The sequence below is a fragment of the Myzus persicae genome, unplaced genomic scaffold, assembly GCF_001856785.1.
Source record: "Myzus persicae strain clone G006 unplaced genomic scaffold, MPER_G0061.0, whole genome shotgun sequence".
NCBI lineage: Eukaryota > Metazoa > Arthropoda > Insecta > Hemiptera > Aphididae > Myzus > Myzus persicae.
In genome coordinates, this window is record NW_019101546.1 from 260,180 (window position 1) to 404,358 (window position 144,179).

Genomic DNA, 144,179 nt, shown 5'->3' on the forward strand with positions numbered 1-144,179 from the left:
TTTAGCTCCTGGTATGTACACTATATAGACTATTAAAACAGTTTAAAATTGAGATTAGGTAATAATTTTGTTTTTTTTTTAAAATTATTTTGTTTAATTTTAAAAATTTGTAACGGCCACAAGGAATTATACCTAAGCTAATCAGGTTGGGCGCCACTGCTGTAAACAGTGTACCTAACAAAGCACGAGGGCGACAGAGGAGCGGTGATAGCAAAAAAACACTGTTCGACTTTAGCGCCGTTTCGATCAACAAATCAGATAACATGTTCGTCTCGAGAAATTTAAAATTATCAGACTTTTTGTGTGAACAACCTTACTATGGCGGTAGTGCAATAAGATATGACCTTCTGTTTTTATGACTATTGACCTAACTTCAAATGAATTAAAATGAGATCATCATCTTGTTCTAATAATAATTCACAGATAATAATGTAATATATAAATAAAAAAATTACAAGCATGTGCATAAAATAACTAACAAGTTAAAGTTATAGTTAATTCCAACTTTTCATGTATCTAACTAGTAACTTTTAACTTAACTGAGTTAAAAAAAAATTAAAATAATTATCAACTTAAAACTTCTTAAAATGTTTTCCATCAACTTAACTTAACTCAATTAAAAATTATCATAAACTTGCCAAGGCTTGTAGAAACATAGAACTTATATAATCGCTGTTGGCGAAACACTTCTGCAGATTAACTAATTTAGCTCTGCTTAGTGTGCATTATAGAAATATGCATGTTGATGCGAAGAAGTTATCAACCATTTTTCAAATGAAAAAAATAGAAATTTAGAATTTATACCTACTATAAAATTAAATTGCAATTAATATTATGTATTATATTGGTGCCTCCTAGTTAATTGAATAATCATTAACAGACATATTATTTATTTATGTATGGGTGCTTAAAAAAAATATTTTTTACTACTTTAAAGCATATAAAATTTTTTTTAATAATTGTATATACCTACCATCTACAATGATATTAATCAATCCTCTCCTCTTCCCCCCCCCCGGGTTAAGTGAACTCTACATTTTAGAGGTCTAGTTTCTTCTATGGTCGGCCTCGGGGCGCATCAAGGGGGGTGAAAAAGAAATAGTTGCTCCAGGTGGAAAGAGCTGCAAAACATTCAAGGGCGGGCAAACAAAAATAATGTCATTTATAGTATTTATAATAAAAATAAAATATTGAGCTGAATAAATAACAATAATTTTATTTATAAATTTACGGTGTCATTTGGCAGGATATCTAAAATAGTATTATGAAATCTAATATTAGGACTACTAGGTATACATATTGGTCCTGTGGACCCTGTTTGCGAAGTATCTACATTCTACGTGCTGTAATTGTAATACAGTGAAACCTCTGAATAGCGGACACTCTTGGTCACCAACATTTTGTCCGTTATTCGGAGGTGTCCGTTATTCAGAGGGGATACATTTTTGAAATTTATTTGTATAATAATGTACTATGTATGTAAATATACATATATGTAATGTTTTTACTTATTATTTATTGTAAGTTATTACATTTTTATATTTTTACGAATTACATATTATTATTTAAAGTATATTTTTACAATCAAAATCAAAAATTATTATTTAATATTTATCATTACATTTTTATATTTTTACAAATTACGTATTATTATTTAAAGTATATTTTTACAATCAAAATCAAAAATTATTATTTAATATTTATCATTACATTTTTATATTTTTACAAATTACGTATTATTATTTATAGTATATTATTACAATTAAAATTAAAATTATACAAAATACATATTTTAACATATTTTTAAATTATTTTTGTTTGAAAAAATCGGTGACATAAGACATAATTGCTTCACCGATAACCGAATTTGTCATAATCGTATCGTCCCATAACGAGTTTGTTATCGTAATTACCTATGTTACATTATTACAAGAGTGCATACGAATGTGAATACGTATTACAGATAGGCATATTACAGATTATATTTTCAAATAATGATTAGGGATTTACCATTATTTTAAAAATTCCCTAATAAAATAATGTCCGTTATTCGGAGAGTCCGCTATTCGGAGGTTTTCCTATTGAAAAGTAGTGAAAATGTCCCCGTTCCCCAAAAAACGTCCGCTATTGGGAGGTGTCCGCTATTGGGAGGTGTCCGTTAGTGGAGGTTTCACTGTATTATGCTATTATCACTACATAATATTATATTGGCGCAATGGCGCCTCCAAGCTGCCACACAATATACAATTACTATGACCTACTACAACTCCTCAGTAATTTATTGTTTGATTATTGATTATATTTATTATTTAATATTGTTAAAACTTTTATCATCATATGATAGTTTTAATAATATTATAGTCTTGACTCTTGATGTCGTCTGGTGTAGACGGCGGCGTAGTGACTAGTGTAGCTGTAGGTACTGCTGTGTTTGTGTATTTTGGCGTGCGGTTCACGTGCTCCTGTAGTCTGTACTATATATTATCATAATAATTACACTATAAAGTACAACCTGTAGACTGTAAGTTCAACATAGTTTTAACCATATTACTAATATAACGCTCTTGTTCAAAATGCTCAATTCTAATTTGAAACTAAAGCGATTAAATGATTCGCAAATTCGTAGTATAAAAAAAAACATTAATAGCAAGAAAAGAATGAGAAGAGGACTGATTAGGAAAACCGAGAAGTCAGATCCTTATTTTAAGACACCTATGTCAATATAGTATACTCCTTATTCGTCTTTTTTATAATATTTATATTTTAGAGTTATAGAATATACCATGAATGAGTTTGAAATGATATCAATAAAGTTGCTATGTAATAATTTGTACCAGTTGTACCTGATATACCTATGTATTTATAAATATATTGTTAAAGAAAATATGTGTAGCAAGACTAAATGAGTAAGCATACAATTTTATTTTAAGTCAAAATTTCAAATGTATCATCGATACTACGTTATTGAGGAGTCTTCGAGTGTAGGAAGAACATTTTTTTTTGGTTATTTGCCTACTTGTACAAACTGGCTGACTGAATACATTATCCCTAAATACGGCCCTTTGGTCGGGTATCTAGTATGTCTACTATACAAAGTAGACCCATGTAGGAACATTCACAGGGTTTTTAAATGTTGTGGATTGTCTACTGTTCAATCCCTCACAAAAAAATAAAATTGGTAAACGTAACTAAATTGAAGTCAAAATGACTGTGGCATAAAATTTGGGCCCTACTTATAATATTGACCTTTCGTATACTTGTTGTTTGATTTCAAATTGTTGTTGTTTATTTAAAGGTTACATAGGACATAAAGACAATACATAACAAATATGATAGCAGTTAAAGTGCCCAAACCGGAATTGCACATGAATTGCATACCAAGTCACGAAACGGCGGACGAAACCTTTTTGAATAAATTGCGGATACAATTCGTGTTACTTTTTTTCTTAAAATTTTTTTAGGAGTTTCCAAATTGAATTTTGTAAATATTTATTTCAATTAAAAATATTAATAATAATAAATTTAATACTTATCATTAACATAATATTTAGTTATTAGTTTAAACTAATATTTGTCCTTCTCTTTTATAAGTCTTAAATGTGATCAACTAAACAGTTTTTTTATTTTTAATACCACAATACAAGTTTTCTATGGACCTTATGGACCTTATAAGTTATGGTATGCGATTTGAAATTTCATTATTCTAAAGTCTAAACATCTTGGGTGATATTTTGATTTTTGTACTATGATTAATTATTACAAAAGATTAAAATATTCAATTATTACTTAATTGAATAATCTAGTTTAATATAATCGAACTTTGTACCTATACGAGCAATTTAAGTAATCGTTTAATAATTTCGTACTTTTAATTGCCATTCGTGTAGCTCATCCATAAAGAGATTTGAAGAATATCTTATCTGTGTCTTATATGTGATACTAAATCACATAATGTATGTAAGTCATTACCATCAGAAGAATTGAGCAAACTGAAATAAAATAACAATGGGAAATGTAATAATTGCATTTCTACAAAATGTTGTATTTATATATCATTTAATGGTACAATTAAAATGCTAAATAATAATGATATTATAGTTATGCTACATGCTCGATTCGTGATGGGCAAAATTCACTAATTGATTGAGTCACTTTATCAGAAACTACGACAAATGAGTTAAAAAGCAATACTAACCCTTTCTGGTACACTTGAACAATCGATCAAAAAAAAAATTAAATTTTAAAAGAGAAAGTTACTATTCTATAAAATAAAGCATTGAGTTTATAGAAGTTGAACACGATGTAGTAAATACTATACCAGAGAATTATTGGTATATTGTCAACATTTTACTGAGCAATTAACAAAATTGAACTTTTCAGTATTGTACCTATTTTGCCTATACAATCCGCCGGGCAACACATTTTAACACACCGATTTTGAATACTTGTTTAAACAGTTAACAACAAAAATCGATATCGAAACTGAAAGTGTCATTGAAAAAAATAATACCGGTAATCAAAACCGAAATTAAAATTAGAAAAAATATACACCGATACTCAAAACCGAAATCTGCATTTTGTAGGTGCATTCACTATCGTCTATCAGACTAAGCGTTGCGCACTTGTGCCATGATGATTGGTTTTTTTTATTTGATATACTTTTGTAACATTATACAAGTACATGTGTGGGACGATGGTGGTCTACGAAAATTGTCTACTGGAGAATGATCGGGAACATGTTCTTTAACTTTTTTCATTGTGATAAGTAAATAGTAATATATATTAGGTATATATACCTACATAATTATATTACATATTACTATACATTATGAAGTTAAGAAAAGTTTGAAGTCCTTACGAAAAATATTTTTTGAATTAAAACTCTTTCGCTGGTCATAAATGTATGTAATTATATTATGTTACGGTATAAAAGTACGAATACCGGTGAAAACAGGAACAATATTTTTACATTTATTCCAAGTTTAAACTTGACAAAATTGAATAGGTATTTAAAACATTCTTAAGCCGTCATTTCTATATTTGCTCTTAATTACCTAGTTTTATTCCGGTCTGACGTCAGAGTTAGGCTTTTAATTTTTTATCTTTTTTTTTACCAAATGGTAATCTTCTTGAGATATGAGTTACGAAGAATCTTGTTTTCAATTATTAAAGTTTTTGACTGAGTATAAAAATGTCAACAGCTTTTTAATAAAAAAAATCGAAAATTTCAATAGCCTTTTATGTAGCCTATTTCATTAAAAAATATCAATAGCTTTTAACTTAATCACAATATTTTTTTAATGTCATTGTGTAATGAATTATCATGGGTATTCGTGCAAAGATTAGGACATCAACTATTATATTCCGACAAACACTCTTATTTTAATTTCATTTTTGATACATGCTACTGTGGCCTGTTAGAACATTTCAAGTTTCTACAGTAAATATTTTTATGAATCACTACAAATAAATTTGGGGCAAGAATTATTAATCGTTTATGTACGTGAGAATATCCAATATACAAATTACGACATGTAGTCAAAACTTAAAATCCAAAAATACATCTAAAATACACATACATAAAATATATTTATATTAACATACGTGATACGTATAATGTAAGTTGCTCTACGCTTAACTTTATTTTTAAATTTCTTATGAGGATTCTTGCATTATATTTACGATTTATAGGTGTAAAAGTAAAAAAATATGAACATCTAGATACAAAAAAATTTTGATATTATTTTCATTATTTTGACGGACTTCATACAATTTTTAACTTTTAACACTTATTATTAGTAAACTGTGATTGAATACATTACTTTCGGTACTTTTTAATCAACATAGAACATCTTCCTAACTTATGAAACACGCCTACCTCGTTTATTAAAACTTTAAGTGGCTGTCGATATTAATACCTAATTCCATCCAGTTAAGGAGTAGTTGGTTAGCTATTCCCACTACACGAACCGATCTTGTGAACCGAGTTGTTGAATTGATACTAATAAAGTTTTCTAAGTTATATTTTACAGGTCCTAGAAACTTATGACCTGCGTTCATAAATCTAACACAATTGAACACGATATAGCAACGTATGCAAGGTTTATTAAATATTTAAAAAGTAATAATATATACAGTAAACTATCACCTGAGTAACCCCGTTCTTAAGGGTAGTATTTTGAAGACCACAGTAGTAGCGGAGTACGAGTTGAGTTATTATGATTTATCTATAAGGTATGTTATTATACCTATAGTAAATCAAATAAATTATGTTACTTAAAAATGTAGAGATGACTGTTGTCTCTATTACACTATTCGGACTCGACTGTTTAGTTATGCGAATGATTTATATTATCGTACATTCGTACTCAGGTACTCTACGTTCCTGTGTTCCGTCTACCCAAGCAATTTCATCGAGCGCGACATAAAATGACGCGTCAGTAATCTGTAAATCGTTACACTTACAAGGGACATTGTTCTACTCAAGCTTTAACATCAAAAAAGCGGGTAAGTAGGTTACCCTCTGCTGTACACGAGGGTGTCTAAAGTCTAGATAGTCACTGTAATAGATAAGTTAAATTTGAATTCAATGATATAAAATCATTGAATACGAAAAAGGATACTGAAGACGGTCGTCAGCCTTTAATATTACTAAGTATCTAAGTATATTTTATGATATTATTATTGAATTATTTATGAATAAAGTAATTTATTTTACTATTAGGACATTAGGTATTATTATTACAGTATTTATTAATTACTATTGATGTTTAAAAATGTTGGCAAAATCTGAACTTTAAATACTTATAATATCATAACTATATGGATCTTCAGTATTCTTATTGATTGAAATTATAACAACTTGTATTAAATTGGCAAGCTTTTTGGCCCAACGAATAAAATTGTATTGATAAAATACAAAACTAAAACATTTAAAATGTCTATAAATAAATTTAAAAGAGTCAAACTATTTTGAAAATGTCGTCAAGTATAGGAACTGATGGAATAAACATTTTATGTATATTTCAACTCTCAAGTACCTAGGAGTTTTGAATAAAAGGAGAAGATCTAAGAAAATTTGTTGATTCACTGATGAATATCCAATGTTTTTTTTTATTAAATGTAGGAAAACTGGGGAATCTTGTGTTAAATATTCAAAGTTTAGATAATATATTAATAGAACATTTTTTTATGAATTTCTAACTCAAAATAATTCGGCAATTTTCGTGATTTTGATTAATTTTGTCAACATTTTAATTTTCAGACACTCATAAAAATTATTTTGGATGTAAGCTAAACTTTTTTCCCCCTTACAATAACTAGGGACGTTGTATTACATTTTTAAGTTTTTTGACACAGTAAAAAAATTTTTTTAGATAGTAATTTAAAAAAAAATTAATTAAAACTTGAAATTTTCTTATGTCTATAAATAACTTAAAAAGAGTCGCAATATTTAAAAAATGTTATGGTTCATGAAAATTGTAAATATAAAATATTATCATAGGCATTCAGTGAAAATTTCATGTGTCTTCGGTTATTTTATAGAGTTACGCTAAAAAACGAAATCTCAGTTTTCCTCAATTTTTTGTTTATTTTCCCTGAGGCTTTTGAAACTATTGGGAATTTTTACTTTTAACCATCCAAACTCTGAAGTACAAACTAGATACAATTTTTCACCTGAAGTAACCCTCAATGTGGAAGATTTAAATTAAGGTTTAATTGCTTTGAAAATGAAGTCGCTCACTCGTTATAGTTGTTACACGTGTTGCAGGCACAAAAAAAAAAACAACATATTATAATTCATAATTGCAAACCCACCAGTTCAGCTCAATATTTAAAACCAGTTTGATTACCTATCATGAAACTGAAGCTATAAGAAAATATATAATGTTCTTGAATTCTTGTGTTGTTGTCATAATATTTGTTGGCGTATACTAAATGCCGTCAGCATACAATAAGAATACCGTTGTTACCTCCATTGTTAGTTGTTACAATGTTACAGTTTATAAGTATATGTTTAAGATAAGATTATTGATTAATAAGGATTCACAAAAATTGTCAAACGGTTTTAGCGTGGTTGTATTGTGAGACTGATTTCTTCATCATTAAATAAATACGTTTTGTAGAGCTATACATTTTATTCGTACCCATTCATTGGGATCGGAAATATGCAATTTTCGCAATCGTTCGTGCATATCTACACTTAATTTTTTATTTAGTTAATATTATTAAATAATGTACCTATTTATGTGTTTATATTGTGTAAGCGCACCGTCGAAATGTCGAATAATTATTTTTGTCCAACCGTCGTCGCCGCCGCGTCGTTCTCTTCCACGCCGCGATCGACATTCCGCTGTTACGTGTTTACGTCATACCTGCTGCAACTCGCGGTCGGTCGCACCTATTTTATGCTACCACCCCACCACCCACACAACGACTAACAAGTAGGTGACGACTAGTGACGGCTATATAACGACAACGCTCTACGCTCATAATATTGCTGCGCGGTATGTGCGCCGGCAACGAGCGTAGGTAGATATTCGATATTTGCATAACCGCATAATATTATCGCACAATTTTGTCGTTACACGTTATTATGAATCGAGCATAATAATAAACTCACCAGCGCGTTACATAATATTACGCTTGCACCGAGCACGCGTTCATTATGAGCGGCCCTCGAAACGGAACGTTTTCCGGACAGCCTTAAATATTATTCTAATGCTATTAATGCTATTTACTGGTATACGGAGACTTGTATGTAAAATTATTGTAATATTATATTATTAATTAATATACGATAATAAATAGGTATAGATAAGTATACCCGAATGGACGTATATGGTGTCGTTTAATTTATTACTTACTTATATATGACGTATATAATATAATATGTATAATGTATGGAGATTAATTAATGGTATGGCCATTTTAGAAATTGTATAATATTATTATATATTTGCAATAATATATTGTATTGCTTACAGATTTGTAATTTTCGTTTAAATGAAATTCATCCGCGAGAAACCATTACTTCGCGTTAGGTGCTTATACAGGTCGGAATCTATCTGAAATTCTGAATCCAATAAAATATTGTACTAGGTAACAGAACTAACAGATGTTTGTAATTTAAATTAATACTCATTCAAATTAAAGATGCAATAATCAATCCTGACTATACATAATATATTAATATGTATATAGTATATACTAACGTCTAACATGTTTGCAAATATTGCACTCCCCACTGGTGGGCTTCCCTGCTCAAGTTTTTTGTAAGTTGTTCTATATATTTTAAGCTACCAAATTTTCTATGGTTTGGTATAAAAAATTTATAATTTTAGTAGTATAATTTAATAATATTACAGATTGTAAATATAGTAAATATACTTTTTTTTAAATAAAAAAAAAATATATTACTTAGCATTTAGAATATAAATAAATAAATAATACTTACTTAAATATTTAAATATTTTGTTTCAGTTCGTTGACATTTCGAATTATTACGTTCCTAATACCAACTTATAGAAATAGGTGTATTACCTATACTATATCATATAATAAATATTTTGCGTCTTAATAATATTATACATCAGACATCTGTACCTGACTAGTACCTACTTAAAATGCAATTTTTATAATATTTAAATCATTATAAGCTATTTATAGGGATTTGAAATTATTGAATTGTTCAGTTATTTATTAGTTTTTCAATAATGTATTCGTGATCATTACTGTTCAGTACCTAACTGTTTTTAAATATTGACGGTAGATAAATGATAATTTTAAATTGATACGATTTTGAATCATTGAAGTTCTCATCCATGTTTTTATAGGTTACGTCTGATTATAGTAAATTACCTATATTATATCACACGTTGTATAACTATTATGTACAAACTATTAACTATTAATAATCATAAAAAAAATATTACATAAGCCACGAAAAAAATTTGGGGAATCTAATTCAATATTTGGGGAGGGCCTTAACATGGGAGCTCTCATATTCCCCTAATAGGGAAGGAGGCATTAGTTCTGACCATTTCTTAACGAGTTTTTACACAAACACATTCAAATCGTATACTTAAGCCTTAAGTATATATAATAATTAATAGTGTTTTTAGCCAAAATATACTATGTTATTACTTATAAGTTATAAGTTACCTATATTTTGTTACTTTCTTTTATTACTGTGTTTTTGTACATTATACATATTTTATCATAATACTAGTAGGTATAATAATATTATATGAAAGAGCAACTCAATAATAATTAAAATTAAAAACATCATCAAAATATTCCCCTATTTTTCAGAACACCAAGCGGTAATCAATAATCCCTATCCGCCATTAAAATAACTTATAATTATTTAAGTTACGAAACCATAATTTATTACGTGGCAGCGAGAAAATACAAAATTGCACGTTTAACATTGTTCTGCTAAACTAAATAATTACCTACTTAATTTATTACAGGTATATTGGGTAGTATTTACCTCGTGGCTCGTATGACTGACCTACCAATTAATTTTACTTCAATTTTGTTTTTTTACACCTAGGTTTTTTTATATTAATTGAAATAAATATTGTTCTAGTACTTGCATAAGGAATTAGGAATAACATTGTTGTAAGTCCTTGTAGGCCCATTTGTCATAAGGTCATAACCCACGGAACCTGCAGCTGGCTATCTAGATCTATGTTCTGATGTTCTATATACCAATTATTGTTTGATTGGAAATTAAGAATTGTTTAGCTATAATAATACATTATAGGTACTGTATAAATATAATTTGTAGCGTGTAGTTATATGATCAGCCGTTTAAAATGTGTCAACTATTTTTGGGTGAAATAAAGGTAAAAGTAGGTATATATTATGTCCTTTAGTTCGACTGTTGAACAATAAATTATTCGCTTTGATGCTAATTTATTTATACCTACAATAAGTATACCTACCTACGTCCTATATACATAAGTGCATAACGATAACATACGGCCACTATATTAGATTCAATAAATTCTTAAAATTTAAAATTTTTGTATAAAATGTAAAGATTAACACTAAGGAAATCTTAAATTAGTGTATGTTAAAAATCTATATCAATATAATTATTTAAAAACATGATAAATCTATAAACAAAATAATATGTTTTTAATTAAACATTTATAATTATGAATTTTAATATATTAGGTATACTATATTATGAAAAATATATTACACAACATTTGTTAATAATATATTTTATCGAGTAAAACAAAAATAATATTTATTTTATTTTAAAGACTTAGATATTACTTTTATAAATTTATAATACAAGGTTAACTACCGTAGGTACGAGGTACCTATACAACATTTTTCAATATAACCATAATAGTCAATCAATTAATTATTAATTATTGTAAGGATTTTAAGTAATTGAAAGTAGGCGAGATAAATTTATGAAAGCCATATGGCTTTAGATTTTTTAAATACGACGAATAATCCAAATCCCCAGAGGTCCGGGCAGCAAAATATTATTTTGATCGTAGATATTTTGCATAGAATATTATTTTAGCATAAATATTTTTAAAATAGTCACAAATAACTCCGTTAATTTTATTCTAGAAGTTACCTGATTATAAAATCAATATGTTTCGCATATCTTGTTTTTGCTATAACTAAATGAAATGTTGAATAAATTATTGAATTGCTCAATAATATCAATAATACCCATTATAATAATATAATATTGATGACTTACCGGCAAACAATATTTTATTTTGAATATTTTGACTCGGCGTCGGACTAGTGTCGGTGTCGTGGGCGGTGCAAGTGGCACGCGCCCGTTCGTTAACACACAAAACCGTAATAACCTTTCTAATAACAATACAAAATTCCACCAGAGTCCAGAGTAAACACTGACCGCGACCGCCGCCACCGACAACACTACCGTCTACCAGTTACCACCGCTGCAACCATCGCCGTAGGTTCGTCTGTTCGTTCTTTTCGTTCGCTTATTTTTCTTGATTTTTAAAATTTTATCGTCATTTAAACTTTTATCGTGTGCGAACGTGGGAAAGTGCGATTTTCCGACGTCCAAACGCTAGACACAACTACCACTATTAATTAGTAAATAACCGTCAACGTCGTCGGTCGGGAAATTCTCGTTGCCGAAAGAAATATACCCCGTAAGTGGCATTATTGTTTGTGACTTACTTACCTATAACCTACTACCTAAAGTCATTACGTGATCTCGCGAGTCGCGATCCCGTCGACTTTCGTTAACCCTCGTTCTGCGAAACGTTTGAATTTTTATTTTCCTCTCGTTTTTGATTTCAAAATCTGTGTCCGTACTGGCCTCAAAAACATCACTATTGTTTTTGGGGTAGGTCCTTGCACTTGGTGACATCTTTTATTGCATTTCACTGCTCTTCGGGTCCCTTGATGTCTGTGACGCTCTCATCCGATGTCAGTGTTCTTTGTCTGCTACTGAAGTGTGGTTTGTCGACCTGTGACTACACCAGTCCCATGTGAATAACAAACATGGACGTGCCAAATAATTTCAAGCCGTACCTCTGCAAGTTGGACGATAATGATTGTGTTTCGCTCGTGAACATAATCAAGTCATTCAATACACCTGTAAGCGAAGAGCATGCATGGGCTTTGTGCTATCAGTGTGCCAAGTGTTTCAAGAATGCTTTTGAACGTGAACCAAACAGGTGTCGAGTGGTCAAGAATCTAGAAGAAGTCCGTATCCATAAGGATGGATTCATACACCCCAGTACCATCTTGAACACTGAAGAAATAGGTATGGCTTGTGAATCATTTATTTATATTTATTTTTAAATGGAAATAAACTTAGATATTAATGTTGTGGGGTGAACATTTTATTTACCTAAGTAGGTAGGTAGTCCACACTAATTTCTAAGAACTACAAATTCTAATTAGTGTGACTACAGATCACCGTACCTACCTAGTTTTACTTAAGTCTTACCTGGAGTTTTACTCAATTTTTTTGTGTCAATAGGTTGATTTCTGATTTATGTAGGTTTACATCTTGGTTTACACGGAGACTTACTAACTAATTATACATAGGTATTGTTACTGATTTACTAGTTAGGTACTATGTATTTTTTTTATGCGTGAATCGTAGACTAAACAACGATAGTGGAACTATTTTTACAGTGTGGAAGCTCTTCCATAATCTTTATCGTCACTTTAATTTATTGAATATTATAACATATTTATTTAAACATTGTTGTTCAAGGAAATACAGAATATACCCATAGAAAATAGTTATTACTTATTGCCTATAAGTTTATTATAGTGGACAGTTACTGGTAAGTCACCTATCAGGTACATGTAATACCTGTAAAAAAATTTATGTTTATAGGTGGGTACCAAGGTTTATACTTATTTAATAACTATAAAGCATTTGATATAATTATAAATTGCATTAGTTATTAAAACTGTTTTTTTACTAAGTTTATTTAGTGGTAGTGATATCATTTTAGAGTTGACTCAAAGAGTGTAAGTAGTTGGAGTACCTACCTAGTTATCGATTAATGATAATAAACATAGGAAAAATTTTTATTTTGCCTGAATATATATTTGTCTATTTATACAAGTGCTCTACATTTTTATTAAGTCTAGAAAAAAACCATACTGTAAAATGTAAACATTGTTAATTTTGTTTCAGAATACATTTTAAAAGTAATATTAGTTTGGTATGTATTTTACGTAGGTACATAACAATTGACATTGATTTATTTATTATTAGCTTTTATTCTTGTAACAATAAATCTAAATAATTACGTAGGTAGGTGTAGGTACAATGTACATAACATATATTTTGCAATTTATGTATATGAATGAATAGTAAAAACATTTAAAAGATACTAATTACCTAATAGGTATTTATACTTATAATTAGTATCTAGATCTAATTGGTTTTAAACCTAAGTTTTATGTATTTATTAAACATTGATGAAGACCTGAGTAAAGACCTATATTATAGGTACTTATGGGATACCCCTCTTACCACGAGTAATACATGTACCTTAACATTAGGTATATTATAGACGTATCATGTATCCTATCTGCATTAAAATTTTTTCAACCTACAAATATTCTTTTAAAAATACAGTAATAATCTAGTAAAAAATCATGGGCTTCTAAGTTTTTGCTCAACTCAAATTAAAGCCGCCCTTTAGGCAGATGCATACCCTGCACACCTGGTGGCTTTGCATATGTGTATTGGATGGTGAACTCTTTGAAGACTAGACATGTTAACATTGAACACTTATATTAAATAAAAGTCAATATTTATCTTTTCAATACTTATATACTGTCAAAAATGTTCTATAATATTTTCTATATTATGGTTTATGACCCTGTTTAATGTTTATGATCATTCAATCTAGAATGTTAATTTTAATTACATTTTTTATTATTATTGTTATTAATTACTTGGTTGTTATCTACCTTGATCTAACCTATATAAAAATAGCTTGAAAAAAAAGTAATGAAAGTCAGGATAATTGTCATAGGTTGGGGACTTGATGTGGCACATTGGTTGGCTGCAGTCTTCTAAGGTTAAGCCTTAACAAAAAAAAAAATTGTCATATGTAGGTACTATACTCCGCGCTATGAGAGAAGGAACCCGTTTCGCGCATGCAGACTGACGGCAGCTAGCGTTACTAGGCTAGGTAACTAGACGACGATATGTCAAATAAGTGGGGATGCGCGGAGTCTGTTGCAATTTGGTCGGGACACGGGTTCCTTCTCTCGTGGCGCGGAGTATAGGACTGGTACATTTATTTCACTTGATTTTCTTATTACGTACATGTAATTATTGAATGAAAATAGATAGTTACCCCAAATTATTGCCTTTTTGTCAATCAAATTCATCTGCTCATTATTAAATTCAATCATATTCATTTTTATTTATTAAAAAAAAGCTAAACATGGCATAACTAACTCCATTCTGTCATAAAAGTGTAGGCGGGGGTGTAGGTATGTTATAAAAGTCAGATTTGTACCTACATCATTGACCATTGTTAATGACTTAATGTACCTAGTTGTTTAAAGTGTGTGTTAAAATATTCCCTTATTTACATTCAAAAATAAACATAGCTATATATGTAGTATTAAATATTAATAAAACATTGCTAATCATTTAAAAGTTCATACATTTTATCTATTTAGAACTATAGTTCCCAACCATATATCAGAGTGACCATAGCATTTTAAATTCAAAGATTTGGAGCCCTTAAAAAAATCACAATAATATTGCAAACATAATTTTCATATTTTATTAACATTCAATTTTAGTGTAAAATAATAAAGTGAGAAATTACAAATAGGTACCTATAATGATTATTCATACACAATTTTCTTCCTCGATCTATTTTGTTATAGAATCAATTTAGGAAAATATTTTTTTTAGTATTCAAAAAGAATATTTTGAGGAAAATCCTAAATAACATGTGATTTATGGCTTATGCACTATCGCGACCATCTATAAATGCTTCTGCGACCGAAGGTTGGGAACCCCTGATTTAAAACTTAGAATGTATAAATTACTGAGTGTTATATGAAAGTTAAATAATGTTATATATATTATGTAACACAATAAAGCTGTGGTATGTAAATATAAATTAATTTAATTTTTTTTTTTTTTAATTTTTTTATTATTTAATTATTTATACGAGTACCTAATCAGTAATCACTGGAATTTTTGAAGAAATCCTAACCCATGCACAAAAAGTATTTGTTCCACTAAGCGACCTCTGGAAAAAATCCTAGCACTGTGCCTGCTGTAAGGATAGTATATGTTGAGGTTTAATCTTGAAACTAGATTTAACCTTAATTTGTATTATTATTTACTATTTATCTGGATAATACAATATATTTTATGTTGACAGGAAAATTAAATTAGGAAGGTAGGTACTTCATTTTATTTAGGTAGGCATTTTGTGTTTATAGCCCTGTCTGTAGTATGAAGTATTATTTATTATTATATAACATTATATTATTGTTAAAGTTAATAGTACAATATTTGATTGCATCTTAGTACCTATGCCTATATTATTTACTTTTTTCACATTTAAAAATTTGATTCCTATGCTGTGTTAGGTTCCTGAATCATTTATTTTTGATAATTAAATTTAAATGTCTTCATTTTCAAAGTTAGGCTATTCTACAAGTAATATATTTTATTTTAGTCATTAAGTTATTATAATTAATAATGGAGGTAATATATTTAAGTTAAATATACCTTCCCATTTGTTATAAAAATATTTATTGGTTCTTCATTATTCTATTGGTAGATACCAACTTGGCTACCTTGTTCTGAAGTTAATATACGTTTTATTGTAATTGTAATATGAGTACCTAAAAAGAGTAAAATTAGACATACCTACCTCCTCGTAATTATAATCTGGCCCCCTATGTATTGATTCCCCATAAGCTATTTCCAAGGATAATACAAGTATTTCAATTTTATTGAGTATTCACGTTTTCCTAACAAATAAACCTATTATATTTATAAGTCTTAAATAATTCTATATTATTATTCTAACCCGTGTACCACTTAATATCATTACTGCTTAAGATGTCCTAATTTCAGAGTGTCTGTGGGAAAACTATTGTCTTAAGAATAAAATTTTAAATACATACATACAAAAATAGTCTTTGTAGATCCTCATAGTTGATTTATGACCTGCTATAGCGTATTATCCAGGAGCAAAGAGGGGGCTCTTTTTTAATGGGTTGAATATTTTTTACTATATAATTATACATATTTTAATGCGTCCCAAAAAAAATTAGGTATATAATTTTGTAATACAGATATTAAACACTGTTACAAAAATTAAATACCTAATGCTTTTGTATAATTTAGAACAAAAAATAATGTCAATATACATTTTTATGTTTGTTTTAGCTGAATCTCGTGAAAATATTGAGAAACTAAGTAATGAAAATGATAGTAAAACTATCCTTCAACATCATGTAAGTATTAAGTACTTATTTTTAATATGTTATTATGTAGCATGAGCAAACTTATAATTATTTATGGATTAGAGTAATTATAGATTTAAATTAATTGACTATTTAGCATGAAAAATTGTTGACTATCATTTTTTACTAATAGTTGTTACCTATCTAATAAACATTTCTAAAAATTATACTAGTTGGTTTCAATAAAAAAATTTGCGAGTTTCTTTTGGATAATAATTAATGAGTGTGTTTATTTTATTTACTAGCTACAAATATCAAACAATCAAGTCGATTTTAGAAAAATCTGTATTTAATTTGTACATATTAGTCTAATAAATATTTACCTAGTTATAATTTGGTTAAATATTATTTTAACATATTTAATTTTACAATACTCTGTATAATATCTACATTGTTTATTAAATTTGATAGGTATCATTAAAAAATGTATTATCACAAAAATGTTTTGTTGGTTATTAATTTATAAATATCTACATTTTCATTCTGGTATTCTGGGAACTGTATTGTTATACAAATTAACATAATTCTTAACGCATAAGAATGAGTAGGCTATAATTAAAATAATTTCTTTTTTTTTTAAATCAACTAGTATTTGTAGTTTTTTAATAGTTTTTATTTTGTTTTAGAACACATTTCCTTATGCTTTTAATATACTTTCTATTTTTAAATTAAAATAAATTGTCAATTTTATTGGTACTCATCTTGGATAATATGCCTATCATTTAACATTAAAAAGTCCCCTTTTATATTTTATGAATTTGTGCTTTAAATAGTAGGACGTTTCTAATCTCATAATTTCATACTAATTATCTATATTCGTCTATATTTTAAGTTTTTTACTCTTTAAATACATTTTGTTTAAAATAATTTGTATAGTTAAAGCCAGGTAATACATCTAGTTATATTATTAAAAATGTACAAAACACAATCAAATGTTTTTTAATTTGCTAAAAATTATTTTCTGTATCTATATTTATAAACAAGATCAATTTATTTAAAATATACAAATTTATAAACTAAAACATTAAAAAAAATAATTTATAACTTTTATAATACTAATTTATATAGGTGATTGCCAGTCTAGGATACATTGTTTTTCAAGTCCTAGATTTTGGAATCGATGAAGATGAAGAAAGGTCATTAAATCCAGAGTTGGAATCATTAATTAAACGAATGATAGCTTCATGTAAGTAAATAGTAATATGAACTAATACCATACATTTTAATAGTTAACAATAAATAAGTAGAATCATTAAAGTTTAATTGGTAGGTATGAATGCTATTATAGTTTTGATACATAACTAATTTATCATAACATTTATCAGTCTAAAAAAAATCATGGAACTAGTACTATTGTGGAGTAGGTATCTAGTATATCCCGCCATCGAGTAGGTCAGTATGATGGATGTGTTCAATTTGAATGTGGTGATAAATCATTGTATACAAACAACATTTTTGAGTCTGCTCTGTTTTTAAGAATATTATGTTATACATTTATATTGTTGTTAGTGAGATGGTGGCTTAACTAATTTTTGGAAAAAACAAATCATATGGTAAATTTTTCATATAATTTCATATTTATTCTAAGTCATTACTGACATACTGTAGACCTAAAATTAATCTTAAGAGGACGCTACCCATGCATTTGCTGTCTCCGTCTTACACGCGTATGACACAGAACATTTTTGTTCACTAGTTTCAATAGTGTGCAGTTAGTTTTGATATTAGAGTAAATTGACCTATCATCAAAGTTTTAGGTAAGAACCGGGGTAAGAACATTATCTATGCTTAAGCTTTGTTGGGTTTTTGGATATTTTAATTTTCAAGCGAGATATGAGTATTTTTGATTTCTGTTATTTCACATACTCTTATTTTGCTTGAAAATGAAAATATCTAACATCCGCCGACGCTTAAGCATTGATAATATTTTTACCTAAAAGCTTGATAATACCTAATTCACTCTAATAACAAAACTAAACGGCACACTATTCACACAAGTAAACGAAAATTTGCTATGTCGTTAGTTGGTAAGATGGAAACAACAAACACGTGGACAGCATCCTCTTTATACTTTGAAAATTACATTGTGTTGTAATTTACATAATAATATACGTAGTGGCGAAAAGTTACAAGTCCCTAAAAATAATCTTTTTTGAATTACAACAAAATATTTAAATAATGTTCTGTTAAAATTTAAATTTAAAATGCTTGTATAAAAAAAAATTATGCATTTGTATTTTTGAAGTTTTTAGATTTCTATTAGAACTACTTTTATGGTACCTAGTAGTAGAATTTTAAGCTTAAATTCTAAAAATATAAAGTCTTTGAACACTTAAAAAAAAGTTGTGTTTAAGTATTTTTTAGATTTTTTAGTTTTTTAAGAATAATATTTATCATAAACCTTGTATAAATATGTTCAAGCTTTTCTTACAAACAAACAAAAATTGTGTAGTGCATATTAAATAAGAAAAAAAATGCTTAACCCTGATTCTACGACAAAACATGACATTTGAGTTTGTAATAATATGACAAAGACAAAACAATTTATGTATGCAAAATAAATTAATATTTTGAGACTTTTGTTTAATAACATTTGGAAATGATATCACTTCTAAAAATACTAAAACAAATATTGTGAAGGTCATTATTTTATTATTGTTATATAAGTATATAACTATAAATCTAGTGAGTTGTTAATTACAAAATAATTTTTATAAGATTTTTTATTTTTATTTCTTAAGCCAATGTTGATTTTTATTAAAAACAGATTAATTAATTTATGTTATGTCATTTAAGTATAATAATAATTATTTGACACTTTAAACTTATGTAGGTAATCTTCTCATAATTAATTTATTTTAATTGAAGGTATTTAGATAATTAGTGTTTGTTCAATAATTTTTTTTTAAATAGTGTAGTACTTGAAATATTTTCATGCTGTTGTTGTATCATCATTTTTATATTTTAGATGTTTAAATATTAATCTTCAAAATTCTAAAATATATTCAAGTAAGCTACAAACTTTGATGGTCTATCAATAAGGTGATGCATATCATTTTTTTCCCAAATAATCAATAACAATTATTCTGAGTGACTAAAAAAAATAATTAAATGTATACTCAAAAAAAATTTTACATTACTTATAATAATAGTTTCTATGATGAATAAGGTAATTTTTATTGTTAATGATCTGATGAATGTAATCATGGCATTTCAAATGTACAAACTTTCCATTCACTATTATCCATTTCTACTTATTCTAGCAGTTGTTAGAACTGAGTACTGACTGCTTTAAAGAAGTATGTTACAATTGCCACTACTTTCCACAAAAAGTAGTCCATTACAAAGATGATTATTTTTCTTTTCCTTTAAAACATATATTTATCTATATTTTATAGTTTACATAAAACTATCTATTAATAATTATTTTTTTTGTGTGTGATTTAATTAAATTACAGTTCATATAATATATTTATTTACTGAGGTTCTCTATTATGACAAATTCAATTTTCCCTATATGTTTATAGAATAATGTTTGATGGATTGATTAATTCTTGTTGTTTGAGTCTAATCCAAAAGTTGAGTTCTAGAACGTTTTCTGAGTACTAAACAATTTTACCTTTATTCAGTATTCTTATTGGAAACATAATATTTGTAATTTTAGATTATGAACAAACAATTTTTTGATTTTACAATGCTTTTTTTTTCTTTTGTGTGTGTCTATCACCACTTTTTGGGGTATTAAAAATGTTTTTTTTTGCTAGAGAAATAAATCTAGTTGTAATTTGGGGGGGTGGAATAAAAGTAAAAAATTCTTAGTAGTTTTCAAAACCACCGAGAAAAACTAATTTAAAAAAAGTGGGTAAGTGCATGTTGCTCTGCTTTACAGTAGGTTACATGTGGGTCACTGTAATGGATGATGTTAAATTTGAATTCAATGATGTAAAATCACTGTACATAAAAAATGATTCTGACCGAATATAGTCTGTCAGCCTATAATATTACTTAGTATATTTGATGATTTATTTTGTGATTGAAGTCATTTATTTTGCTATTAAGCATTAGTACTACAGTAGGTTAAATTCATTTTTGTCAAAAAATTACATTTGAAAAGTCATTGCCTGTATGAAGTATAATAATATACTTTTAAAAATCTAGTATCCATGAATATTTTTAAAATGACAACAAAATACCAAAAATCGTTATTCTTTGTTTAAATATGTAATTACATCTACAATTTTTTCCACAGAATTAATTACCTACATAAAACCTTTTTAAATTTTTAATCCGCAACTTAAAACTTTTTAAAAATTACAAGAGAATTTGTAAATTTTGAATTTAATAAATATTGTCAAAAATTGAATTTTAAATGATTATTAAAAAAAATCATGCATTCGTAATTTTAATTTTTTAAAGTTCTATTGTAACAATATATTTGGACCCTTGTATTCAATTTTTAATCTGTTTGACCCAACGAACAAAGTTTTATTGGCATTTATAGAAAAAAAAAACTAAAATTATTGAAAGTTGAAAATGTCCATAAACAGCTCAAAACGAGTCAAAATATTTGAAACATTTTTTAAACTATAGGAAATAATAAAATAAACATTTTATGTGAATTTCAAATATCTATACATATCTATTGAATTACAGTAAAATAAGATAATTGTTCAATGCAAATTGAGTTGTAAAAATTTGAATTTCAAACGCTCATAAAAAATTATTTTGGTTTTAAGCTCAACTTTTTTCTTTATTTCCACTAACAACAACTTATGAGGAACCTTGTACCACATTTTTAAGTTTTTTGACTGAGCAAAAAAATTTTAAGCAATATTAATTTAGAAAATACTAATAATAATCGGCAATTTCATTTGCCCATTAATAGTTCAACATATGTCTAAATATTTTGAAAATGTTATGGTGTATATAAAATGCTAATATATACATTCAGTGAAATTTCACGTATCTATGGTTATTTGTTTTAGAGTTATACCTAAAATCAAAACTAATAAGTGCAAAAATTCCCATTTTCTAAAAAAAAATTTTGTTTGTTTTTCCTGCCACTTGAAAATTGCAATGAATTTTGAACTTTGGCCTCCCAAAAGCACCAATTAGATTCATTTTACCACCAGAAAATATATTAAAGTTTAAAATTGAATCATTTTTTCAACTACTAAACATGTACCCAGACACAAATAAAAAATTAGAAAAATAACACAGTATTGTAAAATCAATACATTCATCGCTCTGCTGAGAATCTAAAATAAGAATAATCGATGATCTTTACATATAACAAGTTTTTACAAAATCGATTTACTTATTTTGTTATATGTCAAAATGTAATAACCTTAGTTACTTTAAATTTTCACCAAATGTTAGTTAATGAAACAATTCTACATACATGATGATATTTTAAAAATATTTTGACTTGTTTTGATTTATTTATAAATATTTTTGAATTAAAATTGTTAAGTTTTTTCTTTGTATACCTAAATATTGATAAAAAAAATTTTATTGGATCAAAATGCTTGAAAATTCAATAGGTTAAGTTATGAGGTATCTTTAGAAGTTCCAGAACCAAAATATTTAAAAATATATATTATATATACACAGTTTTTTCACAGATATTTGAAGTTAAAATTAGGACAAAATTTGATATCTTAACCTAAAAGAATGATGTTAGTTATTTTGTTGTAATTAAAAATTATTATTCGTGGGTAGATACTTAATATTTTTAAAGTGTGTAATGTGGATTACTTTATTCTATAAACACAATGGCGTTTTACAAATGCAATTTTTTTTAAATAAAATTAATTCTTATTTTTTTGAGTACTTGACTTTTTGAGTATTAAAAACTTAAGTTGATTTGAGTACTTGAACAATTGTTGAAGTTGAGTCGTTAAGTACTTTTGTAAATGTAAATTAATTAAACTATGATATTTATTGCCTCTGTGCTAATAATAATACTTTTAAATATTGTTGGAAATAAACCTTTTATGAAATATTATCTTCTCTGATAAATTTAATATTTAAATTGTATGCACCATATATTATATTGAGATAGTATTAGCAACTTTTCCAATATAGAGTATTTTATGCGTTGTTTATTATCTTATAGACCTGATTCCTTACTAGGTATACTCAGTCTGATTGTGGCCAAGACTTAAAAATATATATAACTATTTGAATATTTGATTGCAATTAATAATCCCGCTTTGAAAATATTGACATAAATTAACTATTGAAATTGACTATCCATTTTCTATTGGTTTTTTAAGAAACACGGAAACAATTATTTTTTTAATTTAGACTTATGAATAATATATGTATATAAATTGTAATTTCTGATATTGTAAATTTCTAAGTTTCAATTTTTTTTTAAAAATGGTCAGAGGAACTTTAAATGCCTATATATAGCACAATTAGTGTCCAAGTATTTTAAAAATTATTTCATAATATAACCTTGCTGAATAATTATTAATTTCAATTTTTTTAATGTGTTAATTTGATAAATTTTAAATTGGATCAAATATTATTACTGTTGTCAGGTATCTAACAATTATATTGACTATTGGACATATTATGTCTGTTAATCAATTAAATAAATAAATGTCTAGTAAATGTTATTATGAATATTCGGTAAAAATGTTAAGTCTACAGTAATGTTATTTATTTTTGAGGTGTTATGTAAAAATGTACCTATGCTTTTCTGGCTTGATTTACAGGTTCTGGACATTTTTTACTTTTGACTCTCCAAAATATTAACTAAATTCAATTTGTTACCAGAAACCTTAAAGTTTAAAATCAAATTTTTCTGCTACAAAAAGTATCTTTTGACACAAAAAAAAAACAATACATTCATCACTTTATTCAGAATCCAAAAAGTATTGTCACTTGAAGAAGTCAGTTGACACAGTGACACACCCTACAGGTCTTATTTAAATGAATATTATCCATCAATATTTTATTTAGAAATATTTTTCAACTTCTCATGTCGATTGACTCATTTAACATTACCCAATTCCATGTTTTACTTATATTTTTTTTGAACTACTGATACATTTTTATAGGCTCCCTATCTTAATTTGATTTTAATTATTATGTACTTTAATTTTAAGTTGAATATGGTTTGCATGCTCAATCTATGGACCATGGTCAATCAGGAGAAACTGATGATGAAGGAATTGAAAGAGATTCTGCCGAATGTGAAGAAATATCACGAAATAATTTTGCTACTTTTGATGATGTGTTAGAGGTAAATATTATTATATTATTATTATTAAAATTATCATTATATTTTCATCAAAGTTGCTCAGGATTTTGAGACTTGAAAATAATAATTTCCTGATTTTGCGGGTCTTTAGGATTAAAAATAAATATAATTTTAGGAAATCTGTTTTGTTATTATTATTGCTTCATAAAGAATTTACTTTACATAGGTACTTAATAATTATAAAAATAGTAAACAGTTAATATTAATTACTTATGATTCAAGGTTTTCAAGACAAATTATTATATATTTATATATGTAGTAGTTATTAGCTGATTTGTCTGAGTTGATGCAGTTCTATATGTGTAGCTATTATATCATACATATTACTTTTTGAATAATCAATTTTGGATAAATATTGTTACACTTAAATTTCTTCCTTAAAAATCTTTTTTTATATTTATTCATTAATTTGTTAAAGATGTACAAACAATTCTTTATCCCAAACCCATGCTCTTGGATTTTAATATTTTCCAATCTCAGACCAGCTCTATAAAAGTATATCTCAAGCACCTCTATTGTTAATATTTCTTACTTTTATGCATACATTTTTGATAATGTTGAATTGTTATTTTAGGAATGCAGTAGACATATAGGTGTGTCAGGATTGGGTTCTGAAACTCATTATAAAGCAGTATGCAGAGCATTAGTGGCAGAGGCTTTAGAGCTTTCGTCATTTTTAGATAAATTATCTGATGGAACTGTCAGTTTAAGACACAGAAATTCTACTTCAGCTGAATTAAGTACATTGGATTACAGTGATTGGGTAAGCTCTCAAGTGTTTAATGAATATTCATTATTGTAGATTTTTATAAATCAACTAATGGTCATCCTAAAACTATAATTTTATTAGCTTATGTTAAATAATAGAGCGTTGATCCTTAATATATGTGTTCACATAATTAAGTTTAATTGTCAATTATATCTACTGTATTATGGCTTTAGGAAGTGAATTTATAAGTTTGTATTATTTATATTTATTATGGCATCAAAACTAACACAGTTGTTGTGTTACTTTTTGTTAGCCCAACCGCAGAAAGTGGAGTATTTTACAAGTATGTTTAGATTATAGTACAACAAATTACATTTTATTATAGCTCAAAATAATAACTTTGATTTATAAGTTATACAGGTTCAAATATTTTTATGAGAAATGTTGTAGTTTATTACATTTGAACTTAGTTGAAATATTATACTTTTATATTATGATACAAATTTCAATAGTTTTTTTAACATATTTTGTAAATTAAATAATAATATAAAAATAAATTGTTTTATCACAGTTTTTACCATACATAATATGTAGGTATTTTGTATGTTTACGAATCAAAGTAATATTTATAAAAAAAATTTGTAGGCACGTTTATGGATACAATTAATACGGGAATTACGACGTGGTGTGCAATTAAAAAAAGTTGATCAAAGATCTCGTACTGGAGATGAATTTGTTGAATATGCATTAACCCCCTATGAAATGTTAATGGATGACATAAGGTCCAGAAGATATACTTTAAAGAGAGTAACTCCTCCAGAAATTCCTGCCAGAATTCAAAGAGATGCTCATGATGCAATACTTGAATTTATTAGATCAAGGCCTCCATTAAAAAGCGTGAGTAAATTTTAATTATTTTTATAGATTACTAAATAAGATAATATAGGTAATCAACAACATATTTGACATTTTATTGCATTATGATGAAGTAATTGGCACTGGTTTAATGTGTGATCTGTCGATAAATTGATTTTGTGTGTTTATATCATTTTCAATTTTTAATTAGGTGTGTCCAAAACTTATGAACATTTACTTAGACATATAATACACAAAGAAACAATACTGTAAAGTGTGTGTGTGTGTTTTTTTTTAATGAAAAAAGGCAATATTTGTTAGGCAATAATAATATCAATATTATGTACAGATAAAAGATTTGTACAAAAATAAAAACATTGCAATATGTAGTAGAAAACTTGAAGAGGTATTAATATTGGAAAAGATATTTAAATGTAGGTAACAAACAATACATTTCATTAAAATGTTCTAAAAATGAATGCTAAATGTTTTGTTAAATTTGTGTAGCAAATAATTTGCTTTCATTTACTGATTTAAATTGTATAGTACCCTATCACCCTGAAATTATGAAGCTTATGTTGTTTATTATATGTTATACAGGCCTACAGTTTTGGTAGATCGCATGTTAGACATGTGTCAAGTATTTTTTTCCATCAAATATTGTTAAAATAGTTTAAAATTAATTTCCATAATGTTGTATATAAATCAATACTCAACAATATCAGTACAATTTATATTTGTAAAGCTTTGTGTACATTTTTACAACACTATTGTATTTATATCTGTGTTTGGTGACCTTTTAACAGATATTTAAAGGTATTTTTTCAATCTTTTTATTTGGAAGCTATAACAATAACATTCCTAAAATTAATCAATGTCAATATGGTTGTTTTAAAATTATTTATTGTTCTAAGAAAAAGTTAACTAAATTATCAATTATATATTATAATTACAATATTTCGCATACTATATTGTGAAATATTTCATTGGAAGAAAAATAAAAAATAAAATTGTACGTACGTTTTGTTTCTTTTAAGTGTATATTAATACATAAGAATATAACAAATAATAATTGATCAATTTATATTTTAGTTTAATTAAAACTCTTGATAAGCTCAATGTTTAAAATGTTTTATCCTTTTGATAAACCTAACACAACTTCATTATACTTCTATTTACAAGTAATGTTTATTATTTTATTTACAATTTTTCAATCTACTTTGTTATATGAATAATAATTTTAAGTTGTTGGTTGTTATATTACTTACTTGAGTATAAATGCTTATTTCAGGCTGCAGCAAGAAAACTAGCTCCTCGTCGACAAGATAAACTATCACCGAGAGAACATCTATTAGAGTGTATAAAAAGTGGAAACGTCAAGTTGCGTTCTACTTCATTAACCAGTAAGCTCATTGAATTTTAAAATTAATGCAATACATTTTTGTTATTTTTTAACATAATTTATCATACTGTTATTTATTAGTACATGTATTATTCAGTAGTGTTCTATATGTGTTAAGTTTTAATTAACAATTATGTTTATTTAGAAAGCCCTTTCCGTAATATAAAATCATCAAGATCAATGTCGAGTCCTCCAAACCGTAACAATAAATCAAAAAGTAATTTATTTTAATTGTTCAATAATTTAATGATTCTAAGCAAATACACTTAATTATTATATCTGACTAGTTCACTATGACGATTCATCAATGAACAATTCAGAAGACGAATATATGCCAAACCAATCCATAAAAAGTATGCTTGATCCAAACAAGGAGCGCAAGCTTATAAAAGTGGATTTTTCTGCATTAGCACGTTTAGTGGTATGTTATTATAATAACATTATTTTGTTGGAATTTGTTGATTGTGTATGTTTTTCACATTCAATTTTCAGAGTTCTGATTCTGAAGACGATTTTGATGACGATGAAGAAGATAACAAATTTAAGACTTCTACAGTGGAAAAAACTGAAGAATCCACATATTTGGGCGTGTCCACTCAAGGTAGTGATTCCCAACCAAACAATTGTGATTTGCACTTTCGGTTAAAAACGTTGTCACCAACCCAATCCTGTGTGATATTTTAAATAATCTATCTTGCCTTAAGTTCTTGTAACATTCCTAGTTCTTTTATGTTAATTAAATTTTTTGTTTTTGTTTTTTTTATTTCATCATTTTTATGTTTATGTTAAAACCATTTAACCTTTGTGATTTTGTGTTGTGGTTTTCACTGTACCACCCAGTCATATTTTCAACATTATAAGAAATTTTAAACTACTTAATTCTTTAAATTAAAAATTTTCAATCAGTCTGAATAATAAATAATATTATAATTCCAAATAAGAAAAAAAATATTGTTACAATTTAAATCTTAAATAATTGTTCATGCATATCTTAAAAAATATTTATAATTGTTGTATTATATTTTGTACATAAATATGAGGTGATTGATATATGAAATTAAGGATTATTTTTTTTCTATTAAATACTATCCACATTCATAATTTAGACTGCACCACAATCAACACTTTTGCTTCATCTCTCTTGGTAATTTATGTTTATGATTTTTTTTTGTTATGTTTTTGTAAATATTTTATTTAGGTACAGAATTTTATTTTGTAGAATTTAACATAAAGTTGAAACTTAAAAGACCAGCTGTTATATATATTCTTAACAGAATAGTATAAAATTATGTGTACAAAATTCAGGTGAGTTTAATTGAAATTTGTCATTTTGGGTTAAATTCTACTTGATCATACATCATAAGTCTTAAGATTTTTTTCCTATGCTTGCTACAATAACATTTAACTTTAATACTAATGCTTCTTTTGCATTCTCAATATATTGTTATTAATGTATATAAAAATCCTTGGAATAATAACAAGTAACCAAGTCTTTGTTATAACTCTAAAAATAAATAAAAATAATTTATGTAATTGTAACAAATTAGTTTTTTTATTCATGTTACGATTGTTATCATTGTGAAAAAATATCTGCATATCATTAACAATAAATAATAACCTAAATGTTTTAAATGTTGTACAAATTCTATTATAGAATTTTATTATATTCTATTGTGTTCAAACAATTAAATTTTACAATATGAATTATTTCTATGATTCACGTTTTAATTAATTTGATTAAATGTAAACCGCTTACTTAACAGTTAATGTTGAATGTAATAATACTTACCTAACGTTTAAAATAGGAACAAGCAAAACTAATTAAGCAATTGAATATTGAATTAAATATTTGATATTTTGTTGTTTGCAACATAATATATTATAATTAAAATGTACTATTATTTGATATTGATATGGTTGGTTGTAGGAAGAGAAGAAAAACATGGACCTACAGACACAAAATCCAATAAAAATATCCATGCGATAAGAAAACAGCAACGAAGACATACAATTGCTGATCAATCATCTCTGTCTTATATAAAACCAATGGGTGGATTGTGGAAGCAATCTCGCAGACAATCTATGTACAAAAATACTTTACCTACTGTAAGTCATTCTCCTTTTTATGCCTTTAATGTTTTAACTCAACGGCTGTAGATGACAAGTTATTTTACAACAACATGCATGTTGATAAATTATTTTCATATTCTATATTTTTCAACTTATTTATCGTATTACTTTTAAATTGGTATTTTCAAATGAGTTAAATGTTTTTTTTTAGTTAATTAAGTATATTAAATTGTTCAAATAAATATGTTTAATAAACATTGTTTATAGAGTGATTGTTTGACCTTGACTCTGCAAGAGCTCATACATATTCGTAGTGTGCTTACTAAAGCAGAAATTGAAAGTTTACCAGTTGAAGGAAATTTCAAAGAAGATGTTGAAAATCGAAAAGTACATATTTATTTTATTCAGAAAGATTTGAAATGATTTTATACATTTTTTCTTTGTTATAGGTTTGCTTCTTATGTATGAAAACCAGATTTGGCATTTTTGGACCTTGGGGACAGGAATGCAAAATGTGCCAACGCACAGTGTGTTCAAAATGTTGTACCAAAGTAATATATTTAAAATAAAATTATTCAGAATCTTTGACTTCACTGTACAATTAATATTTGTTATTATATAGATGCGCATGCCAACCGATCATTTGTCCCAAATCCCAGTTGTAGCACTCAGTCCAAATGTAGCAATATCTGAACAAAATCCTTGGTGGTCAAAGAGCAGTTGGGGCAGTGCTCCATCTAGTCCTCAAAAAACAGTTGGCTGTCCTAATAACAGTATGTCTGCAAGTTACCATGGTTCGTCTACAGTCACACAAAACATCACTCGGTAATGACCTCTTACTTAAACCCATTATTGCCGAGAATAAACTAATTTTGATATTTTTTGTAAATGCTTGATATTTCAGCACCAAATATAGTGCACAAATGGCTGTCTGCCTGGACTGTAAGACAATGGTACTGCAAGAAATCAAAACCTCTAGAGTGAATCGTTCAAATTTACTTCGCCATTTAACACTTGACTTGTCATCTGTTTATTAGTCAATTGCACATTGATATGTATTCCTTTCATATTCACTTAACATTCCATTGTTGATTGATTGCTTAATATTATTTGAAATTGTAGTATTAATTTACTTAGTGTATATTTACTATAACTCTTGATAATTGTATTGAACGCCTAATTCAATGACTAAAAGTCATTTCTATTTGATAGTTGTATTTAATTAATTGAAATTAAATTAATAAACACCATTGTAGCACAAATGAAACACATATTGTATAATTTTTAATTGTATTGTAAAAATTTAATTGTTCATGTATAATTCATATATTTTTGTCTTTTAGAATTAGTAATTATTTTGATTATTGTTGCAATTTATTTTTTGGTATTGATACTGCAGTTGTCTGGATTGCTGGAATCTCAGTAGATTTGTTTCTGATTGTTTAGTTATTCATCTTAAATGTTAATTACTGTAATTGTAAATGAAATAATCGATGTTGAAATTTAAAATTTTAAACTTATTATGTATTGCAATATATTTTTTGACAGTTGAGTTGTTTTATTTTGAAATTGATTAGAAAATATTATGGATCACTTCAATCAAATGTTTTCTAATGAGATTGTACGGAAAACAAAGTTTCATAATACACTAACTCTTAAACTGTATTTTAGGGGTTTAAAATTGTTCTAAATCATAGCTAACATACAAATTACACAATATGTAAACTATGAGGATTAATTATTGTGTGAGAAAATATCATTGACTTCCAAAATTAAATCTTTTAGCAACGGTTAGTGACTAATCTGAAAACATAATTATGGCCGGCTCGACTTATATGTACTGAGAATTTTTATTTTCATTTTTTTTATTAGAGCCCTCAGTATGCATTATTAAAGCTTGACAATTATGTAATTAACTTAACTAAACAAGCAATATACAAGGTATTCTAGTAAGTAGAATAACCAAATATACAAAAATAATGTACTAATACCAATTACAAATTAAGGTCTGAAAAATATAATATATAACGTAATTATTAAAATAAGATAATATATCATGTCATGTACTAAGTATTAGATTGGTCACTTATAAATAAAAAATGGTATAAATGAATCCCTTTAAATTTTAATTAAACTAAAATATATTAGGATGTTGGCAATAAAATATCTTATTGGGTTGATAATTATTTTCCTAGGCAATCAATGTTAAAACAGATTTATAATGTATACAAATTGTATATCGAACCTCATTTTTTTTTATTCATGTTTGGAACCTTACTACACGGGGGTTAACTGAATTTACCTGGTTTGCCTCCATACAGTATCCTTTTAAAAATAATGAAAAATACAGAAATTACGACACACATAAGAGACTACATACTCTAGCAAATGCTAGCGCATAAGAGTTGAGTCCTGAGCTTTTGTGGGCGTACAGTGTTACAGATTGTATTTTATTTTTTACCCCGAGTGTTTTTTAAAGTGTCTAGACTGCCCAGCATCTGCCTCCTTAGACTTAGTGTACTTCCTTTTCTTAGGTCCGGCCTGAGCACACTACACTGCTCTAAGGTTCTCCATATTATATTAACCAACCTATCAATGTGAATTGGAAATAAATTGGACACAGGAAGTAGTCATAAAAAATGTCATTCATTAAAAAGGAACTAGTTTTAATAGTTATTATTTATTAATACATATTTTATGTTAGTCCAATTTAACAATAATTACCACCGAAATACAATCAACATTTAACTCTCATTATTAACATTATATTAATATTAAGCTCTATAAGTTGGGTGTTCATGGTTTTAAAAAAAACAGCTGCTGAACAAAAGTATAAAATCAACTTTGTTTGTTATGACTTATGAGTAATCAAACACAGTACTCAAAATGTGTAGACATAACAAATGTTGTTGACATTGGATGCCAACTAAATTCTAAATACATTAGATTAAAAAACACGTCTTGTAAAACTGCAGAGAATTCATGTTATTGTAATAATTCAACGCTTTCTTTCAACTTTTTGAGCTTTTTTCTTCTTAGCATCTTTCTTTTCTTGTACCAATTGTTTTTGTTTTTCTCTGTAAAGTGTAATTTCAATTGTAATTAACATAGTTGTTTGTGGTGATGATAATCATTTTTTTTTTATAAATATTAAATATATAATCTGTGCCCTAGGGCACAAAATGAATATGTGTTAGAAAACAACACGATAAAAAAAAATGTGAGGGAAGAAGCCATTCAGTGATGGCACTGTTCATACATAAATAATAAATATCATATTGTATATAATATATTATTTATATAGAGATATATTTTCTTTATGATAACCATAAAAATAAAAATATCAACTCTTTCAAAATCTTTTATAGACTCATGTTATTTTCATATAATAAAAGGCATGACTAGAATTTCGCATCTTTATCGTAATGATTAATGAAATATGAATCACAATTTTACCTGTCTTCTTTATCTTTTTCTTTTTTACGTAAACTCTGTTCTTTAGCTCTTTCTCTCTGTTCTTTTTTTAAAGCTAATACAGAACTAACATTGGTATTATGTTCTATGTCTAAATCATCACATTCTTCTTCCTCTGAATTTGCTTCTTTCTAAAACAAACAAATTAATGTTAACACATTTATGCAATAGGTCTGAATACATTGTTGATACAATAGTTGTGTAGAAGGTTCAGATATTTAGGTTAGAATAACCTGAAAGACAATGCTAATATTCTCGGACAAAACATACTCTCCTTATAAGCTCTTAAAAATAAGATCAAGACGTGCTTTAATATTTATATATTTTTTCTTGGAATAAAAATACAAATTTATTCTTATATATTCTTAATATATTATTTTTTATTCTTATTGTGACATATTTTTGAAAAATGTACAAAAAATTATAAAAAAAAATTGATAATAATTATAAAAGTAGAACACAAATTCACTGCATCATAGCAGGAAAAATATGGGAAATGTAGGTCTCAAAATTAAAATATATACGTAAGTAATTTTTCCCACAGTTAACAAAATATTCCAAGAAGTGCAAAAAGACACCAATCACTCACTAACCAGAACATAGTCCTTAGTCATGACATACCTGAGCATATTGGTTTAAAATATTTTTTCTAATTTTAACTAAATCAGAATCTTCCTCGTTTGAATTTAGTTTATTGGGAGCTGTCACAACAGTCCTTATATTTGTTTCTAGCATTTTAACCAAGGTCTCTTCGGTGTCTTCTATGGGTGTTTTGATTTCGTTAGCATCACTGTCATCTTGTGTGTCATACATGTCAATTATTTCCATGCATTGAGATTTCACTTCATTCTCGCTCTGTGAAATAGTGAAAATAACATTAGCTTTGTATGATTTAAATGTTTTTACAGATTTAGAATGAGGTTTTTGTTTCGTTTCAAGTCACAATGCTTATCGGCCATCTTCCAATATGCGGTCTACTAAATAAAATATACGGTTTGCATATAAAAATACAGTATGCAGTCTACAATATTTATAATGACATATTATACAGTTTATATAATTAATAGCTACCTATAGGTACAATGGTATTTAGATTGCAAATATAGGTAGGTACTATGGAATTCTCTTACTGGCATTTCAAAAAGATGATTTAAATCTACTATAGTAGGTACCTATTAGGAACTCGGAGTAACTCCCCATAAAACAAGTCACACAAAACTAGACCAACTAAACTGTTGTTACTTTTATTGATTTTATAACATTAGCACTGGGACTAGGGAGGTATAAAGTTAAAAATATGTATTAAGTAAATTAAAATAACAGTATAATTATCATAATGATGTGGTTGTACCAGCTGCAGACCTAGAGTTAGACACAAGACATTGGTAGATTGCCATACACATAATATATTTTATAATTGGGTAGTAGGTACAGAAAACTGTGATAGACTGAAAATTGGTCGATAGCCTGGAAAAATCATAATAAGTCGCTTACCAACACTTCTCCGAGAATTGCCTCCAGTGCACTGATCTTTTCGCATCGATCTTCTTCACCGTCCAACACGCTTTCGATGTAGTTCAAATAGATTTCCTCGTCCAGCGCGAATTGTTTGAGCTTCGACGACAGCCATGCCGTCTTCGTGCACTGGGCTGTCATGTCTTAAGGTCCAAATAACCGCGTGTCAAAAAGGTGCCTGCTAGTCTGTCGGACGAAACCGTGTTGCCGGTCCTTCGAAAATTCGGAAGTGACCGATTTTTGCGAGATTCGATACACACAAACCGGGTCCGAACCGAGCAGATCCACAGGACGGCGATTAAGGATCCACGTATAGTTAATACCTATTACATTAATTTAATGTCTTCGGGCCCGCGAAGTTTTTGACAATTTGACGGAAACGTTGCCACTATCACGGTTCAAACTTCAAACGTTATCACAATAATATATTACTATCACAACACGATGAGATAACGCCATGGATTATGTAGAATTCAACCCTGGTGGCTGGTAATTGGTAGGGGCTGTGGATTGTGGTATGGTTGAGTGATTCCACCGTAATGTGGAATGCGTAGCAGCAAAAATAAGTTGTATAAAAAAAAAACCTCTTAAAGAGCAATCATATTTTGTAAAAGTAGTCAGTAGCTGTGCATGACGAGCCACTCATGTTATAGGAAACGCGGAATTGCCATTAATATAAGAGGACATCGCACAAACGTTCCAAGTACCTAACACAATATCTAAGTAGGTACCTATACAGAATTCCAAATTTACGTTAACCACAAGAAGTTTGTTCTTCGGTCTTAGGTCACATAGTATATTATTATGATCTAAGGCTGCAGAAGCTTTATTTATAACTAACAGCTTTAAGCCGGTTTGCATGAACAATTTTTTTTACCTAGGTAAATACTTAACGAATCAATAGTGAGCGAATGGTCCCTTAAACATGATTTCATGGCCCATGATTGATCCAATACATTGTATTGAACCATTACCTAAATTAATAAATAATTGTTCATGTAACCTGACATTAATATTAGAGTAGAATTGTTGATATTTTATAAAAAAAATTAAGGTAAAAATGTTAGGTATCCGAAGTTTTTTTTTATTTGTACAATATCTATTTTGATCTTTAAGCAATGAATGCAAGTGTAAAATATTTAAGGTTATACGTACTAGGTAGGTAAGTATGTTATACGGTACGGGGTACCTTATTTTCTACGATGAAGCATGTTGCACTTGACGTCTTGATTCAACAAATGCATATCGGTAACAATAAGGGTTAGACAATTTTTTATTATTATTATTTATTTACCATTTTTATTATATTACGCTACGACGCTCGACGGTCTAGCGGTGCCATTATAATTTTTGCATTATAATTAAACCAGTTGTGTAACTTCAATTTAAAAATTTGATTTAAAAATATCTTGCATAAATAAAATGTGTTTATTCTATCTGAAACCAATTACAACATCAGCGAACCTGAATGGTTGTACGCCTGTACGTACTTGCTAGAACGAAACTAGAAAGATAATACTATAAAATTATTTATGGATAAATATATTATAATAAATAATAATATTTTGTGTGGGTTGTGTATGTTTTTTTATCACGAATAATGAACTAAAATAATTATATTATTAGCAGCTAACCTACAAACATTACATTTAAAATTAAAGTTTAATATTATAGCCTATACATAATATTTAATTTATTTAAAATTATTTTAATATTATAATTTTGTTTTTATGGTTACATAATTATTAATGATTACACGGCGTTGTAGTTAGACTATAAACACAACTATGTACTAGTAATGCCGTTTACTCGTAATTACCAAAATACTGAAATACCTGCAAGTATTAATATTATTAAAAGGATTTTTTTAAATACACCGAAGTAAGGTGTGTTATAATAATATAAAGTTATATCAAGTATAATAAAAAACTTAAAATTTGAGTATGGTGCTAATTTTGAATGATAAATAATTGCAAATATTTTAATATAGGTACTTCATTGTACTACTATTTACTGATATAAATTATACAGGACTACAAAAATATTTTTTACGTTTCAATAGTATACATTAATTATGTTCATACTCTATAGAGCATAAGAGTACAGACCAAATAGAGAAACAAGGTACACTAGGACTAGGTACAGCTATAAAAATTATTTTGAAAATGTTTTTTAACTTCATTATTTGCCTACATGAAACCACTTCAAAATAAATAATGGATTTTAAATCGGTGTAACTATGTAAATATCTCCTAGTGAACCCACTATTCTCAATCAATACTCATTAAATCAAAGTTCGTTTTTATTATTACTATTAAAATATTTTAAAGATTCCAGCGTACAACAAAATATTGTTTTAATAAATATTATAACAAATAAAAAAATAATAATCATTATATTAATAACAATATACTGGTAATATTTTATGTATTTTATAAGAAAATGTATTTTATGAAAGTTATAAGAATCAACTGATAGAATTTTTTTAACTGGATATTTTTGTGTCGAAATTATATTATGTTATTTACTATATTTTAGTATTCGCTCACTAGCCACTATTCATATTTTATGTAGACGAATTTGGACGTAAAGTCGATGTATAATGTTCACGTTAGACTGTTAGAGGAACTGAAAAAGATAATATTGTCGGAGTAAATATATTGAAAATTGAAATTTATTAAATGGAATAGGATCATTAAGGTATCAGTAGTTGATACTTAATAATGCTCCAATATAAAATATCTCTCAAAAACAATAATGATTAAAAAGTAAAGTAACTTAATAATATGCTGGTGTTAAATTCTATACCTGAGTAAAAATCTTACATGTTTATATTAATTTAAATTTTGAAGTTTGCGATTCGGCATTAGTTTTTTGATCAAGCTTACCCATTTTTGTAAGTATAATTACAGTAAAGACACAAATTAAATTATTTGATTACAATTGTATATCTTTGATGTTAAGTTAATGTTTATAAATTATAAATTATAATGAATGTAAATTATATACCAAAAAGTTATTAATATTTGATAATTTTATTGATTTAAGGTGTAATTTATTGAGTTACTCGAATTCAATGGCATAAGTATGTGTGTGTGTACTATGTACCCTTATACTTATGCACCTATAATATAATAAATTGTCATTGATACCTATGTGCGAAGTACCTATAATTACTATTTAAGTCTGGAATCCGTTATTTTATACCTATTTGGATCTTTTCCGTTATCTGCTACGTATTTTGTCAAAAAAAGGTCTCCTATTATTATTTGGGTGTTTCAGATTTTGAGATTATCTATTTAATATAAAATACCAAAACTCAAGACTTATTAGTTATAACTTTTACACACCAATTATGTTAACCATTTAAAAAAATTAATTTTTTACTTTAAAAAAAAAAATACGTTCGCTTATCAAAATAATTATGATTATTATAATTTTATTATTTATTAGTGCAAGAATGCAAGAGTGATTTTGATTGCACATTGCACAACACATCGTTTTTACGACGTTTATTAAATCAATAAATCGATTAGTGCTGCACTGATGTATTTAATGATGGACTATGACCATTTAAAAAAACTTACATATTATTATGTAATGTACTTAATGACAAGAGACAAAAACATACGTAATCCGTCTCTGTTGCCTCTGCAACAAGCTTGAAAAATGACAAAATGGTTATAAGTAGAGCTAGGATTTTGGTGACTTTTGCATTTTTCTTCCCTAAGTGTTATACAATTCCAACCAAAAACTAGATTTGTTTCGTAGTATAACAATTTAAAATATGTAATTTTTATTTTGCATTCTTTGCATTTTATTGAATTTTTAAGGTCATTTTGGGTATTTAAGTTAATTTTTGTTTATTTTAAGCTTTTTTAATATGTTTTATTTAGGTAATCCCAATTAATACCTACAGGCAATTACCTACTCCAGTCCATTGAAATTAAAAAAGTAATATAATTAATTGTCGATTTATCCGATAAGATTAAATATCGAACGAACCCATAACTATTTAGGTATACAATAGTAGCTTTAGTAGTGAATTCGACACGTACCTATGTGGTTCTACCGATCTTTACTGTACAAAATGCCAAAAATTAAGTCAACAGTAGATAGCCGTTTACTTAGTTTTGTGTGCGAGTTTGGTGCCGATTTTTGTAAAGTTTTTTAATGTTGCAGTTGCCTCCAAAAATAAATTTACAATTCAACAACACATCAGTCGAGATAAGCATGCTCTTGGAATTCAACGAAAACTGAATGAAGTGAAACAAAATAATCAAGTACTATATCTAATTTAACAAATAATAGTGATCAATCGTTATCTAATTTAGAGCTTTGTGAAACATTATTAGCACCTAATATTCCACCTCCTAAATTAAATTACATAAATTTTAGAAATTTTTTAGAAAAAAATATAAAATTTAAAATCCCAGACGAGTCTACATTATGTAAAAATTATGTTGAAAAATGCTAGGTATTTAAATACAATACGAAATATTAGACACTATGTAGGCGATAAAAAAATTTGGGTTAGTGTAGATGAAATGACAGATGTTGAAGGTCGTTATGTAGTAGGTAAATATCGTTATTGGTACCCCGGAAGCAGAAAATTCAGGAAAAAAACATTTTTGTTAAATTCTGATGTCTTGGAAAAAACAAATCATTCAACTATTGTAAAAGCGTTCGATAAAGCCATGTTTATATGGACTGAAGGAATAAAACACGATAATAACGGCAATAATATGTGCACAGGTGAAAAAAAAATATAATATATTTTTCATTAAATTAAAATAATTTATGCTTTTATTGATTTTTCAGAATAATTATATCAGGAAGCGGTTACATTCACAAGTCTATTATGTTCATAATTAATAATTAATAATAATATTTATTTTTAAAATACATTTTTTTTTGCTCATCTAATTACACTTTTTAGAGTTTTTAGGTCATTTTTGCATTTTTATAGTACATTTTTGCATGTGTATTTTTAGGTCATTAAAATCCTAGCTCTAGTTATAACCATAGGAGTGCCGAGTATTTCACAATATTAAGATATAATACAACTTACAACTCGACTCAATCCTACCTTATCTGAAAGACACTAGAAGATGTACACAGTAGTCATATTGTATCTGAACAATGATGGAGAATTTATAATTATTATAAACACCTTGTTGAATTGTGTTATACATGACTTTGTATTATCGGTTTTATTTGCACTGCCAGTGATAAACGTGATCAATATCTATGTATATCTAATAATAATTATCATATATTAATATTTTTTACTATGGTAATTTTTATAATATAGTATCACAGATTATATTAAACAGTGACCAGTGGTGTGATGACTGATGGCCGTGATTTTGATGAGCAGTTGCCCGATAATTTTAAAGAGGTGGGTGTTTGGATACCGGGGGAAGAGTACTGGATTTTATGAAAAATTGTACTACCTACAAGGCTAACTTCACCTGAATACGATATTTAATGAGAATAATAATAGTTGAATGGTAAGTATAATTATACTGTACCTAAGTAGTCAAGGGGTGGTTGGTCATTCAAAGGATGAATTGCCCGATAAAATATTTCACTTCTCCACTCCACTGGCAGTGCCTATACAACAAAAATTATTTTAACCATTTTTAAAAAGTTTGTGTTATCATACATGCCATAATCAGTTCGTGGTTACAATAAGTTCACTAAAATGGAAATGTTACGACAAAATATTATACAGATTATAGGTAACACCTACGCCTTATGATTACACCTATAGTCATCAATAAATCATAAGTTATAATTTTACTCGTATACATATAATATATTTTATTAGGATATTCATAAGTATACTCTCAATGTATATATTATGTACTTACAGTTATTTTTTTGGTATAATGGTAAGTTTACAATTAAACTATAATTCATAGTTAGTTAGTGTGTTTGTGGAATGGGGAGGAGTGGTTACAAACTGTGTTGAATTTCTGCCAAGTGCCGTCTGTATGCAGACTCTTAATACTCGATAGAACACTCATCCTTGTTGTATACCTATTATGTAGTGTTTGATAATATTAATATCTAACTTCGGTATATGGTGTATATATATCAGTCTATGGTGCAGTTTCAAGTGCCGTCAACACGTAGACCGTGTGCTTTAAATATAATGTCATCCCTGATGTTTTAATAATTAGCATCTGCTTGCAGGCGTTGTGTATTATAATAATGTAGATACCTATATTATACATATATATATATATATATATTGTATATAACCATAGTAGTGCTGCAGACCGTATGATAAAAAATTAAAAAAATGCTCGCCAGAACACCCAAGACGACGCGACGCGCGTCAACGATTCTATTTTAAATGAGTAAGTACCTAATTTTTTATTCTCTCTCTTATTTGGTGATGAAGATACGTTCAATTTAAAAGGGACAAAGAGATGATTGAAACGCGGGAGGACGAAATCGTAAATACATTTTAAACAATGGTTTTAAAAATAAGTCTCATTCATTCCTCGTTCGGCGGCGTGTTCGTCGTCGTCGCCGTCGCCGTCGTCGGTATCGGCGTCGTTATGTGTAGGTACGCGTATTATAGTTTGTTGTATACACTCATCTGTAGTTTGCCAAGCGAATGAAAGAACGAAAAAAAAGAAAGAATTTTGCTGGTCTATCGGTCGGCCAAAAAGTGCAATTCGTTTTCTATTTCGGGTACGGTGAATCTCGTGGGCACCAAAAGTATTTTATCAGTTTATTTTTTATTTTTTTCCCCTTGGTTTTGGCAAGGTTCCCGAATGGAAACCAAATTTCTAAAAGGTATGCACCTCGTACACAAGCATGCACACGCACGGTCCACAATGACCTTTCGACGAAAATGCGATACGTGATATTTCACATGCACACATATTATTATTATACAACACAGACGGTAGCGCATGATATCGTGATAATAATATGTAAATGGCTGGCCGTATGATGGGTACAGAATGCGCTTCTTCTCTTGCTCGCAATAGCTGATACAGTGAAAGTGCGAATACTATATTATCTTGATAGACCAACTCGTGGCTTGAACGATAGGCAGTATTATATAGTTATATACAAAGAGAAGTGTAATGTGTAATGTGTACACGTATACAAGTATACAAGTATAATATACAAGAGTTACTTAAACTCACCATCTTTGCGTGCCAGTGGTGCACAATATTTCATTTTCGGGAGTGTTGACCGCATAATATAATATGTTTAACTCATTTTTAATCAAAAAATAATAATGTTTTTGTTATGACATTGCTGTGTTCACTACAAATAGCATCCCGGACCACTTAATTTTTACCACACCTTTACCACCATCACCCCCTAATTTAATTCGGGAGTCAGTTAATACCCTCATACTTATTTGTGTGAATGCACCGATTTATACCTAAACAGCACTATTATAATGATATGGACCTTGGACGCAACTACTTTGGTCTAAGTCGTCTTTTTGACTAACTATGATAAAATAGTTTCTTTTTTTGTCTAAAAATAATTCCATTATTTTTGCTCACAGTTTCACCTTTCAAGTTCAATATTTTGGTGAGCATGCTTGCAATGCATATAGTCTTAAAATAAGTTTAATAAAGCTATTTAGAATTACCCAGAGCGTTATGAATAATTAATTTTGATATAATTTTGTTTGGTTTACTATTTGGACTAGGAACACGTTTTTGTTATACATATCTTCAATGCTTAGATTTTTTTTCGCTTGTCGATATAAAATTATTATAGAGGACCATACGCTTTTACTTTCTAAGAATTTAATTTTTTTGTTACCAGTCACTTTCTTTACTCTTTATAGTAAAATTATCACAATAATCTCAAATATCATATAGGCCGTTTAAAGGGAATATCGGAATAAGAAATATTCATTTAGATTTAATTTATTTTATTTTGAAATGTGGGTATCGCAATTTAGCAGAGTTTTCTGCTGCACGATTTATTTAAAATAGGCAATAGCTTAAATTTATCTTGGTCCCAAAATCAGTCTTGAGTTCATCGGATAAAAATTTTAATTCACGAGACCTATATAATATATTAATATACAAGATTCAGCATACTATTGCAGTGCCTACCAATAAAACAGAATTTATTGAACCGGCTACACATACTCATATTTTGAAGTAATGTAACGTTCCAGCGTAACTGTAGACATATAATTGAATATTTGTCTCGACATCGGTATGATGGAATCGTATCGATTTATACGCACAACAATATTGTAATTTGCGTAATCTATATCATAATAACGTAGTTATACAAATATCGTTATTTGAAATCGAAATAGGTAAGTACAAGAGAATAATTACCAATAAAACAATATTGAAACAAAAAAACTTTTTTTTTTTATATGGCATTCTTTACTATACACATGAAATAGTAAAATATTTACAACAAATCCACGTGAAAATACACTCGCCTTATAAGTATAATATATTATATTATTATTATTATTATATTATTATCATCATCATATAAATTACATATAATAAATCATAACATTTTGCAAATCAATCATATAATAATTGTACATAAACATATTATTTTATATTTAAAATATTACAAAATATTATTATTATATACGACCAGATTATTATAATATACCATCTATATTGGGATTTACGTTTGACGCAAAATAACTAGGTATCGGCCGAATTGTAAAACACGTGCAGACTACAAAATTGTATGCGAAATTTAACATTTTATATATTATATAAAGAATAATAATAATAATAATAATAAAAATGCATAACTAGATATTATATACACAATATTTTACACACTTTTTAATATTTCTATATTACCTACATAATTATTAATTATATCATAGAATATGCGTCAAGACAGAAATGCTGTTTGGTCAGCATCGTCCATACTGGGCTGGGGTACCTTTAATATACAGTAATCATTAGGAATATTTTTCTTCTATAAATTATATAGTTAGTACCTTTATTTGAAATATTATAATAGTTTCATACAGACAGATTTCTATTACGTGGACAGCACTGTGACACCTACTGTAGGTACGTCTATTATACGACTTTAATGTAGTGATTGGAATAAAACCAAAATTATTTTTTATCGTAATCATTGTAGTAAGAAATAACACGTATATAAAATAATAGCTCTTTATACCTATATTTAATTCATATTTAAATATATTCGCTTTATTTTAAGTAGAATCGTTTATCAGTTTATTACATGATTGAATGTACCTAATATTGGTTATGTCTAGGTATGCTCTAAGTAAAGTTAGGTTATGTCTATAAATCAGATATTACGAACGACTGCACTAATAGAAACGATTTATATACTAGACTTTCTGTTAATTGAATAAAAAAAACTAATTCGACTAGTACGTGATTGTGACGTTGGTGACGACATGTCCCTACAAATGAGCGTTGTAACCCTTATTTTATTATGTCGATGTAATATATTATTATGTACAGCACCTGTACTAAATGAATTGGCGCGATAATCATATTTTGTCGACAGGTGTGATGGGGGTTACCTATACGGCCATCGTATTATAATGTAGTCATCATCCCTCGCAGTTGCGCCAGTGATGTTATCTAATGTCATCATATAATAACGCTGTGATCAAATGATATAATTTTTTTCCTTTTCACATTTCATGCTATTTTATAATAACAATTAAACAATCAAACGGGCGAGTGCAGGTATATGGTTGCATATTATTTATAAATTATATAGGTATACGTATAGCTGGTATAATATATTAAATATGACGTGTTATGATTGCGTTTACAGGAAAACAAAACAGTTATAATAAAAAGTTATATTTCGATTACTGAATCGAATATAAATTAAAAATTCTATACACTATATTATGTTTAACGGTAACATAACAACAAAAATAAAACCAATCATTAAAAAGCAATAATAAATATATACCTGTACGGCGATATAAATAAAACAAACTTTAAAATGATTATAATATGTGCTATTGACGAGGCGTGGCTACATAACCATCACCTTGATCAATTTAACTAGACATGCCACTTAAACAACTAAACATATTCGAATATCTTTAAAATAAATAAAAGCGTGTATCTATATCATTATACTGTATTTTATAGAAACTGCAGAGTACTGCAAGGTGTGTGCAACGAAGAAACGTACCTATATACATTATCATTATTATGTTTTTACGAAGTGCGTCTGCGGATTAATATTTTATGTATACATGATACATATTGATACATAGGTATACATAGGCACCTGTTACACTGTATGGAGATAAAATAAAATAGAAATGGCGTGTTTAGTGTAGGTAAAATTGTAACAATATAGGGTATGGTTTCAAACGTTTTATTATAATATAATAATAAGTATCATACATAAATGCGTAATAATATCATAATATAAATATGAAAAAAAAGAAAAAAGTCTGCAAAGGAAAACAAAACAATAACCTAAATAATAATATCATAATATGACTCAAAAACGTTTATTGTTATTATTATTATTATTATTATTACAGTGCTTTTTGGGCGTTGTATTCATTAGTTATTTATATAGACAAATATATTTTTTTTGGTTGGTTCGATATGTATATAATATAGCCCACAAACATTTGTACATGCTCTTCGTATATATATATATATGTAGGTATTTACAGTCGCAGGTTTGACTACAGTAAAAATAATAGGTAGTAATAATAAAATTAAAATTGTTTAATGTACATCGATGGAATTTTTTATCATGCTTGACCCGATAAAAAAATGTTTTATACGGTATTAAATCGTAATAAATATTGCAACTCTCCCAGTCGTCTAAGTGGCGTGTAAGACTAAAACGCGCTTAGGGCCTAATTTTTGGGATATTAAAAAAAAAAAAATAATAATAATAATAATAAACAATAAAAACAAAAAAAAAAAGATATAGTAAAACGCATAGGTAATATAATAATATATAAATAATAATAATAAAATATATTATAATAATCGAGTGATGCCGTGTGTGTAGGTCATCGTGCGTCGAACACGTTTCTTGCATTATTACAATAATATAATATATAATATGATCGGTGCAGGTGATATGGCGGCGATGGTGATGCGGTGGTTCCCTCTCGGCGCGCGGAAAAGGTGACGGCACGTCCTGCAGTACGCCCGGCGGTGATGGCACGGCGTCCCCGGCGTGTCGCGGCCACGTTGAAATATCACAACATCATATCATAAAATAACATTATGTGGGTGGATATCGCATCGCACCCATCGTATGCATTTTTACCAAGCGACGCGACAACGACCGGCGGAGTGTATATAGACTAAGCGGCGGCGCGGCATCACAACGGGGCGGGCGTGCCCGTCATCTGCCTCCAGACGGAGTGTCACATGGAGTTTATGTACGGCCAGCTGAAGCTGCTTCCGCTTAGCAGCATGTCCCGGATGAGCGTCTCGATGGGCGTCTTGCCCACCAGCCGGACGAAGAAGAGCTGCTCGATGACCTGCGAGCTGACCGTGCGCAGTGACGGCAACCTGAGCAGCAGCTTGCCGAACCTGATCGGCTGGTTCGGGTACTGCGTCCGGCAATACTCCTCCAGGGCGCACTGAGACTTTTCCTGCAGCGACTCGATGTGCGCCACGTCTGACAACCCGCACGCGTCTGTGAAACGGTAAGAAACAAAATAATATTAAATTATGGCCACGTTCTAAGGATGCATTTTTAATGTTGGCTGATATGAGAAATTTGAACAAATTTTTAACTACCGATATTTAATATACCGGGGGTTGACCTAGGAATTTTATACTCCCGGGGTGTATGAATCACCTGTTACTGCAGAGAGCGCTGGTGTCTCTGGGTTCGATTATATACGAGAGTAATAGGTGTATTACATAATATGGATGTATTTACTGCGACATTAAGTCTAAAAAAACCGTACATTATTTCTTTTTGAGCATTTTCGTAGCATTTTCTCGAGTAAAAAATAAATATATCCCTATTCGTCGAGGGTGTTATCGTATAAATCAATTTCAAATTAATTCGATTTTCGTTCTCTCGGGAGATCAAGCAACCTGCGGACAAACACAATATTTACTCGTTGGCCGGAGTATATTATTACGCGTTGTTAGGAGTTCGATTTCCATTTCATTGTAACCGGTTTTGTGTTAAAATATAATATGAATGTAAATATATTGGTACATGGAGTTTTGGGACGATATAATTCTGTCAAACGGCACCGAAAGTGTGGTGAAGAGAGGTCTAAGTCGAATTATTGTCGTGAATAATAGACCGTTGACGATAATAACATGTCGCTGTGTGCGCTCTCAAAGAAGTCATCAAATATTAAATGCTTTTAGACAATATTATGCGTACAAAAAAAATTATATATTCTTTCTGTTACGAAACGGAAACGGGGAAATAAACCGCCACTGTATAGAGTATAATACAGACTAATCCACGGCGTCCCCTGTTATAATACTATTTTGGATTTTTTTTAGCTTATCGACGACTTACTAAGCTTGACCCGTTTGCTGTATTTTTGACCGACCAGCTAATCACTCAGAGGCAATAAGTTAATCCCAGCTGCGCATAGAAAAGCTGCAGTGATGTATGCAACGAGGTAGGTACTGCACCCATACTCGCCAACAACAATATTATTATATTTTAATAATATAACTCGCGCGCGCCGTTGTTTGTTTACGAACTCGTCAGGGCTGTCGCGCCACCCCCGCAGATTACGTGGCCGCGAGCGCGTCGTATACATATATTTTTAATTTTTCGTTAGGCTTGGCGTGCGGTTTTGTTTTTTCGGTTTTCGATAACCGCGCCGCAACCCCGAGCGAGAGGGATGATTCTTTAATTAGGCCCCTCTGCAGCCCGCATTAGCATAAGAGGGACGCTCGATTGCAATGTACGTATATGTATATGCGTATACGGCGAAGCGTTGTAACAATATTTGCCCTTTCGACTGGCCCGCCACTCGTCATCCCCGTCAGGTCTTAAACGCCAAAAACTCGTGTGTGTCGCGAGATCAAACCCTTCCCCTCGCTAAAAACACTCACCCCGAAAACATCGATTTCCAAGCGAAACGTCGCGGTCGTCATCATCGAGCATATAATATTTTAGATGACGTATAAAATATATAAAAAAAATTCGGTTTTTGTCCACAATCCAACGAGCCTATAGACGGATCCTTGATGCCTACCTAGCTATTTATATATTAAAAATATATTTCCATATCGATAATATAGTTCCAGTTAAATACAACTCAGAAAGAATATTTGTTGAATTATTAGTTATTACTATATTTTCCAACAATTAACAAATAATATTATACATAACATATTATCAATTTTATGCTCAACCAAATAAAATCCACCTCCTGATTTCCAATTACACTCTCCACGGAATGCAATGTAGGTTAGGGTAAGATTTGGTTTTTTTTTGTCCATATTCTATCTATCACCGAGTGCTCAAAAATCATATTCGCGATATCATTGGAAACTTATTCTGGTCTCTATATTTGCGGTATCACTCAGTTTCGTGCGGTATACTCTGTATCATCGTCCATAGGTACCTATAAAACAATAATACGCCGTTGCAGCTATTGTCGGTCGGCGTACAGCACCTAATGGACCATTTGACCTCGGCGGGCGGCCAAGCCAGCCATGCGGCGGAGCGGTAATCACACAAATATTTCGTATCCATTATAATATTATGTGTTTATGCGACGATGATAGCCGATGACGTAACGCGTAGTTTATTTAAATTAATAACGCGCGCGTGCTGGGCACGATCTTTTCTTATATTATATTATCCTTTTCATTCGATCGCGGCGTCGACGTATTTTTCTTTCTCTCTCTCACCGGCCTCGCGTCCTTATAATATGTTTCGCGTGCGTCGTACCGTATAATACTATCGTCGCGTCCGTCGGGAGTGGTTTTTTTCTTCGACTTTTTTAATTGTCACTATATACACGCGTATGTTATTATCTCGAATTATATTATTATCATAATATGTTAGGTTATTAAATTCGAGAGAGTTTCTAGCCGCGGTCAATTGCAATCTCTCGCGAACGGTGCCCATTAATTACCGCGGGGCAGATGAATGAAAACGTTACATTTAACACGGACTATATGTATAAAAAACTAAACGATCGCGACGAAGACGCTATCGTGTACGTACACAATATATTTATTTTTCACCAACGGTTTTGTTCACGCCAGAGAAATGAGAATATTATAATGTGTGTATGACTAGAGGTTGTCTTGCTGGCGTCGCAGTTAACCGCAGACAACGTGAATAATACCTATATTATCAATTACCTTTATTTTCGTTCGACCCGAACACCACCCCGCGTATGATGGTGTGCGTATACATCGCTGTATAAATAATAATACAATATTGTTCTAGCCGAGAATTCGAGACCGAGTGAATGCGACAAACGCATACAACATAACAGTATTTTATAATATACGGAAATCGCGGTTACGCGAATATTAATAATAATCGCATCGCCACCGAGTGTATGTACTAACACATATACATGTACGCATTACTACCGGGGGTAGAAAAAACAGGGTCGTTTCGGAAACGACGGCGGCGGCGTGTACACCAAAGGCTCGCGCTGTTTTCGTCGCGGGCTGTCGCGATTAGTTTTTTTGTTTCTATCGTCCCCCATCTATACATATATATTACGCTCATTCAATACGTATACGTACGGCCCGATCACCCCTCCGCTGACTATATTGCAGCATAAAGGCCTCGGCGAATATTCGGTATATCGCGCGGTCAGCCGCACCGGCTACACACAGCTTCTCATCACCCACGACCGATATAATAATAATATAATACACGTCGTCGTTGTTATTATATTTTTAGATATCATACGTACGATAACGCAAATGTCGTTCGCCCCAAGAGCGTATATATGTACTGAGTTGCAGGAAAACGGTTTTTATTAAACGTCAAATCGCGACGATAGAGAGAGAGAGAGAGAGAGAGAGAGAGAGAGAGAGAGAGAGTTTGAGTGTGTGCGTGCATGTGCATGCGTGTATGTCCCCCTTTGAGCGTTTTTATTATTTGGTTTATTTTTTTTCGGTTACGGCGATTTTTCACGTCACGGGGAGATTTCGAACGGTCGTCCGCTGCACGATACAATATATATATATATATAGTATAATGATGAAAACATAAAAACCATCTGGGGAAGAAAGAGCTTTTGATATCTAAAAATATTGTATAAATAATAATAATAGCCACCGCCGTCGGTGGCACGGGGGTAGGTCGAGCTCAGGGTTATTGCGCGTATATATAATAATATACAGTCATCGACTTTTCGACTCTTTGTCAATTAGGCCGGCGACGGCGGAACAGACTCGGGGGAATGACGGCCAAAAGTTTGGAGAGTTTGTATCGTAATACGCGTGTATATATGTATAGGTAACTACCGAATTCGGCGAGAGCGTTTTAAGCTAATTGCGAAATGAGAATAAAAACAATACACCGCGAAAGAGGAAAGCCGCGCAATTTCGCGTGTACAATATATACGTATACGGCATACCCCGCGTGAGAAGGGTCGTTGTATATTATGTATATTATTATTGTTATTATTAAAATATAATTCGAAAGGCGCGAAAACCCGCGGCAAAGTTCAAAACTTGGCCGGTCGTGGCGAATAGTAATTCGCCACGCAAGGTGACGTTGTCGACGCCGCGCAATCTGCGCGCGGCTAATAACCCGAAATGCGATTTGCATAAACATTATAACAGAAACTTCGCCCGGGGAGGTTTTTTTTTCGGAATTGAATTATTCAATTGACGCCGCCGCGCCACCGCGGCATAACAGTAGCGCGGCGTATTATATAATATACATTATTTTAGTCTTCGGGAATGAGCCTCGGCCGCCGTGTAGGTATATACTACACAGCAGGAAGATATCTAGCGGGCGACCGTAGCCGCGTTTCGGCTGCCAGAAGACGTTGCTCGTCGGCTGTATAATATGTGTACAACACACCATCAGCACTTGGCAACGAGCCCTCTGCTGCTTTATATACACGGCCGGCCGTATGTGTAATAATACGCGATACGGGATTTCGCCACCGGCCCGAAGCTTACACGGCTAAGGCGTGGTGTTCGACCGAGGGCGAGTCCCTCTTTTAGTAGAGCGCACCGCCGCCGCCCAGCTACACGGGCCAACGATTTGTTCTGTACAAGCTAACCGTGCCATACTGTGTACACCACCTACGACTGTAGCGCACATGTAAAGCTCGTTTGCGGTAAAGTTTCCGATCGCCACTGCAGCACTATAATAATACACACACACACACACACACACACATACACATAATGAAGCCCGGTTGTGTGTATATGCTCGACGTTTGTGTGATATGAATTTAGGTACGAGCGGATCGATTGATGTATGCGCACATGCAGGATATATGACGTTGTAGTGATGACGTATTTTGAAGATTTTTCCGGCGAGGCACGCGTCCGAAATAATAATAGTAAAAAATTGTTCGGTCGTCGATGAAAATGTATAACAGTTGACACAACTCCATCAAAATGGAGAGTTACAATATGAAAATATTACAAGTCGGTAAGATTTTATATCGAATATTCGTGTTATACTATACACGATGGCTGCATCAGCCATTTAAATATTATTTAATTATTTGATGTAGTCTTAACTATTTAAATGCATATTATTATACACGATAAGACGATAAGTTGTGACTTATTAGTTATTATCAACTAAATTTAAATATTATTATCGTGCTAAAGGCAACGATGTGTGATGTGTACTAGTGTGATTATTTATTGTAGACATCGATCAAAATAAAAGTGATCGTAAATAACTGCTTAATGTATAAAATATTAAAATGAAAAACAAAAAAAGTGAGCGACTACGTAAGTATTATTGTTAAGGTTGACATAGAGCTGTTAATATTAATAATAAGGATTGATTGCTAAATATACATAATATATTATAATATTATTATGTAACATGATCAAAATATTCATTCAAAAATCAAATCTATACAATATACATAATAAGAAAATTATAAATTATTATTAAAACAATATCTCAGATACCTAATTGAAACCCTTTAAATGTAAATGTTGACTTGAATAAAACAATTAAAGGCTAAGGAACGAAAAATGTTTTAATATTATTAGATTAATATAAGCGTACAAATTTAGATTTGATTATCATTTTTTGTTTTGGCCGGTGGGTGATCTGATCGGAAATCGTGGATAACTCCCAAAAATACATCACCGTCGTGTATATTAAAATGATTAAATACATTATTTAATCGACGATTTTATAAACCATTTATGAGAGAATGTTATAATTAACGGCACATGTACAGTGAAGTGTGTACACTTATAATAATCAATGGTGTGCAATAGTTAATGAAAAAAATAACTTGCCACATGGGTTGGTTAAATTAAGTTAACTTTAAACTATAATTTAATAGTTAACGAAATATATATTTAACCATACTAGCTAATAGTTAATATAATTTGGAGAAAAAATTATTAACCCATTTAAAAAGAAGTAAATTATTTTTTTTTGAATTACCACCGGAGTCACACACACGGTGTCATTGTGCCTCTTTTAATTTTAACTAAATATTTTGATAATAATGTATTCTTTCTAATTTCACTCTAGCTATAATGATTTAGGAAATTTCACGTCAAATTAATAATATTAAAACAAGAATTATTTATTTGTATATTTTTGTTTAAAATCATTGTATGTGTGCGCATAATCGTGATTAAACCAATAAAATAATAATTTATTAACTAGTTTCGTAGATATGTATAAACGTAGCATTAACTTGTATTATTTGTCAAAATAACTGGAAAAAACTTAGCTGTTACATAAGATTTTCTTTAAATAGTTAAAATAAAAAGTTAAACAGTGTAAATCTTTTACAAGGCCTATTTTTGATTATAATAAATTATGCGGGAGTGGTATTTTTAAGCATTTTCGATAGAGGTGTTTTCAAACTCAGCGCTAATACGCTAGGAGGCGAATTGTACATTCAATATATTACAATAATATTATTCAGTTTTCTGCGTGTTTGCAGTTACTTTGTTAGTCTGAAAAATGTTTGAGGACCACGTGAAATTGAATTACATTTTTCGTTTTATTGTACACCGGTCGAAATCTCGTCTGCAGTATAACTCATTATCGCCATCCTTCAGCAATGCCTGCATTTTTATCGATTTATTTTTGAAACACGTGATCCCGTTATTGTTCACCACCGTGAATCATGGTGGGGGGGGGGTATAAGGGAGCATCCATATAGGTACAATACGTGTCACGAGCTGACGATGGAGCAAGAAACGACCGGAACCACTGCGTGTATGACGACGGTTAAATTATTATTATAATCGTACATTAAAAAATAATAATATTAATAATGATAATAATAAATAATACCGTATAGGTTTTCATGGATGCGCAATAAAAACAATTTCCAACGAGATTCATGCATTCAGATTAACGATGATTAATTTTAGCATCAAAAAACCAGTATCTCGCCGTATAATAGCAGTTTTTTAATGGCGATTGAGTGATGGACGTGAATCGACGAAGAGACGCACAGCACGCAGCGAAACACACTCGTAAAATGATTACGGAAATTGTTTTCGTTATTACTTTTTTATCGTCATTTTCCTTTCCATTGGTTAATTGTTTTGTTTTTTTATTTTATACATGTATAATGTATAGTATATACTATATATATGTAAGAGGGCCCACTTAAAAAACGAGTTTAGGCGCAAATGCGATCCGTGCACTGATGCAGCGGTAGGTACCATTTGCGCATTTTTGTGGTTTTTTTATTAGTATTCATCAAGATAAGCAGGCCGACTAATTGGTAAACGCGACTGCAATGCATATAGTGATATATTAAGACCGTTGTATTTATTGTCGAGTATTAAAATTAAACAGTCGTTTTTTTACCATAATGATTCTCACTTGTTAATATACAACAGCGCGTTCGGGGGGGGTGTTTTTATTATTATTATTATTCAATTCAGCCCGCATTCTGCTGTAGGTACTTATAATATGGTGCGCGAGGTGCAGCAACACCACCACAGTGCGTGTGCGATTGTGTGTGTCAGAGGTCGATCCACCGATTACGAACCCATATAATATTATACATAATATACCATGGGCGAAAGGGTTGATGCATATGGGCTGTGTGACCGAGTCAATTGGCTGTGGTTAATTGAATTCAAATTCTGAGTTAAGTACATATTGGCCTCGATCTCCCCGCTTTTTTTAAACATCGTCTTCTGTTATTCAATTCAATTCAATAATAATAATATGCACGACAGCCGCGTATTAAATTTTTTTGTTTTTCAATTATCTTCGAATTGACCATTTCGTGTACAGGGGCAGGGGATGCACACGCACAACAAACACATTATAATATTAATCACCATCGCTTTCAATTTGTATCCGCGGGTATGTGAGTATAACACATATTATATTACAAGTCAGCGCCGTAACCGTAATATCCCAACCTAATGTTTATAAATATCGGAAAAACGCGTTTGGCGCGGCCACTGCAGCTGTATGATATTCTCCTACTAGTCATTTGAAATGTTAAAGGTATACAAACGTAAATTAAAACGACGTGTGCACAATATTTCTGCTCAATAGTACCTTATTATAAGATACGAGTACGGAGTCTTGAATAATGCGCTGAAATTATAATATATTCGTGGCTTATTATTATTCCTGAAGCCATCTCGCGGAGTTTATGATTGATACGTTTAGCCGTCCCGAATCGAGTGAGAAAAAAAAGCGCACAGGGATTATTATTATTATTTTTTACGACGTACCAACGACCCGTGTAATTCGAGAAATTTCAATTTCGGCCAACTGTCGGCTAATCGTCAGCGTCCACCCTCCGCCGCCGGTCGCGGCGCATACCACCCCACTGTTTACGAACAATCTGGTCCACTATAAAACACACTTTGACCCTTCGGGAGGTTTTGTCACGGTTTCTCGGATTACAACGAAAACCTTTTCGGTCACGTTCCGTACGGGCCTCGTAATAAATATTAAAACAAAAATTTTATACGGCCCGCCCTATACATAATAGGTAAATCAGTACGTGTATAAATATTATATGCAGGATAATTTCGAAAAACAACGTCGTAAAATACGGTGTCGATATGAAACAAATCGGGTGTGCTGTCTTCCGACTTACCAATTATTGGCCATCATGCATAATATTGTATATTGAGTTTGACTACAATTTTTCAATTCGTGTTTGGCTATAGTACTACCACCAAGGTTTTTTTTCCGATGCAATTTATACAAAAGTAAAAAAAAAAATCATTGGAATATTTTATGTCTAGGCATTGTCGAATATTTTAAGCTCGTGTTTTAAATCAAAACGGTAGTTTAAGTCGTATAACCGCAGTGTACCTCTATATTATACATAATATTATATTATGTACCTACTGAAATAATAAATTTTTTAATAAGATTTAAAATTCACGAACATTTATTTGAATGTGGTTTATGAAATTAAGTTTTTTTTCTATAATTTTTGTGTTTCTCGAAGAATAAAAAAGTAGGTTATACACTTCACGGTCATTGCGGCGAACCATACCGGCTCAACGGAACGTCAAACCGCATTCGGAATACGTCTACAAACCTACGATGACCAAAAGAATAGCCGCGGTTTCGTCAAACCTAATGATCGGTATGCGTTGTTATTATTATTATTATATTTTCGAGACAATAAGTCACAGCACATTGTTCGTCTATGCGCGAATCGACTACAATATACAACAATTAACCAGATAACACGTATGCGTTTGCAGTTCATATTGTCCTTTTTTTTTCTCTTTATCCTTCTAAATCTCGACCGACTCCCTTTCTCCGGCGATTCGAGCGGGCACATTATGCGTTCGAACCATATAAATGTATCATATATGTAAACTTTTACTTGCGGGGTTACACGCGATTATATGCAGCGCTGCAGTTCTAAATGCCATGGTTAAAATGTTCGATGTTATTCTAACATGTTATATTGTACGGCAAAGTCGGTACCTATATTATAGTCTACATAATATATACGCGAAACGACATTGTTGTCCACAAGTGGTCTTATGAAATGTCGTTTGTGATATGTCATGATAATAATATGTTGGTATACTCGTAATATACAACGAAGTTGTTCGCATCTAATAAACATAGCAACGATAGGTATCATTATAATATGGTCCCGTGCCCCGACGCACTCGATCGGTGCGTTAAAATATATTATAATATACAATACAATATAATATTAGGTGATAATTAAAATAATAATTTTTCAGGAACGTCGTCTATAGCGCAAAGTATATGTAGGCACTTCTATATTATACACGAAATATTAATAATGATATATTGCAGTCGTCCCGCTCGTATAGAGAAATTCGCCATAACATAATAATGTAGTGTCTGCCAGGATATTTTTTAGTGCTATATATTTAATATTTATATTATTATTATTTCCACACACGTCATATTATGTATATACGTATACTGTCGTACATAATATATAATATGCGCACGCATATATACATACCTATATATATAATATTGACAATGAGTTAGTGGGTGGTCAGACCGCAATATTATTCGGCCAATTATACATATATGGATACGATATATCCCAGCCAGTGAAATGGCATTGCCCAATTTCGGATTACGAATTTACGAGCATCGTCGTAAAAGTCGAACACGTGAATAACTATATATATGTACCTAATAATATATGTATACACGTGTATAATAATACTTGCGTGTATGTGATATAATGATAAAGGTATATATATATATATATATATACACAATACACATGAATACATGACGGTGGGCCCACCACGAGCGTGGTATATTATATACACTGCGGCAATATAACCGTTTGTGAAGGGGTTTAAACAAAGCCAATTTAGCGTCGTATTAAAACTGGCCACGAATATATTGTGTAGCGCAATAAATATATTGTTTGACATCGGAATTGACATGGCGCGAAATAAACTGTATATAAAATATCATATAAGTGTGTCGTACCGAGCTATATATTATATGTATAATGTATATATAGAAGTCTGCGTTACTATTATGTGTAAGACGTTAAGCTGCGTTTTTGGCTAACAATGTACATAATAATATATGTATAATGTATTAACGTATAATATTCTGCAGCGTGCCTACCTGCGATAATATAATATTTCTAGTCCGAAAACACGCAAAATGGCGTTCCAGAACAAATTGGATGTGTATAATAAATAATATAGTAAATACTATATTTCTACGGTCATTTATAGGCAAGCAACCACTCAAATATAATAATGTATACTATTCGTAAAAACTTACATTTTCTCATACGACTGACAATATTGTGTCCCCGTTCTGCACTGGCAGTCGGTTATATGATTTATGACATGATGTATTATTATTTATTATCAACACGACTTTGTCGTGCGCGATGTTTTTGATGAATAGGACCCATCATTGATTTCGAGGGATACATTACGCGAGTATAATTAATAATAAAACAACTTTTCATATTCTTTAACCCTAGTTATTACACTATATTTTTTATATATAATGCCAACCAACTACGGAAAAACATGCCAACGAACTAATATTATGATATAAAACATAACACTTCACTGGTTTTCGCATTATTTCTGCAGCGAGAGTAACATAATAAATAAGTAACTACAAGTATACAACACGTCATGTTGCTGCTGCGATTGAGTATGATATAATATAAATATTAATAGGTATAGCGCATGAGGTCAGCTACAATTTTTCCAAACGATTATACATTCATTCGTAGGTATACCAGCCATTGTTAAATCAGTTATGAACTATCTATTTTCAGATGTATATTATGGCTGATGTGTGTTTTGTACGGGCGAGTGTAATTATTATGATCTCAGCGACTGGCTATATTAGAGTCCGTTTTCGGCATGCGTGTGCAACGTCATAATGTGAGATCGCTCGCTATAACCATACATGCTTCTATATAGACAAATTAATACAAATCGCCGGTTGAATCAGAAACGATATTATTACGATAAAAGCGTCCAGAGTGTTAACCGACCGCATACAGCACAATATGCCTATTAATAATGATATCGTCGTCGGCTCTGGAGAACTTTCGATTTGTAATTTGGAGTGGCGTAGGAAGGCTACATATTATTGCAGACCGAGCGCAAAATTTCATTTCGAAAAAAGGCGTTCTTAAAATATTGGGCTCTATGTAGTTAAATAAATTATTTTATTTTATTTGTTCGTGTGTATCAATATATCATCAAAACATCGAAGACGAGTGAAAGATATGGCAATAAAAATGAAAATAATCAAAAAATATTAATATACTTGTGTTGTTTCTTCGTTAATAACAGTGAACACTTTACATAGTTATTATTATATTTATTTCCCATAGACTAGCAGTAGAAACTGCATTCGAAGGTTCCTATATGCCACTGCATGGTAATTTGTGAATCACGTGGGGCCGGGGGTGTTGAGAATTCGACATTCCCGCGAACAGCTCCGTACAATATTATCCACTTCTGCCTCCGAAGAGGTATTATTAATAATAATAATAATATGAACGTACTATAAACGCGAAAAACTTTAACAGATAAACTGCACCGCGCGTTATTTACACACTATTGAACGCGGCGAGACGTCGTTATAACACATTATGCGCACCCATTGTACTCGCGCACCCGGCGACGTGATATCGTGTATAATATACACGATATTAACAATAATAATAATATTATGTTTGTAATGTTTGTATGCGAATACGAAGAAGAAGAAGAAGAAGAAGAAGAGAAGAAGAAGAAGAAAAAGACGACGGCGACTGGCAGCAGCAGCAGCAGCAGCAGCAGCAGCAGCAGCAGCAGCAGTAGCAGATGATCGTCGTCGACAGTCCTTTTCCTTTGCACATAATAATAATAACGACGACTATAATACGGTACCTATCTATTATATTTGCACACAAAACGGCGTGTGCGCGTGTTTACACGCGTATCATAATATATTATCATTATTATTATTATTATTATTATTATTATATACCGCCACTGATGCCGTTTGTCGCGATCTCGCGTCTGTGTAGGTGTGATTATATTCGTTTGTACCTATATAATATATTATAATAATATTATGCGAGCGCTGTGTGTGTGACTCCTCTCGGCGGCGCGGGCCACAATGACTCGTTGATGATGCGCTCACTGATCCGTGTGTGTAAACAGACTTATATTATACACGGGGTAGGTATGTGATGTTGTGTGATGCCGAGAGCGTATATTTACGACAATGTCTGGATGAAATACGTTTTACCACCGGGTACGTGTATGGGTGGTACTCATTCGTAAACTCTGGTCGTCGATTGTCGGACTGCTACAGTAGTTGTAGTAGTAGTAGGCAACTATAGTGCGTATATTGACACTGCGCATTGTTATATTATTTGTGTATACACGATAACGACGCGAAGCTGTGATTTATCGGGACCCGAGAAATATAAAATAACAAAGCGAAATCCCTCCTCTGAGACGCTTCTCAAAACGAACGAGACGACGAAAATAAAAAATCGAATTACGATGTAAATAATAAAATGTACAATAATGTAATAATGTACCTAATAGCATGGTCGGAACGACAATCGGTAATTACGCGACCGGGCGAGTGGGGGTTCTTTCGAGATAGATATTTTTTTTTTGCGCGATCGTCGTCTTCCACTGCACTGATAAATTGCGTTTAACTAATAACTGCAGCAGTACCTATACCTATAAGTGCAATCATAAATAATAATTCTGTCATAATAATACTATCAGAGCTCAGAGTCATCGTGCTGCAGTCGACTTTTCAACATAATTTTATTATTATTTATATTATGATTTCAATACTGCACGAGCTGTTCGATTTACATATAACGGTTAGAATGGTTAGATACGATCATGTTGGGAGGACACGCTCGTTAGCGATCAATCGCGCCACACATTACACGCGTATTGGTTAACTGGTTAACACATTTTTTGTCCGAGTAATTAATTCGTACACGACTATTAAAGTAATAAAACCAAAGGTGAGAAGTCTAATTCCTATAATCATTTTAAATGTAGTCTGCAGTAACCATGTATCTGTACACAATATATATACCTAAATAATATTATAGATATGCGATAGTGATGATGCGGAAGACAGTAATATTGTTTCTAGGAAAATATATAAATCGGCGTTATATACCACCGCGTGTGATAAAACCACCTCTACTATACTTTAATGATGTATTTATTCAAATTATTCTGATTTTTGAAATTATTATACTATGTTAACTTTATAAAGACCATGTTTTTAAACGATTAGATTTGTATACAATTTAAGTTGGGTCCTGTACTAACTTTCATTTTTTTTAACGAAACTTGCCCTTTTTATATAATTTACAAATTATATTTTGAATATTTTAATGCATTTAAATCAACATTTAATTATAGTACCTATTTACTTGATATTTACTTGGTATAAGTACTCCTTCAATTTCTATAAACTATAAAATGTTGTGCTAAAATAATGATATTACTGAAATATATTAAAATACCTAACTTTAATTTAAAAATCATTATACATACCTACAAATTTTAAACCTATTATATTATTATGGACTATTATTCATGGAGACATGAAGTTATATAGTTCAGAAAGTACTTAATCAAATGTTGACATTTTACGCAACACCGTTTTCATAAAAATGAATAAATTGCGTTATTCACTAACATTAAAAAAGAAATTTGTATGAACAAAGTACGCATTTAAAAAATGAAAACTATACCTAATCAAGTGTTTGAAAATCTAAAAATCCGAATTTCGAATGAATGCATAAATTATATGTACGTTTTGCTGTGAGCATGCTTGGTGAATCACCCAGTAGGTATATAATATAACGTGCAGTACACCCATCGAATAGAAACCATTAAAATACTTTAAAGATATGTGTACTACGTGCTCGTATTTTTGGCTTTCTTTGCGTCCTAAAAAACATAAACCGCCTAGTCATACAGTCTCCTTTTCTTCGCCGCCGCGACCCACCTAAACCATGAGCCAGGCATTATATTACTATTATACTCACATATAGTCATATACCAGTTTTTCACGACGGATTATTATACGTTTTACGAGCGCGAGCCTGATACTTTTCGGGATAGCTTTCGGCGAGACGCGATGCGCCGCTGGCACATTTAATTTGTTTCTATCTGTGGCCAATATAATATTATTACATTTAACGGGCGAAGAGAGTTAAGCTTGTACTTGCGACGTCGTCTCACCAATATAATTTGTAATATAACTTACTACACATTCGATATACGTAGGTATAATATGTATAATATACACCAATGAGCGTATTATCCCCCGCGAATCGTTTCCTCGCGGAACACGCCTAAACGTTATATTATTTTGTAATACGAGTGTTATAAACACACACACACACACACACACACATAGAGTGTATAATGCGTAGCAACTGGTTCCGTGAGGAATCGTGACCGATACAACGCGAGAGATTTACACGGGCGGCCGAATACCTATACTGTGCTTGTTGCCGCCGCTGTCCGACAGCAGCTGGTGCATATGATAATAATATACATAATATGTATATAGAAATACGCAATAATATGCAACGTATATATTTTCACTCGGCGGGATTGCTATTTTTTTTTTAACGACAGAATAACTATATGCAGTGAGAAGTAAAAAAAAAAAACACTGTCATCGACGTCGTCGCAGAGAATATGCGCGCGTATAATAATAATATATATTCCTCCGTTTACATATATATGTATATATTATTATAATTTATAATAATACACCACCGCCCAGCGGTTATGAAAACTGGCTTTTGTGTTATGACCACGTTAAGTGTCGGACCGGAAGGAAACGCAACACAGGAAGAGAGGGGCTCCCGAGAGATGACCGCATCCTTTAGTGTAAGGGGATCGTTATCGGCCGCACTATACGCGCGTATGACGACGAGGGTCGCGCGCGTTTATCTGGTCGAAGGGTTCGCGCCGGAGAAAAGGTCTTATCTCTCTTGTGTACTGCACCCTCGTTTTACGATTCCGCTAAGAATTTCACTGGTTTTATTCAAATGGCTAAATGCGTGCTGCTCGTTTCAGAGGGGTTAGAGGACACGGGGTCGTTGAGATTTCTGAGCGGCGGTGGTGGTTTCAGAACAAAATGTCTATATTATAATATCAAATCACGCACGCACACGGACTGCGTATTTCGTGAAAGTCAGAATTAATATTTTTGAGATCCCAATATGAGATAAAAAAAAATGTATCCATAATTATTATACTTTTATTTATATTAATACGATAGGCATCATTAGGTGTTTTCTATTACTCACATTATTTAATAAGTCCACTAATAATTATATTCTTGTAATAATAAACTTGGTGAAAATTTAAAGAGGCACCCAAAAAAATGTCAAGTCTTGTCTCGCTGGGCAATGATCCCTTCTGGCCCCCTCCCTCAGGCTTGATGTCGTGATTGATGTATTATAAAGTGTATCTATGCATTTCAAATGAAAACAAAACATAAGGTATAACTCCGATGTGGTCGACCTTAAAATATTATACTATAAACTTATTATAGGCCGTCGCATACAAAGCTAAATAAAAAAAAAAAAAGGAATATTTGAAATAGATATTATAATATTAGGAACAGTTGATCGACGAACGTAGTAATGAGTTGGTGCCTAAAATATTATATTAAATATATAAGTAGGTACTCAATCATGGCAAAATCATAGGACGATGTAATATAAACTCATTTCGATTTGCGTTTTACTCGACAATAATTACGTACACGTGTATGAATATTGAATACCGTCGGCGACGAACGGACAGAAGAGTTCGTTATTCGGCCGTCGGAGTGCGGTTTTCGACATGGCCGGTCGTGAATGGACCGAACACAAGAAAAATAAAAAATGACCACTAGGCACAGTGAATTATAAAAAAAAATTTGTATAGAAAAGAAACGGTAGATTATTGACCATGTCGTATTATTATAAGACGTGTACCTACGTGATTCGGACGTCGGCGGGGGCGTACTGATGCGCGGGGAAACGCGCTTCTCCTCCGCACCGGTGTGACTTTCATTTCGACGTCATCGTCGCCGCGGGCAACGCCTTCGTCCGTCGCTCGGGCGCGCGAGCCTCGCTGACCGGTCTAATCGCGCGTGATTAATCTCGACCTGACCCGTACGACAGCGGCGGCGGCGGTTTATGTTAATTACTCTCGGATCGCGGGCGCGCGCGAGCTGGCGCAAAAAAAATATTTCCATCAAAAATATCGACAGCATTACGGTCGCTTACGCCCACGCTTTCGCCGGACGCGCGCGCGCGCGCGCGTGTAAACGGAGTAGTCGGGCCGGTATCTAAGTATAATATGTAATAGAACATACGACCGATCCGGTTTCCGCGGTCGTTATACATAATAATATATTAATATTGTTTTAATGATACACATATAATATATATACAATATTATACGCATATTATAGTAGGTATCCACAACACGAGTCGTCGGTCGGAACGAAAATAATAAAATACACTTTAATCCGTCGATAGACACAACACGTGTGTAAACACGATCGCCGAACGCCGATTTAGTCATCAGCCTGTGTAATGGTAACGATAATAATAATAATATTATGTTCACGACGTCGTCGATGCGATGCCGTACGACGAGACACCGCGACAACCGAATATACCAATAACAACAAAAATAATAATAATAATAACAATGACAATATTATATTGTCGTGCTCGTGTCGGCGGCGGGGAGACCATGACCGATGTGTGTCTGTCCGACCGAGGCCCGCGACTGCGGTGGCGGACGGCGGCGGTTGACGAGGAGCTGCTGGCGACCGCGCGCCGTTGTTAACGCGCCCGCGATTCGTCCGCCGCCGGCCTTACCGGCCATCACCGTGACGCCGACACGTCCAAACAATTTGACCACATCGTGAGAACCCGATTCGTTGTTTTTTTTTCGTCGGACCGGAGCGGAATAACAATAATAATAATAATAATAACACATCTTTCTTTCTACATATAGGTGTAGTGATATAGGTATACGTTTTCCCGACACGGACGCACACACGTGACCTTTTTTACGTGTGGGTACACAGTGTATAATGCCTACACGTGTATGTACGGGGTGATCCATTCAAAGCATGTCACTTTCGTGAAAACATTAACGTTTTTGAAAATATTACTGTTGCACGGTTTTAACTTTTAAGACGTTATAAAAACTAATATTTTTAAATATATTTTTATTTAAAAATACAAAGTTTTTTATCACTCTTTTCAATGACAACATACATTTTTAATTTTATATTTTGAAGCAGAATATTTTCGGATCACTTAGATGTACGAAAATCGAATTTTACGAGTATCGTATGCGAGTTTCAACTTTATAAGTTTTTAATCAAATAATAAAGTTTTGATGAACGGATAGTGGATTGGTGTATACTAGCTTAAAGGTCCACACACACTGCAGCGGTGGCCGTAAATTGTGTCCGGACTCATGGCTTCTTTAAACAATATCCTGTCTAAAGATACAGAATTCAAAACGTATGTCGTTATTAAATTTTAAAATTTTAAAAAATAATAAAAATTAAATTAAAAAAAAAAAAAATATTGTGTCGCAACGGCTCAAAATTATCTTAAGGAAAAATTTGTAAAAATACGTTGGTTTTTTTTGTCGAAATAATAATGATTGACTTACACGTTCGACGGATCACCCGGTATATATATATATATAATATACAAGAACTTTGAAGCCCGAGGACGATGCACACACAGCACACACGTATATCGTCGTCGTCGTCACCTATAAACACGGTATCCGTTTGTCATGACGTGGCATCGTGTCTTCCGACCGACGACGACAACAAAAATAATAATGGTGATAATAATAATATTATATCGTGTCGTCGCCGAGCATTGTTCGCATCCCGTATATACGATCCGCCGCGGGCGTCGGTCGTCGTGGGCGTGTGAAATCATTATATTTTCTTCCGTGAAATCGCACATTTTTTACATCCAATGTATCATGTACATGTAGGTGCATTAAACTGCAGTGTGAGATCGTGCGTCTCACCCGCTCGGACGCTGTGCGAAAGGAATGCCGCACCGACCGAGAATATATTTTAATATATAGGTATAGGCCTGCAGCTCGAAACGACGTCAAAGATTTCCGGGGCGTTTTTATCGAGACCCGAAACGGTTTTCCCGCCGACGGTTGGGGGAAACTCGCTTTAGCGTTGATATCGTGTAATATACGTTATCCATTTTTTGCGCCCGTTCTCGTAAGCGTTGTATCAATTAACCTCGATCGCCACCGCTGCAGCGTGCTGCCGAAATACGCTCATCGGCATTAAAGTGATTTTTTTTTTCATCGTGTGGGTCGTCGCAAGACCGCGGAATTCGCTATACACACGCACGATGACGATGTGGCCGACAACTGAAGGATGATACATATAATATTGTAAGAAGAGCGAGCGAGAGTCGAAGAGAGAATAATAATAATATTATGTATACAGCGTGTTTCGATCGCAAACCGTATAATAATAATAATAATAAGTATTTAATGAGCGTATAGCTATAGCACGGTCTCGGTGAAAGGATTCCGTTTTTTTCCCCATCGTCTTTTCATGCCCAGTGCTTATTATATAAGTACTTATAAATATATATACACTGACTGTCGGCTGCGACAGCGAACCGCCAATTAGAAAAAAAGTCAATATTAACACATTTTCTCGTAAATCGGTTAGATTCGAACGACCTGACCGTAAATAATCTGACGGGATAATAGCAGCGCTCTTGATCACACTTGGTTGATCACGAGAGTCTTACACAAATAACTAATTTATAAAACGATGTTTTTTTTTTTTTTTAACAGATCCCGAACAACTGGTGCTATAGCTACTATACATTCTTGTCGGAAGTAAAAATGATCTCATTAACTAATTAATTGGAATTATATTTTCGTTTTACCGAAGCTTGTTGCAGATGGACGACGTACAGCTAACAGTATAGACCGCGAATGTGTGATACCGCAGTCAAGACGTACCTACCTACATTTTTAGTACGTATTTCTATTATACGTATATACAGTGTTATTATTATATTGTTCGTGTAATCGAGGTGGCATCCAATTTGAAGTATATTCCTATCTACTCTGTTTTCCACAGAGCGCGTTCATTAAATATTAATTAAAAATAAAATAAAAAATAGCTACTCGTCGTTACGGTTCTAGATATCGTTACGGTAAATTATTGTTATAAACACCAAAACTGGAAAAAGAATTATAAATATCTCGTTATGCGCGCGTGCGCACGGGTCATCCGAGGGCCGCGAGGTCGTACCAGCAGCACATCGCACGCGACGACGGAGACCGGTTAGCGTCGCGCAAACGGTACGTGTCTGTCATCGAGGGTTTTAAAGGGTCGTAACAGCCAGTAACCTTTCGAGGAGGGGCAGTATCTATTACTGCACTTCGTATTTGAGTAAATTCAAACCAAACGGAAAGGACTTACTCTATATCGCAGAACTAGGTGGTGTGTAGGGGGCTTATTATAGCTCCAAATAGACGTTTTTATACTTTGAACCCCTTCTGGTTAAAATCTAAATCCTTGCATAAAAAAAAACTATCATGTGTTCAATGTATAAAATAATTAATAATTAGTTATATTCTACACTAATATTGTAGATGTATCTTGTATAACTGTACAAGTCTATATACGACGAGGATTATAAGTACGAGGAGAATCAAAACATATAGTCAGGTCGACCGCGGACATATAACCCAAAACAGATTCAGTGATCTACAGCCTAGGTAGTAGGTACCTATAATGAATTAGAGAGATAATAATTTTGTACGATTATAATATATTGATAACGAAGTTTTCTAAATATTCACTTCTAAACATATATATAGCCCCGAAGAGTTGTTAAGTATATTATACTTGTTTTATTGCTGAAATTGTATTTTTAATGGCGAGGTGGACGCTCTTACTCCAAGATTTTTTAACTTTATAGGACTCCCTGCGACCACTTAACTCTCGAGTTTGGGGAATGTGGGTTTACTTTGAACTTCGGTAGTTCTATTAAGTCCATAGCTGTAACTATTGAATCTTTGTTTCGCTCCTGGATTTACCTCACCCCCGTGCACCGTGCGCGTGTCGGACCGCCTATACTATGTTGTATTACGTTCGCCATTATAAATATACCGTTTAGTAAACGGATCCGTTTTAATTGAATAATAATAATATTAATAATGATAATAACAACAACTCGGCGTTCGGTCGCGCGTGTTCGTGTAAACGCGTGCACATGCTCTCGTATACATTTAACGGTTAGCGCGAGCCCGCTCACACGGTCTCGGGTCGTTTGCCCGCGTACACACACACACACACACACACACACACACACACACACACACATGCTCGTATAACATAATGATGTATATAGATCTGTATTGTGTACGTGTAAGTATATAGTGTGTGTGTACAGATGGGTGTGTAATGCGCAGGAGCCGTACACCTAATACGCCCACGCGTCCGTTTTGCGGCGCAGCGCCGCAGCTGACCTCGGTCGCCTCGGACGGGGGGCCACTGGGTCACAAGGATTTATCGTATGTATCAGAGCAGGTTGCTAACGACCGTCGTAGTCGTCGTCGGCGTTTTTCACCCGAAGCGTCGAAAAGTAGAAAACGAAAACGCGTTATATTTTAATAAATATTAAACTATAAACATATACTATACGCATAATATACGCATAGGTATATAATATAATAATTGCATTATGTACATAATATTAATATATGCATGAGCAATTTGAGTACGAGGTGTAGGACTTGTGTTCACGCTGCCGCCGCCGCCGCCACCACCGCGGGTGTTTTCGGCCCGGTTTTAGCGCGTTGTTAATAAAGCCTGTATATATATAATATGCGTATTGCAGGTACTTAACCGAGCGCTTTTCTTTCGGCGAACACGTTTCGTATAGTTAAGTCCCGATCCATTATTCAATCGGCGTCTAGTAATGTTCGTCGAATGGCGTATATCTGTTTACGAATTCGTTTCGAAATCGATTGAATTAAAAAAGCAAATTATAATATTATACGTGTGTGTGTGTGTGTGTTTATATAATATTAACAGCGACACGACTGAGATTTATTTTTGGACGACCTACGATTTCTCGGTCGTCCAGAAGAATAAACGGCGACGAATTTAGAAAATAGACAACATAATACAAATTGTATGCTAGAAACTAATAAATACAAATTGTGAAAATCGTGTGTTGTGATGCTGTGTTTCAACGTAGGTACTTCATTATTTGTAACGAATTATTAAAAACCGAACTGTTTACTTAAGAGTGGTTATTCATTCTTATCGCCATAAGAAATGGATGTGTTCATCTAGTGAACATTTTCTCCGCTCAAAATACTTTCTCGCGAGGTAAACGAGACTTGAGTTTTTTTTAAGAATCTCCCGGAATATAATAATATCAAATATGAACGGGGTGTATCATCCGTATATTATAATGATTTGTGATCCAGCCGGCAGCAGCTTGCGCCGCAGTGGATAGACGACTTTGGGAACCCCGTGGCGCGTGGTGGCCGCGAAGCAAGAGGATCGGTGGCCAGCGAAATGTTAAGTTAGATCAAACAAACAGAACGAAAAATATTCATAAACGTCAACAAAAATCGGATTGACTCGCGGTTGCCGACTTTGAGCAAGTGTCACAAGCTATCCGCCACCTCGGTTACAAAAACCTATTGGGGCATCCATACAGGGGCATCCATTTAACGTTAGACACTGATTTTATCGTTCTAATAAATACTTTTATAATATAATTTTTAGTTCTTAAAAACAACATGAATACAAAAAAATGACTCCACTAAAATTAAACTTAAAATCTTAAGTTTTCATGTAGGGTACTCTTAAAATGTTAAATCACCTCATCTAAGCTCAAAATGTAAGTTATAATTCATAGACTATATAGGTACTTGTCCAAAATGTGATTTTTATAAATCGGAATAGGGACTCCAAATAATATTCTGCTGCGGAATATTAAATGAAAAAATCAAAAGAGTAAAAAACTTGAAAAAATGAAAAAGGTATAATAGTAAAAAAAATATAATTTTTCTCCCAAAATGTCGTTCGGTAAGGACTTACAATTAATGTTAAAGAAGTATTTTTAAAAACGTTTGCGTTTTCTGAAATAATGAGTGTCTTACATAAAACGGATCACCTCGTGCGGCCGTATCTATCTATTCAGAAAAACCGATGGGCGTTATGTAATCGACCGACGGATCTCATTAGAACCTCGCGGCGAATACGGAACACGTGGTTTTGCACCGGATGGGAACAAAAGACTTTTTAACGGATCATAATGACCGCCGCCACCGCACCAAAGAATGGAGTAAAATATAATAATATATTGTGTGCGTCGGGACCCCGCCGCCGAAGTTATTTATTGTAAGTCGTCGCGTAAGTTACCCGAACTACGTGCGAGCGCTCGAGTACGGGCATCATCAACAACTGGTTTCGCGTGAGCTCGCGATAATAATTGAAAAAAAATATAATTCGATCGTGCGATATTTTTTACGACTAGTATATATGCTGTGCGATATTGTATGTCGATTTCTGCAGCGGTACATCGTATTATTATTATTATCATTACACTCGCTTTCACTATAAACGCATATACCCAGGCAGGTAATAATAATACTACGTACGACGCAGTAGGTAGGTACAACCGTCGTTGCGTGGGTCGATGTTTTATACTATTATTGTTATTATTTAAACGACTGCAGTCGCTGCAATACTGCAATTATTTAGCGAGTTGGGATTTCGTCAACGGTACATCGTAAACGTTTCGCGGGGGAATAAAAGCGGAGCCTGTTTTGCATTGTTGGTACGGCCTGGGACCTATTATTCTATATCAGGCTCATCGGGGGTCTTTACTGTAGCATAGTCGGGCGTTTTAAGCTTTATTATAGGTCCATAGTCTTCGCATTGGCATATGCCCGCGAAGTATGGTCTCGGTGCTTTTGAACGAAGTCTGTCTATATTTTTGTTACGGCCTATAATATTATAATGACTGTCGTGTTTCATTCGGCGTGTGGTTATCGACGATCACGGCAGCAGGTCCTGTCGAAAACACCATAAGTCCTCTTCGGCGTCCCTTATTCGATCGGTCGGTCTTAGATCGTGGGAAAATTATTAAACCATCGGCGTATATTATATTATTATTGCAGTTGTTTTTTTTTTTAAACATTATGTAGGACGCGGCTGCGATTGCGATCTCTGTCGTCGTCGTCGTCGTCGTCGTCGTCGTCGTCGGATCCGGGATGAGCGCGCGCGCGGAAAAGTAGGACGTGCCGCGCGGGCGGGTCGGCGGCGCTCGCGTAGGTATTATTATCGTGTGTACGCACGCCGCCACGACGAATCGTCCGACTGTCCGAGGAGAGCGATAAGGCGGCCGGCGTGTGCGTACACGCACAAAACGTCCACTCGTCGTCGCCGTCAACGTTCAAGTGACGTGCGGCCCGGCGGCAATCGCCTCGTCGTGACCGACCGCTGTCTGTTCGCCAGCACAGGTACATAATACTGTTATTACGTTATTATTACACGAAATACACTATATTATAGCAATATATATATATTGTATTATATTATCCTGCCCGACTCCGCCTGCAATCAATCTATATTCATCGTTTTCCGTTTACCCGTTGTATAATGCATATTATATAGGTAGGTTAGGTGCCCGTGAAAACCCCCTCCGAAATAGGTTCATCCGTTTCGGAGCCTTACCTGGTTAGGCAGACAGACGGCCTATCTGTGCGTATTTAGTGCGATATTGAATGTAACCGTGTACGTTTAAAACAATCACAGCGTGTACAATTTGAATGGTTATGTCTGCTTTGTGTAACAAAAGATAAGTAATAAAAATACGACGGTAAATATTGTGGCAAAAGAGTCGATTTCCCGAGAGGGCGAGGTAAACAATGTTTTTTGTCATGTCATTATGTAGCAGAATGTAAGTACACATTAATAAGCGTGCTTACCCTGCATAATGAGAACAAGCGACACCACAATATAATTTACACAGCAATGTTCTTCCAAATAAATGGGCCGCTACCAAAATTTATATTAAGTTTCCATAACCAAAATCAAATGTGTAACAAATCATCAGAACTGTTTTATTTTCTGTAATCGATGACAACCCCATATAATAAACAAAAACATTGATTTTTGTTTGCCAAAGCAAAATTTATGTGTAAGCACATTTTGCGGATAAATAAATCAATTAAACGCGAATCTTAAAAAAATAATTCTTAGTGCACCTCTACATTGAGGTACGAAGGTACCTGACAATTTTGAGTTTATGCAGCTATAACAGTCTTGGCTATACATTCATTAGTCAGTCCAAGACATCTTGTTATACATAATAATATATACGGATTAAATTATCTCACCATCACGGCGTGACGTACGGCTGACGAGAAAACGCGAATGTCGCTCCTAGCGATTCTGATTACCGTGATGTTGGAGGGGGGAATGTAAATACTGGAGAACAAATTTTGGGATCGCAACTTAAAATAGGGGGGTGGTGAACGCGGAAAGATCGAAAATCTTCCATGGGAAAGTGCTATAATAGTAAGCTGTAATATTTTCGAATATATAATATAAATAATATCGGCGGCGTTGTGAACAGATTGACGCAAACTGCATATCGTATACGGTTTACGTACTTACTGAATATTATTAAATACTGTCAGAGAGACTGTTCTGGGACTGCTATAGGTGATTTAATAAACCGATGCACGACGATTTTTTTGTTTTTTCGTATAATATATTATATTGCAGTGTCCTCGCGTCAGACGAGAAAAAATATTCAAAATATGCGCAACTCTTAGCTGCAAACTCTCCGTATAAGGATGCGCCGCGGGAAAGAAGACGGTGCTCGCACGACGCTATAGGAACAAGGACGAAGATCGAGGAGAAGACGCGTAGAGGATGAAAAAAAACTCGCCGACCGAGAATCGTTTTCGGGATGACGTTTTGCCGCCCAAGTGAAAGCTGTAATGCTGCACGAGAACAGGTCGGACACGATTCGCGTGCCCGCCGGCCAAACGAAGACTACACGGCGACGACTTTGTTTATATATAATATGTATAGGTACATTTAATGTGCATTATTGTTAAAACGGTATTCTCGCGACTTTCTACACGCGACGCGCGTTATCGTTTCCTTCGACTTTGGGCTACGTGACGGCCGATCACTGAATGCTTCAACTCGCAGTATTTAATAATATAATACTTATCGTCGAGCTAAAAAAACGAATTTCTACACACTTTCTAAATTACATGTCTGGCGACGTCAGTGTACCACTGTTACACGCAGCGTGTACCACCAGGGATGGCGTAAGACGGGTTTAGCAATAATAATCGTGTTTAAAAACTTTAAAAATCAAAATCGAATGAACCCTTTCCCGTGCAAAGGTGTACTTGACTATTCGTTATAGTTCTGAATAGTGGACTTACCGGTGGTGAACAGAACGATGGCTTTCAGACAACTGTACTCTGCGGCGTCTACGTGGAGGGCTTTGAGTTTCTCCACCTGCTCCTGGAATATGCGTATGTGGTCCATGAAAGCGACCACACGATCCGCGGCCATCGGAGACGCATGCAGCCCAGCTGCGGCCAACAGCGGGGCAACGTGCAGTGGCATCGAACACTGGGACGCGTTCAGTACAAACAGTTCGCTCCAAACGAGCCTCAGCAAGGCCACTTGGTCAGTCACCTTCGAGCACAAACAATATCGTTTAAGTTATATGTACACAAAATCTACAAGCTAGAGTGTTTCAAGTACATAGCTATACTATATTATATAGGTAATATATCATAGGAGACAATATTACTGCTGTTCGAGCCATCCTCACATTATTTCTCCTAAACGTGCACTCGCACAGGACCCTTTAAATGGTTTTAAGAATATACTTTATAGTTAAATGTGCAGCACTGCAGAACTATTTAAATTTGAATACGTCCTGAGTATAATATGTAAAACAATCTAAATAAAAAAATTAATTTGAATAGTAGCGATCACTCACCTGCAGGTCTGGGAAGAAGGGTATGTTCCGTGCCCACTCGACAGCGCTAAAAAGCAGCCTGGCGGCCAGCTCACATATGTTGTCTATGCCCATGATGTTGTTGGGTTGCATACACTGTCCGTACCTAGACGTCGGGTACGGTTCGGCGCGCAACAGCAGCGATATATAGGAGGACAGGTACGAGTGGCCGTTGAGTCCGACGGCTCCAGCGGCGGCTGCCGCGGCTGCGGCTGCCTCGCCGTTGGCTAGGCACAACTGACCGGGAAGTCCGGTGAGCCCGGGAGGCTGGCTGGCCGGAACTCGACCTCTCTGCACGGCTGTGGAAAAACAGACATACAAACATTATAGCTTCAATACCACTTACTATTATTACTTATTATTATTATTTATTTTTATTGTATTATTATCATCGTATACAACCGGCGTGGTCTTAGGTATTATGTATTATTATATTCATAGGTACTCGGTGACGCGAAAGCAATTCACTTTTTCCCATAAAACGAAAGTTATACCACTTATACCGATAAACATAGTTTTATTCAATTATACAGAGCTATTCAATACGAATCATCCTATTATGATTTATTTGCGTCTGGCATCTTGATCTTACGGAATTTAACTAGGTACTACTATTAGGATTCGGTTATATGTTAAAGATACTGTGAAGGTACCGTTGGTTTAAAAAAAATATTCTATATTCAACGTGTGTACGGCTGCACGTACTACTATTATCGCGAAAAAGCTAAAAAATGATTGGTTAATATACAATGGATTTATGGATGTACATATTATAGTGAATTTATTAGTTCCAACTTGGAACTAGATGTTGTTTGTGTGGGGCTACAGGGAAGCCAACATTTATTTAGGTACCATTAAATGCATTTAAAATATTATTCTTTTATTTAATGTATCATATATTACTCTAAGTCTAAAAACTAAACATTTATGTACGTAAGTGTTTGATATCGAATAATTCGTGTTGAATAACTCTGTTTAATTACACATAGTTCATATGCAGCAGCATACCGCTGGACGATCAAGTTGTGTAGTGTTATTAGTACCTATGCCATGTCGTCATGAAATAGGATTTTATTCTCCCGGTGTTTTAAATATATGTAATTGATAATGATATGTAATGATTTCGAATAAAACCATAACTAATTATAATGTCACCGCGCTTCATATTCATTTACCAACATTCAATCAATAATTCATAGTATAGCGAGTAATAACTACAATAACGAGCGATTCCTCATAATAATATTATTTTATTTTTGCACACACGTAAACAACATAATATTTTTAACTCGAAGAATTAACGCGTTATTCGTGAACATAATATATACAATATACACATGAGTAGTTGCATTGTTTTCATAAATTGTTGCGTCTTGGGACAAAAGGCCACATATAGTTATCGATAAAAATTGTTTGCAACAGCTCACGTAATTTGGTATTTCAATATGATGTATCGACATAATTATTTGTTTTTTCATCGGCCATCAATTTACTACCGAGTAAATGATAATACGCTTGGTATATATTATTATTTATTATTGAAATTTTTTAACTTTATAGTATGAACTATGAATAATAATGCGCCAGAGTGCTAGACACTAAATAACTGCAGCACACTTCATCGGATAAAAATAATTATTATAATTTTATAAAATATTAAAATGCCACTGCAGGAGTTGATTGCACGTATAAATCTTGTGAAGTGTCTACTCGATAATGATTTTGGTATAGTAATAGAGATTTTTGCAAGTTATTATTGAACGTTTACGAGTGGTTCGTGTCATACGATATAGTTTCTATAATTGAGATTTTCGAAAATAATCTCGCCAAACGGTAAAACGAAAAACACATCAGAAACTTGCCGCCATCGGGATCACAGGTAGAAAATAATACACGCGATGTATTGTAATAACATAAATACAACGACCCACCCTTGTCGATACACACATATATGCACAGAATAATGCGCAGCTGTTGCGGATGGCGTCCGGTTTTCGTGACGATTCCCATAAATTATCATTTATCGCATTATAACATGCACGGCGCAAAACCGATCGAACGAGTTCGAACCCTTGACCGACGTCGTCCGAGTCGTCCCGTGTGAAGATGTCCCGTATGGGAATTTAATATATTTGTAATAATAATATACAACGGCGAACCGATATTCGCTCCGATCGCCGAACCCGTTTAGATCCAGTTATCGATCCCACGGAACAAGCCCACCCGTTACATATAATATGCTGCACTGCACGCGGCGGGGTGGTGACCTCACGCGACCCTGCCAAATATATCGGCCGCGGCAGTGGTGGTGGCGGTTTTTTACTTGTTTGATTTTTTACAAAACGTGTTTTCTTTGTACGCGAGCTCGCACTCATAATATTATACCCGTGTTAAATGCACCACCGATCTGTCCGATAAAGTTTCGTCAAAGTCCGTTGGAAGACGACGATAGTGTAAAAATATAAATTAATCATCTCAGTCACCCCCCCCCCCCCAACCACTTCTCCTCGCCGAATTCTCAGGACATCTGTCGTAGACGACCGACCCTTGTGGGGCTCATGATAATAAATTTTATACACGCCGTCTCGGGACTGGCGCATCGAAAAAACCGTCGTCGAGAGCGTCATTGCAGCCCCTCCGGCGGCGGCGGCGGCGACGACGGCTTGGAACGTCGTTTGTCCTCCGAGATTTTTTCGAAATCTCCCCACACAGTGTATAAATTAACGTGTCAAACGTAGTATCAGCGGATATATAGTTATTATTTTTAACGTCTGAGCTCCCGCGGGACCGATAGTCCCGGAAGGATCGAAAGTCGAAAAAATGTATATACACATATAATAATATAATATATTATACATTTATACTACATAGCTCTTCATTTTTTTCCTCTCGATACGATCACGCGCGGTTAGCGTTGAACACGGCGTATAATATAGAGGTCTATGGCGAAGAAAATAATTTAACAACAGCATAATACAGCTACACTGTACATCCGCATATAACGAGAAGCGTTAATGGCATTTGCGGATCGTGACTGTATAAAGCGGTTCGAAAACATTTACAGTTTGAGTTGTTATTTTATGCGTAGCTAAAAATTTTTTTTGCTATTTTAAGTTTTTATAACGTAATAACGCACATATTATGAATTCAAGACGGGCAAGTGAATGAAAATAAAACAACTCAAGTTGGTTAATTAATGTTTTGAACGTTAAGTATTGTCAGTTAATAGTAACAAAATAATATATATTTATAATTTAACTCTATAAAAGTTTAAAGTTAATTCATTAAATTTTAATTACCATCGGGATCACACATTAGTGATTGCGCAACATTCAAATTGTTTAGATAACTATAAACGTTTTATTAAAAATGCATGCAACTATTACTAGTTATTTCACACACTGTTATACATATTGTATAGCTTAGGTAATTATAACTTTGTTCTACTAAATTATTTTATCAAGAAATATGATAAAATAGTATTATTTATTTGTTTACTTTTATTTATAATCATTGTCTACGACGTGATAAAAAAAAATATTTTATTAATTTTTGTTTTAAATTTAATTTCTTATCACATGAGACATAGATTTGGACAACCATCATGGACTTAACACACCATTCCCATACTATTTTAAATTCAGTGAAAACGTCTAAGTTATTAGGTCGATTAAAGAATTACTAAATTATAAGTCAAAGAACATTAACTATTTAAATTAACTTTGACTATAGTTAATCATCACCTTTGGGTCGTAATATATCGTTTTGGCAAAAACAACTTTATCGGAGATCGTCTAGTATAGAGATATAATAATTACTGTGATGTGTTTATTTGGACAACTGCCTCGCAACAGAATTGTTTAAAAAATAAACTCAAAGCAGATTCCACCGGTTTAGTGCTGCAGCAGTTGCTTAAAGTTATACGAAAAACCTAATAGTCATGATTCCAATTAACGCCTACTGCTTTTTTTTTACACGAGCGTTCGATTATTATGATGAAAAAAACTATAACACGGGTGTACGCCTATGTATCCTATATATAGGAAAACATAATATATTATGTGGAAAATGTGCTCGATCACCTCGTGTTTATTTACTTTATTTTTTCATTCTTCCGGTCAGTCGTCAACACGCTCATATACAACAGTGTTATAATGTATTGATTTGCATAGTGTAAGAGACACGCAGTGGTGGTCGAAAAAGAGATCATCGTCGTCGTGAAACTTTCGAGTGCGCGAATAAGACAACGAGACTCGGCCAAAAAAGGTTCGTTCCATTCATTACGCACGCATATTATTATATGTTTTTAACGAGACTGCAGCAGTCGACAACGGAAAATATATTACTTTAATAATATTGTACACGAATATTATGTGAGTATAAAATATTTTAAAAAGTATCCGGCGGCGGCAACGGCGGACAATGGTCTGCGTTTTAACGCCTTTCGGCTATATATCTCATTCGTACGTACGTAAATATGCGTAAGACCTCCCGCGCCACACCACTGTTTATGGCGCTAATGAAAGTCTGTGCTCACACTCACACACACACACACACACACACACACTTTATTATATCGTAGTCGTTTTATATACGCGTACACTTATCAATCGCGTTGAAGTCGTTATGGTCATCTGCGAGGCAGACTATATTATTATTACTCGCGGCGTCGCAATATTATGTATCTGCTGGGAATAAGAGCTGCAGCAGCTCTCGCGCACACTTTCGATGGAATATAATTAAGATCTAATATATACCTCTATACGATATTTTTGCCATAATATAACAATAAAACCGCGGCTATAGTTGAAAAATAAATAAAAAAACGTGCTCGTGTGATTATTAAAACTTCCGAAAAAGCGGCTCCGATACCTACGCGCCTATTACGATCGTAATATTGAAAAAGGAATATTATAGGTAGGTGTGTGTAAATTAATTCATTAAAATATTTAAAAAGTCAATCAAAATTGTAATCAAACTGCAATATAATACGTAGTTGGTATAGTACCAATAACGTCGTTGTATGCAAGCGTTCAACACCCGCGAAATCGAATATTACTCTCTATATAGACCAGTCTCTCGTCGTACAGTTTTCGGCGAAATTTCACGTCCCCGGTGTACCAGCGATTTGTTCCGGACACACACTCGTGAGACTTGACACTCGGTTACCTATTTTATATATACGCGAGTACTATAACTACTAATAACTAGTAATACGTATATATATATATACATGTGATGGTCCTCGCGGAGGCGGTGGCGTTAATACGTTTTTCGTCTGGCAGGCGGGCAGGCGGTCGCTCGAGGGGGACAGCCCTATTAACGTGTCGTTTCGGCATCAAGTGGACGTGTAATACACCGTGTTCGAATCGATTCCATAATATAGCGTCGTCGTCCGAACCGCCACCATGGGTGGGCTTATCTCATTTGAACCGTCACAATACGGCGACGACGTGCACACACATAACACTCTGACACGTTACGTGCACAACACCTATACATACCTAACGCGTACGGCGTACAATGTAGACCGTATGGGTACCTACGCCAACTTAAGAAAATGTAGAGTCCCAGTTTTCCCGGGCGACCGTTCGTTTTTTCGCATGGAGAATCCATTTTCCACAGCCCGGAGACGACCGCGACCGGTTGACGCGACGTGTGACAATATAATAATATGGACGTGACGAGAAAATGCGACACAGTCGTGAGAGATATATTACAGCGCATTATAGCGGAGAGAGGACTTGCATCGTTCGGCTGTATAATAGATGTAGTATAATAATATAATGGCACGATGATGCGATGATGACGTGTATAAGTGTTTTATTTTATTATAATGTCGTTGTTATTATTGTTACGCGTTTTCTTTTTTGCTCCAATAATATAATATAAAATTTTTTAACCCTCTAGAGAATTCCGTGGCGCTCAAATTGGAAAAATGATAGTATAGAAGAGGAGCTTTGCTAAATAAAAATAAATTTGTCACCCCCCATCCTCCCCTAATACCACATTAAAATGTGTTTGATATAATACATACGATAGGCACATATAAATTACAAATGTATTTAAGTGATAATTGGCCAGGGATAAACATTTAATTACCTACACAAAAACAGATTTTCAAAAGCTATGCTCATACGTACAATTAAATCAAAAATACAAAGACGGATAACGTAGATAATAATATAAGCATAATATTATCCTATGAAGTATATATATAACGAAAACGATATACCAAAAAACTACTCAATATATACCCAACTTATTTTGACAAAAATATAAAATCATATTTAAAAAACGTAGTTTCGGTCATCAGCTCATACCTCGCTGGTCCTTGTCCGTTTCAGCAAAGAGTACCAACCGACAAAAAGGAACTCCGTCGCCGTCCACTCGCCAATATTCGAGCAGCGCAGCATAGTTTTACCGGTAACCAAATATTAAACACATACCTACTCATAATATATGTCTCACATACTCGTGTATAATTGTATATTATTGTGTGGTGTGCGTGCGGCTCTTTTTCCGAAATAAAATATCACCTCCGACGGTACGAGTGCGCCGGCGCGTGCTCTATGCTCGAGAGCGCGTACATCGACGGGGCGGCCTTCACCTTCGACTGTTCCAGTACACACACAAACAGGTTCAGACACGATCCTCTCTACCCCGACCACCGTCACTCAGGATCTACCGCGGTGCGATACACGGCTACCTCGGGTCGTACATTATCATTTATCACTTTCGATTTTTTTTTCCCGTTTTTACGGTGCCGTCGCCGACTCCGTTAGTATATCAGTATACTAATAATAATAAAGCGACACTCGCGTTACATATTATTTCATAACTACAGTTAATTTGTACATTAATTATATTTTATTTATTTTATTTTATATACGTTTTATGGACTTATGGTGTACGATAGATCGCGTCGATCGATGGATTCGAGAAATGACGAGTGCCCGATTTCCGATCGAGAGAAACCTTTATCGAATACAAATAATTGGCGGGCATGTGATGTCGACCGTTGTTAAAAGTTCAGTAAAAACGAAATCTCAACCGTTATATACACTATAATATTGTTATTTAGGTCGGTGCCCACGAGTACCTAGGTATACACTGTCGGCGAGATCAATACCGATCGTATTGTTATTAACAGACGGAACATTGGAGCGTCGTCGATTGGACGATAATGGTATATTATGTTGTAAACGGGGAGGACCCGACGATAATTATTCAAGCCCGACAATTACTATCGTGAAAAAAAAAATCAGCGTAATAATAATAATTGCAGTCGTACGGCGCCGTATATGCAATAGAACAATATTTAAACCACCGAGCAGCAGACCGGCTATAATTTAATGTATGCGCGAAAGTTCGAAATTTATTATTATTTCAATGCATATAATACCCGAGCGTTTGTTATCGTTCGCCGAGGAACGAGGGCCTAATGAACCGGAATTGGGAAGAGCGCTTTTCGTGGGTATTATATTATTATCCTCTTCTCTGGACGAGATTAAAAGACGTATTTTTGGACCCCACGGTCGTAGTGCTACCGTTGATTATTATCATTATTACTGTGCGGCGCTAACGAAAACCTTCACGAGATAGGATAGCGCGTCTTCTTCGAATAAAATATAATATAAGACTACGCGGACTGTATAGAACGCAATGAATAATATAATAATAATATTGTAATAACAACTATTATCTAACAAGTGACGTAATATATAAAAGATCGTCGATCAGAAACCATGCGATCGTCGTCGTCGATAAATTTAAAGCTTAAACGTGCGAGGATTACGACGATAATATAAAATTCAAAGACACTCGAGAATATTCGAAACGTACGAGCAGTATCGTAAAAGTGCAGTGTACAATATATTATTATGGGTAATAATATTGTCTCCGAGCTCGACGGACGAGGTCGTGGGTACAGCCCGATCTCCGCCCCGGGATCTAAGCGGAGTCTTATTTTTTAAATTCCTTCCGCGTTCGAAATTTATGTACATCGCACTCTAATATATAGGTGGGTATATACCGACTTTTCGCGGTTGCAAAATGATATTATTGCGCGCTTATCGTCAATAAATTGAAAAAAAAACATTATTGCTCCTCCAAACGTATAATTATTATTTTCATAGACGTTGCGAAACACGACCGATCCGCTTCGTGCTGTCTTCGGCTGCAAACGCTCGCATTTTGTATGATTTTATTCGTATCACTGTATACGATTATTAGATTATTATATATGTTATTTATTATACTGTTATAATTCTGTATACCTTTGTACACTACATTAAGCATAGTAATAATATAATTCGCAGCTACACCCGCCGCAGCATATATTAACAATGTTTAATATTTTAATAACATACAAATCTACCCATATAATACCTAAGTACCAGCTACTGCGACAGTTTATTTCAAGACGTATATTATGTAATTTAATACAATAATAAGTGAAATATTATACCTATATTATATAGGTGGCTGAGGTTACGCAAGTTTGATTTCTGATCGAGTTGAGACGTCGTCGTCGCATCGCACATAAAAAAAAATATCTTATAAATAATAATAATAAAAAATTCGTGTCGTTTTTATTTTTACGATCTTATATAGGTACGCGATAACACTATATTTATTCGTGCCCACGCTGACATCGCGAGATCGTAAGACCGACAAATTGGCAGACGGCCGACCGCGACACGCAGTGCAGGTATGTAATATGTATGATAGTACTTGTACTTGTACGAGTTGTACGTACAGTGTTTGAGTGCAGAAACGCAGTTTTGCGGTACGAATAGGAATATATTACAATAATTATTATAAAGTGAGACGGGGAACGAAAAAACACGTGTTTAATAAGACATATAATAATAATAATATAATATGTAACTGTTTTTTTGACCGAGTTTTCAAAACTAGAATCGCGGGCAGTGTTGTAGAAATCGTATATGCCTCGTAACGGTTTAAACGAAATATCGCCCACGCATTAGTAAATTACATATTATTATTATGTATATCTATATAATATAATATATATGTATATTATAATATATTATATTGGCCGAGTGGTCGACGACGGAGTTCGACGGTTGCTCAACTCCGTGTTGTATACAATAGTCATAGTAATAGTAATAATAATAACATTTAATATATATAATAATACGATAGTAATATAATACGCAATACTCGAAGTCCGCCGCCGCCGGTTGGTTTTTAGCTATATACTCTGTGCACAACTAGATATATATATATATATATTATAATAACAATAATAATAATAGCAATTTCTTATAATATATAGACACACACACACACACACACACGCACAAGTAGATAGAGTGAGATACGGTTGCACGATAAACGCGATTCATCCGGCAAATGCGCCTCTGAGTTGTTGGTCGGTCCGTGATGACGCAATACCGTTTTTCTGTCACGACCGTCGGGGGAAAAAAAAACAAAAAGTAATATAATAATAATTATGTGTAATAATATTCCGCGGAGAAACCTCGCGAGAGATTCAAATGAGTTGGCGAGAGGTTAGGTCGAAACGCATATAATATAATATAATATTATTATAATAATATATAAAACGTATACATAGCGTATTGCACACTGAAAAACGAGATGAAAAAATCTCATATCATTGATATCATAATATTATTCGCTATGTCCACCGCTCGTCGTCGATACGTATGCCTACAATGCATATAATATAATATCTCGTTATACTTTTCTCTTTCTCACCTCGTATGTATGCAGTCACCTATATATATACGATTTACGGATAATATTCGATTCCGATATACAGCACGCTCGTGTGTGTGTGCGTGTGTGTGTGTGTGTGTGTGTAAAAATATTGTGTATAGCTATAATAACATAGTATAAGTCGTAATGTATACCGTACATAAAATATATCTTTCACACGTGTGTGTGTGTGTGTGTGTGTGTGTGTGTGTTATTGGCTTGTACACGCGCTACATTTTATTTATTATATTATGGATATTATAGCCGGGTAGGTATATTACACAGAAGCCAGTAAGGTACACGGCGGCGGCGGCGGGTGGCGTAGGAGTGAGATCGACCGCGGAGGCGAGACGGACGCCCGAGGGGGAGCGAGACCGGCCCCGTGCGAATCGAGTAAAAGTCCACAATATATATATAAATAATATTATTATTATTATACCTAGGTATATAGGTATTGAGGTACACACATGTATAATATATGTATAGTCGGCGGAGACCGCAAGACAGATTAGATATAGCCGACGGCGACATTATACTATATATTGAGCTCTCGCGCGAGTGTGTACGTATATTATATTATTATATTATATATATATATATATACGAATAACACGCGTAATATAATATTTATATATGAACATGTGAGTATGTGTGTGTATGTGTGTGTGTGCGTGTGCGTGACTCGAGCAATTAACGGACTATATATATATGTATATATATAATATATATATATATGAGTAAATATGTGTACATAATAAGTGCGCGTGTGTGCGTAAAATGCGTACCAAGAGGTGTATATACATATATTATATACTTACACATGCCTGTATATGTATAAAATATATCGTATGGATATATTATAACCTACAGAGTTTTCACAAATCGCGGTCTGTGTCGCTGTTTTTCTGTGCGCTCGAAGTAAACCGAGCGTATGTATAATATTATATTATCCTATCCAGCACTCTCTCAGAGTGTGTTTTATACTTTTATACACACATTCATATATATATACACATATAATATTATAATTATAATAACATATTATATTTTGTGTGTGAGTGTGTGTGTGTGTGTGTGGAGTGCACATCACTGCAGTAATTGGTTTCATGGTGAAGACGCGCGCGACGACGGTCGTGCTTGGAAAGCGGATATAAGGAGAAACGGCCGTACATAACAATATTAATACATTATACCGTTTATACCTACGTTGGTAACCAACTATAATAATATTGTACCCGTGTATATACCTATACCTATAATACGTCTTGTATAATATGGTACCGCCGGTACACTCGTGTGCGCCTGACGACGATGTATAAATTATATGGTGGCGCGGAGGAAAAAAAATTAATAAATGATCGTTTGTGCGGATTCACCGCGGTATCCGCATGTTTTTATGTACCTATAAAATGTAAGATGCACGCGTATAACATTATCGTATTTCGTTTCCTACACTCGTACACCTATATATCTATGTAGACGTTTCCCAGATATATAGTTGGTTTTCGAACGCAGCCTGCTCACGTTTTCGTCGGCAGTGTCTAAATGTAGCGCGAATACTCCAAAAACACGAAGCTTAGAACATCGTGCCCACCCATAATATCATCTGCCTTTAGTTGTAAACGTCTCGTCTTGTGCTCACAACAGTTTTGTGGCGGTGAAAAGGGGAACACATGTGGTATTAACGGCGATTAACGCGGAAACGAATATACACGGAGACTTCCGCGTGGTCGGGTATATTGTTGTGATTATAAAATTGAAACGTCTTGTGCAGAAATAATACACCATATACACCATGAAGCTAGCACTAAAACGAAACCATTTATAGGTTATATTAGTCAAACTCGTATAATACCGATTCACGATTTTTCGTGTATTCTTCAGAACGCCGCTCCAGTGCGTGCGAGTTGATGGAGAAAGAGTAGAACTTATTAGAAGATAATACATTATTATAATATACGACCATTCCGATATCTTATTATTATGGTTTTAGGCGGCGGTCGCACTCGTCCTACAGGGGGTGTGGGGGGAGAAATGTGTGTAATACAGAAACATTGATTAGCGGCGTCGGGCACGTTTAGTCGCGGCCACTTCTTCCCTCGTTAACGCACAAACTCCTCTGCCGCGACCTTCTCGAACAGAACGATTTCACGGATATTGCCCTCGACCGGCGAGTGTACGGGTCCCAGTAGACCGTGGCCGACGATTATTATATTATTATATATTGGAGGCGGACGATGGAGGCGGTGCAAGTGGTGGTACTGCCATGTCGATGTGCATGCGTTGAAAAAACAAATCTCGTCTACTAGTATATATAGACACGTTTTTTTCGTTCGCCCCGTTCCTCCGAGAATCCGTGAAATCGTGTACGCGTAAAATAATAATAATATGTGATATATAGTAATATAAGTAGCTGGTGATATAGTTGGACGATTATAACAATATATTTAGTGTACGCGGCGGTGGCGGTGACGGAGCGGACGAAAAAAAATTGTGCGCAGTCTGAGATGACTTGTCGAAAACTTGTCTACGCTATAATATAGTATATTATGCACGGAATCGTCTTCTCCGCAGAATGAAACGATTTAGGTACATATAATAATATTATAATGTAAAAATACATGCACAACAAGTGCAACTCGCTTAACAATACTATTTGATATTAGTATAGTATATCACATTAAATGTATACGCGTATATGGAACCCACGATGCGTTCACCCCCACCCTACGACCGAAACGCCGCGGTGGCCACCTTGTCCTTGTCCTTGGGAATTTCGGATATTTTCAAATTTTCTCGCGATAGGTTCCTATTATATTATATTATTATACCGTACACACATATATTTTACGAAACTTTACACGCGCGATATAGCCAGTCGATTATACGCGCATTTCACCGGGCTATAATCATTACCTATATATTATGTTTTAGTTCTCACGTTGTGTTATTATTCGACGAGACGATCATTTGATTGAAACCCATACACGACGAAAACGACGAAGACGACGAAGACGACCAATAGACCGCCGATTTGACACGGTGTGTCTTTATATCGACGGTCGGATCTCTATTATAATTGCTATTCACGTTACTCGCATCTCTCGGCCCGACCCGCGCGTCCTCCCGAGTCCGTCTCACTCTTTGTTTCCATCTTTCCCTCTCTCGCTCGTTATTATTATTATTATTATTATTATTATTATCATCATCATATACGCTATATTATACTATATGTACATGCGCCTTATAACTATTATAACGTAATAATTATTACCGTCGTGGGACGGTATAATTTATGATTTTATTTTTTTCCCTACCTTCTCTGCGCATGCCCATTTTCAGACACTTTTTCAGTCGACAGTACTGACATTGGTTCCGGTGGTGTTGGTCGATGGGACAGTTCCGGCTGCCCCTGCACGAGTACGTGAGATTCCGTCGGACGCTCCTTTTGAAAAAACTTTTACAGCCTGAAAAAAAACAGAAAACAGAAAACGGTTAACATCCACTTGATTATAATATTATTATAGGCGTATAGCTATTAATTATTGATTATTGACAATCGGCATGCAGACTTAATAATAATATTTATTGTTAACGGTTGTCGTATAAAATGAACTTTCTTTGGGCGTTTGTTTACACACGATTCGCATAATAACACGCGAGCGTTTCATAATATTATATATGTAGTTTGACAAGTATATCAATTAAGTTACGTTGTTATAAACCAGTCTATTACCGGAGTATATATGTAGTGATTAAGACATTTAATGTACAACTAATATTTGTCTATCACTACGTTAAAAAAACGTGGGTCGTTTAAACGTGAAATCTAATTAGTAATAATAAAATGGATTATACACCGATAGGTATATAGGTACAATTATATTAAATTCTACATAACTTATAATTAAGCTGTATACACCTTTCGACCGATATGATATAATAAGGAAATCAGTAAACACCATTCCTCGTTTGATAATGTAGCATTTTTCTATTGTGCTCATCGATGAAAAGTAAAACGACCATCTTTTAGATGTCAATCATTAGCATATTATAATATAGGGTGTCTATATAATAAATAAAAAAACTGGTTCTGTATCATAGTGGTTGGGCATATAAATTATGGAATGAAAAGTCATATACGCATTTCTTTGGAATTATTTACCCTGATCATTATATAGTGATTCATAGTAACGTCAGTGTTTAAAATATTGATGTATGATGTGATATACATATATTATATTGTTATGTATGTACGAGTCTTTGTAATTCTATTCATACCTATACCGACGGACGTGCACTTTAATGATATAATATAAAAATTTGATACTCAAACATATATAAAGTAAAATATGATTTCTGTACAGAGTATGGATTTGTATTATGTCTTATGTATATAGTGTGGTATTGTGAAATCATTTCTTATTCATTATAGCGAGTGATGTAGACTACCTACTCTACCTATACAGCTACTATTGAAAAAAAAAACTAGTAAATAATTACACGCCATATAGGTAAAATGAAATTTCATTTCCTACTTCGTGAATTGAAATAAATGCAATTTGAATACTGCAGTACCTATATGGTAATCGACGGTGCTTTGTATTTAAATTTTATCTATGCGTTCATTTATGCTGAACGCCGTGCAGGTTATATCGTAAATCAATATTTACGTGCTAAAATATTTATAATTGAGGATATTAATCATTTTTGCATAATTTTTTAATTACACACCTAAGCTCCTATATATACTTGTATAAAAGTGTTTTGTTAAAACAATAGACATACATTATATAGTGTTCAAATGCAGGACGTTAAATTTGAAATGTAAATTTCAAAAATTATAATACTTTGAAAGAAGAATTTGGTTCAAAGTAAGAACGTAATCAAAATCACGTGGGGCAGTATAGTATGCTAAAAATTCGTTCGAATAGAAAATGCATTATAAAATGCAGTTTAACATTATATACTGGTCATAATTTAGTCCACTATAAAAAGTTCTTTATATATTTATTGAGGCTTTATGTATTTTTGTGCTGTTATGAAAAGATGTCATGCCAAAAGACAATAAAAATTGACCCATTGCACGAGTGATATTTTGTTGCGAAAACGTTTGTAGTACCGCCAGTAAGCAGGGTACTAAGCACTAAGGACTTGACAAAAGAGTTGCTGGAAATACGGTATAGGTAACATAAACTTATAAATTAGACTGGTATGTGGTTTATATTATTATCACCGAGCGGAGCGATTTCATACGCGTGATTCTATATGGGTGGGTGATGGGCGGGGTGAGGTTGATCTGCAAAGTACGTGTTTGTGTGTGAGAGTCGCAGAGACGAGCGTGTAAATAATATTTTAGTGATAATAATAACAAAAAGCTATATGGGAAAATAATAATATTCTGGTATGCGCGACAGTGGCGAAAAAAATACCAACTCTTAAATAATAGGTAAATAATAAATCATAGGCAACTGCAATGCTTCTACAAAGATGGTCGAGAAAACGTGCCCATTGTAGTAGATGAATTAATGTACTATTCATGTACTAATTGTATGCTATATATACAGAGTTATACTTTGAACGAGCTTTTTGTTTATACCTCAAGAAATATCATTACCCCGCAGTGCCGTGCGAATGGGCCCATCGTGTATAGCACGTATATCCGTGTATACCTTTATATTATAAATTCGTTATTAATGCGGCTTGATAACATTATAGTCGTACAGGTATATATTGGAACGACGTCCCGTCGGAAAAACCGAATCTGTTTTTTTCTGAGTGAAAAAAAAAAATAGAAAATCGTTCCAAGCTCGTTGTAAGATTTCTCCCTCGCACACACTCACGCACAGTATTTTAATGTACGCAAACATTTCGTGCACGTGCGCGTGCATAATGTCATAATAGACGGCGTATCATAACACACACACACACACACACACACACACACACACACACAGTATACCTATATATTATATGTATTTATATATATTTGTGTGATTATGTTATAGGTGTACGGCGACGGTAAAATAACGTGCGTGTATAACAATATAATAACAGTACGCGCACATTCCGATCACCCTGTATACATATATATATATATATATATACATACACTTATATAGGAATAAGACGTACACAATGAGGATGCGAGCAGAGACCGGTTCCCACGGCATCTCATCGCCGTCGCCGTCGCCCAGTCTCCTCTTCTCGTCGACTGCAGCCCGGGCACTCGTGTCCTCCTCAACAGGTTTGGGGGCTCGCGCCACACACACGCGCACACGGACATTAGAGCTCTTGCACATTGTAATATATTGCAGGCATCGCGCAGATTTACGCAAACCAGTGTGCGCGTGTGGGTCGCCGTGTGGATAAACCGACTAAAACGTATACCGCACCGACAACAATGATGATAACGATAACGATAATGATAATGATTATAATAATAGTAATAATAATATGGTATACGTTACGACGCGGACAACGACTGTTAGGTATATATATTATATATATATATATGTATATGTAGGACATCGCGGGGAAATGGTTCGGTGCGAGGATAGCTCTATCCTCACAAACGCCCTCGCTTCGTTCCATCGTAGTCGTCGTCGTTGCCGACAACAATAAGCCTCTCTCGATTTTATTATTATTATCATCGTCGTTTTTTTTTTTTTTTAACACAGACTCCTCGTATATGCGCTCATCGCATTCCTCGATGATAGTATATAATAATATGTATACTTTTTTTCGAGTATCATTCCTCTCTCGCCTGCTTAAGGTGGCCGAGCACTGTATTATAGGCACCCATATACACATGACAATATAGTAATAATAATATAATAATATAATACATTAATATGTTTATACGCGAGCAAGTCGGACGCGTGTCGGAGAAAGATAATATAAATAACTACGGGTTCCGGATACTTATGGGCAATAATAAAATATTAATAATAATATATAGGACGTCTGAACTCCGACACCTGCAGCTAGTAAAGCTCATAATGTGCATTTAACAGCGATTTACGCCTTATGATGTGTATCTATTACATACCTACCTAATATTATCTATTATGCTCGCAGAGATGGATTCACCAATAGGCTCACTCGCGTGTGTATAATACGCGTCATTTTATTTGTCTTTATTGTCGGAGAACCGGCATATAAAATTATGTTACGCAACTACAGCGATGTAATGGTACTCATTGACATATTTCTCAAAAGTCTTGATGTTTTTTGAAATTTTTTTTATGAATACCAGTCACAACAAGACAACATTAAAAAAAATGATTTATATTTACTTTATTCGTGCCGTTATCGAGCTTTTACTTTCTTGTACATCAGCATACATTTTTAATTTCATATTCCAAAGTAGAATATTTTTCAGAGAATTTTAATATTTAAAAATCAAATTTCGAATAAGTATACAGTTATAACTACTAATTATAATTAGTTTGAATTTGGATAAGGGGAGTAGTGGAAAACATTTTATGGGTCCCGCGGCTGGTGCAACCCCACACCTCTCATCTACACTTTAAATACCTACTCATAATCGCTGATGGGTCAAGTTCGACTAAAAAATGACAACAGCGCAATAGCGTGTTTTTAACGCCCAATGACGTTTATTAAATAAATAAAATTCACGTCCTTTATTAAAGCTATAATATTCATCATAACGCTTTTATGATACCTATGCTATATATTAATCATTCTAGAAAAAAAAAATGTTTTTGTAATGACACTTCTATCCTTCTATTATGTTATATTGTACTTCGTTAGACGATTAGTAATCATTTTATAACAACTCACCAACCATTGTGATTTATGAATATATACTTATGTATTATATTATTATTTATCGCATGAATGATGAATAGGTAATAGACTGTTATAAGTAAAAACCGATCAAAATTGTTCGTATCATTTTCTTAAAACATCATATTTTATTTTATACTACAATTAATAATGGCACCTGTACGCATATATAGGAGTAACTAAAGCTTTCATTTTGGTTAATAAATGTGCCAAACACGAAATTCTGAGATTCATTATTAGGGCTATAAAAATATCTTGCGAGCGGTAACCACCCCAAAGCTCTTACTCTTAGTTGTGCCTAAACCCATACGCAACTAAAAAATATTTATAATATGTATTATATTATATACAAGTACAATATAGTGTTAGAGTTTAATTTTAACAATTTTAACTACCTAATATACCATATCACTATATTTTGACTTTCTACTCCGATAGCGAATGGACACATTAATTCAATAATAACGAAACAAATATATAAGTTTTATCTTGGATATGACTTGCATAAATTTGACAAACATTTCTGAGTGATAACTATAAAAAGGGTGGATTGCTTATACTAACATGTACACCTATACTTATTATATTATGTATTATTATTACTCTCTCTCTGACTCTCTCCCTCCCTCTCCACATCCCTTTTGTTGACAGTGAATCCTATATTCAAGGCATTTCACAATTTTTTATGTTTTTTTTTTTTATCCAGTGGTCTATATTTAATAATAAAATTATTCCACACACGTGTGTATTAAACTAGTAGGTATTCTTACATAAACAAATAATATTAAATAAACTCCGCAGTATTTTACACACCACATTCAATAACGGGTACGGTCAATAATAATAATAGGACTGAGACCGTCAATGAAAAATTAATTTATACATTACTTAATATCATACATTACATTAATGAAAACAGAATATTATTTAAAAAATAATTTACAATTTTATGTATACTATCTACAGTACACCAAACACTTTTAATTAGCTTTCAGATAGTATCTGATGTAGCTATAGAAAAGCACGCGGTTCAGCGGTTGTGCCTAACGCCCGTTAAGCACGTCTAATGGATTGAATTATAATAATGAATAATACAATAATAGCGATGTATATATGTCTGAGTTAAATCAGTTCGAATCAATCGGGCTACAAGGCGTTTACCGCGCGCCATGGTCGAGATTTTTATATACCTATATATTATATATATTAATATGTCTAAAATGCAATATGATAATAAGTATATACGATGATAGTATTATATAATTAGATGAGCGACGTGTTTAAGCATACGTGAAATACTCGATGACGTGCGTATTTATACTGCAGAATGATGATAAGATATAATGATAATTTAAAAAAAAAAAATATATTAATTAAAAGATGTAAAAAAAATAATTATTATAATATCATCGGACCTTGTTCCATTAAAATATTCTCAAAGGTCTCGATGATAAAATATTACACATTGGTATAACTATATTATACTATATAATACTACACATTACACGACGTGTAATAGCTGATATTATTATATACGTTCATACAGACGTGAAACGTTATATGCGCACAATGCAAAGTCGTTGAATATTCAATGTTACGATAAAAATTTTGATTTATGAGTTTGCTACCGAAAATTATACCTGGCCGTATCGACTATCGAGTATTATAATTTTAGTTATAATCACCTGCTAATGTTTTAGAATATTCACGCGTTGAAGGTGAAACTGAAAAAAAGGCAATATCGCACGGTGTACATTATTTTATCAATGCGAACTCAGTACATATTTTAAATCTGTGTATATTGTACCTATACATAAATCTAACAATTAAAATCATAATGTGTGTACAAACGGGACACTGCTTTTAATATAATATAATATTATATTATTATGACTCAACTACTGCGAATGTCTTTGCCAATTTTTTATTTCTCCATTAAAATGTACATTTATTTTTATAAAATATAAATAATACACGTTGTAGGTACTAATAATATATACGCGCCGTATAAAATTATTAAGTCATATAATTATTATAATATATACGTATATGATATATTATTCTACTATCTCGTGCGGTGCAGTGCATTGCGTATACACAGCATATTATATTATACAGTTAAGCCGTTGTTTGATTACGCAGAATTAACTCTTTTAATCAGTTCCGCACTCGTTTTAATAACACCTACCTACCTGCCCACCCGTATACCGTATATCCCGGAAGCACCGCGGCAGACGTCATCGACGTACGTTCGCGTACATTTTACCCTTTTGGCGACTCGTTGTGACCCTTTACCCCGATTTTTTGCGCTTTTTTTTCCACCACGGTCAGGTTACTGCAGCGGCGCGGCAGTCTTTCAGATCTCTCCGCTTCACCGCACCTCGTGGCTTATTATGTTCACCCCGTCGCACCCTTCCCTCCCCGCAAGCCCACGGGGCGTTTAATATTACACGATAGTTTCACTGTATCAGCTAATTAAGAGACACCACCGCCGTCGTCGACAAAACAGAATATAGCACAATTAAAACGCGTCGTATACCTATATATATATATATATATATATATACGGATACAAACAAAACGGGTGGTACATATACTACGCGCTGCATATACATATATATATACATATTATGTACATAGGTACGCGTCAGACTCGTGCCCGGGACTGAGAAACGAGGGGGAACTAATAATAAAAAAAAAGATCACGTTAACAAAAAAAAAAAATAATAATAATAATAAAAAAGGGAAAAAAAGAGACTACTCGGTGGAGAGAGAAATGAACTGCTGCTTTGTGATAATGAAGGGTATATGCGCCTACGCTCGCGCCGTCCGCCGTCGCCGCACCGGGTCGTGCGGGATTTGTTATACCGGGACCGACCTGGCATCTGAAATGCGGTTTATATTATCGTCATTATCATTTGTGTCGTCCTCGGCCTGGTCATTATAAAAAAAAAACATTTTAAATGAAACGGCGTCGGTGGTACAACAACAATTCGTGTATATACTAATACACGCGTGTAAAAACCTTATGGAAAGTGTGGTAATTATATTATAAAGGAGGGTGAAAAGGTTTTTTGTTTCTGTTTATCACTCGCCTCTTCACTTCTCTCGGTCTCACTGCGTCTCTCACTCTGTCACTTCTCTGAAACCTCCACAGATCGAGTCGTTAAATGAAAAAACCAAGTGTGAACACTACCCTGACTATTATTGTACCTAGGTATACAGTTGCTATATAAAGACACGATAAAATATAATACTATAATATAAGTACAAGCGACGGATAAGGTGTCGTTTTTATTCGAACAGAAATCGTCGGGAGAGGCTTGATTCGGACGACGAGGTAATTTCACGTGTTAAATTATATATACTTGTAGTAAAATATATATAGCTACATAATATTATGTATAGAAGGATATAGGTACGAGTCTGCCCTATTATTATACTAATATACTGCCGAGGTGGTATAGTTAATATCACACCTATATATATGTGTGTATAGGAATAATCAGCGCGCAAACAGAAACATAATAATTAAGTTAAATATATATATATATATTATTCTTGAACACGCAATTTTCGTATTTAATTTGCAATCGTTTATGTACTTTCATCTGCAGCAGATTTTGTCGGGAACATAACGTGTCGGGCACCTGCAGTATTATGATATTATATATACCATAAACATTATATATAGAGTACACCGGTAAGACGGTACCACAAATGTGCACATATATTTTGTAAACCAGTAGATATCATTTACCCGTAACACGATATATTTATGTCAAACTAGACCTTATATACATTTTTTAAGGGCACGTGTTCAAGTGGTTATTTACAGGAAAACTATATAACTATTATTAAAGAATTATCCAACTTATACACTTATAATTTCCGTTAAATTATATGTTCAGTACCTATATGTAATATTTCGTATATTTTTATGGATTAAATTAAATACAAAAAAAAACGATAATTGTATAATAGTTATTTTCAAAAATTATAGAAATGTTCTGGGTTTTTATCAGATTTTAGTTTTATGGATTAAAAAAAATTTACCATATATCCGTTGGTATAGTTTTAGACGTTGCTGCAAAATTAAAGTATACCTACAGCACATAAGGTATATATTAAAGTGTGCACCTGTTGCGAGTATAATAAAGGTTAATGCGAAAATTAACATTTCCATCGGAAACCGACAAATCATCGTTGTCGAGGCCTCGAGGGGTTGTTCACAGTGAATAATGTATATCAGCAACAGGTATACATATTATATAACACACCACACTATATTATCGACTCCCCGCAGGAGCGTTTTTGAACGTTATAGGCATTACCGTGAATAATATATTTTATGCATGTAAAAAAAGAAGCAAAAATAGAGTTTCCAATCTTTTCTTGCGAGTTGCGGGGCATAAATGTATAATAAATAATAATATATAATGTGATCGTAATTTTACAAATACCTACCTATGTGGTATGTGGTAAAAGTCAAAGAAAGTGCTTTTATACAGTTTTATCTTGTAACCAAAACAAGGGAGTTGTTGCAACTATATACAATTTTTTTAAACTCTTTGTTGCATGGTGTAAAGTTAATAGGTACTTATACATAGCTGAAGATTAGAAATTGAATGTATAAAATTGGGACTTAAGGTACTTCGAGCACACTAAATCGTTTAAAAAAAATTAAATTTCAATAATTTTAATATTTGAACAAAGATCAGTTCAAAATCGTTCTTCAAAATCAATCGGTTTATCATAATATTGAAATTTAAAAACACCACCAGCCCGATGATTTTATTTTCTCGACGACTTGTCCGGCCGCGATATGATCGAATGTCGTTATTACACCTATTATACCCACATTTACATACATACACACACATTTATAATATTATACTTCGACTTTCAGCAACGAGACAACCGGTTGACCGCATGCTCGTGATGTTTTCGTGTTGACTGCGGAGGTGTTTGATATAATGAGTATGTTTTAAGATTTTTTTTAGTTAAATCTCTCTGGGCTATCTTACTATATGGTTGTATAAGACAGAAAAAACAGAACATACTCCTTATTATGGTATTAATGAAAATCGCGCATGTTTGTATAAAACCAAAACAATAACGATGACAAATTGGACACGGTCTACCGCGGTTAGAATAATCGTTTAGTCAATTTTACACTTTAATCCACATTGCTGCAGCAGTGGGTATATATTTTAACGTGCGTATAAATACTGAGGTGTGATTGCCAGCTAGTGCCCAATCGCTGCGGGTTGGTGTGGTCAAACGGAATTTAAAAAGTATGAATAATATTTTAACATGTATGCTTTGTGATATAGGTACTTATTTATCAGAATTTAGATAGTAACATATTATACAAACATTTCGTCGAAAACATTAAAAAAACGCGTTTTTATACCATTACACTATAGGTACGAACATCCGTTTATATAGGTATATAATATAATATGTATATAATATATTAATATGTAATATACTATATACCGACAAAGCACTATATACAGCTATACGTGACCGATTTTGCAATAAAGTTTTTTGAATGTGCAATTTTTTCCTCAACTGCAGTAATGTGCAGTAGCCTGGCCATAATTATATATAATGTGCATTTAAAAAATAATATATAGGTATCTATATACACATATTATATTATAATGTTATTCACTACGAGTATGATACGTTATACATATTATATGCGTTACTTGAAATAAAATACACATTTTAAGTATAATTTTAGTGTTCGAAGACAAGCGACGGAATAGAATCGACGATACGTAATTTTTTTTAATGTATTATTGAGTTATTAGTCATGGCGACTTGTGCAATATGTGTTTGACATTTATCAATTATTGGTTGTATTTACAGTAAACAAAAAAAACTTGTTTCTCTGTAATCTTGGCGTAATAAAATTCTAAGCGTGGTTATTTTTAATTAAAAAATCACTATTTATATATTATTATTTATAAGAACACGTGCATAATGTTATAATGCAGTAGATAGCGTGTTTTTTCCACTGGAATCCGACCTTGAGCCCGGAAAATTTGTCATGTTATTATAATATCTACGCATCTACTGCAACCTATACAATTTAACATATATTTTCTAAAACCACTTTAATACTCAACCCCCGGCGAATCCAACTATATACTTTTATAGAATAAAATTATATTATCCCGCGGAAAGCAGCCGCCACCGCCACCGCCGTGATCGATTTATTATATTATTCGTTTTTTTCGAACACGCGTAGAACGACAATGTTTTATTCAACTCATTTCCGGCCACTTTTGCTTTTCATCATATTATTATCATATTATAAGGTTCATAATATAATATCACAATAAAATGTTTTAATTATATATAGATACAATCGTTATGCATATTTCATCGAGAGATTTATGTAATTTTTATCGTTTTTCGGGGGACTCGCGTTCGGATAATCTCGCGCGCGTCGCAATGTTTACATTTCCGAGGGGCGGCGGCATCGAGGCGTATTACATTATTATTATATATATATATATCCATCGCGGGCGGGTGTCGGGAGCGCACACAAAAAACAAACCCACTCAGATGAGGCGGCGGCGGCGGCGGCGTCGGTGGCAGCAGACACACGTCGGGTTATGACCCGCCGACCGGTTGACCCAAAGGAATCCGGTTCTGGCTCGCGGACGGTGGTTCGCGCGCGCGCGTGTTCGTGTGTGTATATTATGTGCTCAGCGGCGCGCGATCGGAAACCGCCGGGCCGTATTAAATTTTATTATCGGTATTAAATTTTTGTTATTATCATAATTAGTCGTGGATAAATTTGAAATTTTTTTTCCATCGGTTTTAATAATATTTGATGATCGCTTACTCGCGAATAGTATTAGAATTAATTATGTACTATAAAATATAATATTTTATGCCTATAGAACAATTGATAAATTTAATAAAAAAAAAAAATATATTTTTTTGTATAGATTCATATTTTGTCGTGTCCCGTCAGTTGAAAATTCAATCGAATATAATATGTAGAGGGTTCTTATCGCGTTTTCTCGCCACGCAGAGGACGAGGAAAAAAATATTTATTTTTCGGTCGAAAAACCTACGCGCGTAAAATCTTTAGGTAACAAATTGTTTATTATTTTTGTTTTTAGTACGTTGGTCTAAAATTTAAATTTTTATCAATTGTATATTCGCACACCAAGGCACACTTATTATATAATTTTTTTTTGTTGACAATTTTTTAACTCTTAATATTTTATCAAGCTCCCACGACAACGAAAAATAATATTTTTAAAACGCGTCTTATATAACGATATTATGTGTCTCTCAATATACGCAGTAAACTGCACTGACCTTCACAAGTGAACTGTCCATAGTGTTTGCCGCTGCTCTTGTCACCGCATACGACGCACTCGATGTTCTGTCCGTTCTTATCGCACTGTCCGCCGAGCGTGACCAGCGAACCGCCGGACTGCGAGCTGGCCGTGCCCGGCGTGGTGCTTTGCTGCGGCTCGTCCAGATGGTGGCCACCGCCTCCACCGGGTGGGTCGCGCCACGCCGGCGTCACCAGCGCCATGCTCCGGGTGAACCCACCGAGATCGTGGTGGTGTCCACTGGTCAGCAGGTCCGGCGGCCCACCGTGTGGCGGACCCTGGTGCGACGGCGGCGCGGCCGAACCGCCGGTCGGGCCGCCGACGCCGGTCATGCCGGGGCCACCGCCACCGGACACTGTGCATAGTCCGCCTACCGCCGCGCGACACACCGCGAGGCCGTTATGCGGAATAATAATGGTGCTTGCCGGCGTCCACCTGAGCGTCTGCTGAGACTGTCGGGCTAGTGTCCCGACTTGGCGGCAGTGCAGGTGGTGCCGGTCGCTTACCGCGGGAAACCGCCAGGCGCCGCAGCACGCGATCCCGCTGTTCGGCCGGACTGTTGTCGTCGGCGAAACAACCACTGAACGAACGACTTTTTTTTTTCACCAATAACCCCGCACGAAAATTGCACAAATTATATTATTATTAATCCAATAGGTACAGCTGACACACGGTCCAAAACACTTTTTTTGCCCGATATTGTTAATAATAATTTTTGTCTCGTCTCGTTTCGATTAGAGACAAACGAAAATAATTAAATTAAAATAAATACAACAGATTTCGAATGACGAATAAAATTCACACGCGCGAAACGTGGCGGCACAGACGACGTTTACGACGACGATCGTTTCGGATTTTTGACCTTTCGAAGACCTGGCGGCCGCGATCCCAGATCGGAGTGAACTGACCCGCGGGCCACCGGGTTAGGTTAGTAGACCCGACCGGGGAGACCGGTGCGCGGCGGCGGCGGCGTGCGTACACGACGGCGAAGGCGACGGTGCTGCTGCCGCCGCTCCCCTCCACCGCCGTCGCCATAGCGACCGGGGCGCCCGGTGTGCTGCCATTGGCTCCCGACCCGGCCACCTCTGACCAATTCACACGCGCGGTCGCGGCCCCCGGTGACACAGACCGCCGCGCTCGCGACGAAGGAGGAAAACCCCGTCGGCTGACGCGACGGCGGGTGCCCAGGCTATTCGCTCCCCCTCCCGAGACGCGCCTACCAACGCCACCGCCGGCGCTACCCCGACGCCCCCCTTTTGTATTTTTATATTTTTTGCGCGTCAGTTTCACCGCAATAATTAACTCGAGTGCAATATTCCTCTGCAGCCTCCCCCGCCACACCTTGAGGCGCGGGACAATGAGATTCTATTGTTCGGCGAGCACGTAACACCTCTCCTCGCCGCCAGCCATCGATTTTCTGCTCGTCCGCCATCGGTACTACCGCGTGCGTGCACAGGTGAGCGCCAGCAAAATTTCTAAACATATTTTTTCCACTCAAACCGACTGCAAAAAGTATATTCCCTCTCTCGTCGTCGTTACCACAATAAGAATAATATATTATGCATAAAATAGGTGTTACAATGGGTATAAATATTTAGGTATATAGATATTACTATGTTAGAAATTTTAAAATGATTATTGTTGGGCTTAGAGATACATACTTTTATAATTACCCACACATATATTATATGTCTATTTTATATAATGCAATCTTATGCACCATCAATATAGAAAATGTATAAATTATAATGCAGTTACATATTTTTCTTAAGTTTGGCCGTATAGATATTCAATGTAGGGTATAGGTATATGTATATTGTATACCCATCAAAAATATATTATAAAAGAATCTGAATAGATAGTGCAATGTAGGTTTGGTACCTACACATTAAATTAAATATTTTTATTATAATATGTGTACTTGATATAATATAATATGACTTGCGCAATGCATTTTGTTGTATCGAGAGCGTATTATATATTATTATTTCAATATAAATACCTTATCTCGAATATAAATTATATAATATAATATATAGGTATAGGTTTAGTCAATATTAAATTTAAAATGTTAAATGCACAATTATTTATAGGTTATTTGCTCGCTAACGTATATAGGTACTTGGATATATAATTATCATACTATTATCATCATAATTAAAAGTATATCGTATATAGGTAGGTATATTTATTGTAGCAGTTTACTCTGTATAGGTAGGTACTCTTAATTTATGTGCAACGTTTATACCAACAATAAATTGCATACTTTACTATACATTTTTTAGTGATTGTATTTTTCTTAAATGTTCTCCCCCTAGTACGAATTTCCGAGTACAGTCGTATCGTACAATATATCTATTGATTCACAAAAGGGGACTAAATTATAATATATATCATATTATATTCATGTGGATAGTATAGATACGTACAATAGGTAACTACCTAATTATAAACACTGCGCAAAAATTATAATATCATAAATACTTATACCTACCAAGTACCAGCTATAACTATATAGTTAAGTAACTATATATAATATTAACGATGCAACAAATGAAACCAATATGGATGCGAGATCTTGTGGGTGATAAATGTTATTGATACGTTATTATTAGCACAATATTGTATCGTTCGCACTTCATTAAAATAATAAAAGATAACGCACTTTATAAAAATACATAATAAACTTATCTTTACGTGTAATACAAACACCAATAGAATTGTATATACCTATAATGTATTAAATATAGAAGCTCATATTATTAACAGCCAGGGCTCGGTATAGTAGACACAAACAAAAAAAACATTAAACAGTGATATAAGAAATGCTGCAAACATGACCTAAATGTGTTTAAAACAATTCCATGAAAATACCAAGTCAAATAGTACAATTTTAATTAATGTTAATGCACTTAGTATCTTTTTCAATAAATCAACATAATGTCAACAAAAAATTATATTAAAATACAACAAAATGAATAGAATAATTCAATTTTCATAAAAATGTTAATCAATATTTATTGGTCATGCTTAAAAAAAATATAAAAGTGTTGACTGAAAATAATAATATAATGCATAGTTCAAAATTGAATTGGAATTATTATAATTTATTATAAAATTCGGAATACGAAAAACAGTATAGAGTTACAGGAATTGGGTTAAAATAATTACCATTATAAAGTAAAAAAGTCCACTAAAAATAAGTACATCCAAAAAATGCTTAATACAAATTTGTTAATCATAGACTTGTGTATGTTAAAAAATAAGATTTTTAGCTATGTATTGAAAGGTTGTATATAAAATATCAAAAAAAAAAAAGATTAAAATGTATAAACTTTCAAGTGATATACGCATATATACTTTTATAATAAATTAGAAAACACAACAATCTGAAGTATGTTAAAATATACAACACATTAAAATACTGAAATAATATATCGAACTAATTTAAATAATAATATATTTATCATATAAAAATGTACCAACTTATAAGTTTTTTTCTAGGTACTTAATACCCAGTATAAACCATATATATATATATATATGTACATTATAATTATCAAATGCATGCTCTTGAATTCAATTTTTGCCATATTATAAGAGTTAAACAGCTTAATTTCAACAATTCCTATAAAAAAACTATATGGTTATAATAAAATTTGAAATTACTTATAGGTATATGAAGTTTAATATACTTATTACACTATACATACGTCATATTTTATTTTTATCGAAACTACATTTCAATCAACCAGAACTATTGTCTGTTTTTTTAAGACGCCTGAAAGTTTTTTTTTAACACGTGATCAAATTATAAAGGTATTATATATCCAATTATATGAATGGGACACAGCGATAGTTACATATACATTATACATATAGTGTGTAATAAGTATAATATAAACCTAGATAATGTTTACTGATTCCCATCTCATTCATATATTATATAAATTATATTATAATAATAATATTTCTATACCTATATAATACGCAATATACTATCACAAAAAATTGTACAGAGAAAAATTATTATCAATTTCACGGTTTTGTTCGATGCGTCCAATTTGATATGTCCCGCGCGTATAACGATGATGATGTACCTACACGACATAGTTATTAATATAATCTCAGCTAGCTGTGTATATAATATAATATATATATATTATATACATCTTTAGAATGTATACCTGCTAAAAAATAAGAACATCAAAATAATGCATGCGATGAGGAACATAATGATCTGTGATTCACGTCAAATTACACTGTTATTGTATATATTATATTGTATTACATTTGTAGCATCGTTAAACTATTATAGAAGTATATTATATGCTTGTAGGTAGGTACCTTAATAATATACTTGTATTTAGATTGTTCCTTACTTTTCTATCTCTAGTATGGTTGTATGCAGGGCTCGGGACTTATATGCAGTTGCATATTTCTTCGGGAAGTATAAATAGAATAAATCTGATCCGGTACAAATTTGTGTTGTGATGTTTGGAGTTAAAGTTTAAAAGTTTACAGTGCATATGTTATGCATATTTTGGAATTTTTTTCTACAAATGGATATTTTTAAGTATTATTGATTTTTATTGCATATTTTAAAATAATTTTTGATTATTTACTCTTAAATCGATTTTTTAGTAAATTAATTTTATCTACATGATTTTGTCGGCAATAATACTGATAAGGCGATAATCAAAAGCATTACGGGGAACCCATTTTATTTTTAGCTCTGAGGACAATATTATTTTTATTTAATCTGTCTTTTACAATATTATTTTGTTTGCCAGTACATAGTGATCGACGGACCACGATCGTTATCGAGTGCATGACGTATCGTCAATCGTTGTCGTGTTCGTATTTGTATTCGTTATTTAAATATTTATTAGGGCTTGTATTTGTGGTATAATATGCCAAACGAAAAAAAATACAAATTAGCCGGTTGAGAAGTTTTATTTTGGAATTTGGGGATAATATATTTTCCGCAGACGGAAGAATTTTATTTTGCAAAATATGTGAAATTAAAGTAGAATATGAACTGCGATCTAGTGTTGTAATACAACATATACAAACAGTAAAACATATGAAAATGATTAAACGGAGGGAAATGTCCAATACAAGAACCCAGCAAATGATTACACAAACTAATACAACTAAAAAGTCTACTTTCAATATGGACTTATGTAAAGGCTATAAGTTATAACTTATATGTTTTCAATGGAGGTAAAATATAATAATTTCTAATGAACATGATGATATTATATATAATATTATATTATAATATTACCTTCATAATATATGTACAGTTTACACTGTATAAATGTATTTGTAGATATAGGTAGCTATTAATCTCTTATATTATACAGGCGACGCATAAGTCTCAATTCGCAGTCGTGAAAACATTGCGTTGTTCGAGGACTCGATAAAATAATAATTATTTTACGTATATAGAACCAATGTGACCCAATTGTCTTTTTGATTTCCGTGAATTAATATTCGAATAATAGTAATCGATTATCTATAGTAGACAATACCTTATGAAAAATGCATACCAACTACGTGCTTATTCAATAGCGACAAAAATCGGATGACTCGTAATAATTAATAATATCAGGGGATGTACGTACCTAAAGGTTTAGCACATATATATATGTATATATAGACTGCTGAGGCCATATTCTAATTATTATTAAAATGTCGACAGTTGATTGTTATTCTACATCTGCTATATTTTATGTGCATACCTATGTATATGTAATACCTATGTGTGCATGTATATATTATATACTGTCGGTGCTCGGCAGTGTGTAAATACTGCAGTGCACGTGTATGTGTTTGTACCTGTGTGGTAGTATATGTCGTATAGCTATATATATGGTACAGTTATACATAATACATATGGTAAACCTTCGCTGCTGTATATAAATAGTCACAAAAAAAAAAAAAATCAAATGCATTATTCATTTGTCATCAACACTGAACAGTAAACACTATATATTATATACATACATATATTATAATAGTATAATTACATAGGTAGTTTTAATATTATACGCATTATACATACCAGTTTTATGTAAAATTAAAAATGCCATTTATTTTGCGATTGAAAAAATTTAATTTATGACTACTCGTATAAATATATTGAAAAAGTATAATGTATAATATAAGTGTTTAATAAACACTGTTTATACATCATCCTATAATTTCCAAGCGTTACTATTAACATTTCAAAATATTTTGCTTGAAATATGGTGTTTATTTTAGATGTCGCAATATATAATACTATGTATACCTACATCTAACAAGCCTGTAAAATATTAAAATGTTTTATATGTATCTATATACTGAAACATGTAAATGAATGTAATATTATAATTACCTAAATTTAAAAAAAAAACATATAATTGTACATGATAAGCATTATAGTATCAAGCAATTATTGATTGATAAGTATATTATGTGACGTGCCTGCTTGTATATACAATTTTTAAATATGGATCACTTATCATATTTTTGGGTACATAGTATATATGTATATATTATCATATTATCATGGGTTAAATAATTCCAAGGACCGTTTAAGAACGATATTCATCTTGCACGCCTACCGAATTTTTCAACTTCTAAACCTATAACCTATCCTAACATCGTTTGACCACAAAAACATAATATGCGTAATGTGTGATAGTATAATATACGAGTTTGGAGTAATTGGTCGAATGCGAATAAGACATTTTTGACAGAATTTTCAGCGTGATGGGTTTTTTCGCATCCACAGGTCAACAGATGATGGAATATTTAACGTATATCCGTTTTCAATCCATGGTAAGGGCTTGCCGTTAAAACGTTATAATTATAATATGCAACTATATAATCTATTGATTGTCTTACTATATATAAATAAGCACTATATAATATATAATATTATGTGTAGGTATAAGCCGAGATTAGGTCACAGATTAAATAGAATAAGTTAGTGATAGCATCTGACAGTCTGACACGTTATAACTTATGAACATAATATAATATAATACATGTGCAATGGTAAGACGGTGCAGTTATTTCCCTCTGTATGTATATTGTATATTGTATGATGTATTTTTAAGGAGCTATATATAGGCTAATCGTCGTCATGTATACATAATGACTATAGTCAATGTATCTATACTTCATTTGTATATAGTTTGCATATAAAAATTAAAAACGATTACGAGGAACACGGCGTGATAATATGATCAATAAACGTGGTAGGTACACCTATATCTAATTCTTTTCGTCGAGTTTTTGTTGTTTAAAAAGTGCATTCACCCTAGGAAAATTCTTAAAACAGCATAAAAGACACAAGTTTGCTATAGATATTTAATATAGGTACATATTGTAAATGTATATTTTGTAAGACCCCAATATTTTTCTTCATTGCGTGTATGCAGTAGACATAGGTCCCTATGTAAGTATTATACATCTAATATAATATATTGCTTGTGTCATGTTATATTATTTATATATTATATACAATATTATATTATATACTTATAAAACATGTATACGTGATCCTTATAGTGCCTCGGTTTCCGGTGTTTCACAGGTGCACAGACGTATGGATTTCGGATTCCCCCGGGTAAAGTACCCGGGTGTAGGTACAGCATAATAATAATAATAATAATAATAATAGTAATAATAATGATAATGATAATAATTATTATTATAAGCATATCTCTCGCGGTCGCGTGCTCGACGAAAGGGTTGACGGTGAATAAAATAAATCTTATAGCCTTCAGAGGGCAGCAACGTGGCATCCTTTTAGCGCACGTTGGTAAATTAAACCGTATAATATACACGCCGTTTACACGGCAGACGTACACTTTGTTCTTTGTCTCTGTCTCTCTCTTTCCCTCTATATTTATCTTTCACGAAGACGGCGTCTGCTGTGCCGCCAAAAAAGTTTGAGTTTATACGTTTTATATATATTTTATATGTATAATAGTACTATTTTTCCCCGAAATTGTTCATCCTTTTGTAACCCTTGTAATTAACCCTTTTTTCTCTTGTTTACAACTACAAGACTGCAGCGTGATACGAATATACGATATCTACTCTATATTATATTTAGTGGCTGCAGAAAGTTATATATTACTCGTATATTTATATTGATGCAAAGCACATATTTTAAGGCAGTTTATTGCATGTATAAGTTTGTTATATGAAAACAATATGTAGGTGGGTAGAAGGTACCTATATATATTTTTGTATGCTCATCTCACACTTCAGGTGGTCTTATATTACAAGTAAATAAATCATTTTATATATTATACCTATATAGGTAAACCACAGACATCAATTTAATTACATAAATGGTTACGACAGAATGTTCTACTGTAAAACGCGTTTATTTGTATCATAGTGTCTGCCAACTGCCATGCAGCCTACATGCTCTTTATTTAATTTTTTTGATTGTCGGTTTCAACATGCTTAAACTATATAAAAATGCTATTTATTAATACCAAATAAAATATAGTCAATAATAAATCACTGTTTAAATGATCTTTTGGCAGTTGGTAAATTGTTGAATTACAACTACGGTGAACTATTATTTAAAAAGTAAAAAAAAAACACCAACTACTAAATTAAAATCATATTTATAACGTGCAGTACTTATAGTGTATAGTACAGTTTCAAAATTTAAATTTTGTTTTCGTGGTCTAAAGAAGATTTCGGTTTGAAAAAAACAGATACAAATGCACCCTATATTTACAACCCCCTCCCCTCCACCCATCCAAATTACGCGCTTTTAGGCTACAGAATAGGACGTCTATATATGTTATCATATAGTGCCCATCGCACATAACATTATTATACCTACATGGCTACATATAGCACAACATTACACGACGTTCCTAAACAGAAAAAAAAAATACATCGAACTATAAAATAAAATGAAACTTAGCGGGACACTCGTGAACAATAGAATATCGCATTACCGCGAGACCGATTTGTTTTAAAAGCCTTTTAATTGACTCGCTGCCGTCGCGGTGAATTGAACGATCATCATTCATATGAATGAGTGCTTTTACATTATATATATATATACGATGCGCTGTAAGAACTCGTATTTTTTTTTATTTTAAAATCAAAGACTTAACCACGTCTGTTGCACATCAAACGGATGCGGCGTGTGTAAATATCGAATAATATGTAGTACAAAGTCTCAGATGCACCTTAAGCGCTGCTGCAGTATGCGCCGCTATTACAATATACATATACGTATTATAAGTATAAATACGGTGCATCTGTTGTGTACGCATTTGCGCCCCGTTTGATCGGTCAAAGGCGATTGTTCCTCGCCAGTGCATTCCCCGAGGGTTGTGTATACTGTTGTTGTTGTTGTTGTTGTTGTTGTTGGTGGTGGTGGTGGCGGCTGTGTTGGTTTTTTTTCTCGTTATACATACCGGTTGTTGCTGCCGATGCATCCCGTGTGTGTGTGTGTGTGTGTGTGTGTGTGTGTGTGTGTGTGTGTGTGTGTGTGTGTGTGTGTGTGTGTGTGTGTATACTTGGAAGTTATTATTCGTGTATAACTCTCGTTGAAAAACAAAACGATGTACAGCCATCATACAATACGGTCCATTGTCTTTGTCGTCCGCAAAAGAGACGGGAGAGAAGGGGCGAGGGAGAGTGTTATATATATATATATATGTAGTGAGTTTTTTTGATTAAAAAAAAAAAGTATTCCTCAGCAGAGCGTCCCCAAAGGGTTTGACGTCGAAACGCTTTCGCTTGTGTAGTTGTGCGTGCAGTATATATAAAATATATATTTACCATATAATCATCGTCCGAATGAAATATATTTTCTAGTTTTTAACACTTTATACTGTAAGATTGCAGGATATCGAGAACATTGGCAGACGTTTAGCAAACGTTGGCCTTATGTCTATGGATGACAATATATGATGACAGTGTTGTAATTTACTATACATAAAAACAAGTGCTTAAGTACATAGCGTGAGCACTCATACTTGGGGAGAATGTTATGTAGAAAAATGATTTAAAATTGATATATTACTATAAAATTATATTTTTTGTAAATGTTACAGTGTTATACTGTAAAGATTTCACAGAGGTGAGTTACACAGTATTCAAATAAATATATGAAAAAAATCGCTAAGGTGTATATTAAATAATATGTTTGTCACTTTTTCAGTATTCTATAAGTTTATGGGCACTAGACATTTTCTATTAATGGGTACATTATTTTTTGGGAAAAATCATTCCTGATAATATGATATACATATTAGTATGAGTGGGTATAGATATGTATAGTATAAACGATACACATTTTTTAACTTCAATTTATTTCTCGCATAAAATATAATATACAGCATATTAAACATTGCATTTTATTGATAAAAAATATTAAAAAAATTATAAAAATCAATAACAAAATCCATATTTTGTACAACACATAGGTATACCTATATTACATAAGCATTTTATAACAATCGATAAAAATTATTGTATTTCCAGATTACTTTTATGTTCGGTAAAATTAAATTATTTTGTTTTTTCTATGATGTTAGTTGCTATTAAATTTAATGTACCTACTACTATATTATCAATTTAAGATAGTGATTACTTTTTAAATTTATTACAAAATATCGATGTAAAATATGTATATAAAATAGTAAAAATATACTGTTCATCTATATTATAACAGTTGTAATTTTAATTAAACATCTATAAACGCATAATTTATTAATATTATTTTAACTTTAATAAGAATAATAGATGTTGATTTATCGCTTTAAAAAAAACATCAACATAATGTATTTAAATTAAAATACTGTATTAAAAAATACTGTTTTATTAAAATAGTGCTTTAACATCACGAAATTAATTACCTATAGGTACCTAATATTTGTATTTATTATATTAGTTATATAGTTTTGTTAATTTTTTATAGATGTAGTCATCCAGACGATAACATTATTTTCTGTGATCAAGCCTCATATATATAGGTATATTCGTGAAAATATATGATTTTTATCAGTATAATTCACTCTTTATCCACTGTTTATTGTTGAACTTTTTTGTTATTTTTTACTATCAATAATAAACCTATGCATAATCAATATTCACCCAATCGTATTTTGTGTGCGACGCTAACCTGGGCAACTAACGTAAGACTTCAGACTTTCTGGGAAGCTGGATCGAAATATAATACAAAAATAAAGCAAAGCATAAAGTATGATCTTGTATTAGGTTATAGGTTATAACTAAAAGAGTTATTTGTTACTATATTGGTAAGGTAATTTATTTTTCAATTCTACAGCAAGACGTATTAATCATTATATTCTATGTTTCGCACATTTAAATCAACAACAGTCAATCAATGCAAATATTATATGCAACATGTTCTCTGTGATACGATCATTTCCTCAAAACAAATTGTGTCCAAATAAGGTTAGAATTTTAGGTAACAATAATTAGGTAATTATTATCTGAATGTATCCTGCTTGATCATAACCAACAAATTTGTAATTATTTAAAACTCTTAAAACCAGTGTATTGCCTATATAGGTACGCTACTATCCCTTCATTTTAAATATAACTTATAGGTAATAAATAATAATATAGATAACCATTTATATAGATTTCAAATAACTTAAATAAGTTCGATCAATATGATTAAATTTAAACTTTCGATTTAGATTATTTGTATTACCTACCTATATAATATGATAGGATTCATGTAAGATGATTTTGTGTATATTTTATTATAACTCATATTCATTTAGATCTATATGAGTTATGATTAAAGACTGTATTGAGTTTTATTAATATATTAATGTTTAGTAACCAGAGAGTTCACTATCAGATACCTAAGAATATTTAAACTGTTATTAGTTCAATATATACATATTATATACATCCTGTTTTGGTGTAGATTATCATTATTCGTTAATTTATATTATTTACAAATTATAACTATTAACTAATAAGCATTTAATATGTACACTGTACAGATAACTCTTCTTGTACGATTAGATTCAGCTTATAAGTTGTAGAAATCAACAAAGCTCTGTGTAAAAAATTTTTTATTCTTCTTTAAATATAGATAAGTAGTTTAAGGTACCTACGTAACTACGTGAAAGCCATTAGTCAAAATTATAAATTTATCAAAAGTCAATGGATATAAGATAGTCAACATTTTTTAATCACATTATTTTTTTTTACTTATAATAACATAAACTTTTTTTTATATACAACTTAACATATTGGTTATTGAAAAAAAAATGGGTTATATGTACACAAATTATACATAAATAGTATTTACACAAAGAAAAAGGAAAAGAAAAAGAAAAATTAAATTATTTCAAGTGGTATACAAGAATATAATATGTATATTAGTATATTACGTATCATATTATATTAATGTATTATGTATTTTGACCGATATGAGGTGTGTTTTTGATAAGAATTCTAGTAGTTTAAAGAATTTATGTAGTTTAGCTCTGGCCGGGTATAGAGCTTCATAAAAGTGGTTGGAGATTCTCAATTAGGTCCTAATTAAATATTTATTTCTATATTGTATCTAAAACTTAACTCCCTGCCTACATTAATACAACATAATTGCTTGTACCAATAACAGTCATAATTATTTATTAGTATTTTCAATATATACATATTATATATTATTAAATTTTAGACACAGACACACTGCAGTATACATAAACACATTTTGTTTTCAAACTATTATAATAATTATTGTGCTACGGCATTATAATATACTCAATACTAATACAAACATTCACACTTTATGTATATATATATATGTACCTACACACGAAGAGAGGAGTATGTGATACGATAACCCCAAAGCTTGACCCCGCTAGAAGTTGCGTCATGTTTTTCAGGCTTTTATGGTCTGTTATCAGTGGGACGTTCGGTGAAGCATAATTATTTTCTCGATCATTTATCATTGAATAAAACTGTCTGCAAGGCTAACCGTCGAAATTGTTCTGACTCGGCTTTAAATTATAATTTATAATATTAAAACATATTAAACGTATTATTATACACTATACAGTGCGATTCACAAATATATAGTACCGTGACGTAATATAAGATATGCCTGTACAAAATACCTATATATACTAGCTACTATGTAAATACAAAACAACTATAATAGTTAGGTATATACTTTAAAATCTATAGTAATTTTTATTATAAATTCTCTGATTGTACATCAACACGTCGTTAATTCAACAGTAAATGTTCTCCTTTGAAATATTAAAATATGCTTTACAGAAATAGTGATAACGCCACAGATAAAAATAGTCAAATATTATTTTATTCTGGGATAATATTAAAAATTATCGTAATGCTGCAGTACTTATACATCCTGTAGTTCACACAGAACTTAATTTTTTTTTATTTATTTATTTAAGCTTCGACAACTGAGGCCATTAGCTGTAGGTTGTGGTACTGTAGGGTTTTTGGAACTGTAGGGTTACGGAACACGTGTGACAGAACTTAATATTTTTGTTTATAATTTCCAAAATTGTAATCTATATATATATATATATACATATATTGCCTACAACTCGATTTGTATTTTATAAAAATATTACATTAAAAAAAACCATTCTTATGCGCATAGGTACATAATATAATAGTTGAATTATTAGAGATTTCATAGTATTATTAAATTATTGATTTTATTATCATATTTTCTGGATAGATTGACGTTAATAAACATGAGTATAGCCAGTATAGGTAACCTAATTATTCAAGATATACTCGATTATCTAAAATTAAAAATTAAATAAACTCAAAGTCTAACAGGTCATTGCAATGCTCTTTTGTTAAGAAAATATAAATTGAATGTAGATATACGTAGGTACTTAATAAAATCAACGTACCTATAATATAATTTGTTATTCTTTTTCAAAAAGACATTTCTCGTTTTTTTTTTTTTGAATAAATTAATAAATCGCAGATTCAAACAATACAATTTTATTCGAATAAAAAAAGGTTAAGATACTGTCAGATTTTCTATTCAATAAGTATTTAATTTTAAAAACACATAATATAAATACTAGCTAGTACCTAAGCAAGTGTGTATATATATATTTAATTTCTATTGAACTGCAAGCTATATGTATACACTATTCATGTTAGGTATATATATGGTATTTAAATTAAATCGATGTTGTCGAGGTCTTGAGAAGTAATTATTGATCGGTTTTGATGGAATAACGCGTTGGTATTTTATCAAGGCAATCGCACATTTTATGTTACGATATAATATTTTCTAGGTGAATTAAATAATAGGTAGGTATTTACTATTTAGACTGTTTAAAAAATAATTCACAAACAATTAAAATGTTATACTTGATTAATATTGATAGTGTTTAATTTGTATTTGTTTAACTAGTGGCTCGTTTGTACAATGACATACATTATATACCTACCTATTATAGGAATATCGAAAAATCAGATCACAAATCATGTACTCACATTAATTTTTGTAAAAGCTATGAAACATAAAAAAAAACATTTAACAAATTATCAAAGGCAATCTTTTCGAAGCATTGATAAACCTAACGAAAGCAATATTGCCTAAAGTTATTGCTGCAATATGGAATAATTGTTGCCACATTGCTGTGACAATATTTTAAACACCTAATAATTACTAAAAAAAAAAACAAATTAAAGCAATATTTTCATGCTTTTAGTGAATATTGTAAAAATATGTGTAATGCAGTTCATTGCTTTGTGGCCACTCCTATATAATAGTATACCTAATATAATATGAATATAGGTAATATACTTATGTATTTTTGATTATTTTGAGTATCTTAATTAATGAATTGAATTGGCACCAATATCAGGTATCATACAATTAATGCGTAAACTGTGATTTATTTAATATAATAATATTATATTATATTACCTACAAAAAACTGTCAAAAATATTGTACACGATTTAAACAGACTGCAGTCTCGTCGTTATTCGTTTGACACTTCTGGTGCGGTTAACATTGTAGGCCGTCCCTAGTGTCTCGTCAACCCACCAGTGGGAGGTGGGGGACTGAATTTGTCGCTGCCGATTTCGATGAAGTTCATAATCAGCGATGTATATGAGGGTTTTTTATTCACAGCGTTTAAATTTTATTGTCAAGGCAAACCAAAGTAGAATAGTCGAGTATACGATTATAAAATACGATGATGTATTGCTGAACCAGATATTATAATAATTATATAGTGAGCCCGCACACGACAGATGTGTTTTTTTGTGTACTCGCGGTCTAGGCGGCGCGCGTATTTTATAACATGATAATAATAATAGTAATATAGGCATTAGGAGGCAATCATTCAATTTGTCGCCGTCATCGAGAAAGGGTTTTTAATTTTATTTTTTCGGTACGTTTCGCACACGTGTGGTGTTGATGCGTGGTGCATACGAACATCGAAGTCAATGGCCTATTTATAAAAGAAATAATAAATAAATTCTAACGAGAACGGCGATGATAAAAAAAAAAAAATAAATAATAAAAAATTCAAACGCAACCGCATCGGCGGCGGCGACCAATTGAAACAATTAAGACATTCGACCCGTATATCATTATTATTATTATTATTATTATTTATATTATGTGTATGCATTGTGTAATGTATGTATAGGCGCGTGTGCAATACCCCGTGATAATTTATTCGTTAACCCCGTAGGACCGTATATATATATATATGGAGCATATACTCTTATAATATTGTACGCGTATATGGTCGTGCGGGTAAGAGCGCACACACATTCAATAACCACCCACCCGCACCCACCGTCGTGTTAGCCGCAACAATATGGTAATATTCGGGATCGGGTCCTGATTTGAATTCCCCGCTCAGTCTAAAGTATATGTATGTATATATATATATATATGCTCATATTATATTCTATTTCGCCGCCGTCTGTTTATAGCCCGCGGCAGCGGTGGTGGCGGATCGACCGTACAATATTATAATAATAATATGACGAGCGTGAGATCACCTACTCCTTCGCCGCCCGCGGACCGCGGGTTATAGAGCGTAATGTCCCTTACGTACTATTATTATTATTACTATTTCCTGCGACTGCGAAATCTAATTTCACGTTTATATATTATGCGTACGTAGTTCTCGTTGGCCGCCGGCTTTCGACGTGTGTCGTCTGCCTATTTATAATATAATATGTGTGACCATACTATTAAACACGTTGGCGCACACACGCTATATATGCACACGGTATCGGTAGACTATACTCATTAAGCAGGTATATCATGTTAAAAGAAATAATAAGTGTATGTTCCGAAAATATGACAAACTGAAAATGAAATCCCATATTATACCCATGCCAACTTGCAATAGCGCAAGTGAAAACTACGGCCATTACGACCCCTTTTTTTGCAATTTTTCGTCACAATCTCTGGATGTGTCGATGATCCAGCAGAACGCATGGATCATTTTTCATCTACAGCAGTTGACTGCCGGACACCTTTAAAGCACTTAAACTTGAAAATTGGCGGGCTCAAAGAACCATATCCAAAAGTGGTTTTGAAGTTTCCTTTGCATTTTGATGACTTGATTTACCCATGCCTTGATTCACTAATACCAATATTGTCCTGTGCTAATGTGCAGCTAATATAATATCTATTTATATGTGTATAGTAGTTGAAAGTGAGTCTAAAGATTAGGCGCAAGAACATTTGTCCCAATACTTTTGAACATACCTCGTATATAGTCATCTGTGGCTCAGATTATGCAGAATAGGCCAAACTTCTAAAGTGATGAATAAATCAACGGTAATGAATGATAAGTGAGACCGAGGAATTCGAATCTTGCACTCTCGGTTAAATTTTGAAATTTAACTTCAGTTTATAACCTGTCTGGTACATCTTGGCCGACGGCGACCGTTGTAATGGACTAGACAGGTTTTAGCAATTAGCATTTAGCGATAGTGACTCAATATAACTTTATTTTGAGTTCCATCATAAGCGTAACCATGTAAGTTAAATATATCTAACCAAATGCACTTCTAATCTAAACGATTATTCTTGCTCGATTATATTACCCGAATATTATTGTTCCTATATTAGAGATGAATTTTGATAATTTCGTTGAATTGATGGGGCCGTTGAATTAGTTCATATAAATAATATTTTTTTTAGTATTATTTCCAATTTTTGTTAGGTATACTTATATGTAAATATTGAAAATTAATTATATTTAGCTAATTTAGTTATTAATTTGTGCATTGACTTTGTTCTATTATTTTAATAAAGTTGTTTTTGACTAATATTATATTGATGTCAGTTAGTAGTGAATTAAAATGCATATAATTTATATCTTATAAGTTATATTAATGGATCTTTCCCTCGCTTAACAAATCGTACCTACTGTTTATTATTTTATTTAGAAAAACTTTAATCACGAATATAAATAATCATCTCGTTCGTGTTTTATATAACCTTGAGAAAATTCAACCAATGTAGGTAATCACTTATATTTTATCCGGAAATATTATATACTAGAGATCTTATAAATTGTATAAATTATTACGTTATCACTTATCATTAAACCTAATAAGGTATTATATTATTTTTATTATCATCACTGTAGATACATGATTGTTGATTTGTTTAACTTATAAATTTAAATTTTTATATTCACAAATCGATTTTCTAATGTTGATTGTTTTGTGCTGCTGTGTACCTACTTCGTATACAATTCATATTATATTGACATATTGTGTAGTACAATATTTATTTACATAATATGCTTTATATACGACGACGGCATATGTAAGGCGATCTAATGACAATTTTTCAAATGTTATACTAGTGTCTAGTGACAACTGTATAAAACAAAAAATAAATAAAATGGATAATACGCACATTTTGTATCGAATCGATATATAATATTGTGTCGACGTCTTTAGATTCGAGCGCAGGTTCTTTAAAACCATATTTAGACATAAGTCACACAATGGGTACTCATACCTAGCTATACATAAAATGTAATATAATATATTTCTGTCCATAGGTACTTCGCGGAGCACTCGAAAACTGGTCGAGCCGGCCGTGCAGTACGCCGAGCGCTGCTGCGCGGTGACGAGGAGTCAGCAATTTTACGCGCTTTTTAATGCCACGGTGTGTGTGTATAATATAATTTATTAAGTAGCGGTAATGAAGAAGGATGAAAAAAAAGCGTTACATTAAGAGGCGGTGCACTAAAAACACAAGGGTTTAAGTGCGACTTGATTGTTTATGAAGAACCCGAAAGAGAGAGGATTAGTGCTCGCATTATAGTATATAGGCCGGTGTTCGTGTTAAGTGGAGGGTAATGGAGGCGACGCGTTTAATATTGAATGCATATATAAGGTTCGGGGACATCACTGAAGGGGTAAACGCGCTGCTCTCTGTCGCGCTCTCTCGAAGACTATTATTACCGCCGGCGGCGGTGAAGGGATAAAAATATTTGTTTTTAATTTATAATGAGATTCGTATATAGAAGATTAAAAAACAAAAGGGATTCGGGCACGTGTTCCGACGGCGAGCGGTTGTAGGTATATATCGTAGTGCGTCGGCATGCACAGACGATTTTTTTTTTATTCATTTATTTTACTCTTTGACAATACGCTCGAGCGTTTATATTATCGTCGTGTGCACGCGCTCGAGAGTGTACGGAAACGACGACCCTCTGCCGCCGCGTGTTTAAGACAATGCGTTAAAACTATTACTGGGCAGATATATATATACATACAATACGTTGGTATGTGCAGTGTAAAACGTTTGCCACTAAAGCACGAGCGATGACGATATACATAGGCGCGTGTCCATATAATAATTACACTTCGTACACCCCGACGACAGGAGGGTAAGACACAGGTGGTCTGGCGTGGCGTGAGGCTATAATATAGTGTATATACTGCAATATGTATTAAACTTACTAATATATTAACGTAAAGCGGTAGACGCACTCACGCGTCGCACATACCATATTTATATATTTTATAATTTTACAATAATGTATGAAGATACATGATGTACATGTAAAAGAATGTCCACAAATTATATATTTTGTTATCTCTCTTTGATTCGCACGCTGCAACATACTATCCGAAAATTTGCGTTCGCCGAACTTCTGGAGTTATCTTTAATATATTATATTGAGAATACAATTTAAAATGTAGCAATATATTTCAATTTAAATGCTATTTGGAGTCCTAGCTATGCATAAAATATTAAAATTTAAAAATGATCATGACCCATTATATAGGTACGTAACAGACAAATATTGATATATCCTTAAAAGCCAACGTACACACGGATATTATAATATTCTTACTTTCAGTTTGATTGTAGATGAACTCGATTATAATATTAAAGCTTAAGAACTCAAAATTTCTGAACGCAAATTTGTCATTTAGAACTCGTTGGTCAGTGGAGCAATCAAAAAGTGCGCAGACATCCTCTGACATAACACTCATATTAATAATATATAATTACTATCCAAACACAGGATTTTGTCACAGGCTAACGATATAACTTTCAATTTAAGAAAAAATCAATTTCGACGTACTAACATTTATTGTAACTATATTGTAACTGGCGATTTTCCGAATTATTGTAAAATTATCTAACTGGAAGCAGCTATAAAAAAAAATTTACGATATAATAGGTACCATATTACAAAAATACAAACTATTGTTTTATATTATGTGAACATCCACAAAAACTGAATGATAAACAAAGACCTGAATTAAAGGGGGCGGGGGATAGATTTCGGAGAATTTGTTTTATAGAAGCACACATTCAAAAGAAATTTCAAAATATAAAATAAAAAATGCTTGCATCATGAAGAATTATTAAATGATAAATTTATATTCACTACAATATGATAAAGTATATGAGAAACATGAACAAAGGTTGATGATATATATTTTTTTAATGACGTATTAGTTTTTATTATCTCTTACGAATTTTAAATATATCATGTAATTGCACACACTTATTTTGCTAGTTTTATTAATAATTTAATCTTTAACGGCATAAAATTATTCATAGCCAAATGAGAGTAGTACGTAAATATAATTTTTTAGAAGTACGGACAAGGGTTGAAACGAGATCATAATAAGACCTCTGTGATCCGAGGTCCCAGTATGGATGTTTAATCCAGACTTGATGAGACGTCATTAAATGATACATATGTATAAGTAGGTACCTAAGTCTTCAATAGTCGACAATCATAATTTTTTATAATACTTAATAACATTATAAAATATGGTTTTATGGTATATATATATTTTTTTTTATACAGAAAATATCCAAACATCACTATAATAAACTTAGGTATGATATAGGTACCTACTCTCCAGACGAAATATACATTTTTACGAAACTGTTGACGACTGTGGCTTGTCGTGCAGTTTACCTATCATATATTATGGTATAACTACCTACATATGAACCACGACGTATCATATACGTAATAATTGAATAGATTTAATCGTAAAAATAGTTTTGTTTTTTTTTTGTCCGGTTCCCGTACGTTAGATCTCCTATAATATATATACCAGCTACGGTGTACCTATGTATTTACCTACTGTAATATTTACCCTCTTCGGCGGCGAGTATAGGCCGTCAGATTTTTGTCCGTTATGATATGGCCATTAATAACAATAATAAACAATGACGAAAACAATATGATACGTACCTACAGTGTGCATTATACGTATATATCCACGGCCACGTCGTCGTCGTTATAATAGGATCTCGTGGGGCATCGGAACGGGTTGTGCGAGCGCACGATGGGGGAAGAGAACGTCTTCTCTCCTGTACCCGCGGTGCGTATGAAAATAATAATAATAATAATGCAATATTATATTCTCACACTGGACACTCGCCGCCCAGGCCCATTGTCATACGAAACGTAGCCGTCGTCGCCGGCACTGCATATTACATCGGACTCGGCCTCTTTCCGGGTCCGGTTTCGTGGGCATAATATATATTATTATTATTATTATACATTATAATAATATGTCCAGCGTAGCCGTTGTCCGTTTATATTATTCACCCAAATATTACACACACACACACACACACACACACACACACACACACACGCACACACGGTGCAGTCGATGCACGCGCGTCCGTCTGACGGGGTGAGTTTTCGGGCGAAAGAGTTTTGACAGCGCGGTGAAGTATTGCTTACTGCAGTCGTCGTCGCCGTCATCGTCGCGATGGACGGTCATTGTGCCCACCCGTCTCCCGTGTAATATATATTATTATTATGCGGCACTATTACAGGCACTATTACAGGCGCCTTTGGTCATTTTATTATAATATTGCGTATACTAAGGCTCGTATAATATTATTATATTATGTATAGTTTCCCATACTATAATATCATATAGATTTACATACGCAAGACCGTTGTGCCGTTTCTCATTAGGTCCGATAATAAAAAAAACACAGACGTGTACACACACGTTGTATTATTGTACGTTATATTATTATCCTATATCATACTGTGCTGTTATTGCGATGGGTGAGGCATGTGCGTTTCATCACCTTTAATGTACATTATATAGCTTTTGTTCGCATATTTCATCCATATTTTTCATTGCGCCGTGTCAGTAGTTATATGTATTATAGGCAGTATTATACTTCTAAGTATAGATAACCATACGACTTTACGGTTCTTAATAAAGGTGCATGTCTAAAAACTAGATATTTTATAATATTATTATGTAGCAGACTGCACGAGTATAGCGAATGCGACACAATATATTCCATTATGTTGTATAAAACTCTATTGTTTTGTACGTTTGCATTTTTGATATGATATGATGTAGGTAATACACCTAGGAATTAGGATGTATACATCATATGTATCATCATGTTTACATGTACCTATGTATTTATGAACGTAAAAATAATGCCAGATACACATGGTACACACTATATAGTATTGGTACCCATTTTTAACTTAAAAATTAACAAAATAATAAAATCGATTTGAATCGATTTGAAATGTAATTATGCAACGTTATTAAAAAAGGTTTAGAGTAAATATTTTGGTTTTAGCATTATCATCTCGTAAAGTACTGGGAAGGGTCTACTTCTGACCCCTTCAAAGTCCAAACTAGACCAGAAACCAACCTCAAAGTTGAAAATCGGTGGGTTTTTCTTTAAAACTTAAAAATGGACACAAAAAAAAAACAAGCAACATATTGTAAGACCAATGTATCTATATGTATGGTATCTACATTAATTTGTGTAGAGTGTTCGGATAATAACTAATAAGTAATAGCATAATATCTCCAATATTCTACATTAATAATATTATACTTTATACTTTCATATTAACTGGATAAATACCTAAATTATAATTTGTCGATAAAAACGCGTGGTAAAGTATTTTAATTTTTATAAAAAAATTGGAAAGCAATTATTTTGTTTTCTTTGATTGCTCTGCTTTTGTTATATGACAATAATTAAAAAAATTAGGCCTCAAGCTTATATAAATTATAAAGGGATAAAAAAATTTAAAATAATCTTTAATCACCTTGCTATAATTATAAGTAATAATTGTTCATGTCCAAAATAAAATAATAATCAATAATTATAAATTTAAGTACATCAAACTACTTTTTTTATAATAATATGTTTTTAAGTAAGTTATTTTTAATATTTGTATTTGAATTTTGAATGTAGGACAGGGTTTCATTCTTCCAATTTAGCCAATATAACTGAAGGTTCATTTGTTTTTTTATGTTTTCCGATTTTTCCAATACTCTCGATTGCAGATAATAACTATTGTGCAAGCCAGGTGTTATTAGTTGTCCATGGGTCTTAACGTAAATATTTTTTTCAAGAATGACTAATAAGCTAACAAATTAATCATTATTTGATCGCGGTATATAAACTAAATTAATAAATCTATTTTCCCAAATATCTAATAGATGATTGATGTTGAGAATAATGTACCAAAGACAGAATAATATATTGGTATTTGTTTTCAACATTTCGCTGTGGTTTACCAAGATGAGAATTTATTGTCGTTTTCACTCAAACCACGGTATGGGTTGGCTTAATACAAACAGTGTGGTGTATTTTTATTTAAAGAACTGTATGCCTCAATAACATCTCCATATTGTGTTAATATTCATACAATAAATCACAATACCGACTTCGGTCTCCGACCGATATAAAGGCCAATACAATAATATAATTTGATTTGTTTGAAAACATTATCTCTCGTAACATTTCTCTAAGTACACTGCATAATATATAAACATCATGAAGAATTTGACCTTTTTTTCAAACATTTTTCACAAATTTACGATCATTGTGTGTGAATCAATGCCTAAAAGATAATAATATGTCATTTATAATGATATTATCGTACCCGTTTATTATTATTTTCATGCGTACCAGCAGATCAATGAATTAGTTCGAATGATTTGGTTTACTGAAATAAAATTATATAGGGTCGTGAATGTCGGATTAATATTCTTATTGGTATTAATGGATTATGTAAGTATTAAATATTATCATATTTGAAAACGAATATGATTTCGTTGTGTTCATGAATTTATTAATTATAAAGTTTATTTATTACACACGTATATGAGATAAAACACGCGATTATTTCATTTAATTATACAATTATTTAATCTTAATTATATACTTATTTTGTATTATCTGTACATTTTACATGATGAATTCAATACTAGCATATACTTAGACAACCAGTTGGTGCAGACATAATTTCTAAATTGCTATAGAGTATGGACTTATACGTCCGTTCTCTGTAATCCCTACGTATCTCGGTATCTAAATCGTTTGCGTATCTTTTAACAGAATATAATGAGATAAAAGTCATTAATCAATAACTATATATAGTACACCGTCGGTGTAAGGCCAAAAAGGTCTCCCATATGGATATAGTTTTTATCATTTTAAACTGAATTATTGATTTATTTTGTAGTTTATACATATATCATTTTCATATACAAATATCTAGTGTTGTCTATAATCTTTATATTCAGTTTCACTTTTAGTAGCAAGCGGGTTTATCGGTTTAAACGATAGTTATGATTTAGGTAGGTAATTTGTTTTAAGTGCATTACTATTGATAAAAACCTAACCGAGTGCATGATGAATTATTAATTATTGCCGATAAGAGATAAGTGATGTGATCGTATAGACTAATTAAAATAAAAAGTATTTCGAATAATTTACGGGCTATAGATAAGATTAATGAAACTTTTCTAGGATTTCTAATCAAAAAAAATAATAATGAGGAAGAGCGCCTGTCTTACAATATTACTGCCATAGTTTTAAATAAATATTTTTGTATAGGTATATACAGTGATGAACAGTACAATATAATATTTCTATTACGGTTTATTTGTTGTTGTGTACTTAATGGCCATCTAAATGGATTCAGGAGTATATATTTTTTAACTTAGTATAGTAAAATTGTATTTAATGCGGAAACGATGTAACATTAATTTTATTCTCAGTACCTTCTATTGGTTTTTGGTTTCATTTCGTTGCGTATTAAATACATTTTTACTGGCCATATATTCAAAGCGTGCGTATACATACAATAATATAATAGAGGAGCCCCTAGAATAATCGTTCTCAGCAGGTATCTATATACTGTTCTTTATTTTCTACTACAGTGACGCTTTAACGACTTTATTGGTTCGAACCCTATATTATGTCCCTATAATATATACATTGCGAAATTCGTGGACGACGAAAAACAACCTGTACGGTATCAATACTAATAATTATCAAGTTCGATTTGCTCCCCGTCGGTTTCGACCTACATGTAATTCGTCATCGTGCAGCATACATACCCTAAGGGTGCGATATCCCGTGGCAGATGCGTACCCCCATGTATCGGTGCACCCTTGTGTCTTAGGCACTCGAGAACTCGCTGTCGGACAATAGTATTGCATCAATGACAGATGTGGGGCAACCACTGCATGCAACGATACGACCCCCGCGGGCCGTTGGGCAGTATTATTTTTTTGTAAAAATCAATTGACTACGAGCAATATTTTGTAGTACCTACCTATATATATATCATAATGATTCGAATACGAAATAGGAACGAGTCTAGATTTGTATTGAATTCATTTAGCTTTATCACTCGTATATTCTATCATTATTATATTATTCACTATACTTAGAATAATTGCTTACCGTATATTACGTATTGAATTTTCTATATTCGAACGAATTGATTTGATTATGCAATACATATTTATATATAATATAGGTATCGGGTATACATTTTTCCAAGTGGAATAAATATAAGTTATACTTGTATACATTTCTATATAATTATTAATTGTACCTATATTGTACGCATATAAAATATAATATAACTATAGAGCTAACGAACAGCAATCAAAGCAGTTAAGAATCATAATTTATATAAATATGGAAGGTATATTAACATCCAATCATCCAGTTTTCTTAATATTATTAATTTATTAATAAAATATATTTTCGAAATAAATCTGTTGTTTATTCAACTAAAAATCACACTCAATATTCCTGGCTAGTAATATAAGAAATATTTTTAAAATTTGTCATCGACCAAAAATAATAATAAAATATGCAACAGAAGTGGTTTGAAATCGGAAAAAAAAAATTAAAAAACGACCGAAGTTATTGGTGTTTATTTGTTTATTATACTAGAGGAGCGTATTCCCCTGTCGTCTCGTCGTTTTTATTTTTCTTCGACAGATGTAAACTTTTATATTAAAATAACAAAGCACATAAGAACGTAGCGAGTACCTATATATACACGTTACACTGAAGACGATTTTCGATTTAATTTTAGTACTCGTTCCCTTGCGGAATCAAACGAGTTTTTACGCGTGCCCAAAATTTTAAACTTGCTCAAAACTTATTTCTGACATTTTATTCTTTATTTTTCCAACTCGTGGGTCGTACAGAGGTAAGTACATTATTGTACATATTATTATATAATCCATTCAATACGCGTGTCGTACAACGTATTTAAATGTGTCTTTTTTGATGGCGGTCCTCTCGAGTGTATGAGCACAACGGGCGCGCGCTGGAATCCGGAACTCGTGTATACATCTCGAGTGCATTACTATATATTATTTTATATTATATATACATATATTAGTGTGTAGAGAGAGAATAATATACGCTCACTATATCGTACTATTTACATTACATGGCTCGTCGCGAAGCTGACTACAATATTATACAGAGAGGGGCTTACTCGCGGTCGACGCGCATTCCTCGCCCCGTAAGACACTCGTCGAGAGTCATATTGGACTAGCAACAGCAGAAACGGTTCCCATTAATCAACGGGCCTCAACGTTGCATTATAACACTAATCATTCTGCCGAACACCCATTTCATATTATGATATAACACACAATGTATATACGCGCACAGTGTATATTAACGCTTGTAACATCGTGTCGTACCTATGTATATATATATATATGAATATAATAACATAATATAATGTAATGTATATAATGTTATTTGGATACAGCGTACGTCTCCAAAACACGGCGGACAATCGCTCTGCCATTGTGCTGTCAATCAGACGAGCGTAGTCCCGTGGTCCGCGGTATTGCGATGTTGTTCGTTGGCACCTGTAGTCGATTTTGGAGCGCCGAAACCATCGTCGTGTGTATGCTGCTCTTCCCGGTCGACGACGACGAATGTTACACCCGCGATGACAGTAATAATAAATTATCGTAATAATAATAATAGTTCGTTACTATATATATATATATATATATATTATGTTATATCCGCCCCCTCCCGCAGGATCTAATTATAGTATACTAAACCCTATACATATATGGTATAATAATATAGTGTCTCCGCAGCGCTGCAACATGAGATTTTTTCGGTAAGGTCAAAATATAGTGTACTTATAGACTTCATCATAACCTATTCCTATATTCTTACTCGCGAAAAAATAATATACATATTACTACACATTGCGGTATTGCGGTGTGTATTAAAAGTTTAATATACACGAAACACGTTTGTCCTGATTGAAGTCAACCGATATAATGATGTATTCGATTATGGGTATAGGGCCTTAAATCGATACGTACGCATTTCTAATACTTAGTAATGTATACAGCATAATAATAAATATAGGTACACTGCTGTATTTATGTATATGCTGTAAGCTTGTATAACTATCGTCCAGTCATCCACTTCAACGATTTTCGCAGAATGTATTTTTATTTAATATGCCTTTACACAGTGAACTCCGAAAGTGCCGAACAAGTGTTATTTCATGACCATTCTTCGATGAGTAAAAATTATTGTGAATCTTTCTCCGGCGGTGGTTGTATCGTCTGACCTTCGACGCGTGTTCATATAATAGTACCTACACTATTATAATAGTTCATAATAATAATAACTATATAGGTTGTCCGTGTACAAGGGGCAGTACGTTTAAGGCGTGTCAGTGTCTGCGTTAAATTAAAATTGTATTTTGTATCGTCACTACTTTTTAAGTTTTTGACTTTTTTTAAGGCGGCATAAATTCTAGATTCTAGCGAAAGCGATGAATATATTGATTTTTCAATAATGTGTGGGGTAGTTTTGTAATGGGAAATTGCAAAATGTAATTTTATTTTCAAAAATGTTGTTTTGCGATGGTATTAAATATTATGTGAATATTTTAAAATATTGAGTGTAGACTTAAGTGGATTGCCCTCCAGTTAACAGCTGTTTCAATTGAATGTATAGAAAAATAAATAAATATTTGTATGTTTCAAAGATGTCATTATATTTTATCCCAGCAGACAGTATAGTTGTACTAATATTTATACAATACTATGATACGTTTTATACGTTTTTGTATATTTCACGATCCAGAAAAATACTTTTTAAATGCATAATTTTCTTAAAATAATATAAACACTAAACAGTATACTATAATAAAGTATTCTTATTGAATAATAATATATATAGAGTAATTATTCAATAAGAAAATAGTGTCCTTGTATAATAATATTATAATAATTAATATAATTATTATACCAGTTACAGCATTACAGCTAAGTTTTAGACTTGAATAATACAACTATATTGAAACACTGTGTGCAATGGGTAATGATAGCGCATTCAGATAACTTCGTCGTATCATAATATTGAGAGGAAAATAATATGTATTATACAAAATCGTGCTTAACGTTACATAATGTAATGCGGGATACGGTGCGCGAGTGCGTCGTATAGCAGCCCTGAAATATTTAGACGTGTTTAAAAGGTATATAAGCTTTTTTTTTTGTTTTTGAAGTGTTGAAAAAAGGATTTTAACGTTTTTACATGTGTCTGCGGGAGTACTGTACGCACCGTGGTATAAACACTCATATACCTACATAATATACCATATTGAATGTCGTATTATTTGCACAGGCCCGGGGCAAACAAAAAAGACAAAAAAAAGTGCGGTGAATAAAAATGAATAAAAGCGAAGAACGAACAAATAATATACTGCTCGCCGCGCCGTCTGTCTCTGTCTCTGTTTCTCTTTATTTTTTTTAATTTGACTTCTCTGCGAAGCCTTAATCAAGTTACGCCGGGGATATGGGGTCCAGATTGGATTCGCGATATAGCCGAAGGTCACTTGGGTTTTACACATACCCGGGGGAAATGATGCGGTCGCCTGTGTGATTTCCCGTGGCCACACACTGGTATACCGTGGTAGTAGTAGGAGTGTTCATATATACGTTACACAACGGTTGCAGTGTGGGTAGTAGGTATACGTAATAAGCGGAGTATTATAATATCGGGTTATGAACGGTTCCGTGGATTTTATTAGCTTAGACGACCACATAATAAGCAGCTGATATATAGACTGCTCGGCTGCTACCCCGGATATAATAATAATAATAATAATAATAATAATAATAATAATAATAATAATAATAATAATAATAATAATAATAATAATAGTAATAATAATGATATCATTTATGACGGAACTCGGCCGTCATACAATAGGCGTCCGCGGCTATCGTCAGGTCGAGACGTGTGTGGATAATTATAATTATTGTTCGTTTATTTCTCAAAAAAATAATACTGGGCCTCACTGAGTATTCTCGAGTGGAGATTCGGGGGTTATTATAGGTATGTAAACAAGAGTATAATTGTTAGCGACATAATATTATATATTTATATGTACAGTGCTTAACAATTTTATAAATTATATAAGAGAAAATTGTATAAGTAGGGAATAATAAAACTAAATGTAAAAATTATTAAATATAAATAGTTGAAGGAATTAAAAAAGTGGTAATAACATAACAGTATAATAATACATTATAGTGTTGAATTCAGAGAGAAGTCATTTCGTAAGGTCTCTTTTAAACTTAAGTGTTGGTAATGTGTTTTGGTTTTAAATTTAAAACCGCTGTACAGACAAGTTCATATTTTTAAACATAATTATATTATAATACCTACTTATATTGGTAAAACATTTGTTAAAATTAGAAACTAATTTATTTTCAACCCTTGAAAACTTGTGTATTGTAAGACAGTTTACACGCGATATTGTACTTAAGTACTGTAAAATATTACATTTGTTCAGTTTACCGGCACACAATTTTGTTTGATGCTGACGAATTAAATATTTTTGAGAACACGCAAGGACGGACGCGGTGGGCGACCGCGTATGTCGAGTTCAATAGTTATACTGACCTAGACAATAATTTAGACTTGCGATCATTACGCACAACTGCATTATTATTTTGCATTAATTCATCTCGACACATTATTCAGCAAATACACCAAACACACATACAGCTGGCCTATAGTCCGATGTAGGTGTAATATTATGCATATTATAATAGTTGTACACATTTTTTAATAATCGTAGGTTCGTAATGATTTAGCCGAAATTCCTTACTCGTATTTCGGAGTAGCTAACTGTGAGGATGGCTGTACTTATCACATATAAATCTGCAGTTTATAACTAAGAAGTGGTTATGTCTTCTGATCGTCGAATAAAGTAAGGGAGAGGATCATACGACAGCCGAGTCGAGTTCAGGAGAGTGCAGTTCCTGTTGTCGTACTCGTTTTACGCTATTGTATATATTATGATAATGTATATTATATTTATACAGGGTGATACAACAAGCACTCTCGAGCCCTTTTTTCTTTAAAAATACAGCTATGCAAAACATGAGTATAATGACCATAGGTATTTTAAAAGTTTTTAAGAATTTTGTGTACGACTTAAGGAGTGTCCTGAGGATATTTTACAAAAACTTCTATTTTTAAAATGAGAACTGCACTCTTTTTTACTGCAAATAATTATCGAGTGCACAATTGTTCTGAAAATTATGAAGTGGGTGTCAAAATCAAACGAGTAATTTTTGAGTTTTTGAAAAACAGAATTTTTTTTTGCCACGGCTGGACACTTGTAAGAAGTACCTTGGCACGAAAAAATCTCAAGAACTCGGAAATGCGGTCTCAAGGTGCGAATGAAAACTCCAAAAATCGGGATTTAAATAAGCCCAACGAATCACCCTGTGCATTGTACATTATATGATATAGGGCGGTATTAAACTCGTATAGTATACGGACGACGACGAGGACCCTGTGCGGTTGTCGGTCGCGAATTTAGTCCATAAATTACCCGATGCACAAGTACATATCTTTGAGTGGGGGGGGGGGCTAAACTACCCTACTCCCTCTCGCCAAATAAATCATCGTGAAGCCTCCGAGGCCGTCCGTCCACAGCCGACACACACACGTCACGCGTGCACCAGATATAATATATTATTGTTATTATTATTATTATTACGTATATAGATTTACAGAAGTGCCGTTTATATACTCGTGCAGTGTATACGTATATATATTTGTATATATCGTATCGCAGTGTTATTATTAATTATTAATCTTCTCTCGCACGCGGTGTGCCGAGCATAATAATAATAATAATAATAATAACGACAGCGGTAATTAATCGTTTTCTCACGCCGCCGGTTTGCACTCGCCAAGAATGTCGCGCTTTTGTGTCCCCACGACGGCCGTCTTACAATCGCCAGTAATGCGTCTTACGTACCTATACATAATATTATGTACAACAATCGTAAAATGCGTGCGAATTCAACGCTATAATATTATGACAATACCAATAATATAATAATATTATTATATTGTACCGCCCGGCGTACGTAGTCATCGTCGTTACGTCATGATCGTACTCAGATACGCGTGTGTCGTATGTGTCGGCGATGGTCGACGACCCAACGTGTTGTGCAGAAATCACACCTAAGATTCATATTGCAAGAGACTGTCACACGACATACGAGCTTATATCGTAACAAGGTCGAAGAAAGAAACGGACTTAAAAATGTAAACAGCCGACTATATTCGAAGTTATATTAAATCGCCACTCGTACCTATATATAACTCCTTGATATTTTATGGTTGCTAAAAACTCGTCTTAATATGTAATATTATAGACATAGGTAGAATTCAACTGTACCTGCTGCTTGTTTATTAATTATAATTATTGTTAATATTATATTTTATTTTCTCTCGTATTTATTACCCATACCCATAAGACTATATTATGTAACCAAGTATTATTCTAGTAATTGCACTTCCGTACTACGATTATTATGTTGTCGAGTTAAAATTCTTTCGTATCTAACTGTCTAAAAAGTACATCTATATAGTGCATAATAAATAACCATCTATTCTTTCCGGATCAATACACCTTAGAAGACAGTACAACTGCTTCGATTTTTGATGCATAAAATCTCATCCTCTCGTGAGAACGACGTATAAGAAAAAAATTGGTAAAAAAAAATTTGGTAAATGTCCAAATAGGCATAATATTCAATTAAAGTGTATGTCGGTTTGTTTTGTGACCTATAAAAATAAATGTAGTTATAAAAGTATTGTTCAGTACCTACCCGGGTATACAACTTTTTCGACTGGCACCGGACACCACACGATAGACACCGGTGCAGAGATCTTTGTGCTCTCATAAACTGCCTGGCGATTCCGGATTTAGCGGATATAATATTATGAACCTACACACCTATACCCATATTGATCTTCCGGCATGCGCGCGCAACTAATTATTACAATGATAATATACATCTTGTCTCGTAGTGTCTAAGAAAACGCATTTAAGTCCACATCACGCAACTATATACCTATCCATATAATATCGAACAATATAGCACAATATAGCAGCTAGCGTTTTCAATTCGATCTGTGGGTTCGACGTAAAAACAAACAGCGACGGCTTTACGACGTGCACGATGTAGGTAATAATACGAAATTGAAGCCGTGCAGGCGACGGCTTCCATGTTTGAACGACGATAAGTTCGAGTATTTATATTATGACGTATATATACGCGTACGACGGCGGCGCGATTTCCGATTTATAAACAATAATATACTTTGCCGAGTAAATAATAATATATATACGTTCCGTCTGATGGTTTTAAAATAATATTCATGCGGGACTCGCGCTAAAATGAATTTGTCAACACGGCGGCGACGTCGTCGTCGTCGTTTCTGCGCGGTAAACGGAGGGTGAGTTTGCGGGTCCGCGAGCAGTTATTTGTTTTAGGGGTTCAGCGGGTGTATTCCACCACCGCTGTGCAGCCACCGCACGACATTCCGTCGACGTCTTATATAATATCATAATATATGAAATAATTATAACGACAAAAATTAATAATACTAATAATGATATACTTCACCATATATGATTATAATATGATTATTTATATTTTTATAACATTTTTTTATCACTGCCTTATACGCAAATCCGGATGCATAGCTGACCTAATAGCTTTAATATTAGTATTCTACGTCTCCCCCCCCCCCCTGCACACTACAAGCTGGCTGAAGTAAATTTGCGCCACAATTGACCAAAAATATATACCTACGACTTGTGTAATTGACATCATCATTTTTTACACGAGTAGGTGTGTAATTTTCATCACCTCGGGTACCTTTAGTAAAAAAATATAAATATAAATTTCAAATTGATTATTTTTTCGATAGTACCTACGTAAGAGTAAATAAGATATCTAATGAGATAAATAATACATACATATATATATATATTGAGATATTAGAAGTTAATACCACTGACAAATATCTATAGGATTTTTAAAATGTTATGAAATTAATTTTTTTGAAATATTTTATTTTTAATGAACTATAAAAAAATCAATTTTTTATTTAAAACTATAGTAGGAAGTGCAGTTAACGCCTTAACTTAGTTAAATACTTAAATGTTAAGTGGAAAATGTTACAAAAAAAAAATATTGCTTGCACCTTGCATTATATAAGTTACATAATAATTAACCATCTTATATAATACATTTGCTCAACATCGTGATCGGAAATTAAATAATATTGATAATCATTAATCACTAATCATGTATGAAGTCAGTCTGACAGCATGTAGTGATAATTTTATAAACATACCAAAAACATAAAATTAAAAGAAATATATACTTTTATTGAAATATTGCGAGAAGGGTGAAAGTTTCAAGTTTGAAATATTTTTTACTCATAAGTCAAGACACTAAGAATACCTATTACATCTGAGTGGTTATTTCACCAACCTATTCACGACGTTTTACGGTATGTCAGTATTGACTTTAAACTCTAAAGCTACCAAACTATCTTATAACAGTGACTATATATGAAAAACATTATTCTGTATAATATTAATAGTTTATTAAATGAATAAATATAATGCTGTACATAATAATGCGATTACCAGACATTATAACTCATTACCGTCAAATACTTGGTAATGCGAATACCAGACATGAAGACGGGTATTTAGAAATCCCAAAAATTATTGTTGTCGCCCCAGTCCGTCGAGTGTACCCACGAATTAATCGAATACTTGATAGTCGACTACATATAGATAGCTGATACTCGTACTTTGGTGCAAACTGCAAACACAATTTTCGACTATTCTCGGTGGTGAAAGTAAAAACTACGAAATAATCTAAACTGTCCTTGTTTTTGGTGTATTTTTGTATTTTTTTTTATTAGGTTTACCTACTTCGACAATTCGATTCATTAATCATTCACAGACTGTTCAAAAGTGTGCATCATTAAACCATCAAGGTCAACATTTTGGTATTAATTGCTGTGAATATATTATACCTAGGATTATTGGACAAGTATTTATTTGCGGGTTGGCCATAAATTAAAGTGCCTATAGGACAGGGTCGTCACAGAGTTATATACCGCAATATATTATTTAATACTCAAGCAATGGATCATCTTTTCGATGGACGAATACCCTTTTGTGAACAAAGAATTTGTTTAACAATATATTGAAACGAGTTGTAATTCATCCGACTAAATTGTCTGACTCTGTCCTGTTCAATATATAATCGTATATAATATAATATATATTTAGCTGTGGTTAAAATATTGTCATGTTTTCAGGCTTTCAAAAAAAATTTCCATTAGAAGCAATAATAATCTTTTAATTTAAAAAAAATTAACGACGCTTTTCACAAATGCTAAACATCGAGTGTGTATCAAGTTACCGTGTTTTTGTTACCTTCTGAATAGGTAATTAAATAATAGCAAACAATGATGGACTAGGAATATTATACATAGGCACATCGTAGATTTATCATAATATGTGGTAAAATGTGAGAATTCCTAATAAGTTTACCTAACAAAGCATAAAAATAATATGTAAGACTTTATACTTATTCAATTTTAAAAATCCTAAAATAAGAACCTGCATAAAAATTTCATAATATTCATCCTCTCAATTTCTGTAACTATTTAGATTGTTTTTTTTACATTAGACTTAGTGCGGAATGTTAGTTACGTATGAATAACATGCAACCTATATTTAATAAATCGCATGCGATATACCTACGCAACAGAAATTGTTTTTAGTGATATTCTTATCATATCGTCAGTGAATATATAAATATTTTTTTTTTTATTGGAGTAATGCCAAGACATTTCATGGAGTTCATGTACTGATGTGCATATATGATAGGCAAATGTAAATATTACATTAGTACATGAAAGTGCAATTATATAAAAAACAATTATTTTGGTTTGTACCTTGGAAATTGAGTAAAATAAAAAACGTGTTCAGATGTAAGTTAAACGATAGAAGTCTATGTGATTGTAAAAATGTTGTTTTATTAATAGACGACTGGCGTATTGGTTTATTTATAATTTAAAGGTCTGCTGATAAGACGCAGTGAACTGTGAAAAATTCCTAACGTTGTTAGTCAGTTGGTGTATAACCACTCAAACGGGTATTTTAGCATCGCGTTCCAGTGGCCCCTCTCACCCGACAACCTTTTTTATATACATTTAGGGGGCAGGTAAAATTCAAACAAAATGTTCAAACAGAATAAACAATTGTAATATTTACACACACACAAAAGCATGTGCATAATAATATGGTATATCCGTTTGAGGTGAGCATTTTTTCTGTATAATTTAATTTGTATTATGATATGCCGTCTAATGAAGGACGGACGCGTTTGTTTTTTGGCACCATGGTCCTTGAATACAATGAATATATTTCACAACAATCGAAAAATCTATGAAAAAAAGTGTTTTCTCCTCGTGTTGTTAAACACAGAACTTATTAATTTATACTTATCAATTAAGGAGAAAAATTAATGGAGTCTGTTCACGCATCCCAATCGAAACGGGGGCGGTCACTTCTGTCGGAAAACTGAAATTTCCTTACACCAAAACAGTTTAGTTTTTATCAACAGTGTAATATCTTAATGGTAAACGTTTTGAAGCGTAACTAATTCGCATTGATAAATTTGAAAAACACAATATGTCTGGAAAAAGTATTGTGCTTTTCTTTCACCGCGACAAACAATACGATAATACCTGTAAACATCATAAGATGTTTTGTCTCATAACTCGCTATACTATCGTATAATATTATATTATCTACATCGAACATTATAACTTAACGATTTATTAAAACTTGGCCGAACTTGAAATATTTTTCAAGTTTTCAGAGATAACTTTTGTTTAAAAAGTATTATTGTGCTGTAAGTTGTAATTATCTTCATAATATTAAATTCTATGGTAACCAAAATATATTTTTATCACCATTGTCGATAACTATGTTCATATTTTTGTCGCTATATATATAAAACGTTTCGTTGCTTTCAAGAAATATTTCAATAATGACTATTTATCATTTCATATTTTATATTGTGATCGAATCGCTATTATTGATGGTAGTAGCAGATCTCGGAGTGGCGCCATCGCGGTTATTCTCGGAATTTCGAAATGTTTAGACGTCGCGACACGAAAACGCGGTAAACGATTGCAGCTCGTGATATGATTATACGTTGTCGCGAGTATAATAAACATATTATATTATTATGACGTTGTGCTATATTATATTATTAGGTAGCTTGCAGCTTGTATGGCGATGGCAATAATAAAATTGTACATTTCTGTATCGTCTGTGCAGGTCGCACGGAGAAGGCGCCGCGAGTGAATAAGCTGCAGACTGACACGGCAGCCGCCGTGCGAGTATACAAATCGTTATAATAAAATCGTTTTCAGAAATATAACAATATTTCGTATCGTGTACAATGTACCTGCATAATAACATATTATAATATCTATACGTACAACCAAAAGAATATATTTTTATCCGACGGCGTCCCCCTCCTCCCCGCTCATCGTCCATACCACGTGCGAGGTAGCAGCACATAATAATATTGTATACCATAATAATATGATTATGTTATTTTATTTTATTGAACGGGAGCGCAAATTTTGAATATAACTGCCCACGACAATACGCGATCGTTTCGACCGTGTCCGCACCGACACTCGTATTGTTGTGTCCGTTGGGCGATCGCGAAAGTATAAAAAAAAAAAAAATGAATCCCGCTTGGCATTAGTAAGAATAAGATCAGTGAGTGTGAAGAATTCGTGCGTTTAGCGTGTGTGTGTTTGAAGGGTAAAAACAGGTTTACGGTTGCATAAAAATGTGTACAATAATAATATGATATTATGACGTGCTGCTGTTGCCGCTATCCCCACGAACGGACGTCCGTTTGTTTATGGTTCTGTCGTATTATTAGAGATGCCTTTAGCACAGCGCCCGTGGAGGGTACGTCACGAGGTATTATCACATTATAATAATTTTGACTTTTGAAATAAATCAAATCCACTTTTGTATCACGGTAATCGTTTACCGAAAGAAGACAAATCGTCCAGCCGTTTGGAAACGCACATTGTCGTCGATCAAACCAGTACATTTATTGTATTTACTGATAATTTGCAAACTGTTCAATGTGATATAAAATAATAATTATTAATTTAACATAATTTGTATAATATGACAGCATCTATACTGTTATTTTATCAGTTTATAGACAATTTTTTTAAAATTATGATTGTTCTTACATTATTGTCCCTACGAAAATATCATGAATTATGACGCATTCTATCATTATTTCAGCCAAATAAATATTATGTATCAGTTTATCAGCTAAATTGAAAATACGCAGGTTTAGCAACAACGCAGTCCGCAGATGACGTTACGATTATTTTATTTATTATCATCAAACAAATTTACTAAACTGTACTGAGTAGTGAGTACCTTTGCACCATGTTACACTTGAGTTGGTACGGTGGTCTAATAAATTGTTTTGTCATAATGTCCGCAATTAAATAGGTAACATTATGTTGTATCGTATTCGAATATGTCTGAAGCTTTTTGTTATTGTCCGCCACCGAGCCTACACGTGCAGCTAGTTCATGAGTGTTTACGTGTTTAATCAATGCCATTTAAACGGCTGTATAGTTGATTTAATTAAAACTCGACAATAACAACGACACTGTCAGGACTCATAAAAAATACATAGTTGTTATATAATTATTATATATACACCAATCTACACGGGTCTATCAATATTCATGGGCGTTGAAAAAAACGTTTCCGCCGTGTGACAACACCTCTTATAATATATTATACACGATTCTCGAAACGCAATAAATAATTTTATAATAATAATGTGTAGTCGTGTAGACCGTAAATAGGAACAACACGACAAGATCCGTTAAACACTATTTTTCTAGTAAATATCCCAATTCGGTCGCACTACGCCAAAAAGGCATTATAGCGCATACAATAATAGCCGTTGAAGACAATAATTAGGCGATTTTATGACGTTTCAATATTTTCGTTAGACGTTATTTATTTTTATATCGATCTTCAAACTTCAATAATCGTGACGCTCAATTGTATATTATAACATATTATTATCATGTACCCGCTATATGGATATTATACACTCGAAAGGTTATACAGCGTACAATTTAATAATGTAATATTATCAACAGTGTTCGATTTTGATATTATATTGGTTTAATTTAGTAGTCTATTGCGCATAATATAATAACAATAATATAATACACAACGTGTGCAATATACGACCCATTGGACGTTACTCAATAATTGATGACCATTAGAAAACGTATGTATACATATGTGCAACAATTAAATTCGGACACGATCGTAAACGTGAAATCGTCTGCATGTGCAGCGTACCGACAAATTGTATAGATCTTCGACGCGCGACGGTCGTAATTGTATTTTATTGTATTATATTAAAACTAACGATTACTCTATATTATGATAATATAGTATACCGATATTGAGACAAGGCGGGATCTATGTGTCTATAATAATTGTTGTTCGTTTCTTTATTTTTGTGAAATATTATAAAATTATGTATTGTCGTGTCCAAATATTATTCTGTTTATATACGGTTTTGTTTTCGCCTTCCGGTACCAAAAACTTATTTATTAACGATCGTCGTCGACAACTTCGCGGTACATTACACCTTTGTACGCGAGATTCCTCACTTTGACATTTTTTCGCTTGCGGTTATAATTCGTCAAAACTGCTGAAATGTAGCTTTATTGCGACGATTCTTTCTATGGATCAGTAAACTCACATCGGGCCACAGTCGTGCATTTATATTATTCATTAATTGAACGCGAGGGGCACGGACAATAGTCTTACATAATATGACATTCAATATCGTATACACATACGTCAGCCACATAATTAATTATTGTTGTAACGACGACGCTGCAGATACATCGGAAAGAATAATAATATCCTATTGTAATATTATATACAAACGACGACCACGGCGGTTACAAAGACTTCGTCGTCGACATTTACCTGCTATTTATTATTATTATTATTATTATTATCATCGAAATCGCTCCTGATCGATCCTCGCAATCGATCGATGCCGAAAATTCTATATATATAAAAAAAACCATGATAATTCAGGTTATTGTCGTCAACAACTACTATCGCAGACTTTCGCGGTGCGGAGCATGTTGCGTAAGTTAGTACACCAGCGACCACCGACCGAATAGAATCACCGTCGACCCTATGATCTCCTGCAGCAGGATGCAACGGACCGAACGTCCAAACCATGATACTATATTAAAATGATAAACGGGTCTGAAAACGAGTGCGACCGGTTCGCGGATCGGTCACGGAAAACGGATTTATTAAAATCGAAGCGCATATACGTAAGACCTTTGTGATGCATATTATTATTATTATTATTATTATTATTATTATTATTATTATTATTATTATTATTATTATTGTTGTAATGTATGGCCCGCGGTACAGTTGAGCACAAGTTTATTATACAATACAATAATATACACGCTGATACGAGGATAGTGGTCATCCCGGTCGGGAAGAATAATATACTGGTTTTCGCAGCCTGGACCCTGGGAAATGCTATGCACAGTGATCGGGAACGGGACGGTTCTGCAGGGAAAGAGATGTAAAATTGTAATAACAATAATGATAATGTGTTTTATTATTTACGCATAGGTGTATGATCGTCGCGGTGACCGTCATTTGAATAAAATCCAATCGATACAATATGCGAAAATATCCGTCGGACGACGACGACGACCACCGACTCGCGGAGGAGCTGCAGCACAAAGCGACGACACAACAAAACGGTCAGTGTCTTATTATTACCATTACTGCTATTATAACAATATAATATGCGTATACATATATATTGTGAGTCGGACGACGGGGAAAAACAGCCAAGGTACCTATACCATATTATTATAATGCTCGCGTATATATATACGATCGCTGGGCTGGACGACGAGGAGAGACCGTTGTCCATTGTGTATGATTTATTTACGTCCCGACGGCCGCGGCGGCCTCCCATTGTCCCACGGTCAGTGCGTGTGTATGTGTGTGCGTGTGTGTGCTGTATACCTATATCCGCGCGGTTTAAACCACTGCAATATGCGTGTACATCCGAAGAAAATTTTGCATAAGGGGTGCACACCGTTTTTAAAAACTAAAAATGTGTTTAATGGGCATTATACGGAGAGCGCATAATAAATATATATTATTCGTCCCCAAAAATCCGTCAGCGGCGGCCACGGCGTGTATGTATACTGTATAGGTATTAGGAAATCGTACGCATTATATTATTATTATTATGCACATATTATAGTATAGAGGAGTTATCCGTTCCGGTTTACCGAAAACGGTCTCGACAATGTTATACCCTAGGAGGGAAACGCTCGCGGGACGTGATGAATTCCGGTTTTCGAAAAATAGAAACCGCCGCCGTTCGAGTATAATACAAAATGTGTCATATCGACGTTTTATATTTGAAATGAAATTTATGCGTATCTATATTGTACACGATGATACGTGGGAACTTTTGTGTGAGTATATTTCGATCAGGTCTCCGTAGATATGGGGTACAAAACTATATATCAAAATAATATCTAGAGGCGATTATATTGTCCACGTATAGGTGCGTCCGTTTTTCGCACGTCTTTATAATATCTTATTGTCTAGTCCGAATTTAATTTTCGTTTTGATTTGCATCCCCAGTGGTATAAATTTTATTTGTGTGTAAATTGGGACCTATATAGTAAGAAAATCGAGATTGATGTGCGATTTGCGGATCGATGAAGTTTGCACAATTCACTTATCAACTGTGCGTTTTATGTGTTAGTAAACGTTATTTGAAAACAACAGGTACAATAAAATAAAAAAACTTTAATTACCATGAATTCTGCAGTTTAAAAATGCACCGCGATCCATAGTTTCTCGCGAAATGGAAAAGGATTGTATGCCACGATGGAGATGTGGGGAGAAAAAACAAATTTAATTTATATGTACTTATAATTCTATGAGACATGAGTGGTTTAAAAGTTGCTTAGTGATTTATAGAATGTTTCCAGACACATTTTATATCGTAAAATTCCAACCATGTCTGTGGCTACAAAAAAAAAAATATTTAAAGCGCCTATAGTAACAATTTGATATTGTAATCAATACCTGCATCACACTTCTATTATTAAAGTGAGTATTAACTTAACTCGTTCTGTACTATTTGATTACTCAACTCCCTTTTCATGAGCATCTGCAAATTTAATGTGGAAACTTTGAACGTCGACTACAATGAAAATAATTGTCTCATCTCCGAACATCAGAATATTATTTAGTTATACAATTATAATATTATTCCATATTAAACGTGTATAGATAGTTTTCAGTATTTCTCTATTTTCGGCGAATCGAATCTCTAAACTTGCACATCAGTCATAATATAATAATATTATATAATGTACAGCCACACAGGTTCCTACATATTATATGTAACCATACCGTAATGGATATAACTATAGGGTCCAGATTTTTGTAAAGAAGTCCTACAAATATTCTCTTAAAAATAAAAACATATGTTTTTTATTTAAAAAAATGTATAATCTACTTATATGAAATCAAAATAAGTTATTAATATCTTATTGTCTAGTCCGAATTTAATTTTCGTTTTGATTTGCATCCCCAGTGGTATAAAGATTATAGTATGAAAATCGAGATTGATGTGTGATTTGCGGATCGATGAAGTTTACACAATTCACTTATGCTTTATTCACGTATGCTTTATAAGTTACTGCATACAATCAATAATTAAGATATTAAAAGATATAAAAAACCATGACTTAATTGTTATAAGTTATAACTTATAGTATATAACTTGTCTGATATTTAATTTGTATGTATTGACATTATTAACAAAATATTTTAAATTAAATTATGAAATTAAAATTAAAAATGTAATTTTTTATTCAAAAAAGTAACTTAACAAATAAAAAGTAAAACTTAAATAATGAAAAAGATAAAACAATTAAAATAATACATTATTTCTAATTAGAATTATTGTTTTATTAAGACTAAGTTAACATACAAATAAGATATTTTCAATAACGTAAATCATTTTCGAGAAAATTAGCGTTTTCTTTAAAAGAATCATTTTGCACCTATAATAAATAATGTTATACAATTTATATAGATATTAGAGAAAAGTAGGCGGACAACGCCCTTTAGCATTTTGGACATAATAGTCGTGTAATATGTAAATTATATAATATAATTTAATAGTATATACTTTATAGTGCCTACGTTTACAATATTGCGATGGTGTCAAAACGGTTTTAGATCTATAGATACTATAGATATCTATGTTTATTTACTGGTAAGTAAAATAATTCAAGACATTATAGTACCCATAAGAATAATGGAGTATCCGTTGATAGAAAACCGTTTTAAAGTCATCATAGTATAAACGTACCTGCTAATAAAGATTCGTCAAACCCGGAGCACGAGTAAGGTTAGGTTAGGGAAACGTTCCTAATTTAATTAAAACCATTTTTTTCTTTCATCATGATAGTCATATAATATAGTTATGGTGATAACTGAATACGATGAATATTAATGTGGGTAAAATGTTAATTTATTATCGAGTTCGGGTACTAACGTAATGACCACCGACCGATCAGTGTTCTACAATATTATATTATTTTACGGCTATATAAGAATTGTATATAATATATTATTATAAATTGCAGTCCGCATGTACATGGCGCATATGTACCTATGCACACGAACATTGCAATATATTATTATTACTATTATTTTTATAACATGATATACAACATACTCGCGTATATTATGTACGATGATAATAATAATAATAATAATAATAATAATAGTATTACGTGCAGTGCGTTTTATTATAATATAATGATATTGTCAACGTCCGCTGCGAGCGGATAGGAAGTCATCACTTTTAACCGCGACCGCGCAAAACAGATTCATATCTCCCGGTCGGGCACTGCGCCGCAATAATAGTAATAAATAATAATATCGTGTAGTTATAATATGCGACACGATACAGTTGTTGTATCATTGTACGCTTGTATGCACCTATAATACGCGTGTATAATATTTTATTATTATGATGTGTACGCGCAGGTGGTTTTGGTTAACGTTTCCCCTGTTTAATTACAATCGTCAATCGTCATCGCCGAACATTGTAACATTACGTAATACCTATGGGTAGAATAATATACGTGTATAGGTAATATTGTATTCTACATTTTACGTGTAAACGTGAGAATTAATCGAATCACCTGCATCGGATTAACCGATATGAAATTTAACAACCGTTGTCACGTTTTTTTTTCCATCGTATTTTGTCGAAATCTGCCACTTAATTATTTAAAACGGTTATGTATTTCCTCCTTAAAACGAACAAACATTTTTCAAAATTAAAACCGTGTACATATATTATATGTATATTGATATAGTGTAGGTCTTAATATGTAATACGCAGGTGTACCGTATTTATGTGGTGATTTAATTCGTTCAAACATAATGTTATAAATTATAATATATAACTTTTCAGAAACACATAAAAAAAAATGTATATTATGTATTATGCTACCTACATATCTATTATGGATAATCTATACATTTCTATTTGTTCATCTTGCAATGTGTATAAAGTACGTTTTTACTCTTCAACATAAAGGACGATGTTTCTTATTTGCAGTTCATAATATCTTGGGAGGTATAAGTTGTGGCCACCAGTATTTTAGTGTAGATACACATATTAGTTTAAATTATATTTTAGAAAAACGGTTAAAATTGTTTAATATAAATTTATAATGGTAAGAACTCTTAAGCTTTATTTTACATTTTTCCAGTTAAAGAGAAATCATGTTGAACAATTAAACGCATGTTTAGTTATGACTTATGACTTATGAATATAGGTACTCGTACTTGCTCAGTCACCCGAGAGAATAAGAGTGCGCAGGAACAAAAACTGGTATTTTGTCATCATCAGTTGTAGTTGTGCGGCCCTGTGATTACGAGTTACGAGCTTACGACCTACACCGCTTCGGGACAGGCTTCTCCATTGTTGAGGCAAATTATGCGTATAGTGTACTCATCATCTCTATCCATCATCTCTCTTAGATAACTTAGGTCTTAATATAATAATATAGTAATCATCGACAGCACATAATATACCACTGAGGAAGTTTTCCGGATGTTTCCTTTTAACTATAGTCCGAAAACAATGATTTTCATGTAATTTTTTTTTTCGCTAACCTATTATAATAAAATAATTCAACCAATACAATACAATACAGGCACCTAAATATCCCGGTGAAAAATATTAAAATTAGATTTCTTAGTTGCACGATTAAAAAAATATTCTTGTCAGTCATTTACTGCATCATATTTTTTAATGTGGACATTTCCGCAGATTACAGATTATACTACCTACCTATAGCTATTACGAGTATATATGTGCTCGCTTGTACCTCGACTCTTAAGTAATATCATAATATAATATTTGGGAATGTGCAGGAGCAATAACAACTAGTTGTTTATTCTTGCAATGATACACTTATTAATACACATAAATTATTATTATTATCATTATTACGAAATGGCCGCTCGATACCGCCACGGTGTCGCGGTCGGTGACAAAGTCGGATCGTCGACGTATCAATTAGCGAATTAAATTTACCGCAACGCTAGTGACGGGGGTGGTCGTATAGCGCTCGGAAGAGGGAAGACGTACACCGCGCTTGTTAATTAATATTACACGGGATGCACACAGAGATTTCTAGGGTGTGTGTGTGTGCGTGTGTGTGTGTTTGTGTGTGTACATAAAAGCGACGGTTGTCATTAGTACGGTTAAGGACGGCGGCGATGACGACGACGAGAGTCGAGGGTCCAAAATAGCGAGGGATCACGATTAAACACACACACACACACACACACACACACACACACACACACACTCACACATGTAATATATGATGTCGCGCGTATATATGTATATGGTATAATATCATTTCACCGAAACTCAATCCCGTTCAAAGTGAACGCAATGCCGTCGAGCGCGAGCCTTTAATTAAGAAAAGTTTGCCGAACTGCAGTTCCGCCACCGCCGCCGCGGGCCGGAATAGAATAGAGCGCGCGATATTAATATTATTATTTTAAATCCGATTATTATTTGTATTATGCTATCATAACGTAATAATATAATATGCGAATAATAACGACACGATCCTGTAACAATATATAATGCAGTGTCACCGCGCATCGTATTCAATCGTGATTAACATTGTAATTTTTTTTTCCACGTGCGTTTATGTTAATTCCCGCGGGATTTACCCTCGAGCCACTGCAGCGGTGCACTACGTGGCAGACGTTGTTGCACTTCAGCTAGAATCGTCTGTTGCAGTGGAGAAAGCCTTCAAACTCCTGCGGATGTGCGCCCGTTACAAGGATTCAGCTCCTTGAAAGGCAGACGCCGTGCCGGCATCGCCTCGTATATAAACAAATATAGAAAAGTATTTGATGATATTATATTCGGTGGACAATATAATAATAATATAATCGTGGGTGTGCCATGGCGTATATTATTGATTTAGATATAGGATGTTGATGATCTAATAATTAAGTATCAAAAATGACCAAAAGAATAATTCTTTAATGTCCCAAAAAATTTAGATGATAATAACCTAATTTTATGATTATTAAGATAATAATTAAAAAGTAAAATATAAATAAAAACAATTTCAGTTACATTGTTAATTTAGTTACAACAAAAGTAGGTACATAAATAATAATAATACAATTTTTTTTTTTGAACTGATTTTCTTTAAAATCTTAAATTCGAGAAAAATGCCGCACTTTGACAAAAATGACGTATAATATGAAAATGTTCCTTTGAAAAAAAAAAAAAAAATGCAAAATAAAATTTTTATTTTTTTATTGTCTCCTTATTGGAAGTTAGAGCTTGGTACATTTTTTCAATTGCATCAGCTATAGTTAAATTTTCAAATTAGAATTAAATAAAATAAAAAATAAGTATTACTTTAAAATTTAGTAATTTATTAAAGTTGTTTAATGTGAGCCATCAAGGTATTTATGTTTAAAACCCGTATTAGATTAAGATGTACAATATACAACCCTATTCTAAACTGAAATATGTTGAAGCAGCTATAGAAAATATTATATTTTACAGTAAATGTACCTAGCTACTTGTATCTAAGTTTGTCACATCGATATTGTCTATATTTACACTATAGGTGGTTATATTAAAATAACCGTTATATCTGCCATTTAATGTAAACCAGATTCCTTAATATTTTACTCCTTGATTTTTCGACCTGTGTTTTCTATGAACTTGCGCAATAAAGATACAAACGTTG

General features: G+C 32.6%; 3 protein-coding genes and 1 long non-coding RNA gene across 5 annotated transcripts in view; 2 read left to right on the plus strand and 2 right to left on the minus strand.

Moving 5' to 3' along the window:
- The first annotated feature begins 11,900 nt into the window (after window positions 1–11,900).
- Window positions 11,901–30,859, plus strand: LOC111029475 (protein spire). Of its 2 annotated transcripts, XM_022308480.1 has the most exons (16): window positions 11,901–12,784; window positions 16,922–16,989; window positions 18,067–18,184; window positions 24,117–24,253; window positions 24,846–25,034; window positions 25,294–25,323; window positions 25,626–25,877; window positions 27,127–27,238; window positions 27,383–27,454; window positions 27,525–27,658; window positions 27,730–27,838; window positions 29,165–29,343; window positions 29,575–29,694; window positions 29,757–29,858; window positions 29,930–30,132; window positions 30,212–30,859. In XM_022308480.1, exons 1-16 carry the CDS (start codon window positions 12,520–12,522, stop codon window positions 30,342–30,344), a joined length of 2,223 nt encoding a protein of 740 aa, XP_022164172.1. In that variant the 5' UTR covers window positions 11,901–12,519; the 3' UTR covers window positions 30,345–30,859. The 2 variants fall into 2 exon arrangements, with proteins under 2 accessions (XP_022164172.1, XP_022164173.1); XM_022308481.1 differs by lacking the exon at window positions 25,294–25,323 and having other exon boundaries at window positions 30,212–30,344.
- A 1,111-nt stretch (window positions 30,860–31,970) lies between these two features.
- Window positions 31,971–34,681, minus strand: LOC111029476 (coiled-coil domain-containing protein 43). Its single transcript, XM_022308482.1, has 4 exons — window positions 34,276–34,681; window positions 33,403–33,636; window positions 32,764–32,912; window positions 31,971–32,384 (listed from the first exon to the last, which is right to left on the minus strand). Exons 1-4 carry the CDS (start codon window positions 34,435–34,437, stop codon window positions 32,306–32,308), a joined length of 624 nt encoding a protein of 207 aa, XP_022164174.1. The 5' UTR covers window positions 34,438–34,681; the 3' UTR covers window positions 31,971–32,305.
- A 10,269-nt stretch (window positions 34,682–44,950) lies between these two features.
- Window positions 44,951–98,430, minus strand: LOC111029473 (nuclear receptor subfamily 2 group F member 1-B). Its single transcript, XM_022308478.1, has 5 exons — window positions 97,451–98,430; window positions 85,606–85,755; window positions 72,524–72,840; window positions 71,955–72,213; window positions 44,951–45,957 (listed from the first exon to the last, which is right to left on the minus strand). The coding sequence occupies exons 1-5, from the start codon at window positions 97,800–97,802 to the stop codon at window positions 45,683–45,685; spliced, it is 1,353 nt and encodes a 450-aa protein (XP_022164170.1). The 5' UTR covers window positions 97,803–98,430; the 3' UTR covers window positions 44,951–45,682.
- A 38,475-nt stretch (window positions 98,431–136,905) lies between these two features.
- The window catches only part of LOC111029474, a 17,660-nt gene continuing 10,386 nt past the window's right edge, over window positions 136,906–144,179 (plus strand). Inside the window, exons 1-2 of the long non-coding RNA XR_002604018.1 lie at window positions 136,906–137,135; window positions 137,242–137,585. This is a non-coding gene — a long non-coding RNA (uncharacterized LOC111029474). The remainder of the gene's footprint in view (window positions 137,136–137,241; window positions 137,586–144,179) is intronic.

What these genes read in the sequence shown, in the direction of transcription:
- LOC111029475 (XM_022308480.1), top strand. Translation starts at nt 12,520, where the DNA reads ATGGACGTGCCAAATAATTTCAAGCCGTACCTCTGCAAGTTGGACGAT. An exon ending in GCGTTCTACTTCATTAACCA is followed by an intron (nt 27,239 to 27,382) that starts GTAAGCTCATTG and finishes ATGTTTATTTAG; the next exon opens with AAAGCCCTTTCCGTAATATA. An exon ending in GTTCAAAATGTTGTACCAAA is followed by an intron (nt 29,859 to 29,929) that starts GTAATATATTTA and finishes GTTATTATATAG; the next exon opens with ATGCGCATGCCAACCGATCA.
- LOC111029476 (XM_022308482.1), bottom strand. Translation starts at nt 34,437, where the DNA reads ATGACAGCCCAGTGCACGAAGACGGCATGGCTGTCGTCGAAGCTCAAA. An exon ending in TTTTAAACCAATATGCTCAG is followed by an intron (nt 32,913 to 33,402) that starts GTATGTCATGAC and finishes TGTTTGTTTTAG; the next exon opens with AAAGAAGCAAATTCAGAGGA. An exon ending in GAAAAAGATAAAGAAGACAG is followed by an intron (nt 32,385 to 32,763) that starts GTAAAATTGTGA and finishes TACACTTTACAG; the next exon opens with AGAAAAACAAAAACAATTGG.
- LOC111029473 (XM_022308478.1), bottom strand. Translation starts at nt 97,802, where the DNA reads ATGACCGGCGTCGGCGGCCCGACCGGCGGTTCGGCCGCGCCGCCGTCG. An exon ending in CCTTCTTCCCAGACCTGCAG is followed by an intron (nt 72,214 to 72,523) that starts GTGAGTGATCGC and finishes TTGTGCTCGAAG; the next exon opens with GTGACTGACCAAGTGGCCTT. An exon ending in CATCGTTCTGTTCACCACCG is followed by an intron (nt 45,958 to 71,954) that starts GTAAGTCCACTA and finishes ACCGTTTCACAG; the next exon opens with ACGCGTGCGGGTTGTCAGAC.